The sequence below is a fragment of the Lottia gigantea genome (assembly GCF_000327385.1).
Source record: "Lottia gigantea unplaced genomic scaffold LOTGIsca_34, whole genome shotgun sequence".
Classification (NCBI taxonomy): Eukaryota; Metazoa; Mollusca; class Gastropoda; family Lottiidae; genus Lottia; species Lottia gigantea.
Window position 1 is genome coordinate 2,153,379 of NW_008709146.1, and position 107,317 is coordinate 2,260,695.

Consider the following 107,317-nt stretch of genomic DNA (forward strand, 5'->3'; position numbering starts at 1 on the left):
AATTCCAGTAAGAATCCAATCCTTCAACTGTGTGGTTCTTGTCCAATAAGAACCTTCGGAATTATGAATTAATAGTAAGATTTTCACTCACATGGATCTGAGAGTTACATATATTTTTTTCACGTTGGTGCATATTCATAAATAAATAAGAATTTACCTTTACCTAAATAGACTTGTTTTAATTATGAATTTATGAATGGTAAGGCTTTTACCGATTTGGATAATAGCATTATTTTCAATTGTTATTTAGTGCATATTCATAATTAAAATTTACGTTTACCTAAATAGACTCGTCTCAATATTATGAATTTTTGAATTTGTGGTAAGGATTTTACTTATTTGAATCAGCAAGTTTCATGTTGGTATTTTACATTGGGCTTATTTTTCACTTTGGTTCATGTCATAATTAAATAAATAAGCATTGTGTGGCTTCATTTCACAGACAAATGCCTCAATCTTTATCAAGATTGGGAAATGTCGAAACAGGAAGCCAGGTTTCATTTTTAAATTTTGTTTACGTCTATGTGAATTTTTAAAAAAGACATCTGTCAATAAATCCAAAAATAGAAGGTGGAGATGCCATGGAGTAAAAAAGCAAACAACCTGACTTGATCTGGAGGATTAGATAGATCATTCGCTAGTACCAATTTCTTTTGAAAATTAAAAGTAAAGTAAGCTCTATACTCGAGATTACAGATATAGATGTAATTTGACATGAAATCACCTACTCATACGGCAACTGAGTAATAGTATATTTAAATTTATGTCGTACAATTTACCCAGTCTGAGACAGCTAATGAATCAAGGCTATCATTTGTAATAGTCAGTGCCTATAATTTAAAGTAATACTTATCTTCATTTACTAGTAAAGCCACAGGTCAAAATAGATGGTCATTAATTCGACAAATGAAGTCGACTAATTTATGTGAGGAATTGGTATGAATCTTCTAAATGCCATTTTTATGGGTTTTTTTTTTGTCAAAAATTGATTTTTTGTTATAGAAACTAAGTCCAAGTTAAACAAGAGTCGTGGATTAGAAATTTGCATTGGTGTGCATATTCCAAATCGCATTTTCTATGTTTTTTTGATGAAACTTTATTTATATACATTACATATTATTTTATGTCCAACTCGAACTAATGGTTTTAATAGTTTTAAATCTAACCAATGGCACAGCGTCGTGGATTAAGATGTTTTTGCTGACAAAAACACGCTATTGTGTGTTAAAAGTTACTAATGAAGATAGAAAGACGTCTGAGAAAAGTGTCTTGGTTTGTAAATGGTGAAAAGTTAGAGGTTATTTTTGACACATCTGTGTTAATGTGTACATTGTTCACTGGAAGTAGATTACAATTGTTCAAATTAAATACAAAATTTCATGCATGACTTTTACTTCGGGGTATATCTTCTTGGTTCCTACTTTGGGGGAGAATATTTATCGGCCTCTCTATGCATCGGCATATATGATCGCAATAATGTTCTGTCTATGTACAAATCTGTGATATGTGTTTATGTCCTTTGGTATGTCTTATAAGACAACTTTTCAACTTTTGGGGTCATCAACATTTGGGGTCACCTAAGTTATTTTAATGGTTTTTAAAATCATTTTCTCAGAATTTGCATGTCTTTCTCCTATTTAAATTGCAATCTAGAAAACCCTGATTTTCCATTAAAACGAAGATCTGAGACAAATTCAATCATGTTTTAATTCAAACTAGAGCATGTAATATCTAAATGCATTAAACCAGTCTTGTTCGTTCGTTCTCAAATCATTCCGACAGCTACAAAATTCAGAAAGCCTTCATCTTAGTTTAAGACAGTTGTGGGATTACAGAAGTCTCTTAACAGTATTTTTTCAAACAATTGTTTAATTCTTTGTGAAATATAAATCCATTTAGTTAAATGTCTTTCAGGATTTTTTGAAGCTTATTTTCTAACCGAACTAAGTAAAAAACTTCTTAGGATTCTTGTCTTGTGCTTATATATAATCGTATTATGTATGTAATGTGTTCAGTCTTGAAAACTAAATTAGCAATTTGGAATAAAAACGAATTTAATGCTCTATTAAATGTTAATGGTTTTGCCGGAAGTGATATAAATTAACATAAACACCTTTTACTTAAACGAAGTTGAAAAAGGCCTTTCGTCATACTTCACAAATACTGTACTGAAATTTCAACGTTTAAGCAATTGTATAATTGTATGTTTAAAGGAATACCACCTCTTAGAATGGACATTTAACTTTAAAAGTCCCAAACATGGTCAACAAGTGTATATATTTATCAGTTGGACTTACCAGGTGACATGACTAAAGAATATAATCTCTTTATGATACGATATCTATTCAACTAAATAATTATTGCAACACGCGTCTAAGCATGTTTCAAAATTACTTCGTTTAATGAATTATTACTTAGTTTTATGGATTTATTGGATTATAAAGGGATTCTTATGTATAGTTATGACACAAGGCAAATCCACTGATTATCAAGTTTATAAATTTTAATTTTTTGTTCATTTTAAGAGTTAGTATACCTTTTAATACTTGTATATTGAAAATTTTAAGAGTACTTCGCACAATTTTGTACTGAATATCGAACTTTAATGATTGTGAAACTTAGAAAATATTGCTTTATAAGGAAATGGTACACCACTAGAAAATCCCGTTACGTTTATCAGTTTCTTAAGATTTCAATTAAAAATATCAAGAGTAATAGACCCATTCAACTACTATTTTGAATAATAGAATAAAGACAAAAATACATTATAGACGATCAAGATAATAAAAGAATAAAATCACAGTACTAAGAATACTTATTAGTTGGTATCAATCGATAAAGGTATTAAGGTATTGGTTATGACCAAACATAACGGTAAATATTTCAGAAAACTAACTTTAAAACATCACTAAACTTGATCGTCCAGAGCAGCATTATGGTGCATTTATGGAGGTTTTTGATTTAAAACTGCAAAAAGCGAACAAAAACCAATGGATTGTTACAGTGTATCTAGAAATAAGAACGACTTGAGACATATTTTAGGCGCACCAGACTAAAATTCTTACATACAAGGGGCAGATTGAAACTTAACACTCCAAGTACAAGACAGGAAGAAGAAAATAAATGAAAATCGTGCAGACGACTATCATGGTTTGAAATCTTGTAAGCTATTGGGATTGAACCGAAAAAAATGAACATATTTCGTGTCCTTTTCGATTAAGTTGCAGCATAACTTCATTGGTTAACTAACTGCGTCTGACGGACATAAGACATTATTATAGAGATAGATGTTAACAACATGACATAACTTCTACAGAAAAGCCAAAGAAGCAAATCCTTAGAGAAATGACCAGAATAATTAGGCCAGTCTGTAGTTTCAGTACGGCCATTAATTAATCGTGGTGATTTTCCAGCTCAATCCCATGCTATGTTCCATGAATAATATACTACGTAAGAGAGTTATTCAGTATGCCACCTTGGTGTGTTTTTATATGTTTAAAGCTAAAGAGATTGGTGAAAAATCGACAAGCAATTAAGAAGGAATGAGTTGGAGAATAATTGATTGTTTAAATGTCTGATTGGAAGACAGATTAACTTATATAGAAGTTATTTATTGCTACATACAAGCTTTAAATGTCCTGAAAACTAATACACACTTCTATTGTAGGCTGAAAATTATCAATAAATGTCAAATAAGGCGTTAAATAAAGACAAATATACCTTCGACATACTCATTCTGGTGAAATGAATTTTAAATTAACACGAAAGTAGGTAAATGTCTATGTGTACAATTGGTGAATACTTGACAATGCATTGCACAATCACAAAGCGGACTTCATTGATTTTTGTAGCAACGTGTGTTCCTCTGTTATGTGACGTGATACCACTTCAAATTTGTCTGTGCGTTGAAAGTTAAACTGAAAAGTCCAAACCTCAAAAAGGTATGCTTAAAAACTTCTCACAGTCGTCACTGTACATCAGTTGTGGGTCCTGTGCACAAAGCATGACCAACATTTTATCTTTGTGCTTTAATGTATCTTATTCCATGAGTACAAGAAAAGAATTGAGAAATGCCAGATTACCTCAATGAAATAGCCATTACATTTACTAGCATGGAGGTTTATTTGAGAATAAGTTATTTTTGATTATAACATTATTTTTGGTCCAAGAAAAAGCGTAAAGGGAAAACACACAAGAAGGACGCAACAGTAAAAAAAACCACACATTTAAATTCAACAATTTTAAAATTCAAAGTGCAAGTATATTAGAAGACTAGGTCATTACAGCTAGAATGTCTAATGAGATACATGAATTGTGTTTTTGTGGTTTAATTACTACAACACCTCTTCACAATCTAAAACCAACCACTAATGTGACAATAATAATTACTAGATGTAATTCCTTTGATTAACCTTCACCAAGGTGACGTAAATTTGGGTTAAGGAATGGTGTACAAACATAATTCAATTGATTAAAATTACCAGCCTTATTTCATTAGGAATTCCATCAGCGTTGTCTACAAGACAGCATGTCATTTACCACCGTACCAAATGAATATAAATGCTGTATCTTATACAAAATTAGGCAGGAAAATGAATACAAATGGTTTGTGGAATATGAGATGAGATGAAAATTGGAATTATGATCATCACACTAGCAAGCTTTCAGCAAAACTTCCGGTTGCTTTTACGGTAATTATATAATTTGTCTGGTGGACAGATGGAGTATTCCAGTTTTGGTAATTCGATTGGGTTTGAATTTGAAATTGTTGATGTAGCTTACAGTGGTTCAACTTGGTAAGATATGATACCGTCGGTGGCCATTGCTTACTTACATATTGTGTCAAATATCTAGTCTTCGACCACTGAAGGTTTAAATCGCATTATCCTTATTATATAAAACAGCTCTTAAGAAGTGTGATTTGACAGTGATACCTGGTGTTTCTGTTTAATGTGCGTCTCATTGCATATGAAAAAAAAGGTTCCTTTTTAGTCAAAAATGCAACTCATTTTCACTAGTAGAGTATATGTATTTAATGGTAAAATAACAATTTTGAATAATTGTGAAATATCAGAAAAAACCTTAATTTAGTGAAATGGCGGCAGATGTTGTTTTGTATCGTAACCTTGTCTTCTAAAATGTATATATGTTTCGCTTTCCTATTTGTTATCCAAGCGACACACCAAAATAAGCAAATACATCAATATAACTCAATCTCGGTATACTTCCTGATCGAGAATTGAAAGAATCGTCCAGGAAATAAAATTTAATTTGAGAGTTTAAAAGAGTGTCATTGAGACCTCATTCTCTTCTCAAGATGTAGGTTAATAGACTCAAAATCATACATCCTGTAATATTGCTATGCTTGTAAGTTTTTGACCGATAAATTGAAGTATTGTTTCTTATTCGAAATATAAATGAACTAAAATCTCACTTTGACAAACCGAGAGGCAGGAAAATGTTGGTCAGCAAGATTTCTTCAATTCAAAATCTGCATTCGCATAAATCGAAGTATCAATAGAATTTATTTTAACCTAAATTGACTAAAGAAAACTGCCAACCTGTTAGATGGTCACGATGGTTTGTAAGTAGTCCACATTGTTCGTTATAATTTGTGAAATCGTATTGTGGAAAATAGTAAAATAGGACTCCAGGCACATATGTATATATTCTAAGATAAAGCTTTTGAACATTGAAAATTCTGTTGACTATTATTCTATTTATTTAGAACTTTGATGTTGAAATGGACAGACTGTGAGTTGTTATTTATAGGGAATGAAATGAAAATAAAGACATTCCGTGTGTGGTTATGTCTGAACTTTGAAATTCTTATTTACTTTTATAGATATAATGTATCTTTTAATTTCGACTTTATAGAACTCCAAACCATTTATACTTGTCTCACAAACAGAATGTTTATTTCACCATAAATATTATGAAGCTATAATTATAGACTACATTTTAATGACGGATGTTGCGCCTGAACGGTTATGCTTACTTTTCTAGACAACTGATACCATTTTTCATTATGAAATATTTACTCACTTATGATATATTCACTTGATATACTTCTCATAGGAAAAGTTCATTAGCTGCGACCATTGCATTGCACATTATGATGTTTCGGGCACCCTTACATCATTTTCGACACGACTACAATTTTAACAGGAATCGGCCCAAAAAATAGTTTTTTTTCACACTCACAACTGTCACTTGCACGAATTTAGTTGGCAACTATGTGTGTTCGTCTCCGATACAACCCCAGCTATAATGACCCAATGTAATCTCAAATATTGGAAATGCTATAGGCTGATGAGTTTTATTCAATCTTAGCATAAAAAGATGGTATATGCATAATACCTTAATCATAAATGAAAGTCGGGTTTGATCTTTCCCCTAATATTCGAATATTAAGGGTCATTCACAAAGCTATACGCTATGTACGCAGGCATATGATAAAAAAACTATCTTCTTCATTAAAATTATAATTATACAGATCATGGAGATTTTAGGAAATTGTCAGAATTATCAATTCGTTCGTTTTCTTATCTTGTGACACACAAAATGAAATGTATTTTGTAATTGTCCTCTCTATAACTTCTGTGATAAAGTAAATAAATTTGCATGTATTTAGTCCATTACATCGTGCGATAGAGACTTTGAATATTATTTATCTGCATGTAATAGCCTATTCATTTTGAAAATGGGCCAACCTTTGAGTTTTACTAACCATCGTCATAGGGCATACGTAAAATGGTATCAAAATTTGCTGAAACAGTGTTTCAGTCTTTTTCTAATACGTCAAAAACATTTTCCCGTTCAGAAATTGTCGCATTCTAACTAGATCAAAGCTCACCAGATGAAAAGGCCAATGTGAAAATTGATATGGTTTATGAAATTATGAGTTATATGTTCAGCCTGACAGGTTAATAAACTAAAAAATTCGATTCAAAGAACTGACACTTTTCTGATTGTCCATATTTTCATGTAAGAATTTTCATTCATTTCATTTTAACTTATCTTTTTAAACACCGTGTTTAGAAGTGATAACGAAATCATAACACAATAGAATTTTCTGAAAGAACTCCTATTCACCTCCTTTATTGAATAATATATATACATGATACGTCTATTGAGAAAAGGATTTGTTATCTGTCCATTCCTCAAGCTATTTCCAGATATATTTCGCATGAATCGATGGGGTTACAATGAGCATCAATTCACCTCTACGAGATTCGTGTCTTTTGATTACACATGGTAACCCTTGAGATAAACATATGGTAACACTTTGAGATAACACATGGTAACACTTTGAGATAACACATGGTAACACTTTGAGATAAACGGATGATAACATTTAAGATAAACGCATGGTAACCCTTTGAGATAACACATGGTAACCCTTTGAGATAACACATGGTAACCCTTTGAGATAAACGGATGATAACCCTTAGAGATAAACACATGGTAACCCTTGGGATAAACACATGGCAATCCTTTTGACTGATAAGTTACATAAACGCAATTATCTTTAGAGAGGTGCCCATCATTCTAGTATTTTTCATTCAATGTGTATTTCCTCTCTTTTTCAGTAAAATAGAAGACCAATTTAATCTGAAGGAAATAGATGTAGAAGATTTGAAGAAGTATCGAAACTTAAAAACATTGTAAGTCTAATTGAATCTTGGCTATAATCGTAATGATGACCACAATTTCAATGAGTTTGAAGCAAAAAATGAAAATTGATGGATCCTGTGGCAAATTGAACAAAATTAACTGTTAAAATAATTGTTTTATAATTACATATTTATGATAGCGATACAATTGTTAAAACACGTTTTACTGGACACGTGTTTTCGGTTTGGTTTTGTTTTTACATTTACTAAAACTTTCTTATTTAAATATGTGGAATTTTCAAGGCTTCACCAACAATGATGGAAATGATGTATAAGTATGTACATTTATTGGTCTTATTATAACAGAAGGGGATCTAATAAATGCTACTATTATCAGGGCTCTACAATTACTAGTCGAAAATTGGTCGACTTTTTCCTCAAATTGCCTTCATTTTACCTTCAGGATAATAATCAATAATGGAATTGAATCTATCTCTCGAAAGCTCCTTGATCTACCTCTCAACCGCTTGTAAGTATCATCATAAATATTTCAGCTTTTTTTTTATTTCTCAAGCGTGCAGGCGTTGATTTTATTAAACAGGGGATCTTATTATTTATTATCTTTATCTATTACGTGTAACGTCAGGTTTTTGTTATTTGTGCAATTCATAATAAGAACACAAGGGAATACAGAATTTATTTAACATAAGTTTTTTTTTTATGTACTTTTCTATTTTTCTCAATATACACATGGGTTACTTCAAATAAAAACGAAGAAAAAAGATGCAACATTGCCGAACTATTACGACCATCTAGTTGCTTTCTCTAAATTAAATGTTTTAATATTTTATTAATTTTTGGTATTCTTCGCTGACTATTGCTATTGCACTAACAACAGCCATTATCAGTCAAGGTGAAGCATGAATACGCCCTTTTTTCGAATCCGGGGCAAACTCTTTTTAAATGATATGAAATTTTGTTTTACCTTTTACAGCCTAATGCTTATATGAGTGGGTCTCGGTTTACCTTGGCGCTAGCATCACTGTCGACAGCCACAGCAGAGTTTCGCCCCAACCGGGAGGTTCGCTTGAAGTCGACTATCCGACAGACAAGAATCACATGAATTGCATTTACTTATACATCTTTAGACTACGAAAAAATCATTGTTTACTAGAACTAGTGAGAGTCAAAACTTAATAACATACTTGTGGCTCTATTCTACCTCATATGACTGCTATTAAATACACTTCACTGCATTTATTTCTAAAAGCTATTATTATTGTTTGACAATAATGGATGGAGCGTCGGAAGATTGTTATTTAATGTTTAAATATCATTAAACCTTCGAACCTTTGGATAATATTTAACAATATAATAGTCTCTTGAAAACGAGAAGTCATGGAATTGTATTTTTGTTTTATCTGGACATCCATCAAATTGATATAAACTAAGAAATGTGTATAGACAGTTTCTTCTTGGATATAGGGCTAATCACTTGTTGATAGAAGTAGATGCCGTTTGATCACTGAAAACTGCCCAATTTCTCTCCAAAGCACATTTCTCTGTAGCTATAATTAAGCATTCGTGTGAACGTGGCAAAGACAACGGACTACTAAATCAGTTCTCAAGCAATTTTTGACATTTTATTTCCTCATTTATGATTGATATACTTCTTCATATATGAAAAAGTTCATTAGCTGCAGCCAATGTGTTGTCAGTATGTTGTTTTGGATATCGGGTTTCTTTATGTGATTCGGATACCATTGTTTTGATTTTAGTTCTTTTACTTTCATTTTCACTATTTCAGGAAGTTAAGAGGTAACAAATTGCAATGTAACTGTGGTGTAAAATGGTTACGACTCATGATAGATAGATCATCCAGTATTTTACAGACTACTAATATCAAATGTATAGAAACGTCAACTGGTCAGACAGTATCATTAACATCTGTCAAATTCGATGACTGCTGTAAGTAAATTCCTAATTGTTTGAAAATAATAGTTTGCATGATTAACACAAGACGGTTCCAATCGAGTAATCGACAGAACTTTGTTGAGCGAGCCACTGACTGTTTGTGCCATCCCAGTTCGTACTACACACTGAAACGCATTCAAGTTTTAGCTTGTAAAAACTTTAGTAGGACCAATTCTTGACGAATTTGGATGAATGCTTGATTATCACCCAAATGTAAAACCATTGAAAACATCTCAAAATATTTGATCTGGGTTATTGCTCGTGTTCTTCAAAACGTGTCAAATATCAGCTGCAGATGAAGTATATATTATTCTGAAGACATCAACTAGTACAGTAAAGCGTGAATTGTTTGATTTTTATCGCAGATATTCCGGAAGTCGAGATAGAGAAGGACAAATATACAGTGAATGAAGGTGATGATTTGACAGTTGAGTGTAAAGTATATGGTGCACCACTACCAGCTGCTAGCTGGAACACCACGGAACTTCAGTCCATGTCGTCATTTAATAATACAGCTAATGGTGCTCTGTTAAAAATATTAGATATTTCTGTTGAAGATCATGGGGATCCAATTCCTTGTAGCGGTGAAAATATTGTGGCCGAAGTTTCCAAAAGCTTCGTGTTACTTGTCAATCGTAAGTTTATTACCAAGTGATCATTTTCTTACAATCTTGAGAACATTGCAAAAGGTAAAAAAATCTCGTATTATCATCATATTATATCTTAGCATCTGAGTTAGCTTTAAAAAGGCTCTCGGACAATTATCGAAAATAACTATTTGAACCTAGTTTTAATATAGTGTTTTAATAGTTAGACGAATCTATTTCCTAATATCAACGATATAACTCGAGTTAGTCTCGTTCCAGATGCTCCAGTAATAAAGAGGTTAGAACATATTTCTGACTGTTTTGATCACAGGTGTTTACTATTTGAGGCACATGGATGGCCTGAACCCCAGATTCAATGGTTACATAATGGTAATCCGGTAAAGACAAGACAGCAGATAAGGAGCGATATTAGTAAAGAAGATTATGGAGTTATTAAAGGAATGCTTAAATTCAAGATGTTTAATCCAACACAATTTGGCCTGTACACATTAGTGGTATCAAATAAATACGGATCCACTAAACAAGACGTGAATTATGGATCGAAAAATGCTGGTACAGACGTGCGCTCTCCTCAACTACCAGAGCCAAAATTTGGCCTTGATGGAAGAAATCCCCCACCAAATTCTAAAAAAGTGTGCAGTAAGTTTCCATTTCGGTTTCTATATCCCCGAAATACAGCAATCAAAACGTTTGACATTCAAATCTGAACACTGAAATGTGTGGAATCATACAGGACACCTTTGAAAATAACGTAGATTACTGGAGAATTGAATCAATTTCATTCGTCGACATCGTTTGATGATAATTAACTAACTAACAGACTTAACTTCTTCAAGGAATGAAAGATCAATACCAGTGTTATTTTTCCATGAATACCAAAGCCCAAAATAGTCGTTTCAAGTACTGAAAATCCTTTTTATTTTTCCAGGAATACCAAAACCAAAAATAGTCGTATCAAGTACTGAGGTCAAAGAAAATGGTAATTTAACATTGAACTGTACCAGTTCTAAATCATCAACTGTGTCTTGGGAAACTTCAGGACTAGCCTCTCATTCTACAACAACTTCAATTGCACACAATGCCAGTTTGGTGTTGTCTTCTATACAGTTACAAGATCATGGATTTAGACTTCAATGTGATAGTAAAAGTCCCATATCAAAATGTAGCGAGAGTTTTATTCTACTTGTACAGCGTAAGTTTACACCATCTTTTTGCCATCATTTGACCAAATATTCTTTTTCGAAAATATATATACCAAATCTTTTTGTTTGAAATATCAGTGCAATATAAGATCTGCCTCGAACATACATCAATATAATATCAAAATAACCATGTGTACGATCTTAATGGAATCAGATTCTGATGTATACTGTCTAGCTTGCGACATCCGTCATATTAACTATTGTAGTGCTTCCATGAAAAAGCTACATGTTATCCGTTATTCAGACTACTAAAAGTGTTCACTAAATTGTAGAAAATTTCCCAGTGAAACAAAATTAGCATGTCCCAGTTGAACAAGGTACCTCCAATACAGTAGTCTTAAGTCTTATTTTATCTCACTTCTTAATGTCTATAGTGTAATGTTTAATCATTTTAAAACTATGATCATGATAGTTGAAATAATACCCTTTTATTTTTCAGATAAACCAATAATAAGGAATTTCGGAGTGAATAAAAACTGCAACGATATTTGTCTGGAATGGGACGTTAGTGGCTGGCCTAAACCTGATATAACTTATTATAAATTGCTGAACAATAAGATTTTAAACATAACCCCAGAAGCTGATTCGGTGCTGATTGAGAATGTAAATCAAGAATGGAGTGGATATTTAACTTTTGATCGGAATATGATAACTAGTGGGGTGTTTATTATAGTAGCTAGTAATAAACATGGAAGCGTTAGTGAGTATATATAATTATCATTATCATTATATCTAAGAATGCCATAAAAACTGTATTGTTGAAGGCATAGCGTTGAAGTGAAGCAATAATCAGAGGAATGGATGTGGAGCATGTTTTCTTTATGGGAAAACTCTTATTGATCATAGGATAAGCCCTACATGGCCCGCTTCATACTATCGTAGAACATAATTAGTGAATTTCATTATGTGTGAAACTTGTTTCATTACATCAATGTAGATAAAGCATGAAAATAGATATGGTAATAGTTGATAACTTGAATTGAATCAATAATGCAATTAACTGGCAATCTACAAAAATAACAGATCGCATGTTCTTCTAGTTAAATAATTAGTTTTTTAAGTTCAATTAATATTTAAGAAGCCAAAGTCCATTGTTAAATTGCTTGGCTTTTGAAATCGATTGTTAATGTATGGAAGCACTTAAGTGACAAATTGAAATTGTACTTTTGAAAAATAGTTGTTTGTGATCATCACATGGTCAAATGATCACAGCGAAATCTTATTCAGTCAAAATACTAATCATTGCGCCAGAAGGATTATGGAAGGTATAGCTCCACCATTTTGTTGTTATGTTGGTATGTTGCCAGCTCCGAATTAGTATTTCGTATTTTTCTACATGTACTATGGAAATGATACTATATGTCTTAAAAAGAAACAGCCAACTTTTACAAGGATAACAACTTCGCGAGGATCGTGTCTACCAATTGGTCATTGATCAAACCCATTTCCAGCTGGGTCGACTGAAATAATGCTGATAGATGACTTATTCAAGATCAAGGTCATGTTAAGATACCAAACGCTGTAGCCGACTATGCTACACTAGACTCATCTCCGTTTCTCAGTTTCAAATGTATTATTTTATATTTACAGACAAATCTACTATATATAATAAAGATGATTTATCTGGTCTAACATTTGATCCTAAAGCCCATATTCGACAGACGGGTCGGACTGGTAAGACAGGGCATACGCAGGTACAGGAACCTGATGATGATATTAACATAGTAAGTTTCACGTATTAACCAGATTATGCACAATTGACCAAATACTTGATTGAATCATATATCCGGCAGTGCGAAAGGGAAACACAGTATAATATAGAGTATGTTGATCTTGTGGTGGTTTGGTTGAAGAATTTAACGGAGTCTTCAATAAACTGATCCAGATACGTTGCCAGATTTGATCGTTCGGAGGGGCAAGTAATATATCCGGAGGAGCAATTGTGTATGTCCTGTCCCTACCACTGTAACTGGCCTAATGAACATGAAGCAATTCGGCTACTAATGATAAATTATGTTGTAGGTATGGCCTATAGCAATCGGAATATCAGTTGTGATAATAACAATGGTAATAGCAGTTGTAATATTCATTAAACGCAGTAAACGCAACAGTTCAGCATCCTCTACGAGAGGCCACACCTTTAAACGTAATGGTATAGTACCACGAGAAGCAGTACCATTAAATTCAATCATGGTAGAGAATCCCAACTATACCAAAAAGTCTTCCAGAAATCGTACTGACTCAGCAGGTAAGGCTCAATGTATGAGGAACTTTTTACTTCAGGGGGATGTTTAAGTTGTAGCATAACCGATTCAGTCAATTGAAATGTGATACCGGTAATCCATCTGGAAATCAATTTGTGTTAAACTTTGATATTTCGCAATGTTTTGTCTGCAATAGATAATTGAAATAGTGTCCTTCTTTAATTGTTACCACTGTGTGTCTCCGTAATCATCAAATATTCAATTATTGAGTCGTGTTTTAATTAGAAGTGTCGAGGGTCGATATAAAACTTCGACTTTTACTAAGGCCACACTTTTCTTATAAGCGCTAAGATATTTCCTTGACACCCACTGAATTATCAAGTACAGTGCACAAGTAAAACAAGAAGAAATGCGATGATAAAGTGTTTGCTGTGTTGGTCATGCTAAATGTTTTATCATGTATGATTTTTGCCTCTTAATTTTAGTGGTGCTTGAATTCATTCATGCACTCTTGAAATTAGTTCCTCGTGGAAGTACGGCAACTTGAATTGAAGTTAAATTTAATTTTCCTTTCTTTTCAGCAATAAGAAATATAGACCTTAAAAACATTACCTTTATAAGAAGCTTAGGTGAAGGAGCGTTCGGTCGAGTGTACCTAGCAACATGCTATGGTTTATTAGCAGAAGATGATGTGACAATGGTGGCCATCAAAATGTTAAAAAATGCCAGCATTGAGTCAATAAAAAAGGATTTTGAAAGAGAAGCTGAATTGTTGACCAATCTACAACATCATCACATTGTCAAATTTTATGGTGTCAGTGTTGATGGTGATGAAATGCTGATGATATTTGAGTATATGATGAATGGTGATCTCAATAATTATATTCGGTAAGTGTTCTGTGCACAGGACTTTGAGCTGTGTGCCAACTTCTGCCACCTAGTATTGTTGCTTGTTCCAACAGCAGCAAGTCATATACCAACAAAGGAAAAATCTGATCATGCCAATCGCTTGTAATAATACATTGTTTAAACATTTCAGCTTGTAAATGTATACCAATACCATTCGCCACCAAACTTGTTGAGTCTCCTAAGACTGGCACCGGAAGGGTTATGATATCCTTCTTCACCAAAAACATCCACACAATGACATTTTCTTTTGTAACATAACATGGCGACATCTAAATTAGATTCTTGTCTCAACTTGTATTTCACAATTTTTGCCAAATTGGTAATCCTTGGAGAACAAGTAAAGAAAAACATTCCATCTTTAGTAACGGACGTCTCATTGTTTGTGAAATATAGGTTCTCAATACAGAAACTAATTACCTTTGCAGTCCATATGATTTTTTTCTGACAACGACACATTTTATATTTTAGGTGCCACGGGCCAGATGCTTCTATTATTTCGTCTAACAGGTCCAATGACTCATCTGGTGAGGAAATACTGATGCCAGCGCAACTCTTACATATATCAAATCAAATAGCTATGGGGATGGAATATCTTGCTTCACAACATTTTGTACACAGAGATTTAGCAACTAGAAATTGTTTAGTTGGTGAGAAGTTGTTAGTGAAGATCGGAGATTTTGGAATGTCGAGAGATATTTATAGTACAGATTATTATCGGGTAAGCCCGACTCCACATTAAATATTGAATATCCTAAAACAATAATTCTGGCCTTACCCAATTTTCCAATATACGTATACCCATGAGATAAGTGAGACATAAGGTTACTATAAAAATAGAATATCAAATGCATCACATGGCAATGGCAACTAGAAAACTTGACCAGTATGCATTCATATCTTCTATCGGTAAAGATGGGATTTTATCTTTTTAAGGTCGGTGGAACCGCCATGTTGCCTATCAGATGGATGCCTCCAGAAAGCATGTTGTATCGAACATTTACCATAGAATCCGATGTATGGAGTTTTGGTGTTGTATTATGGGAAATATTCACATATGGTAAACAACCATGGTATGAACTATCAAACATGGAGGTATACATTCTTCATTAAGATAGTTTTATATATGAAATTAGCTCAATTCAGTATTCCCCTTAAATAAAAGATGTGAGTTAATTCTACATCAAAAATACAATCTTCAGGTCAATCCGGAGGCATGTTTACACCAAAATTCTGCAAAATGTCCTTCGAGGCCTTATGAGACCCTTATGAACATTCCCTTAAAGTATCATAAAAAACTGGTATAAATAATCAGTCTCGAATTCATTTTCTGGTTGTCAATGCTAGTCTCTACTCGCAAGTTTTCCCCATATAACATTGAAAGAGAGTTTAGACATGAAACGACCCATCAATAATGAATTTCGACAACGAGATATTGCAATGTCTGGTATGAAATTTCAACCGATTGGTATCATAAGAAGATTAGAATATTTTGTTGACAAGAATAAATTACTAATCTTTCCATGTATTCATCTGCTTAACAATCATATTTACTTTATTGATGTCCCACTTTTTAAGCCGATTACGGGCCTATTTCTGTCTTCTGTCTCATTATGTAAGCGGTTAGAACCTAAATGACACAATATATTTGTTCATGTCTTCTGTATAGACATTACGTATCACGATAATCATTATACTTATGTTCGGATTACGATTTGACTTAAATCCATCCCTCATTGTATAGTCAGTTCGTTGAAACTGCTCTAAAAGAACATTTTCAGTTCCAATTTTAATCTGTAGCTAAAAATTTGGAAACACGACATCGTGTCCTGTCACATAATTCAAAGAAAATGTACATCATGGAAGATATATAGATGGGTGGAGACGTAATAACAATAAGAAAGAATGCTACAAACGAACACTAGATATAATACCAGACAATCCAACCATGTGATAAATGATTTTTAAGGAGATGATTTATATTTAAATTTCAGGTTATTCAATATATAAAGAACGGCCATATTTTAGAAAGACCACGTGATTGTCCAGAGGAAGTGTATAAAGTGATGTTATGTTGTTGGAAAACTCAGCCACACGATCGAATGCCAATGAAAGAGATACACAGACATTTAGACAGTTTATGCCTCTCACAACCAAATTATATTGATGTCATTGCTTAAAACCCTCAGTCGGAATGGCAAATCAAATGGTTTGAGATATGTGTGCTAGACGGATTAAGTTTTCAAAGCCTTTTCTTTTTATGTAACGCATAGGAAAATAGCGCTCGAGAAGTAGTTGAAGTAAGGTAACCTGTTTTCAAGGAGACTAAAAATTTGTGATAAAAATGATATACTGAAAGAAGATAGAATAAAGTTGAAATTAGTCTAAGAACTGACGAAACACGGTGAATAAATTTGAAGTAGTACTTAGGCTCTGTGTATCATTTTATTGCCCTAATGCATAGTATACGTTTTAGAGGCATTTGAATATTTAGCGATAACTCTACCAATATTCAAATTTTGCTATTTTTGCTTTCGCTTGTTGATATTTCACATTCGGGTATAAACATCGAACTTCAGCATCAGGGTAGTATAGTCGTCTAAATATTTGCTTAAAATATCAATTTTCAGAATATCAATCCGACTTCTGGTTCCCTTGCAATCGAATGAAACGTAGTATTGACAGTTCAGATTGGAAAATTATAACGTCAACGTTCGAGATTATAAAATATATATATATATTCTGAATTTTATGCTTTTTTCCTAACATGCGTCGGATTTAAATACCAAATGATACATTTAGCTGAAATTGAGCATTATCACTGAAAAACTAATACTTAGACAATAAAGACATAAAATATTATTAAGATATGTTAACGTTTCAAACATTCCAGACCATATTCAATATAAATCCACATCTAATACCCGAGTTATATATTTTTATAAGTATTTGTATTTCACAGGGATATTAATATCTCAACAAAATAAATCATTGTTAACTTGTTGTTCTGTATTTGACTTGTCTTGGGCCTAACGAGCAGCTAAATTGTTGATTACTTCAGTCTTGTTTGTTTACATACACTGTATTATATATTTTGTAAATAAACTTGTTAAAATTTAACTGTAAATGTTTGTTACTGCAGTGTTAGAGAAAGATAAACAAACCAGTGCTCAAAACTGCTCTCCCAAAGGAATCTTAATACCATATTGTGCCATGTTTCAAGTTTATACAACCTGCTATATTCTTACATAAATGTATTTTGCTATTCATATATATTTAGTTAAATATATATATATCAACGATCGTGACCATGATAATTCGAATCTTTCTAAATAGAAATATATTTTCAATCTAATGAGTCAAATGTTTTGTTCATTGTCGGATGATCGATTTGTCTATGACCTGACTAATATCTTATTGATGATAAATGGTGTCATAGAAACCCTGACATCTAACATGTTCAAATCAACTACCAGGTTCGCAATGTGGCGCTCGATTGGAGACTTCTGAACAGGTTCCGTCAATTCCAATTCTGACGTCAATCGAACGGCACGGGAGCGGATATGTCACATTTAACATTTTCCGATCTATTTCCTTTCCGCCATTTTGAATTTTTCTTCGAACTTACTATTTTTTGGCACACGTGGAACAAGTTCTGAACTATATTCCAACTTGTTTTATTGAACGTTATGTTGATTCCATAAATCCCGAACGTGCAGAACTCATCAATCGAGCGATCGCATACAGTACGGGAGGCAACTGTGTTATAACGCCACATGGACTATGATCACCAAACCGATCAAACGTCCGTGAACACCATTCCATAAGTTATGTTGACCTCTTACTCGGATCCCTTCAAAGCAAGAGAACTTTCATGTATCTTCTATGTCAATATAAGAATATTAAACCATTAACCAAATATCAAAAGTAGAAAGGAAAACAGAAAAAAGTAAGTTTAAGAAAAGATTATTGAGATTAAGTTATAGATTGGCGAATTTTGACGAAAATGACTTGCATATAAGTAACGTTTTTAATAACAAAAGTGGCAAAAAATATCAAGTAATGTTTTCCAAAATATTAAAATTAATTTTGTGTATCAAGGGGATGACTTGTTCTAAATGTAATCTAGCCTTTATCAAGACTTTCGTTGTCTATACACAGTACCCTCGTATCAAATTCGGGACTAGAATGCTACAGCTCACGGAAACTAACGAACATTGGCGAAGGTTGAGCCGGCGAAGGTTGAGCCGAATGTGGTCAATTTCTATGAAAGATGTAGACACATGTCAATCTCGAATATTTTTAGAATGAGTTAATACAATATGACGCTTCATATCCTTGACAAAAATATCATGACTGTATATTGCTAAAACGAATACCTGGTAAAAACATTCTTTATATAATCTTTAGAACAATAAAAAGTTAAAAATCAACATCAATAAAAACAACAATAAAAATCTGATTAAAATAGTCTTTTAAACTACAAGTTGAGCAAAACAAGTTTAAAATCAAACGACTACTTGAGCCGTTTAATGGTATTGAGTTTACATTCAATTCAATAAAAGCATGTATTTGAGGTAAACACGTACTAACCTCTGCATTTCGTTCCAGACAAATTACATTTAATGTTTTAATAAGTAATGTTTATGTATTCATTGACACGTTCTCTTCAACGGTGGCCTATGTGAACTCGACATTCCAATTAGTACTAGTATATTATTTCCCTTTCAACTGCTAAAAGCCAAATTGTAAATCTAATATACAGTGATGCCTCAAACAAATTAAAACACAACAAGACACACTTTTCAGAGTTATGTCTATGTAAACGCTTTAATTGTGTTTTAGGTCAGAAGTCTAAGGTCAAGTCGAGTTACCACATGTTTTGTTTTATTGCGCATATTTATGAAAAATTAAAAGAGTAAAAAAAATCATAAAAAACAATAAAACTTTGGTATTTAACAAGATATGTTGTTTTGAAAACACTAATTATGAAAACATGTATATGGTTAAAACATTCTCGTTGCTTTAAGTAATATGCAAGAGATCGCGAGAGAATTGGAATGTAATTGTACTTCTGAATAATCAATAGCATAATATAAGCTTATCCATTCATTTCAAAGGAAACTTCACATTGTGAATCTCTTAGGTAAATTATGATTTACTTAGTCTGGTGGAGTCAAAATGTGTGTAATTCCATTCGACAAGAAAATTTTAATTTCGCCAATCCGGGGAGACAACAATTGCCATATACTTTTGTATGAAATTGACAACAGAACAAATGAAAACAATAATACTATTGATATTTAAATTAAAGACTTCGTTGGATGATAAAAATGAGCCTTTGTCGTTACAACTGCATAATTCATATTGCCTATTTGCATGTCAACACTCCACGCTATAGTCCACACTCTCGGTACCCAATCTTGACAAACGACGATATGGAGCCATGATAAGTTGAAGTTGAAATTCAAATGATTTGGTTAATGCAATAAAAAGTTAGCTGTAATCTCTTAAATTTTATAAAATCCTATGAACAGGCAGGCACAATTTAACTACAGAAGTATAAGTCACCATTCGTCGGATTGAATTCATGTCGCTGTTCCTTCGCCATCCAACACCTGAAGAGTAGGAGGTAATACTCCATTCATTTCATTTTTGCAATCCAACCCGTTTGGTAAGAGATAAGCTGAAGGCTGAAATCTAAGAATTGCTACTTGTTTCTTAAGTTAGACGCTAAGAAACTTCACAAAAAGATGGCGAACATGGTTTTTCAGCTTGTAGATTAGCTTTTCGTCGAATTGATTCTGAAATGGAAATATAAAGTTGATAAATCATGTGACAAGGAACAAGCAAATTTAATCAGAAAATTCAATACACGTAATTGATTGACCTGTATAGTGATATGAAGTATTCATTACATCTATATATAAATTATAAACATGACAAGTCCGGTATCATATAATGGGATACAAACATAATCTGGTCGTGATATTTAATAACTTATAACAGGAGTAATTATTACATAGTATCACTTATGAATGCCAATAATGCAATAACAGTCATCTGCAGTTATTGACTGCAATAACTACCTTTCTTATGTTTGTAAATGCAGCCATTGGATTGTATTGTAGCCTACAAAGGAACACGAGGAACCTCAACAGAGAGTCTGTAAACAGGCTACATTGGCTATATTCGCTAGCGTACACGAAAGGTGGCTATAACAGTAAAGGTATAAGATGAAGTCCGTAATAGCTTGTAATTTTGAAGATGTAAGACAGTAGCAAGGGTATTTTAACTGGTTTTTATGTACGATCTTGCAAGCACATTTTAAATAAGTATTCGCCACCGTCAAATGCAATTATCCAAATTCAAGCGGCTATGAAACCTTGGTAGAAGCAAATGGACATCCCACCTGCTAATTGTCTTCTGTCTATTCCAACTAAGGCTTCGAATAATTTTTTCATCACATTTTCATCTTTCCTGATACCATGTAACCATATCATCAGCAATCTATAACCATGTTCCTTGTAAGAGTTTGTACCCGTATATTGATGTTCGATAGCACGGATATGTTCGCCCGTAAAGTTCCAATGAACAGCAAGTTTTTTCCAGTCCGTTGATTTGAGATGTTTGGTTGCTAATTTCCACATAACATCTTTCATCTGGAGTGCGGACGGATGTACTGGTCTTCTTAAATACAGATGAGGATCGACATAGCCCAAATCACTGTCATGGTAATCCTGGAGAACAAATAGAAAAGATAAAAATTCAAGAGTTGGATGACGTATAAATCGGGTCTAAACCGCAATACATGTACTCAGATTTCAAAGAGTACATTGTATAAAGGAGGGAACAGGTTATATTGTTGGTCCTTTGGGATTTACAATCGCTTCAGGGTGCAACAGGCTTAAAACTCATCCATTATGATAAATTTGACATTTATTCTGAAAATTTATTCTTAAATTACACATACCCTGGCTATGGCATAATATCTTTCAGCTTTGATAATCATGTCTACTATTGAAACAAAACTACCACGACTGGCTAATTGAAGAGGCGTTTTACCAGTCTGAAATAAAAATCATAATTATTCTTAAGGTCTTCATAATCCATGATAAGATACAACGGCACTTAAAGATATTTAGTGTCAAATTAAGCAAACTATTTGGTTATTTCTTTGTTTCTAATGAATTATCATATCATTATGTTCTTATTGCTTATAATTAAGAGTTTTAACCAATCACAAATGTCCATGAATATACAGTCTGGATAAATAAAAAAGATTTTTTGAACTTTCGGTCACTCATTGGAATTCTGGTAATAATTCTCTTCTAATTTAGCTAATTATGAATCAATTGTGGACATGTTGTGCGACAAACAGGTATTTTTTGAAAGTCATTAGAATACCTCTAATTTCTATTCATTTTAGTATCATTTTTTTTTAGTATAAATGAAATTAAGGGAACCCATCTTTAAAACGTCAAGAATGTAATTTAGCATGGTTTTGTCTTGCTGAACAGTCAATATAATAGAATCTAACACTCAGTCAAACTTGTAAGTATTTAGTGTGATCCTCCAACCAAATATTCCCCCCATATACTAATTTTCTCCACAGTAAACATAAATGAAATGAATAGAGTTTTACGTCCTACTTTTCTGCACCATGTCACAGTAAACATAAGACAATTACTTTTTCCCTGGTTTCTAAACTAGCACCACCAGCTAATAATACTTCAACTACATCTAAATAACCATTTTCAACAGCCAGATGTAAAGGTGTTTGTAACCTCTTGAAAATAAAGTGAAATAACACATACACTGAGAGTTCTGTCAATAATTAATGAACTGACCGAGTTTTGTCCCCGTGAACAAATGCTAACATTGTGGGCACAGTGTTCTGTACTGGACAAAGGGCTTACTCTCTCTGCGGACATCCAGCCTGATTCATATTTTGTGCGAATGATTTTAAGACCCATTTCATGTGATTGTTTGGACTTTGGACTATGTGGTAACTATAAGATCTAAAAGAATGAATTAGCAATATAAACAGATGCATTAGAGTTTATCTGAGAAAACAAATTCAATCTTTAGGAAATAAAAACAACATAACTTACGTGGTTTGGAAGATCGAGCTCACATTTGGCATCAACAAGTATTAGAGCAGCATCTTTATGGTTCCCCAGTGCCGCCATGTGCAATGCTGTATTACCTTGCTGTATAAAACATGTCATAAATTCATATCAGAGAAAACTATAAAGGGGATTGATTTAAATCCTAAGCTCTATACAGAAATTGAATGGCAGTTTGCAATAAATTTGCCATAGAGGAAATTTCTCCTTACGGCCTGGAATTATTTAAGACGATTCCAGAGTAATATTAGCTATATAATTGGGTAGTTTTGATAAAATTAAGCGAAAAACTATTATGTATGCAAGATATCAATACAAAATGCCATCAGAGATCAGATATAAGTTACTTACAAAATTCTGTGCGTCTACATTACACCCTACTTTAATTAAACTTTGGCAAATATCACAGTAACCATGTGTTGAGGCAAGTATTAATGGCGTTATTTCTTTCTGAAATAAACCAGGACATAATAGATTATGCCATTTTATATTACCATTATCTATGAATTGATTTTAAATGTCACATCCATCGAATGGACGAATTAATGGGGATTTCAAAACGCCATGTAGATCTCCCGTGTTTCCCAGCCACCATCGAGTGAATTTGATTATGGAGATTATCAAAAAAACGAAAGTAGAGTTTCAGAAGCAGAACACTATGAAAGAAGGTAAATTACATATGCTATCACTTACAATAGTTTCCACGTCTGGACTAGCCATATAATCTAACAACATATCAACAACATCTTTTTGGCCAAACTCTACAGCAGCATGGAGAGCTGTTCTCCCTTCCTGAAATAATCATCGTGTAATAACATTTAATCACATTTTCGAACATCTTTGTCACATACTAGATCTTAATCGACTCAAGAAATTAATCAAAAAGTGTAATGACTCGTAATAAAATGTTATAGTTCATACCACGTCTCGATCATCAACTTCAATACCCACTAACAATAAACTTCTTACTACATCAACATGACCTTTACTGGATGCTAGATGTACTGCTGTTTCACCATTCTAAAAAAGACAATTCAAACAATGGCAATAAAACGTAAGGAGGCTATAAAGTTGTCACATAATTGCAATTTAACTCAATTGCCAAAAGCCGCAGTTCAAATCAAATACATTAATATCATTTTCAAAACAAATCAGCGACCTATTGACTAACTTGGCTGAACTAAGAGTTATGTCCACCGTTAATGAGATATTTAAATAAAATGTCAACACAAAATCTGTTCTTCTTATCTTGCTTTGGAGCTTGAGCAAACGGGAAATACAAGTCAAACGGTTTTTCATTTATTCATTTTATTAATACGTATATCACGTGTTAAATTTACTTACCTTGTCTTTTCGTTGTACTTCTCCTTTAGACTCTAACAATCGACAAACTGCCTCTAAATGACCGTTTTCTGCTGCTAGGTGGAGGGGTGTTCTATCATTCTGAAAGTATAAGGAAAAAGGGAATATGGGGTGGAAATACAATGTTTTATGGCCAGAATTCAATGTCTAAAATCGTTCATTAGAGCAGGTGTAATTGCAAAGATTGTGGTCTCAAATTAGTAAAAAGAGTGAAAATAGCGACTTGATCTATTTTAAGAGCCAATGATTCAATCTGATGTTCCACTTACACATGTGTCTAATTATATTTCAGACACCAGAGACATCAAAGAGACCATAATCAAGGAGATTAATCATTAATCAATAACAATCAATGTGTGTATAATCATTACACCTTTAATGAAATATATTGTATGAATAGAAGAGAATGCAAGAACATGACATCAAAACAAAAACAAAAACTTTGAAGTACAAGTTTTTTTTGTTTTGTTTTTTAAAAATTGGTCCTTGTAGTCAATTTGACTGTACTGCATCAAGTTCTCAATATTCATGAAAGAACTACAAAATATTATTTTGGACATATTTTCAACATTCTTTGAGTATTTCACTTGATATCTCGAAGGAAGATCATCAGAACATCAATAAAATGTACTTGGCGATGTTGGCAGTAAGCCAATGTCAAACATTCTTATCTTGAGAATACCAATAAATCTTAATATAAAATTCAATCCAAGTTCTAATGATAAATAAAGCATGAAATTTGTCTCGTTCATATAGTCTAGGGACAATCTGTTAGAAACTAGGACCAACAGCAGATGACTTAATAATTCGGTTTGTGAACAATGTTCTATACAGGACACCTGCTTTACGATTGAGTAAAACAATTTAGCATTGTCCTTGTGATAGCATTAGAGCATAACTACCAATAATTCCATTCTATTAAGCCCCAAGAAATTTTGAACATAAGATAAGTTCATGTTAATATATAGGTATATAGGAACTGGACAATGTGACCTGGTGACCGAAACTTTAAGAAGTTGATTTATTTTTCACCAAGGATCTTCAAGACAGGTTTAGAAATGTGGTTAACAGGTCAGCAAGACAGGATTATCATGGGAATTCAACATCAATTATTTACCACCAAGGATTACAATCAACAGAGTAATACAATTATATACAACAAAATTATAGTAGTTGATATATGATGTCTACCGTATATGATTAGTCTACATTCAAACTGTCTTTCCCATTTATCAAAATAGACTAGGTCAGCACAATTGAGAAATGTGAAAATTATCCATTTATTGATCCTATCAAATGCAAGGCAGTATATCATGTTGGCAAAATGAATGACTAATATAATGGTGACAGTTTTACATAAGTCAATGTACCTTTTAGACGAATTCAGCACATTACTCGTCAATTCTGCGATAGATTTTGGGTTTGTACTACAATTTATAACGTATTGCAGCAGAAATGTTATCGTTAGGGCTAAATTTCGCACACATGTGTATATAGATACATAACAATAAATCAAAAGTAATAATAATGTGTTGCTTACTTTATCAACTTCATTAACGTTGATTCCTTCTAAAGATTCTAGTATAAAATTCATAACGTCTATATGATTATTTTCAGCAGCACAATGGACGATGTTTAAACCTTGCTGAAACAGAAATCAAATGGTCAAACTATCCGTGAAATGACAGCTAACGTGGAAGAAACAGAGTGGCAAGGTCAAGTTTTTGCAATATCACCGATAAAAGAAAAATATTTTTTCAGATGTACAACTTTACCTATAGGACGCTGTTCACTCAATCTGATTGCAGCAACCGATGCTACCAGCTTGACTTTATTTACAATGTAACCCAAACTGATAGCTGATTGAGAGCTAGTCACTTTTGGCCAATCGCAATTACAATATAGGTCAACATTTTGCAATGAAAAGAAGAATATTGTGCCCAGAATTTGACAGGAAGCAATATATCTATAGACAGAAACTTTTAAAGACAGGAAAATGTCATCAAGACCTCAAAGACAGCAATAGACAAAAACAACAGGATATTTGTTGGAGGAGAGAGTACATGATGTTGAGTCCCACGCTTTTCTTGACAAACATTCACCTTATGAGCACGTGATTTAATTACACACCATTATAACAGACATCAAATTCATATTTGGTTCCTGTCATGTCATTTTTGATATGAAAAATAGTAAAATGAGATTTGACAGCAAAAAGACTACAATCAACGACATAAAATACTGATACAACTGTTGTTCAATTCTATTGCTAAATTGATTTTTTTGACAATCTCTGACGTTTCTAGGATTTTAATTAAAATGAAATGAAACTGTCAAGCAAAACCACACTTCATTTCAAAAACATCAAATAGAAAATTGATTTTATAATTGTTATGTTAAACGTTTACATCTAATCTTGAATATGAAACACATTTCATCAGAGTAATGTCATTTCTCTTTTTGATGTGGTCTCGCATATAAAAGGAAAATTTCAATTATTCTAAATCGGAGGGATACATTGCATACACAGCCATTCTATCTAAGACTAAGGGGTTGTGCACGCAAAATCATTGCATTTCGAAAACGATTGTGTTTTGGCAAGATGTACTGCAATATGATCGCACAAAATACTACGACAGTGGCATAAGCCTGCTATATCTGATTTACAACTGCTCTTGTCAACCGGACCTTGTTTGATTCACCAGGTTACTGAGCAAGTATCTGAACGAACGAATAATGAAAACGGACATAAATATGAATTATCATTATTCACACAGACGTCCAATACTCAGGCTGTCAACATGAAAATCAGCCAAATTAAAACCTGCTAAGAGTTAGGAACTGAAAACGAGCGAAGTACATTTCCATTCCATCAGAGTATATGACTGTCTAACACATTAGAAATGTATCGCAAACCTCCTCATTGCCAGCGTTCTAAAATCCTGATAATAGGTTCAAACTTACCTTATTAGAACATAATGCGGTTGCCCCTGACTGGATTAAAATCTTTAAAACAGCTAAATGTCCAAACCATGCTGCCCATAACACCGGTCTCATACCATACTGAATAGAATAGAGAACTGGTATTATCGTCTTGAATAATTAATGGTGTATAAAAGCCTTACAATATATTGTCAAACTAGACCAGACATCTACTCTACCTCTAGAGAATATATTCAGTAATATATAATACCGACTCTCTTTACCATTATTCAGCAAAAACTCACTCCAAATCATTGTATTTGAACGCGATATTAAAGATATTACGACGCAATCATAAAAGTAATATACCAGTAATATAGTAGAAGCTGACGTCGCAGTCTAGTATGGAACAGGGAGTCTCAGAATGCCTTTCCAGTCCATGAAAGCCTTTTAATCGGAAGTGTAATGTATGGAAGCTAAACTGTTGTTATAAAAAAAGTATGTTTTTTGGAAGCAAGGAACGATGGAACAATCTTTTTTTTCAAATAGGTCTTGTTCAAATCTGGAATAATTAGGAAAATGACCTATTCTTGGTCATCGAGCTTTCAACACGCCGAAAAAGATGCGAATCCATGACCAATAACGGCAAGATTGCAATTGTCTAACCTCAGCATGATCTACACAACTTGTGGGTTGTAAGTGTGGTTCTTAGATTTAAACATGTATGCCAGCTCGATCAGCAGAAGGGTGTGGAGATCTAGAAGCTCAAATATTAATAATTTTGACTAATTCCTAGTTTCAGAGAATTCAACAAATAAGGTGTCGTTTATGATAACACAGTATGAACTGAATTTGCTCAATAATTCAACGAATAAGTTTCTACTTCTGTTTTGTTTTTAGTTGGTTAATCAAACGAAAAGACTAAATTCTTGGTGAATTAGTTGTAGGCTGTTGTTGGTAATTGATAAAATATATTTGAATCAATACACAATTCAATATTTATCGATAAAATGAGGAAATAACATATTCAATTGTAACTTTTTCCATTATGTTCTATGAAAACAATAACATGTTCTTTTTTATCCTTAACCTTGTGAAAAACAATACCTTCAGGAACACATATTATTGTTCAACAATCTTCATTGAGACAGAATAGGTTCTTATCTTCTGACATTGATTTTAGGACATCCTAGCACTAAGATCGTTTCGAGAATACGTGGCCTGGTGTTTCTTACACTTTGTGTGTCTTTGTATCCAGTATCTTTGTATTCGAGTATCCAGTGAAAAGATTTTAAGTAGGGCAATATACAACTACCATATTATCTTAGATTAAAACTGACTTTGGTTCAATGCTGATAATTCCAATATTCCCATGTAAACGATGCATTAATTACTTTTTAAGAAGCTGAAATCTGGACCGAAGAGCTGTAATCGAGTCTTGATTTATGATAAAGTCAAGAAAGTGATACTACTTGTAACAGAATAAGGATACTCTTGACATTATTTATTCATTTGGCACTTTAATAACTGTCTATTTTGTTATGTTCAGATTGCCTACCGATTATATAGATGATGTTTTGGTTCTCTATCTTTAACAACAGGGTAGTGGTTGCTTTTGATGAATAAATGCGAAGCAAAGTCTAAAAAACTTACCTTGTCTTTACCCTCGAGATCTGCACCTCCCTCAATAAGAGCCTGAACTGCGTCCATGTTACCATTAGCCGCTGCCCAGTGTAATGGTGTTCTGTCGAGCTGAAATGTAAAGATTTATATCAATTACTTGCGAATAATACATAAAGGTCTTTGAGATTGTGACGCTCGGGTTGAATAGCAAGAATCATAAACATGCTATCACTGTTTTGATAACCACTTTAGAAATCCCGTAAAGCCAACTCGTGGACAACCCACGAGCCTTAAATGCATGTGTAAAGTAAACCGAGGAATTAAGACGGATTTAAAGTACAAGATTGTTCAATGAGACAAATGTTTGTGTGGGAAAATATATTGCTGAATACCTACATTATTTTTACTGTTGATTTCCTTGTTGTTCTGAGAGAACAAAGAGCGGATTGTGGCTGCATCATTTTCACGGGCTGCTTGATGTAGTTTCTGTTCACGTCTTGATACTAAAAAAGACACAAGTACATTTCATTTTTATACGTCCATCCAAAAAGCAGTTCCAGGACTTTCATTGCTATTTCAAACTGGATATTCCAATTCACATAAATTTACCAACATCAGTAAGGAGACAGTGATCATCTTTATTTTTCATTTATTGACATGAAATTGACGACAAACCAAATTAACGGCCTAGTTAGATATAATATAAAGGTAATGCAATTATCAATATCATTGTTTCATGTCTGTATAGCGATCTATTGACTATAGAAAATAAACTAGCGAGGAACCAAATCATGATTAAATATATCAATACAGATTAACAGAGAACAGATTCTATTTCTAATATCGACTGTAAATAACAACGACTATTTCTCAAAATATTTACTAGAATATTACGTGTTTTGAAATAACCAGAATTATAGACGTTAGACTCAAAATTGGAATTGTTTAAATCGATGCTATCATTATCCCCAATGCACAAATGGTTTTCAGACACTTTTAGACAGCTCTTCAACTCGACAACCCAACTCAACTCTTCAGTGACAATAAGTTCGGGCTCCTGTTCATATCTTGCCTCTAAGATCGTAAAAAATTCTTCAATTCGATTAATGATATGCACTGCTCAAAATGCCCAAAGCCTGAATAGATGCTTCTAATGAACCATCAACGTGTTATTGGGATACCTGTACCAGAATGTAAGCAAGTTATATGTATTGTTACAGTTACTTCAGATTTGAATTTAACATTTAACACGTGTATCGACAACCACTACAAATGGTTTGAATGTCGACCTCAGCTTGAAAGATTGTCAGCATGACCCTCCTGTGCAATTCATTTAGGGTAATTGGCCATTAGTATGTCTGATTCTATGAATAGCTTTAACAATTTTCTTACTAAAAAGACGAAACAGATTCGAATTTCCAAAGAATCGTGGGTTTGTGTAAACCATTAACTGTTAAATGAGCTATTTATAATTCATAGCGGGGATGCTGGAATATTGATTGTGAGCTAACGATATGGTCCCAGTAGAAACACCACAGTTCAACCATTATATATAACAAATTAACATCAACCATGTAAACAGAGCACAAATATCATTTCTATTTTTTTCGCCATTAGTTTAATAAAGTGTAGAACAGAAACTTCCATTTCATTTGCTTTTGAAGCATCAAAACTGAAATCTCGACAAATTAAATTTATTGCTGATTAAGCAATTTAACACTAAACATTCGTCAACGTCTTTGGACCTTCTTTCCTCCATTAACGTTATTAACGGGATGAAAAGTAGTGAAGGTAGTTACATATCCGTGCTAGTCACCATATCAGTGAAATACGACAAGTATGATCTGTATTATTCAGCACAAATACAAGATAATTTTACTACAAAAAAAAAATATACAATGTACAAACTTTGCCACTTTGTTACTTCCCTTGAAACAAGCAATATGGATGTGTGATTTCTCCTAAGGTCAATCGCACACATAACTTTGCCTGTTGGAAAAGGGCCCTAGAACTTTACCTATGGTGAAAAGGAATAAGGGGTGATGGATCATGATATGCAATATTTTAATACACACTAAATTATTTTACAACTTAAGTGATGAATAGATGCGACGTAATATAGTGTGGAAAAAGAGACCTGAACTGAATTAGCCTATATTTTCCAGGTTTTCATCTACCAGTAGATTATTACACAATTCGGTCTCGGGTCAATGATCTTGTTTGATCCGATCTTCATTCTAAGCAATACCCATCAAATTGTATCACTAGAAGTATCGTATATTGCATTAACACAAACGATTATGAGCTTATTGAATTAACCTGTATATAGATTCTCTATCACTAGCTTTTCAAACCATTGAATTTTACCATTAGTAACACAATGATGTCCCCAAAGAACCATGAATTACATAAGATTAATATGTTTTTAACATGGCAGTGTCTATTATGACTCGTCTGGGACTTGATCGTTTCTTATTGTATCTCGAACAATTGGTAGCAATCCATTTCCTCTCAGGAGACGTTAAGTGCCACTTTAAGCTTTATTGGTAAGAAGAGGGATGCTGAGAGGCTTAATGGGGTTTTTAAGAACGTATTTGTCGATATTTGTGCCACTAAGCAATAAACACAATATATTTAAAGCTTTCAAATAATGGCACGTTGTCAGTATCAAATGTAGGTCATTCTTTACGATGTCCTTACTAGATACGGTAATATTGGTAAATCCTCGCGATTACCTAACTAAATCTAAACTCAAGAGCCTGATGTTTCGACAATGGCATTCCTTAACTAACGCGGTTTGATCATCAAGACTGTAAAGTTCACTCGAAACAAAATATTTCAGTGTTCAGCGCTTTCTGCAAGTGACGGAAAGCAACTTATGTCATTGTCAATATTTTGTCTTGTCTGGACAATAACTATTTAATCCATTTCCTACTGTAGCGAAATCTTTGCGGTTGGAGACCATAATTTATACATTGTTGGAGATGTTCATGAAACGTGCCTGTGGGATCATTTTCTAGAATGCAATTAACCACTCTGTTCCCTTGACGATACAATGTGAACGGTAAATAAAATGACAACATGAACAGCCATGGTTGCTGATGGCTATGATACCCGAGTATGGGTTAAACTCATTATAAGCATGGTCACTGCTAAGCGGTCAACATTATTTGGTCGTTATCTAAAAAACTATCTTGCACTTTCAATTGTACAATACAAAACGTGATCCGGTTACATTGATATTCCCGAGAAAGATAAATAAACCTCTGACAATTGTGTTAACGCTCAAATTTACTTACTGTTATCTATATACAGTGGCACGACAAGCCACAAGACAGCTACTGGCATCATCAATACGCTAATGATAGAATAATGAATAAGAAAAATGTTGAACTTACGATCCACTGGTTGAAGAATGGTTGACAAGTCACAATCTAACTCCTTCTCCCTCCTCTTCATATCAAGCTCTACCTGTAACAAACAATCATTATCTTTTATCTAATTTACACTGGTATATACTAGTAGTTGATAATCTCTCATTGACCACTAATATAATATATTGTCATCTTTTTACTATACTCCAGTAATAACACAACACAACTAGTGATACGATCAATAATTCCATTCTTCCTCTCCATTCGTCTATAACCTAGTAAAAACGTCTTACTTATCAAGTGTAGTAAAATCAACTGCTCAGCAGCTATCAATATTAAACAGAATAGTCTTAGGAATATTGCAATGAGCATACTTTCTAGGGACTCTACATTTGAAGGGACTTGAATATTTCACTTTGTTGCATGTACTAGGTACGCTTCTGTTGAAAACTTATGATTTTGTTTTTATATTTATATACATGTACATTCAATTATACACATGGATAACCTTTGTTATTAGATCACAATTTGGTGGCAAATTAATAATCAAATAAAACGCAAAATCTATACTAGCATCACTTTATCCCGAGGTATCGCGAAAATGCTTCATTTATTTATGATTAATTCAGATTATATATAGTTAACATAAAACACGAAAGGTCAGCTGGAAAAACCATTGATGCAAGTGATTGCATTGTGACCTACATGCATGGATAGACAGAAAAATATATTCATCGATGTTCGAAAAATAAATCAATACATTTTTTTTTATCAAAAGGTATTATAAACTCATAACGTATAAGTAGCAATTTAAAAGTATAAAAGACATGCGATTCAGATTCAGTAACTGTCATAACTCAATATTCTTGCACAGAATCAATCGATTTCGTAGGATTAGTCTCCGTGACATTTTTTTACAAACTAAACTACAAAGTAAAGCACAATCTCTTCGACTTTGTTAACACGATATCAAAAACACGTTTCATTAGATACACGGTGCATTCATTATACACAATTTATATCTATCACGCAAGGCAAACCAGGAAGTTAAATGCAAGAGGTGATTATATTAAAACGTCAAGTCATTGCATCTCCTCTAAATAAAATGACTTGATGTTGTATCATTCTGTTAATATTATCTAGGTATCAATTATATCTGAAATTGAAAAAGGCCAAAGATGGTTACTAAACTCTCTGTAGCAGGTTTACAAGATTGGAACTTGAAATTTGGAACCCTACAACTTCATATCTGTGTGTACATGTAGTTAAAATTGTCTATCTATCTAATAGGATTGAGGCTATGAAAACCCTACCTATGCAGCTTGTCTGAGAAAGCTTCCCAAAGAGTAGTTGTAAACATTGATTAACTATTTGAATAATCAGATAAAGAACCTTGGTGGATTTTGGGTATAGGCAGTATCTCTACTTTTTGACTGATAGGAGTATACCAACTGAATAAAATAACGCGAAGAAAGACAATTTAAAGTAACAACTGTCTGCAAATGTCTAAAGACTAATGAAAAAGTCTATATAAGGTCAGTGAATGGTCAAGAATTCATGCAATTCCGTGCTGTGTTTCAACACCGAGAAACGACTGCCGCTAACGAAGTCTCTATTCAACAATACAATAAAACGAGTTATGAAAGACTTGGATAAGTCTTCGAAAATTTTCACTTACGTAACACCCTGTACTTAAAAATTGAGTAAGCAAGACACTATAGATAGCAGCCTATTCAGGCCATCATAAATTGTTTGTCTAGCTATAGACAGAACAGATGAGGATCTTTCTAGACATGTACTTCTAGTTAAAGGTTACATAACTTTATAATTGAAAATGTCGATTAGAAGTTTCTATGATCCCGACACATCGATATTATAGTCCAACACAACAAACACAATAGTTCTTTAATGAACTTTTGAAGTCAGCATTGCAATGAAGTGGACACATGCATAACTGTTCACTGTTGTCGCCGTACCAATTAACATTAAACCCTGACTTGGTCTCTATTGGCACAGATACAGTTGAGAACTTTGTTTTGATTCTTCTTAATCTATGATATATCCGTTTTCTCAAAACATGCAAGTCAGGATGCAAGGTAAAACCTAGCATTACATAAGCATGAAAAGGGACATAACCCTGAATAAAGTAAAGAATAAAGAGGAAATCTGACGAAGGAGTAACTATACATAATGCTACCCGCAGAGCCATCAAAACATATCTAACTACCATTACTATATATACTTTTAATTACTCCGTACAATCTTCAACTAAACAAGGTGATATTTCGAAACTCGTCCAATGAACAATATGAGATGTACGAAAGCTTACCTCGTTGGTCTCCATTTTTTGGACATTTGACACTGTCGGTATATATTCCCCTTAGAAAGTTGTAGTTATTTATAAATAGTCATAAGTTATTTGCGACCATTGGGTAACTAAAAACCTATATACTTACACTGAGTTGAATTGTAAAGCCTTTAGTTATTATCATGGTTGAATAAATAAGGCTTGGTCTGAATTTAATACAAGGGAATCCCTTGGGGATTGATCTATAGAATAATCAAGATATTATAACCGTGAAAATTACGATATACTTTTATAATATACTATATTGCATTATTATGATTCAAGCCAAGATAAGCCATGTTCCTATAGATAATATAAAATGTTTTTGTAATATATGTATCAAACTCACAAGATTAAAGCTTTTCAAATTTACAAAGGAACAAGTTCTTAATAAAGGACAGACTGAAACGCTTTCAAAAGGATTAAATGTGACCTGACTTGACACAAAAATTGATGTGACTATCGAGATATATGATCAGTAATATCATTGCTGTTTGTAGTATACAACGTTTCTCTCCCCTGAAACGCCATTCTACCAATACAACTGACCAATCTTACAATATTATAAACACATTCATACCTGGATTTTCTAGATCCAGAACGAATTCAGAATAAAGAACAACTTCGTTAATTATAAAATCGTATCACAAAATATAAGAAATTTTCTGTTCTTAATTTGGAGCAAGTGTAACATAGTAGGCTGTAGTGAGAAAATGTCAAAAACACATTAACAGACGATTTCTATCTATTCCAACTTCTGATACCTTAAAAACGTGATAAGGATTTGACTCATAGATATAAATACAAAGCGTGATCTGTGTACCACTCCGTATCCATGGTAACGATTTGGATGGGTGCGATGCTATCACCTTACAGTACATCTGGCATACGATAGACTCGTATAATGAGTCAGTTTATAGTGTCTTACTATGTGGAAAAATACTGGAAGAGCTTGACTCTGCAATTTCGGCAGACGAGTAATTCAGTTATCAGGAAGAAGGAAGTCGCCATTTTTCTTCGAAGTTTTCAAATAAGATTTGTGAATTGTTCAGTCTTTATAGATTGTTGTTTGAGGAAGACTTATTCAAGTGATCCAAGATGTCGAGCCTAAAATCCAAGAAGAATAAGCGAACCCGCACCCAGAGGTATACCTCCAATGTATTTGCAATGTTTAACCAGGCGCAAATACAGGAATTCAAAGAAGCATTTAACATGATAGATCAAAACAGAGATGGTTATATTGATCGAGATGATTTGATAGAAATGTATACTTCATTGGGCAAGGACCCTACAGAGGATTCCATGGACGCTATGATTAGTCAAGCACCAGGACCTATTAATTTTACCATGTTTCTTACGTTATTCGGTGAGAAATTGAACGGTACCGATCCTGAAGATGTTATAAAGAACGCTTTCGCTTGTTTTGATGAGAAGAACACTGGGTTTATTAGTGAAGAATATCTGAAGGAATGCATGATGACAATGGGAGATAGATGGAGTGAAGATATGGTGGATGAATTATTTAACTGCTCTCCAATTATGGAGGGTAAATTTGACTATTTAGCATTCACCAGAACTATTAAACATGGTTCGAAAGAAAAAGATGACGAGGATTCGAACCCACCTCCACAACAACCTCAACCCCAACCATCTACGTCATGATCGCTTAGTGTACATTATTCTGAAAGAGACCAAAAGAGACGTGCGTGGAACATATCTTAATCCTATATTTTAACTTTTTTGATCAGATGAGAAACAATTTTAGCTTCACAACTAGTCAAGCCTATTTCAACGATTTCACTCTATTCTGCTTATCGCTAGCTATTTATTCTGCGGTTCTTTCTTTTGTTCTTGGAGGCAAAAATTATAACCTGTGGAACAGAGAAGTCGTTAAGTACAATCTCTAAAGTATACTTTTTTGTTTACATGATAAGTTGTTTTTCAAACAAGTTTTATTTCCCGTTGGTTTTTATCCGAATCAAATGTATAATGCAGTTAGGTTATTTTGACATACAAAAATGCGGGAAATTATCGTCTGTGTAACGTATGATCAGTTGTGATAATGCCGTCTAAATTGTATGTATTATTGTTCTAACGTTTTCATATATCATGTGATAATTCAGTTTGTCTTGCAGTAATTGTGTAAAATGTTTTATGATGACAGTCGAACATTGTGAAAGATAACATATATTTAACGTGGCGTAGAGACAGATATCTGACACATTCACGTCACTCGGCAACCAATCAGAGACAAGATTTTATCATTTTTATTCTGTAAGTATATAATATTGTAATAAATATTTATATTTAATGATTGTTTTTTTTCTGAAGTTGTAGAGTGGTTCCTGATAACTCAATGCACAGGACTGTACTGTACGATAGAGAAAATATGGCCTGTAATGCGTCAAGTATACCGCTGTATGTCAATTTCACCGGAAAGCATTGATATGGTTAAGGGTTGTCTTTAAAGCCTAAGGTGATAGAGGTTGGAGAAATGGGGTATAGAATGGATGCAAATCACCGATATATATGTATGTCTCTTGAATAAATGTCTGATACCACTGAAGGTTCGTTAACATATTTTCAGGCTTATGAACGTACCTAGCTAAGAAGTTAGTGAAGGTAATGTACCCTATGATTGTAAACATAAATAAGTGCCCAAATGGTTACCGTTTGTAGTGAACTATGGTATTGCAAATGTAGTGACAATCTAGTACTTGTATAAATGAAAATCTTTCAAAGTATATTCCTAGATAGGACATCATAATATGGCAAGTAGACAATGTCTTTTATGCCTACCCTTGCAACAATATTGGAAATTATAGATCTTTGGGTACTAAAGTTTTAGGATATCAAAATTCCTACATATAAGCTAAAAAGCTAAAACATCGATTTTATGATAACTATCTGGATAAAAATAGCTTTCATTACTCTACAGAGACTTCTTGACTTTGATACCAGATGTATAGAAAGCGGCCTATATTTCACTTTTCATTGTTCAACAACAGAACTAATGAATTATTATTGGTATAATTTGGGCATAAAATTTTCTATTTTCATTAGACAGTAAATGAATAATTTAAGCCCCAAATCAATACCCAAGTCCCTTGACGAAGAAAATACATTGCTGTTTTCCAAGGAATACTACAGCATAAAAAGTCCAAAGATAAAAGTTGGTAAAAGTTAGATATTAAAGTCGATAAATTTAGTCAAGCTGAAAATTTTCTTTGTAATGAAAAGTCTAAAATGATTTATCATATCCACTTAATGAAAGTACGAAATGTTTTATATACACTGTATGTATATAGTTTATAGTGATATTCCCCCCAGATATCTTTTTCTTATATACATGTTCACAAATCCTAACCCAGTTGAAGCATTTCATGGACTTCTGTCCAACTTTCATCGATTTTGTCCATTATCTTATTGATAATTGATCCCGCTGGTACTGATCTTAATGTTCATTGGAAATTTGTTATTTCCTTAAAGCGATTAAATTTGTTACAACCACTTACAAATTGATAACGACAGTCTGCAATAAACCCACACAGAAATTCAATATCTTAAGGGAAATTTCTGGTTTGCTGTGATCAAAGAAAGGAATTTCGTGATATGGATTGTATTTATTGAACTGTAAAGAGAACAAGTGGTTAAATTTGGACAGAGATTCATTTCAGACATTTCAAGATCAATTTTTGTCATTTCAGTAGCGAATTCAGCCAATTTGAATCCTCGACAGAAATACCGTAAAAAAATAATTACGCATGAAATCCAATCAAATCGCTAACCGTGAAACAAGAAAGTGGGCCATTGCAGTCAATGTATAAGATGAAGACGTAATGCACTGACCATTGTGAAGATGACCCGTGATTGGAAATGGCTTTCGCACCCCTGTGCACCCCTGTCAGAGAATAGTTACTTATGTCCATAATGTATATCAAACATTCCATTAACCATGTACAATTTTCTGTTCAAGGCTAGACATTGAAATATCCATAAACAATTTCTTTTCCATCAGATCTGTTGAATATATATATAAACACTAAGCTTTGATACAAATCCTTCAGCATGGAATATATTTTTGATTTTCATTTGTGTATTAGCATTTCAATAATTCATTTAATATAACATTACCAGAATACTTCGGTGAATATAAACAATAGAAATGTTCAACGTCTCTTTCCAATGATGTCAATAAAATACTACATACATGTACATTATTTTAATTATAAACTTATATTCCGTCAAATTCGCTAAAATATCATTGCTGTCAGTTTAGATGTAAGATGATTAGATGATTGAAGTAAACATCAGGTACTGAATGATAATACCAAGGTTGTTGACTCATCTTCTGCGGATAGTATCTAATGATTTGACTACATCTTCTAGATCAAAACATTGCCAATAAATGTATAATTTCATTGCCAACACCATGGTGGTATAACCCGAATGAAAAACATAAATTCGTTTGGGTCAGAAAAGAAATTCACATTGACTTCATGAAAACAAACTTAGGCACCAGCACGATTTTACGGGAAGACACTTATCACGGAAACTATAATATATAACTACAAGCATATAACGATGATGTCTCATATCCATGAAAGCAATTGACATTTAAATAGTTCTATATCAGCAGGAAATCTTATCAGAGAAAAGAAAATATTATATCGTGTTTAGAAAGTAGCTAATAACGACAATAAAATACATGTGAATGTCTAATTTAACAATTATTATACGGTTTTTATTGTTTTATTCCCTTATTGTCTATCTGTTTTATTATCTATCTATTCAAATGCTTTAAATTGCCTTGGTTATTATTTTGAATATTTTCATGCTACCTTTCAGAAATATAACATGTTTTAATGTGCAGAATTAGAAATGTTTGTTCCTTGAAAATTTTTTTTACTTATATCGTGAGTTTTGAAAACCGATGAGCAAGAAAACATATATCCACAAAACAGATGAATTTGACGAGGATCACACATTATTGTATGTATGAGAGTTGGTGCATTGAGATGAAGTTGAGCTACATTGAAGTATGATTCAAAGTGGTATAAATATCAGGGTATGAATATGAGTCACTGTACTTGGTAGTCATTATGGTGTGAACATGAGAGTCAATGTGGAACAGATATGAAAAACTAGTATGAATATGAGTCAATGTACTTGAGAGTCATTATGAACAACTAGTATGAATATAAGTCAATAAACAAGGGGAGTCATTGGGGTATGAATATAAGTGTCACTGTTGTATGAAAAGAAGAATACTTTTCAGAAAGTTCACATAACAAAAAGTGTATATTTGATCTATAGTGTATAATTCTATAAACTTACCTGACATTCTTTACACCAAACATTACATATTGAACCATGCAAATAATGAAAGTCATTATTCAGGACTCAATTATAATGTTATAAAGGAAACGTGTCATTAGTATGAATGACTAATAAAAGATATGATTGATAATTAGTTGGTGTACATTGATTTCCAATCACTTGATATCGATTTACAACTAGCGTAGATTGTGGGCCACAATTCGGCTCTACGGTTCCGAAGAAGACATTTGTTGCCCAAAAAACGAAAGGAAATGGTTGTCTTAAGGAAAAGATAACTGCTTCCATTGTACAATGAGGACCATACTGACCATAGTTCCATACCAAAAGAGGGTCCGAGGTCATCAAGGAACTCTTCAAGACGTTTTAGCACTCTTGTCATAACATTTCTGAGAGTTATATAATAGCGTATAACCAGAATCATACCGATTGTAGCAAATCTTCTAAACATGATTGGTTTTAAGGTATTCAAACTATAGCAAAACGAATAAGTCGGGGGTTATTTAATCATTGAATCAGAAACAGAAAGCACTGTCTGTTGTAAAATGTTCAGAGTCAAACAAGATCAAAGTTTTAATTGAAGTCTTTTGAAGTCTCGGGAAATGTTTTGAATCATCACAATTATTGATAACTACGTTGATATATGTCTTAAATTTTGCATAAAAGTTTGATATTTTAAAAATCTTACATCTCATATATTTTACTGATTTTTAAATTGTAATCATAGATTAACAACATCAAAGCGAATTTTTAAACAGAAATTATTTTTAATCCATACAATTATTGATTCTTACGTTAAAGATGGGTTTGATTATTTTCCTTTCTGAAAATAAAAAGTGCAAATACTTTTTTGAATAGAAAGTAAATGTGTTCTAATGACTTGGAAAAATACCAGTTTGTCTCACAGGTCCATAATTAATTCATAATTAGCAAAATTAAAAAAGAATTACCAGCAGAATTCCAATGAGTGACCGATCAAGGTCAAAAAGTCTTTTTTTTTGTTTTGTTTATCCAGACTATACATACATGGGCATTTATGATTGGTTTGATTGAAAAATTTTAATCATATGCAATAAGGACATAATGATGTGATTAAGAATGCATGATAATTCATTGAAATACCTATTAATCAAAAAATTTGGTTATTTTAACACTAAAAAAAGGAAACTCATCTTTACTTACTAATGTTGAAATTATCAAAAATCTCTTTCGTCTCACAGTTTTACTGGGTTTTTTTATTTTTATATTTCTTGACTTTGAGCCTTTAACTGTTGCATTTACAGTTCAAAGAGAATATTTCTATATTATAAGATGTGTTTTTATCTTGATTATATTTTTATGTTTGACACAAAACAGTAGAACCTTTGTCATCCATCTTCATTCCACTCATAAAAGAAATTTGCTAGAAAAAAACGAGTTGATGGTTCTATTAGTTTTATGGTATACTAAAAGACTGGAGATATAATGGAAAGGTCAAGAGACTGTTTGACTATCACAAAGATGTATTTAATAGCCATCAAAGTTGTTACATTCTTGACACTCATTAAATGAAAAAGAACACAGACTTCATTATTTGTTTAGTTGCATTATTAAACTGTAAACGATGTATAGTTACCAAGGTCAAACATCTAGCGTTAGTGGCATCTTTTCTACTTATTGTCTGCAATCTATTTGGCTCAAGTATAAACTACATGGCAACTAAATATTCGCTTTCTTGGAAAATTTGATGGTCTGCACGATTTAATTTCAAAACGATAAGCTATATTGAAAAATAAAAGTGCCGAAATCTGCATATAAATATACGAGGTGGCAAAAGCGCCCACACAAAGAAACAGTTAATGAAACGAACATGAAAAATTGGAAGAAGGGCATGGGTTCTACACGAAAAGAGTAACAGAGTAACTTCTGTATGAACTCGGGCGTAACAGATTATGTACAAAGAGACCAAAGACCTACCTGTAATTTGGCAGCTTCATATTGTTTCCTCTTCTCGGTATCTTCCTCTTCGTCTGAGGAGTTATCTGAGGAACTTGATGAGAGATCTGGTATCATATCCCCTTTCCAACCATCACCAGAGTAACCACTACACGACATCTTGATCGTTGGTGGCATTAGAATCAACACATTCATACACAACTAACTTTCAAGCACTTCCTATGAAACACGTCAAACCACCGTGATATTTTATGTAATACACTTTTCCAGTATACCATTCCATAAACATTTAGATTGTGACCAACAGTCCGGTCTTTGTAATGAGATTGTGATTTGTGCTTTATATTTTCAGCTAAGGTGATTGAAATTCACGGTAAACGCTGGTGGGCCTCAGATCTGATTACGGAAACAATTAGATTATTTCTTGATCTGATTTCTATTGACCATGACACCTTCGTTCAATTCACTTAGGTTTCTACTATCAGGAGCGTTTAACTTTCACTCACTAATGTTAATTATATGAACAAACCTCCATTCCACCTCGGATCATTTTTGGGTTAATCCAGAAACGAAATTCACAAACTATCTTTTGATATAAACGATTACCTTGTTCACTTAATACCATTATAAATTTGCAACCACAATTTTATCCATTGACAAATTATCTTTTCATATAGACGAATATAATGTTCACTTATTACCATTACAAATTCACTTACTTCGTACGAAGTATCCAAAAACCAATCAAGTTACATTTCCTTAACACTTGATTTTTCCTCAATACATCCTAGAAACTGCCAAAGCCACTCGTATTGTGGAAGTAATTTGAATTTCTACTGGAGGACATCCATTGTCTAGTAAATCCTCGTTATAGTTCCACAAGTAAATCTCTTCACAGTATCTCTAAAATTAAAGTATAGAAATGTAAACGACTGTTCCAGTCTATGAACGTTACAAGAATAACTAAAGACGAAACTTAGACTAAGATCAATATTGATGTGTATTTATTCATAGAAACCATCATTACTATAAATTACATCATGTCTTATATATAACCTTGGATTTCTTTCACTTTTCACCCAAGAATTAAAATTGATTTATCAAAAGACGTCTGTATTTGAAACTCCCGAAGTTTGAAAAGCAGACCTTAGACTATATCTTGGTGTTTTACATCTACTGTACACAAATTCAATAGGTGAAGAATTATTGCAGAAAACCATCAAGCTGTGCACTGTATAGTAGCCTGTCCAGGTGACTGAATTCTTATATTCCTATTGTAGCAAATCTTCCAAACATGATTGGTGATAAGGTAGCCTTTTAGTCTCAATAAATGTGCATCATCAATTTTTACGCACCAATTTTGCCACAGAAATATAACCTACACTATTGAAGTCTATGGTGTATCGGAAACGAATAGGAAAGACCTACCCTCGTGTGTGAAACCTATGGCTGATGCACGGAAGTATGGGGTCCAAAATTGACAAGTTTCATGTCATTGCCCATTACGGACCTGCCGACGCTATTCTATAACGTCGTGACCTCAAGACTATCTTTTCAAGTCCTCCAAATACTCCATATTACACAGACAATTCTTATACCACAATCAATAAAATAACCCAGAAATAGAATGTTTAGTGTCTAAATATTAATCATTGTCGGTTTTAAATATCAACTCTTATATATTCTCCCATAGCATGTAGATCTATAAATGACATGTATATGTTAATCGATATCGTAGGTGTGTTCAGCTTGAAACCGGAAGTGCCATTGTGTTATATTTCGAACTCACCAATTCCGTTTGATCTTTAAGAGATAGTATCTTTAATTTACCTGCAGGCATTGAAGGTTGCTGAACAATTAGTAAGTAGGTTCTGTTGTAAATTCCAAGGACGTTGGTTAAGTCCCTCTAGCTTCAAACATCCGTTTTAAGAACATCTTGGTGTATTGCTTCTTTGAAAGTTCTAACTACACCACCAATAAAATCTTAAAATTTGAAACAGAACGTTTTGTCAAATCAGAGAAGCGTTCAAATTAATAAAACCCACACCTACGAAAACAGTTTCCACAATTACACAAGACGTATTGGAAGTGAACACACAAAAATCAACATCTAAATTAAGTCAAAAGTTCCGATAATTGTGGTATTAAATACATGCCACAAATGTCAAACGGTGAACGGTTCCTATTTCTCACAGCCAAGGCTAATCTGTGAGTATTTTTACTCCAATTCCGCAGGCTGTATAACCAGGTCAAATTAATCTATAGTCATACAACTTGTGATATATGACATAAAATCAATGAAACATTCTGTAGAAAATGACCCCATTCTCTTCTCTTTTACTGCCTGCTCAGTTCAGTCTAGTACTACAGACAGATCTTGGACTAATACCACTGAATAAACACAAATCGAAGTCAGTGTCTCTCATAACGTCTACGACTATCGTCTCAATTGATTAAATTGAATCCACGAGAAGGAACAGAGCGGTACTTTAGTTTCAATAACAACGATTACGTATATCTAATCATTCAAACAATAGCTGAATATTACCAGACATTCACAAAGCTCTAAGGACGTCTAACACTTGTTTCTATCCAATTTGAAAAGTAACACATCAATCTGATTTGAAAAGTAACACATCATCCTGTAAATTTCTTCACGTCCATTTTGTCTTCCAGACTTCCAGGATTTTTATTATTCTGAGATAAACTGTTCAGTTCCTGAAGTTTTTTGTCTTGTCTTGCAATGTTTGTATTTTACAATACCACATTAAGTCACGACACAGGGATATACTATACGGCATTCGTCTTCGTGAAATCACTACTATCAGCTCCTTTCATCTGTGTGTATCACCAAACACAATAACCAACTTCAGAGTACACAAAACCCGCCCGTGGAGTTATTCTTCTTATTGTCTCTTCGTTCCAATAAATGGGTAAGTTTAACTATACCATGGCTTCATTCCTTATTTTAATTAGAAAAAACGATAATTCCTTCTAGTTACAAGTTACATCTTGTTTCGCGATGTGTTATTCCCGGTAATAAAAGACGTTCTTTACATCTATTGGAATTATTGACTGACTGACATTCCGAACACGCCGACATATGTGTTATATAAAATGTATGTCTTGTCATCACTTACCTTCCATTGTGATAAAACGACTCATTCAAAACATCAATTATATCTTTAAGTTCCAGAATGAATCAAATTACGGTCGATATTCTAGACACCTGATTCCATTTTTCATTAGCTGCTACCAATGGATTGTCAATATGTTGCGTGGAATTTTGCGGTTCGGATCGTTGTAACGTGTTTTTTTATTTAGCGATAACACTACACTTTGTCTCTGAGCCACCATATCTCAAGCCAAACAGCTTGTTCATGAGACAAAAGAGAAAGGAAAATCATAATGTAGATTTTTACATGTACATGTATTTAAATGGACTGATTCACCATCTGCTTGACCAACCTTACCTTAGTCTGAGAAACTTGATTTTTGAAAACCAAGCTAAGCAGTAATATTGTTCACAGCACACCGTCGAAATTTGAACCTTCCAATCCATGTGTGTCCAGAAAACAAATATCCGTGTCAAAAAGTTAAACCACCGAAAATGTTGAATCTGCCTCTTTAAACGATTTTGGGTTATAGACTAGAATTAGAGGAAAGTTGATTTAATTAGAACAAACAATAATATGTACCTTGTTATATACTAATATATGATTTATTCATGAATACATAGTATTTTATACGAGCAGTAGTAATTGTATAGTAAATGTCATTCTATTGCCAGTGGTTTATTGATCTAAAAACACGGTAAATGAATTCCAATCATATAACTCTTCCCGTCGTTTGTATTTTATATCATGATTAAGTGGAAATAAATTTAACTGTTTACAAACGAAATTCTTTTCAGTTTATAAATTGAATGTACACAGCATGATATAGTGTACGTGTATTCTAGTATCATCATTCATCTATGCAGTTAATCCGATTTCATAATCAATGATTCCAAATGTTTGCTCTTGATACATGTATATCACTTTATACTATATATTTATAGCTGTTTCATGCTGAAATCTATGCTTTCCCTATGCTCCAATGTTTGCCCTTGCATTAAATATGCTCGATGGTGTAATTTTGAATAAAGTTAATGTTACCAAGGTTTCTGATGTGATCCCATTGGTTCTACTTCATGTTTGTTGCTGATTCGTATTGCTTCCGAATTTTGCATCATCCATCTGTATATATAATCTTTCTTGGGTTGGGATTTGGCGGTGTGTCTCTTCGTGATGTTGACACTGGAATGTCAAAGATTGATTACGTCGAAAGCGGAACTATATATCCTTTGAAATATTTCTTTAAATGCTTGTATTATTTTGAAACAAATCAGATGTCACATGTTGTGTAAAATAAGAAGTAACCAAGACATATCAGCCTTTACTTCGTAAGCAGGGCCGAGAATTGCATGATTCAATACAGCACCCCAAATCGTCTTCATGATTTTCAATTGAGTATTTCACCATGGTTAAATATTTTTGAAGGCGTTTCTAAACTAGGCCAAGCATACAACCCAAAAGATATATGGCTTGTGCTTCTTTTACTGCGATATTGTGTGATATTAGAACCAATGAATCAATTAGTCATCTTGAAGGGAGATATTGACAACAGAATTTTAACACAGAAACTGATTATAATGAATAAGAACTAGTTTATTTAAAGATGCTTGAAACAACACGGAACCATTTCTCATTCAGACTAAATCTCAATCAATGACAGTCTATCAAAGTACAGCTGTGAGTGAAGGTGATAAAGTCACAAAAACAGGGAAGATATCGTGAAAATTATCGATTCTTAGTGTTAATGCAACGTGCTCCAATTCAATTGGACTTATTTAGCTTAACAGTTATAGACTGTTGATGGTACTGAATGGTGTTTTCTAGTAGTTGCTATTATTTCAAAGAAAATAAGGTCAGTAGAAAGGACATACGACCAAATCTACATGGTAGAAAAAGACAGAAGTTATGCGAAGTTGCAATCGATCACAAATATATTGCGAGCACTCGAACACGGAACCGGGAGCCGCAGTAGCTCAGTGAGTTAGACGCTTGCTCGCTAACCTGAAGGTCCAGAGTTCAATCCCGGCATAGGTCGAGATAATACCTTCGGATTTTTCAACCCGGTTTCCCCGTGTCAGTGATACAGGTAAGAGGGCCTGACTTGAAAAAAGCGTCTAGTCGTTCGGATGGGATAATAAACCGAGGCCCCGTGTGCTACAGGCTGTGCACGTTAAAGATTCCTCGACAGTTGGAAATCGAAAAAGAGCAGGCTAATGCCGATGTCCTGGCAAAATTTCCCTCATCGCACCCTGCATGGTGTTGCCCGTCTTCATTAGCCCACATGGTGCAGAAAAGTAGGACGTAAAACTCCATTCATTTCATTTCATTTCGGACACGGAACCATGAGGTTGGTGCATCCGTTACCAATTGCCTTCGACAAGAACAAGCATCATCATTTTCTTGCTTTATTGACAAAAGTACATTATCTGAAGTTATCGGAAAAACGAAAACCGCGAGGATAGACATAGCATTATCAAAACCATTGCAGCGCAGATTAAATTCTAATAAAAGATGTAAAATAAGTGGTGTGTAAAATATTCATAATTTATTTATTTAAGTATTACAAGGTTATAACAAAAATTCAACGAAAAGGGTAACAATAACAAATTTACAACCGGATATGATAACAATAACAAGCTGAGATGGTTTACAGTATAACTTAAAGCAGAACTTGAATCCCACGAACATTTACACGGTAACACAATTGTATATCTGAAAAATAATAAATTAAATAGGTTAAGTAAAATGTACTATAGAATCTCTTCCATTTGTCATTCTATATAAATAATATAGTATAACTTTGAATCATCATCATTTCCATATCCGGTCATCGATGACGCGACGAAATGCCTGAATTGAAAATATATTATTAATAATGACGAGGCTGAAAGCATACATCTTCTATGCACACTGTGTAGTTATGAAGTTTAAAGGGAAATATCTTCGTTTACATACCTTGTCTAATATATGTTTAATTCCTCTATGACTGTTGAAATTCTTAACGGTTTCCAACAAAACCTCTTTATGGTTATTCAGACACCTCAGAAAATAATCCCAACATGCCTTCTTTAAATCCTTCATATCATATTCTACAGCAGCACAAAATAATCCTGGAAGAACAAACAGTAGGAGATTAAATATCAAAAGATTCAAGACAAGATTAGCCTACCACCTTCTCTTCCACCCCACAAATCAGTGTAAATTTACCAGATAAATAATATAATACAACTAGATTAATAAGGATTAAATATTGTAACGTACCTATAACTGATAGCACATCTACTTTCACTTTACCACAGTGAATAAAACTGATCAATCTTCTAAACACATCTTCATCATAGTTCATAACCTCTAACACCAGTTGACCCTTGAACTTATCATCTTTGACCTTCTTACTGGCCTTGACCTGCTTCTGTTTCTGTAAAATCATTTGGTAGAAAACTCGACTTCTTGTGGCTAAAATGGCCTTGACCCCATAAACTGGTGTTTTATTTTGACCAACAAGAAATACGACATCACATAATTCTGGCATGGATAATATATAGTCTAAACTGACACATAACGATTCTTGACTTTTAAATACCATTGTTTCTGATGATGGCTGTCGACATTTTGTTTCATTGACCTTGACCTTCACTGAACTACATTCGCTGCTGTCACAAGAATCATATCCTGAGGATTGGCTTTCTGTAAAATAGAAGTATTTGCGATGAGTAAAAAATTTAACACAGCAGATATAAAAATTATGCTATTCCGGGTAGGGCATAAAACTATACCAATATTGAAAAATGATTGATTTCTGTAGGAGACTTTAGGATTTTGTAGACAATAGACAAAGGTCTGATAGAAAGTTAACATACCATCTGAATCTGAATCAAAATCTTCTCTTTCAAGTTGATCATATTTAGTTAAATCAACTGATGATGTATATGATTCCATTTTAGCTCAAGAATATGAAATAGTCACTGAATAAGTTAATGAAGCACTGTTCTGTTGATAAAACAAGTGAATAATGATGTCCAAATTAAAAACTCCGAAATATTTATTAAGCCAGGTGTCAAAGGTCACACGTGACATAATGATCTATCTTAGTGGCAGGATTCAGCAGGTTTGAGGTCAGAAAATATCTTAATGAATTAATATTAAGTGACATTGATTAGGTTTTGTTAATTCGTGTCACGTGACTCATTAGTATTAATCTGATTGGATGTATAGATTAAGATACAGGTTAGAAATACAGATTAGTTAAGTAAAATAAAGGTGTAAGATGACTAACGATTAACTAATTAATGCTACACCTGAATTACACTTTTCACACTTCAAATTGAAAGTTTGTTATGAATTGAATCTATTTTGTAGTAGTCTATTTAAAGAATGATATCAACATGTTTGTACCAACAACATAATTATTCAATCTCAAAACGTAAATTTATGTTCGAGTATGATTTACATATATGTTTGTAGATTTAATCCGTTCATTTTACATCGATCTTGTCGATAATTGTGCAATCTCTCATCTCTCATCTCTCACTTATTCAATTTTGGATTTTTTTATCATCAAAATCAAGAAGGCCTATAAATGTCCAATATTCAAATAATATGAATATTCTCAGCAGCAAATTATCATCAACAGTAACATTGGTCTTTAACCTACGTCTTTAAATGGTACAAGTTACCTCCCTTGAGATGAAAAATTTGTTTCAGAAAATTGTAAATAGTGTAATCGACGTCGTAATTTGTGAGCATGCAAAGTAACTGTTGCCTATTTTTCGACCATTGTAAAATATTGTATTAACGGATAAGAATTACGTTAATTATTGTATTGTGAAATGAATTATAGAAACGCAAGTAAAGTGTATAAATAACACGATATACAATAAGTTTATTTGTATTAACAGCTGATCGAGATTACAATCTACTGAAACACGTGTTGTAGATAATATATATATATATAATACTTCATTAGTAATATTATATCAATGAATAGTCAATTTTATTAGTAGATTAGTCAATTCTCTACTAACAAACAAAACTACCATTATGTTATATTGAAATATAGAGTAGCTAAGCTAATATCGAGATTAAAATATTGACTTAAACTTCATTAGTTAATCTACTGACACGTTCTATACTAATTAGTCACGTGATATTAATAATGACATCATATCATCAGTGTCAGTATTTTCTGTTCACCTTTGTATTTTAACATCCACAATCAGATTAACGCTAATCCTTAATCCTGCTACTAAAATAGATCACTATGTCACGTGTAACCTTTGACACCCCGCTTTATAAATATTTCGGAGTTTTGAATTTCGATATCATTATTCACTTGTCTTATCAACAGAACAGTGCTTCATTAACTTATTCAGTGACTATTTCATATTCTTGAGCTAAAATGGAATCATATACATCATCAGTTGATTTAACTAAATATGATCAACTTGAAAGAGAAGATTTTGATTCAGATTCAGATGGTATGTTAAATTTTGTGTAGTGTCCACAATCCTAAAATAACCTACAGAAATCAGCCATTCTTTAATATTCATTCTGATATGTTTGTCTTTTTCACTTGGAAGAATGGGTTTTCTGTATTTACTGCGATGTATGTTATATTCGTAAATAATCCACAATGTATTTTATTTTTACAGAAAACCATTCCTCAGGATATGATTCTTGTGACAGCAGTGAATTTGGTTCGGTAAAGGTCAAGGTCAATGAAACAAAATGTCGACAACCATCATCAGAAACAATGGTATTTAAAAGCCAAGAATCTTTATGTGATAGTTTAGACTATATTTTATCCATGCCAGAATTATGTGATGTCGTATTTCTTGTTGGTCAAAATAAGACACCAGTTTATGGGGTCAAGGCCATTTTAGCCACAAGAAGTCGAGTTTTCTACCAAATGATTTTACAGAAACAGAAGCAGGCCAAGGCCAGTAAGAAGGTCAAAGATGATAAGTTCAAGGGTCAACTGGTGTTAGAGGTTATGAACTATGATGAAGATGTGTTTAGAAGATTGATCAGTTTTATTCACTGTGGTAAAGTTAAAGTAGATGTTCTATCAGTTATAGGTACGTTAATATATTTATACTATTAACCTACTAGGAAAAACTGTACTTCTTATATAATATCCACACCGTCTTGGACCTAAACGATTGTGGAGAAAGTACCCATCGTTATTGTCCTTCTGTATTTTGATCTACTATTGTTTGTTCTTCCAGGTTTATTTTGTGCTGCTGTAGAATATGATACGAAAGATTTAAAGAAGGCATGCTGGGACTTTTTTCTCAGATGTTTGGGAAATCAGAAAGAGACCTTAATGACTTCATTGGAATTGTACAGCCACCATAGAGGAATAAAACACATTATGAACAAGGTATGTAAGTTCTCAATATCTGAACAATAACTGGCAAGCACACAAATAATCGGATACCATACAAAAGTGTGTAAAATAGATTTTTATGAAATGAAAGTATGTACTGTATCTTTACCGTTTCTTTTTCAGTTGTATGATGTTCAGCAATAATAGGAGAAGATATCCATGTGACGATAGTGCTGTCTTTAAGGTCCGATTCTGTTATTACATGAAAGTTAATGTGTAAATTGTTGTTTGTCATTATTGTTATCTCATTGTTATGTTTGAGTGATATAATAAATATGAATATTAACTGTCGCATCTTTATTATTTATTTTTGTCAAATTCTTAGCCAACGATTTACTACTTCTGTTATTAGCCCAAATCAGACTTCCATTGCGCTTTTGGAGAAAGGGTACAAGGAACCCACACGTTTGAAACTTATGGATTATTATTTGGATAGACATCATCGTCCTTTAAATTGCAACACAAAGTTTCATCGAAATCTAAAACAGAAATTCCATTTTTATATCTAAATGTCATTACAGAGTTTATTAATACAGTTATTATTGAAATTATCAAAACAGGAAATACTCATGTTAACCAGAGAAGTGACTATTTCCGTATCACGTGACCGATTTTGGTAAATTATTATTCGAAAGTTTTAACTATCGTTATTAGAGTTTTAAATTACTATGAGATATTGGACGTGTTTACAGAACTATGGTCTACAAACATGGTGAATGTTGGAAGTGAGGTGAAACTTTAGGATATTATCTTGTATGATTTATATCTTTTATGATATGTTTTCAAATGCGAGGATTTTAAGGAACGCACCACCAACTACTTTTCTCTCTTTCACATAGAATCTTAATAGTTGTGGCTCTTAAAACTAATAACCGATTTTGATTCCATCCCGCGTTTTTTAAATCTTTGTTATATCCGAATGAATGTCGCCCAAACTGAGTATTGAGTAATATTTTAAGTAAATTTCAAAACCATCGTGATTTGTGTGAAATCCGACATGGGAAATCGTGCATCAAGAAATAAATCACAAAAATCACACAAGGGCAGCAAAAAAGATGACAATCAAACACTGAGAACCCGATCATTGAACAGTTTACCTCTGGGTGAGCGATTGCCTTCAAAGCCAAAACCTATGTCTCAGAGCGTTCGGGAAAGAAAGTGCGTAGTAAGTGAACGGTGTTTAGATACCGAAGTATCGAATGCGACAAGACATAGACGACAGAACACAGCACCGGAAATTATTGTTCAATCGACACCAAGGTCTTTGAAGATCAGTGACTTTTCAAAGGTCATCCAACAACCGGATCCTCCACAGGAAGAGGTTGATTTCAACATTCCAATTGAAAATGCTCTTGAGGTAATTAATACTTCTTCTTAAAATCTTAAAATTTAAACTTTAACTTTATGTATGGCTTTTGCAAAAGATTCCAAGATTAATATGATGGCTATTGATCAAATTCTGGTGTGTTTTACCAATAATAAAGTAATATATCTGATGGTTCATGTCTTTATTTTAGCCAACCCCAGATGAACTATGTCAAATCTGCAGTGTATTTACTGGTAAAATTAAGTTTCTATGCAAAATCTGTTATCAAGTCTATCATCTTGGATGTCTTCAGAAGATTGAACAGCACGAACCTTCTCCCGTTGTCTGTTACCTGAACAGAGCAGATACGGAATTAGGATGGAGCTGTCATTCATGTGTAAGTAACAGATAAATAGTATTTTGACTGCTATTCTACATGTATAATAGAACAAGCTCTGACAATGGTAACCACACCCAAAGGCACATGATCAATCTAATCAGAATGCAGATTGATGGTTCGATTGGTTTTTTTTCTGTGGGTGGCTCAAAAGTTTTAATCCGCAGAGAAAACACGAAACGAAACATGAAGATCTGAATTTTAATCTGGCAAAGAACATGACACAACAACTAGTATCGTTTAAAGACTCGTTCAAATAGGAATATACAATGTTACAGATAGATTTATTCCATAGACAAAGTGAAGCAAACTGTTTTCGCTAACACAATATCGCTTCGATCATACTAGCAAGAAATAAGACTGAAGAACATTAGAAGGAACAGTTTTAGTAGTATTTGGCTGTTGACCTCCGACATATATAAGATATTTTCCTGTAGGAATCTTCCACCCATCATCAAACCACACAGCCAGATTTTCACCCGAGATATCAAACTTCACCGTCTTTATTTCATTTTTATTGATATATATCCTATCAAACCACACAAGCTGTAGTTTTGGAGCTGGAAATGGAAGTTTTGGCCAAGATATATACACCTGTACTACCTCATCCCCGGAATATTTACCCGTATTCTGAATGTTTACAGAACCTGAAAAATTACCACCTATCTGTATTTTAGTATTTATATTAAAATTGCTGTAGTTGAACGTCGTATAGGATAAACCGTAACCAAATGGGTATAACGGTTGTTCAGTGGCATATCTATACGTTCGACCAACCATTGAGTAATTGGTAATTGGTGGAATTTGGGATTCAGATACTGGCCATGTAAACGGTAGTCTTCCTGCCGGATTGTTCTTCGGATCCTCTAAAGTAACCGCCTGAAATAATGCTTCACCAGTAGCTTGTGCTGGGTAGAAGGCCGCCAATATTGCCACTACTCTGTCACTGTTTTCAGCCCAACTGATATCTACTGGTCCAGCATTAAATAGAATCAACATCACCGGTGTACCAGGTGGACTTCTAGAAACAGCATCTTGTAAGAGTTGTAACTGGTACCCGGGTAGAATTATCGTGGATCTGTCTTTAAGTTCTCCTTCTAGTTGTGAACCTGAAACAAAGACTAAGCATCAGAAAACATGATCAGCAAGCCAAAAAAAAAAATAGTTTTCGCATCGGAAATCATCATTATATGCCAAAACAGAAGGCGTGTCACTTCTACAGGTAAAATACCGACAGTATAAAGGTTAATGAAAAATAACCTAATGAAAAATAACCTACCACTAAAGAGTTATAAAGGAACTTACCTAATCCAAGACAAACAAAAACTAAGTTGGCATATTTTACAGCTTTAGTTACTGCAGCCTTATCATATTTCAAACATGGTGCTCCATCAACACATCCAGGGGTAAACGTCAAATTCCCAGCCAATCGGGACAATCTATCAAAAGGTGTTGTCACAAACTTAGGGTCGGTGTTAGGGGGATAGTCACCGAATAAATCGGCTTTATTATCCATGAATGGTCCTATAATACTCACATTATTGTAGCTCAAAAAAGGTAGAAAATTATTCTTATTTTTCAACAAGACGAACGATTTGACAGCAGCTTCTAAAGCCAGTTCTCTATGTTCGTCACTTTCAATAACAGACAAGTTTAGCTGTTTATATGGGTTCGAATCTGGTGGGTCGAACTCGCCAAGTTTCATTCTTGTATACCACATTGGTTTCATCAGTTCTCGTATTCTGTCTATCGATAACCTCCCTTTATTTACAGCGTCCACAATGGAGTAATATACTGGGGTGTAGTCATACTTAAAACTGGCCACAGCTAGATTTACTCCTGCGTTTACAGCTGCGACTACGGCATCTAAACTGTTATTGAAATAATGATGGTGATATATCACGTGTTCAACTGCGCCAGCATCACTAACTACATATCCCTTGAATTTCCATTCGTCTCTTAAAATATCTGTTAAAAGTTTTTCATTTATACAAGATGGACGCCCGTTGATACTGTAGTAACTGCACATGATATTGTATGTTCCCGATTCTACACATTTCTTAAACGCAGGCAGGAACGTCATTCTCCAATCTCTGGTGGACACTATAGCATCAAATCCAAATCTGGACACGGGAATATTCTCAGGGCCGGCATATACATCAGCATGTTTACATCCAGAATTGACGAGAAGGAATCTTGAATCGTCTCCTTGCAGTCCACGAACAAAACTTTGAGCTAGGGTCCCTGTTAGATGCGGATCTTCACCATAAGTTTCCTGATTTCTACCCCATCTTGGATCTCTCATGATATTTATCACCGGACTGAAACAACTCAATCCCTGGTGGATTCCATACATACCTCGTTTTACATAATCATTATTCTTAGCTCGGACTTCTATCCCAGTTGCTCTTGCCACGCGGAACAAAATATCACTATCAAAGGAAGCGGCTAATCCAAGAGCTTGAGGGAAAGACGTAGCGTTTCCAGCTTGAACGTCACCTCGAAGACATTCCGTAATCCAGGTGTAGTTTTTGATTCCTAGTCTAGGAATAGCGGGTACACCTTGTCCAAGTTTAGGAAGCTCGTGAGACATCTGTTGCATCATTTCTTCTAATGATAGTCGACTGACCAAATCATCCACTCTTTCTTCAAAACTAAGACTGACATTTCTGAAGGGAAAGTCTTCATTAGCTATTACGATGAACGGAGTGGTTGACAGCCACAAACTGCATGTTACTATTACCAACCGCACAAACCCCATAGTGTAAGAAGTCCTGGTCGATAATGCAAAATCAAAACTGATGACAGCGACAAAACATGACTATTTGATATAGGAGATAGCAGAAATTTGACCCAATACCCAGGATCATTATTATCATTTATTAATGAATTTATCTTTGGCCTACATAAGACGAAGATATCTAGTCGTTTTAAATCTGGATATTCGAACATTTTGGTCTTGATTAACTTACATAGCTGATAGGGTTGACTTTCCGTGATCAACACTCTCGAAAATTACAAATAGTAATTCAAAACTTATAAATATATATGTAAACTAACCCCTATCAAAATCAGAAGATTGCAGACTTATGTAGGCTACCTTAACTTGAACGTATATTAATTTCAGGACAATGTAAGTCGATTATTGACGGAATCAGAGATGGCGCTACTGATTTATACCCTAGAACAGTATAATATCAGACAAGGTAAGGAATGTCTAGTTATGATTCATTTAGCTGCATCTCCAGAACAATAAATAAAGGATATTTAACCATGATAAAGCACTCGCGCCATGTGGTTAGCAAAACAAGAAACTTGGATCAAGTTTGATGAGAGGTGATATTTAAGAGGCCCTCCAAATATTTATTTAAGCATGCAATTAAAAATAAACACCATATTGTCACACACTGCAGATTTTTAAAACCTTTTTAATTCTAGTGATCTTCGCAATGGCTGAAATTCCACTTAGATCTTCATTGTTTGGTAATATACTAATATGCTTCGTTTGATAATGTACTAATACTAAAATGCAATGTTTTTTTAAGGATCGTCAATATTCCGTCAGCAGTTTCTTTATTATAAGAAAGCAGCGTTTCGAGATCGTGCTCGAGAAGAGATACCACAAGATAAGTTGACTGACGAAAGATGTGTTTTTGATAAATTAGACAAGAAACATTCTGGTCGTATTTCATGGGAAGATTTCATCAACAGTGAAGCTATTAACATGCTGAGGAACAGACGCAAGGTAAGCATTGCGGATGTCTCGTGTGTTGTGGGTCTGTAGGTTCCAGTCTTTGTGGAGTCCTGTTTCTCAAGTGTTTTTACTGCTTGTATCCCAAACTTATTCTTCTGGTACCCAATCAACCATTATAAGCAACTGAGGAACGCTCAGTTCTGATGAAATGTTGTAAATATATTATTATGATCTGTGAATCTAACCCGTATCTGTGTTCCCCGTATATATGTCATCCTTTGAGTGAGAATTCGTTTTAATTGGTAAATAAAGTATGAAAGAATTTAATATTTGAATCTCGATCACTTGATAGTGAACCTTGAGAAACTATTCAAATCTTGAAAATCTATGCACCGTTTAACACATATACTAAAGAGTAATTTCCTGTTTACAACTCATTGCACAGTAATATTCTTAAGTATACCATTTATAATGGCGCCATCAGAGCCGCCATATTGGAACGGAAATAACATAACTGAAAAGGATACGTAAATATTATAAAGATATAAAACGGGGGTAATAATTAAAGATAATCGAATCCGGTTTTCATAATTGAAACATTCCTGTATCATACTATATCCGGTGACTGATGACACTTAGGAAAGTCTCGATATTAGGCCACCTCCTACTTATAAGTAAAAGAGTTTTATTCACATTTCACATACCTCTATTTAACACTGGATTTTTTATGACCGGTCCTTCAATTTTAAGTACATGTATATTATTACGTCTTCATTGGCTAGATTAGATCCCTTTTCCGGGATTTATTTTTTAACATAATATGCTTTCTTAAATTTTTTCTTGGCATGGTTTTTCTTACAACGGCGGTTCACAACAATTTGGACTTTTCATACTCAAATATATTTATACTGCCTCCTGGTAGTCCTCCTGTAACCATGACCTGACAGAACCATGTTCTTAAAATGTCTGTTATCAATACGAAATCTCTATAATATTTATCTTACAGAGAAAGTTAGTGAAGTTATTGACACAAGCTGAATTATTTCGATGTCGACAGAAATTTATGGAGTATGATCATGATAGAGACGGGGAGATAACTCGATTTGAGTCTTTGAAATCTCAGATGAAATCATACAGGTAAACAATCCGTTTTTCTGTGGTCTGTATTTGTGGTCTGATAGGGGGCGTTCTGATAAGAGTTGTTGATTTTGGCTTTCGGGAGCCATTGTCCATCTTCTGCTAGGCTCAAATCAGTTGTACTTTAAGTCCAACAGCACATTTCCGATATGACCTTTTAAAGGGACATTCTATTTTTTTGTAGGTTAAAACAATTTTGTGCTCAAATTTGTGAAAATTATACATGTGTCCTCAAGCCTTTAATTTTAAACGCCAAAAAAATTTAAAAACATTACTTAAGGTAAAGTCCGTTATACATTTTAGAAACTGTTAGAAAACTACTTACGAATTTGAGTAAAATAAACGCCTAATTGTAGAGAAATATGTCTCCTACGTATTCTTAACAAAGATACATTCAGTTTGATACATAGCATACTTTAGAAATATTTTCAGGTATAATTTAGGACGTTTTTGATAATGAAAACCTTTTACAAAAAAGCGGAATATCCCTTTAAGTAGGTTAGTAATTAGAAACAACTGGTGTAAAATAAGAATTGGTTTTCAAAGATAAGAAACAATGCTAGCGAAGGAAATACTTAATAAGAAGTGATCTATTATTTCAGTGATTTAAGTTGTTTTCCAACACCAACTCCCAGTAAACTATTGTACAGTAATGAAGAAATAGGAGGGTAAGTTTTAACTTTATTACATAAACGTTTTGTAAAATACATACAAATATATATATGGTCAATTCAGAAACAAGCTGGGCTTATTGTAAATCTGTCTTGACCGTTCTCTAAAAGCATAATAAGTGGAAAATATAATATAAATATAACTTTGATACTTTGATAAGCGTAGAATGAAATTCGCGGCTACACGGGGTGTATGCCGGGTTCATTAAAGCAGGAACCACTGTTCAACAAAATATGGGCTTATTGTTTTTTTTAATTTGAACAATAAATGTCAGAATAGGCATAATGAACTTCGTTTAGTATTATGTTAATCGTGTAGTATGTAGAGCTGTAGATCTCCTATCAATCAATCATTCTTGATCATGTTTATGTTTTATATCCTTTCAGGGTAATCGATTGGATGGAGTTTTTACAAGATCAAGCCATAACTGTTATAGCTTCTAGACGTAATTCATTCTGCAAGGAACTACCAAAGAATGCATCTGAGTCGCCCAAAATACCACCTAGGACACCGGAAGTAATAACACGAAAGAGAACTAACTTTGTAGATTCTGAAGTCAGAAATACACTCACTGAAATAGTTCCAGCTTTGAATACCGTAACTGTAATATCACCAGTTACATCACGATCAGCAAGCCCAGTTCCAATTGGAACAGTAGATGTTAAATCAGACACTCCAGCACAAACAGCACAAACAGCTCATTCCAATGATTCTAAGGTATCGATTACTTATGACCAGACCTTAGACGTACCTCCTCCTGTACTGTTGCGGTCTGGACGTAGTAAATCAGCCATTGTGAGATCTCGAGCAGAAAAGTCTCCAAACTTTTCCAAACCAGTCGTGAGATTAAACACAACAAAGTCTGTAGACGAGTCAGCTGTTGAAACTAATGTTTCGAATGGACATTTGATAAAATCGCCTAATATCAATCTGGTGGAAGAATCAGCACCACAACTTCTTCAACTTAAACACACTTCTGTCTGTGAGTCCAATACTGAAAATTCCCGTGACCAAAACGGAGGAGTGACAAACGATATTAATGAAAGCACAGCCATATTGCCAGAAACACCTGAAATTACACTGGACTCTGTCCCCAACACAGACCCCAAAGACTCTACTGAAACGGTCGAGAATAATTCCGATGATGGCGAAAGCATTCAAAGGCGTTCAGTGGAAGGAGAGGTAGATGTCGTTCGGCGATTTCCAAAATCTGCTAGGAACCACACAATATCAATGTACATTTATGAAAGTAACCGAAATACGTTTGGCAACGAAATTCGTTCAATTCGCAGACCTGTTTCTGTAGTTGGTTTCAAAATGGAGCCGACAGAAACCGTTTCCAGGCTGTCTATGAATCTCCGACGACCAGCATCTTCACCACATCACAGTATATTACCCATTATACGAAAAGAAATCAAGAATAATGGACTTCCTCCAAAAGAGCTGCCTAAGTCTTCTAACAAAGACCAAGAGAAAACGCCAAAACGTTCAAATAAAGAAAATGCGCCGCCAGCGAAAATGGAAAGCCCACGAACATCTGTGTCTAAATTACCATCACCACTAAAACAAAGTTCAGATATATCAATTAAAGAATATGACGTAGAAAGGCGCGGGAAAAAACGCTTGAATGATGACATCGTCGATTCAAAATGTGGCGGGAAATACAGAGCATCTGATAGCGAGGTTTTGAAAGCTGAGAAAGTGTCTAAAACAAACCGCTCACAAACTACGTCACTGTTTGTCACGAGAAATGAACGTGCTTTGTTGATAGACCAGAATGATAGACGACCTCTGTCTTTGGGATAAATGAACTGTATTTGATTTCACCATCGTCAAACTTGTAATTGATGTAATTTCCACGTTATCTCGAGAAGAATTGTAGATTTCTGAGAGTGTCAATTTTGGTGGTTATAATATTTTTGTAAATAGTTTTCTTGTCACAGCTATGCAAATTATCGTGACATCAACTTTTCATTGCGAAGAAGGACATTTGTGTCTTGGGATTTTTTGCATGTCTTAATTATGTTACATGTATTAAATATATAAATATATTATTTATATATAAACTTTTGAAATAACCTTTTTAGATAAAAAGCCATTTTTGCGTCGTTCATTTTTCTAGTCGACAAATACCTGCGATGTATTGAACGCTTTAGGCTACATTTGTATTTGTATTATGTATTATTTGAATAATTGCATTAAATTGTACCATATAAACTCATGCTGTATTTGAAAGAAAGCATCATACTTTCATTTGTGTGAATTGATACTTCCACTCTCTGTAGTTTCGGCTGTCACGTCGAATATACTTCGATCTTGTTCATGTAGGCCTGCGATGTATCACCACCATTGTCATCTGACCAGATATGGCTACAGCTAAGTTTCTTTACCGGAGATCCGATTGTGTTCCGCTTTTAATATTAGCTTTCTGAAACCGTGCAACTTTTTTTAATCCCCGTTTGGATCTGTCGCTGCTGGTGGATTTATCGATGACGAGTTGGTGTTGAAATCTACGCTCATTAACTGTCCCATGGGCCTAGAGTAGCAATAATATTGACAACTTTACAATTTGTGACAGTTATAAAATATAGTTGCAGTATAATAATTATATTGGTTCCACTTCTGTGCATTTATAACCGTCTCTACCAATCTTATAATTGTAGTCTTAGTTATCACAGTTTAGTACAAAACAACCTTTAACTTGATGACACAGACTACAATGTCTTGACATCCCAGTGAAAAACTGAAAGTATGTAATATATAAAATAATTATCAGATTAATTTGCTTGTTACAAGATATTAAACCTTGTAATTATTTCTTTATTACCCTTTGTCCACTTAATTTGTCACAAAAATCAAACTTAGGAAAAATACATTTTTTAAAGTCTTGACTATATTACTGATTTTGAGCGCTTTTTCGCGAATTGATAGTTACGTCAATTTTTCTTTCTGATACTGTTTGAACCAACCACAATCTTGTCAGAGCCCAAACATTAGTCTTTATGTACGCAGTATTGGTTTTGCGAACCCATGTTGAAACCTCAAATATTGTACACAACATTAGGCTGAAATAGTTCTGTTTTAATATTTCTTTCTCGCCCTATAATTAAGCACTATTTCAGATACAAGAACATTATCATTCGCTGGGATTACATACTTAAATTTAATATTTAAAAAATTTCATAAGGAAAAGTACCTTTCCTTATGAATGGTGGCATTATCTGGCCATTTTTTCGTGATTATAGTAATCACAGACATCCGACAAAAAAAATCGGAATATTAGAAATAGAAGCTATAATTCTAAACGATACACATACATAGAAAATAACTTTTGAAAACACATAGATTAAAACCTCCACATGTACACACAATTGGAACGTCTGCACTCTATTTTCTAGCTTTCTTAACAATTTAAATCTAATTAGCAATATATTAATGATGATTAACTTCAAAAGGATAAATTCTAAATTTTATCATAATGCAACAAAAGGTTGTAGGTCTAAAGTGCAATTGACATGTTGTGTTTTTAAAGGAATATGTCTACCTCACTGTCCTAAATATTGGTTTTAGACTACTTCAAAGGGTGAGCATGATTTGCTTCACTGGATTATGCTGATATGGTTTTCTTCGCGATCAAAGTACAAGAAGGATTTACACTTTACTAGAAAAGTTTGTTGATACTTACTAATAAGGGGGAATCTAAAGCAAAATTATTATACGTATTAAGTAACGGTGTATTTTTTAAGAATACGTCTAATATAATAAATATCTTAAACGGATTGTTAAGAGGTTTTCTAAATTTTGTGTGTATATCGGGAACACTGATAGCATCAATTTGCACCATTCCAAATTTAAATCATCAGACGCCTGTGTTTCCTGCAATTCCACTAAAACTAAGCGTTTAATGACGTCACTAAAAGTGAAGTGTGATAAGCATAATTTGCGATTAGTGACGTCAACAAACAATTAGTTTAAGTGGTATTGCAGAGCCACAGACATCGATTGAAAATAGGAATGGTTCAAATTGATGCTTTCAGTGTCCCTGATACACACAAACAATTTAAAACCTCTTTGCAATCCCTTTAAATATAAATCCTTTTGGTTATTATTATTATTTTTTTTTTTCGATTCTTTTTTTCACTAAATAAAACGAGCTAATTACAGGGAGATAATCTGCCTCAATTAAATTATTAATAATCATAATAATATTTATTTCATGCTGTTTAAAACACACACGTCAACAAATATTATCATTGTTAAATCATTATTAATATTCAAAATCGAAAATAGATCAGATGATAATCCCTTAATACCATCAGATTAGACGGTATATTACACAATAAACGCGTGCTTGATTCAAAACAATGGTTTGACGGATTCCATTCCCACGGTAAAAAGACGAAATTGAAAATTACAAGATTCGATTTGTCTGTCAATGGCCTAGTGAAGTGAGCAGTGTTTGTTGTTTAGGGATTGCAGAAGAACAGGGTGTGAAAATTAGGTGAAAATGAGGGCTGAAGATTAAGAGACAATATGTTCATCAACTACCGTACATACCCTCTAATCACCTGCCACAATATAATGAGGTGTTGACATTCAACCTACTGGAACCATCTCTACCTCCATCTCATTGGTTAATACAATCACGTGACTAGCATTAACCAATCGTGGTCGTTTGACCTTTGACATGTATACCAAAATTATCTGGAAGCACGTGTGGTAATATAATCCCGTGTGGTCAGAAATTTAAACTTATTATTATAGTTCACTCGGATTGCGCATTTCAATAATTTTGTGATTTAAATTTTCCAAAAGGACATTATGGATATAAGTTACTTAACAAGGTAAGTGGGATCGGACCTTTATTGTGTCATCGTACCTCAGCTAGAAAATGGAACTGTCAAACGTATATTTTGCAAAGATTCATGTAAAGATTTTGTATTAATGTAATTGTGGTCTGCTTTGAATCCAAAATATTTAAGATGTCATCATGTATAACTATATGGGTTTTGAAAGATTTCAATCCACGTTTCTGATGTTCACGTTTATCATGCAAGCTATCATGTATATATCAGTCCATAGTTGATCTGCTCTTTAGTTATTGATTGTATTGACCAAAAATAATAAAATATGTAAAATATAGATTGTGATTATATTTTTCTAAGATGTGAACGTTTTTGTTGTTTTCAGATGCGTTTTATTATTGGTTGGTATTATTTTGACGACAGAATTTGTGGAATCGAAGAAAGGTACGTTATTTTTATATAAACATCAGCTGTCATGCTTTATATAGGGCATTTAGCTGACTATGAAATCTTTAGATCACATTATTAAACTTTTTATTTGACAGCTATGCGCCCCATGTAAGTAACAACTCGTCTACCTTGTCAACACAACACCTGTATATTTTAAGCAAAACACTAGCTTGAATTACTCCAAGACGGTCAGCTGTAAAATCATACGCGGTTTGTATTTTCAACCATTTTGATCATATATAATCCATTGTTCTTTTATCCTCATTATCGTCTTAGTGGATTATCTCGATTATTGAAATCTGGTTGCTGATCACCCGACTCTAATATCAGATTGGACAATCTGCAAAATGTTTAGAATAAATGTAGATTGGACTACACCTTGGCGCAGACGGTCATCAGACCTCGTTCTTACAATTAAATGAATATTTAAACCGTTTTTGATCAAAGAATGTTTTTAAGAAGTCTAGACTTAAATCTTCAAGTATCAAAGTTGAGAAATTTAAATTTGTCGAATGTCTTGAACTTGCTAGTCCAGCGCTACCTTCAAACTATTTGTGAAAGCACAGTTTAACTTTTGACAAGTTTATGGTAAAATGATTGAGATAATAACATAGATTCACCAGCCCTTAAAATGAGAGAAACATGATTTTAGTGGACCCTAAAAGTTGATAGTTGGATGATAAGTCTGGTACATAAACATCAGTAGCTGATAAACATCGTAACAAAATACTTAAATACCCATATTGAATTCTATGGGGTTGGTCAACTCATTGTATTATCAGTCTCCATCAATTCCTCTTATCAACAAGTTTGCAGACGTGCAATCAGCAATGACGTCGAAAGCTTTTAACAGCAGACGTTACAATTTACAAAGCGGGAAAATTCTAATTGAATCTGACAGATCTGCACATTATCAAATACAACGCTTATCAATGATGGTTGTCGAGGAATTCTCTATTTCTTAGCAACCAGAATACTTCTCATTCATGTCATTTTATAACTTAAACATTGACATAACTTCAACGTACACCGACTTTACAATCCTTGTGGACCCCCTATAGGCTATTACATCGTCTGTTTACCATTATTTACAAATAACATAATCGTTATACTCATTGAAAACTTCATAGGGTTCTTTTATTTGCATTTCGACTGAGTTTATGAGGCTTTTATTAAATCGTGCACAGTCTGTTTGTGTTGACCCCTTTTATATGGTCTTTAACGTTTCGACAGAATAGTATCAATATGTATGATCAAAGTACAGCTTGTATATATTGCATATAATGGTCAAGGACCATCCTTGTGAAGACCTAACGAGCATTATTTTAGTCTGAAATATACATAATCATTTCTTTTTTTACAGAAACACCAAAGTGGATCAAACGATCTTTGAAAAGAGAAAGAATCCGGCATCACCATGGCGGGTTTATGAAAAAGCAATCCTCAGAAAGTTTTGGTAAATATTTATTTTATTTTTTTGCTATGAAAGAACCCTTCTGTTGTGAACAGGACACCTGTACAAATTAAACGATACATGGCAAATTCATTAACAAAATATTAGAACAATAAGGGTCTAAGATGAGTACCTTGCGTAACTCCCTATTGTTCTCAAGTATAGCTTATCGTTATTGGGTCATTGACGAGATATGTAGCGTCTTTAATATTTGATGAAACTCTCCAAATTATATCTCAGTAATTCACAAAGTAAAGTTCCCATACTTTAATTGTAATTAGAGGATAGTGTCAAACAGGTTTTATCGACCCTTTAAAATAAGACGTTATGCAATTTTGTGGACAGCTCGGTTTAAGAAATTATTAAGCAAGTATTAATAAAGATAAGACGACGAACAACGCATTTTTCCTAAAATGTAGAGTCATATAAGAATAGCTATGCATCTAATAACCCTATTTTCTCTTTAATTAAAGATGTCCTTGAAAATTTGATGTATTTATCAATGATTTAAATACAGTTGTTAATTGAATTATAAGTAATGAGGATTAAATTGGAACCAGTTAAAAGTAATAAATTGACGACGATGTTTCTCTCAGTTTGGCAATGTTGATTTATGCCCATGTTGACTAGGTGTTGACTGACTGAATGAATAACCCCGTGTCTTGGCCTATCATAAATGTCAGAGACCCTTAACGACCCCCTATGGACCCTCACAGTTAACGATACCATGGGATTTGAAGCGAAGTAACAGAAGGAGATAGGTTCTTCCACGAAAAATGGTTAAAATAAACTTTGAAGCATTCAATTTTGAAAGAACTGGCAAAGCGGACAGTTGATACAAATCGCCCGGAACGGACCTCGCCTGGGGGATAAGCGGGTCATTGAAATTACAACAAATGACAACAAAGTAGAACACAATATTAATTGTTCTCAACCCCTCCCAGAAACAATAATCCCTCTTACCCTTCTTTGGTCACTATTATAGTTTTTGTACATCAACACCTTCGGACAATTATGAATAACCTAATTAGACTCCCCGGGGCAAATCAAAACTAACAAATCCCCTCCCACACTATTGTAGGTTTTATTATGAGAAAACTAACGTTTTAAATCCCCTTTACCATCAGAACTATTCTTATCCATGTATAGAATTTACTGACCACCTTTAAATCTGCTCGTTAGTTTTCCATCACAGATTTTCAGCAATGGACCGAATCGTACATCCATTTTCATACAAATTATTGAAGTACTTTAATTTTATTTTCAGACAATCCACAAGCCTATAAAGCTACCTGCTGTAAAAATGGTGGACGTTGTATCATGGGGTCATTTTGTCATTGTAAAAAGTAAGTAAATAAGTTCGTTTGAAATAACCATCAACGAATAAATAATATGCATTATGCTATTGGAATATAAGCAAAAAGAAGCTAACCCCAGAACTTCCGAAATTCGGCCCGGTGTCGATTATCAACACTTCTAACCCTGTGCCTTTTTTCTTTAGAAATTATTATGGACGATATTGTGAACATAAATCAGATAATAAGAATTGTGGTAAATTTAAACATGGTGTTTGGTTGAAATCAGGATGCAATCTATGCCGATGTTTTGATGGTGTATTGAGCTGTATTCCTAGAGCTTACAGTGGTTGTGGTGAGTAGGATATTTGATTTGGCTTGACAACAACAATTGGACGTTAAAATAGACAAAATGACATTGAGTGTGTACCGGTTTATGTTTTTGGAGTAATAATCTCCAGAAGGGTGGTTTGAATCCCCGGAGAGAAGACAGCTCATTACGAATCAATGGCGGGGTTAATATAGGTGTTGTATTACTGGATTACGCAGTAGGGGCTAGGACTGGTTCCTTTATCAACAGTAGTAGAGTTTCAAGTTAAATAGCCAGCTCCTGTTAAGGGAAACGGCTTAGATGTAGAAAGTTATACATCTTCTCGGCCTTAAAGGTATCAGGTATACCTTTTCAACGACCAATGTAATATCCATGCATGCTATACTATTGATGATTTAGTATGTTACTGTATATAAACTCTGTGGATTACAGTTTCATGAAAATCTTCTTTTCCTATCATTCCAGATGACAAGCCAGTACATATTCGAGATAAATATAATCCCGACGACGAAGTTTATGTCTTCCCTACAGAAACAGAAGACAAAGTCGAGGAAGATTCCAATTACTATGACGTCACTCCATCTGATGCTGTCAACATTTCAAAATCCTGGATCTCAGTATTGTCCGCTGTGGTCTTAAGCTTCAGAATCATATACCGTTGAGATTCACAATCTAAAAGCACATGAGTCCATGGTAGGGTATGGTCCAAAACCTTGAAAACGTTCAGATGTAAGATTGAAAGGGTTATTCGAACCAGCCGAGAAGAATGAGATGTAGTAATAGGAGACAAGTAACGAGAACTTAAAGCAAATTGAAGTTTCAATATAATATGTGAAAAAGCTTAATTGAAATAACAAAATCGTTTCATTTAAATCCAAACAAATCTGTTAAAAATAACAGTATTACCAAAATGACCTGTCAATAGAATTAGTGTAATTCGAGCCAAGAATTCCAGGGAGGTCAATATGCATTCCGTCCACTATTTGATATGTTATAATGCATTGTTAGTGCCATTTATTTTAAAATATTGTTTGTTATGATAGATAGTTATGTAAATAAACTAATTTATTTGTTCACTTTTTCAATTGATCAATTCAATGTACATAAGAACTGTATAGGGGACTGGTGGGGATTAGAGATGCAGTAAAAAATAAATACACCGATATTGCGACATAGATATACGACTTTGTCATGTGGGACCATTTAGGTAAAGTCAACCACCAGCGATCGATTATAAACTGGCAGACAGACGATATTGACCGTCAGCTGGGGTAAATGTGCGCTATATACACGCAAATATACGATTTACAGATGTCTGCCTGTTAATGTACGCAGGACTTCAATATACGACGTACGGCATCTGACGAGGGATTATCGATGAAAAAGAAAATAGAAGCTGATGCACTGGTCAGGATACTATTCACATCTTTTATTTTCTACTGACTGCATGTCCCTAATCCCACAAATTGGTAATCGCACTGTAAGTAACCGATCGAACTACATCAGTTAAACATCACGTTAGAAAATAAAGGACCACGTCGTCGGAGATAGGAAAATTATATCTGAATAACGTCCGTTAACGTCAGTTGCCAGTCGCCGAGCAATGATCATAGATGGAATATGCGCATTTCGCTCATGTCGACCACGACCACTAATTGTGGAGATTTAGTAATGTAAACTCATCATGTATACATAGTTCTTTTTTTTATTATAAACATTCTATAACATTAGACAGTGCAAATAAGGTCCTTAATTATTGGCAACATAGATTCCCATCTCTTGTATGATACTATCTTCAGACCAAACACATAAAGTAGGAAACACTACAGTCCTCATCTGCGAAGCAAATTGACATTTCTTTTTAGATATTTTCAGCTTCCAAAACCTGATGACATGTTGATAGTTAAATTGACTTCACATTGATGAAAACTCAAATACAGGCTAGTTAAATAAAATAAGCGTGTAATTATTCAGTGTAAACTTTCAAAATTCTCAATGCGAAGTCATTCTCATGCATTTATGGAAATCTAATAAAACAATCTGTGATCACAATTATAGGGGATATTTACAATAATTGCACATTATCTAGTTTGCTAATATTTCAAATTGAGTGTGTATGAACAGTGACAGAGACAAAGGGGGGCAAGAGGGGTCAGCTGCCCCCCTCACAGCACCGAAAGCAAGTTTTTCGGGCAAAAATCACATAATTCCCTCCGTAAACCTGGCTCCGCCACTGTGTATGAATAAATATTATTTTCCATTCAGATAGTTATTTTAAATTAAGTTGTTTATTTAGTCAACTTGTTGATGTTGAGATTCACACTTCAGTACAAACAAAATATTGTCTATAATAACACATCAAAAACACAACAATGATCAAATAATACCCTTATGTGAATAATATCCTATTTTTATATGACTTCATGACTTAGTTTCATAGAAAACTTTCAATACCAGCTTGCCATCAAAAGTCTTTCATCTTTGATTTATTTGGTTTGTGTATCACATGGATGTGCTTGCTTGAAGATGGAAACTTGCCCTACAGATATTAAACTCCTATGATAAATAATGACCCATGTCAGCGCTTTACGCTCTAGACTAGTGCTTTTTGATCAAGTCTAGGTACATTTCTTACCATTCTTCTAAACGATTGTTACATGACTTAAGAAAGTGCTTTACAACCTGGATCAGATCTAAATGATATTGACCAGTGCTTCACAAGCTTGACCAGAGACTCAATATATAGGACTTACAGGACTTAGATTAGTGCGATGTGACTTAAATCATACAATAGTAATCAATTGTGGACCAAGCCAAGGTGATGCTTTTGCTTCAGTGTTTAAAGCTAAGCTCTTCGGTCATTTATGCAGTTCATTGTTTTTTGTGCCCATCATATAAATAATGATATAAACCAGTGCTTGTAGTAATATAATTCATAAAATCCCATCCTATCACACTAACAATGATATTAAAATGCATTTCAAAAAGTAATATATCTGTACATAATATACTTAACAATACAAGATCTATATTAATAATCACCCGTTATTTTAAATTCAAAATCATCGTTGCTGGATTTTCTAAATAACTTTTCCATTTGTTGGAGAACCTTGCCATCGTGGCTCCATCTATTATTCTATGATCAGCTGACCAACTAATATTCATTATGGAAGATTTTATAACGTTGCCATGGTAATCAAACCTTGGTAATAACTAGAAAATAAAAGAATAGGTTACATTAACTTCAAACAAACCTTTGGAGAGTGTGCTTAGCTATACATGTCTGCAATCATAATATTTCTGGTTCATGAAATAGCCCGTTACCGGCTGACTCACTTTTTCAGCTAAATTGAGATGCATTAAAGGTAACTTAGTTAAATATGCAACAAGATATCAAATATTTACCTGTATTTTACCAATAGCACCTATAGCTACTTGTGGAGGTTGTATCACAGGTTTTGCGTATGTACCACCAATCTATAAATAGAATTGTCAAATTTAAGGTATATTCTACAAGTTTATTTTCAAACTAAAATGCATTGCTTTGTTTATCATTTCAGATTAGAGTTATAGAATCCTTTTTCGTGATATAACTCAGTTTTTGTGGATCTATCAAACTTTCATACAAAAAAAGTGTGACACGAGCTAGCTGTAAAAATTGAACAGCTATCCTCACACCCAATAACAATTCAATTAATTGCAAGGATATGCTTACCGTTCCTATATTGGAGAGACTGAATGTACCATTTGCTACATCATTGGTCCCAAGTTTCCCTGCCTTGCCTAGTTTCTGTAATCTATTTAATTCCTCGGCTATTTCAAATATACTTAAAGACTGGACATTTTTGATATTAGGAACATTTAAACCTTCTGGTGTATCCATAGCAACACCTATATTATGTGCAGCCTAAAAAACAAAGAAAAGCAAAATAGTAACAAACTAACATCATGCCATACGTATCAAATTCAACAATCCTCATCAGGACAGCCTATTTAAAATTGGGGCTAACTTCCCAAAAAATAACAAAGGAGGATTTCTAAATCTTTTGGTTTACCATTTATAACCAAGCAAACTACCAGCTACTATCTATTGAGAATAGACAGGTCGTTCTTGAGTTGAGGACAACATTAAAACTTGATGTATAGCAATACCATGATTCAAACCTATTTACCTTGTAAGTTACATTTTGACATTTTCCATCTAAACTGGAGTTTAATATTGGAAAATCAGTCAAAGCCATTGAAGCTGCCTGTAAAATACAAACACAAATTCAAGACGAATATGTGAAAGGTAAAAAAACACCAATTAATTGGAATTTAATAAATTTAACTTCAATACTGAAGTTTTGATCAACTTTTTCACCCTCCACACATCCTTGTTTGTTGTATATCATCACAAGATTTGCACTGACTACAATATATTTTTTGAATATAATAAACAAACCATACCATACCTTTATAAAGACAGGCATATATGAGAATTTTATTCCTTGTTTCTCAGCATGATGCTTAAATTCTCTCCGTAATGCCACAAGATTGGTCAGATCCACATCGTCATAGTAACCAAAATGTGGAATTAGTAATGTCTCTTGCATAACTTTAACCATGGCTTTAGTTATACCTCGTATTGGTTCTGTTCTATCTTTACCCAAAACTGGTCGTGATTTGGGAGTCTCAGTAGGGGCAACACCAGGTGGGCTGGCAGCTGGCTTCACAATCTTAACTGGGTCAGGACTTGATGCAGCCTTCTGGCCTGAATACTGTGGACCTGTAAAAACCATCATGAAAAATAATTCACGTCATTATTTTTAGACAACTCAGAATGTCTTTTTTTCAGCTCCCTGAGATTGGTAACTGAAAACAAGTAGAATCATACAAATAAATTAACTTACTTTCTAAATGTATGAGAACATCCTCTTTCATAATTCTACCATCTTTTCCCGTTCCTTGTATTTCACTCAGATCTAACTGAAGAATAAAAATGTTATAACACATAAATATAATATAAAGGGCTGAAGAAAAGACTGCAAAACTTTCAAACTTTTCATGCCTTAAAGAGAATTCCCAACTACCATAGGAGTACAATAGGGACACTAAAAATAACACAATTACGCATAAAAGTTTAACCAGAGATTGTCTCCATCATCATTACAATGATAAAAAATCTATACTGAGAACCCAGGCTCTATTTTCAAGGCCATAACCAAATTCTATGACTTTATTTTCATTTGATTCCTCCCCATAAAAGTCCCTCAGAAGTCTTAAAAGGAGATATGCAGCTTACATTATGTTCTATGGCTAGTTTTCTAACAGCTGGTGTAGCAAGAACCTTAACTCCAGCAGCTACATGACTTATTGATCCATCTTTAGTATCAATATCAGCAGTCTGGTCAACATGGTCCACTGGTGCTAAAATAAACATCGTAAATATGTTAAAACTACTTCCCTTAGTAACATACATATCTAATGTGGAAGTATCTTTATCATAATATTATTTTACTGTCTAAATTATTATAAAAATAGACCACTACAACTTCTATGTCACCTCTTACTGTATCTTTATCTTAATCTACTGTCTAAATTACTTACCACAAACATCACAAACTTCTATATCTATTAAAGTATTTATATAATAATGTTAATTTACAGTCTAAATAACTTACTTGAACATAACCATCAACTACTATGTCTAATAATGGAACTATTTTTTAAGGTTAATTAACAGTCTAAATATCTTACCACTAACATCATCATCAACTTCTATATCTAATAATGGATTACCAACAAGGGCTGTGTCATCTGCATTGTAATGTAATTTTCGTATGATGCCATCAAAGCGACATGTTATTGTCACTGAAGCTTTGTCACTCTTGACTTCACAAACAGGGTCAAACTGGGAAATTTTATCTCCTTCCTGTACAAACCTAGAAACAAGTTCCACACATAGAGTACTCTAACCATTTGATATTAATAGAACTTGTTCTACATGGCATTTGGCATCACATGGCAGTTCCCTGAATCTACCTAGGTAATGAATAGAAGCAATACGTGTATCTTCAAGAGAAAACCCTCTTTACTTTACTTTGGTGCTTAACTTTTAACAAGATAATTGATAACTGCTCACCATGATAACGCTCAATGAGTACAAACTTGATATGAAAAATAAGAGTTACAGTTGGATTCATCTGCCTTGGTTATCAGGCACCTTATTCCCTGAGGTGTTAAAATGCATTTAAATGAGTCTTCTGAACCCAAACTGATATTACAGGAATATATTTACCATTCTAACAATGTGACTTCTCTGATTCCTTCACCAATATCTGACAATATAAACTGTTTAATACCATAACAAGCTGGAATATAAATTAATAATCATAACTGAATCTACTAGGTGCTCCATCATGTTTGGTAGCTTGTGAAGAAAACAATATAAGGTGATAACCTTCACAAACATTTCCAGAAATAATAATGCCAATTTCATTGACAGAGGTTCCAAGTCTGAAGCACAAACAGCATCTTTCTTTCATATTACGTCTTTGACTTGAAACCTGAATTCCACAATCTCTCTGATTTTAGTTCTTCAATTGTGCTACTTTTGCAGTATCACTTCGCTTCAACTGTAAATAAGTGCATTACCACCATAATTAGTACTTACCTGAAGATGAATGAAAATTTCTTGTGGAAGTGGAAGTAAAAACAGTTTTTCTAACTGAATTAATTGCAGAAGTCTGACATAAAGAGCATTTCTGTACCAGTCTTCCTGTAGTTCTACCATGTGCCTTAAAATAAAATTCCAATCACATTAGTATACATCAATAAGGAAGCACCCCTGGGAAATAAACTATTGATGCTCTTCTTTCAGTCGTCAAATAATCAGTTATTTCAAAGCATGGCAATACTTCTCACATGTAGTTGTCTTTATTCAAGGGTTTATCGGTAAAAAATCATAACTTTATGGAGATCAATAATGAAATATGCTTGAAATGTCCAGTTGATATGTGAAAATATTAATAGCCAATGTCAACAGATGGTTTAGTTTTAATCATAAGCCTATTGATTGAATTCTGCATTCAGTGACAATAATTTAGTTGGTATCTCCCTTATAAAATACCAAATATTATACATCTTTTTCTAACATACTCCACTCTGGATGAAAATAAAAACCTAGAAAATTAGGATAATTTTGTATAACAACTTTAGCTACCAGCGTTTAAAACATTTTTCAGAATCTGATTGCAAAAATACCGAAAGTTTTATAGCCCATTCGAAAGACTAGACATTTTGTCTGCCCCTGCATCCTGCATCACTTACAAGGAGAAGTCAAGTTGCAAACTTGGGTATTATCTCCTAGCTGACAGAGGACAACACATTGTATAATGTATGGTCACCCATGTAGATAATGAATCTCAAGTTTAAAGAAATTTGCATAATCAATATAGACTGACATACAATTACAAAAATCAGTATTCTTTGTAGGTGGCAAGATAGACCTGGTCCGGGAGGAGACCTTATGGTCAACCATAATGGTTACACCACAGATTTTCGTAAGAAGTGGGAATAATGCATGAATGAAAACACGGTGTAAATTAATGGATCAATGTCATGATGAAATCAAATTTCAGAAAGAAGGAAAATTATGAAGAATGTTTTCCATAATATCTCCATCACCTATATGTCATAATGCATTAGGTCCATAACAATGGATTTCTAAGACACCGCCACACGTGGGTATGTAAATGATATTTCGTGTCTTTTCATACATACCGTCCCTCGAATCCTTTTTACACAGGCTTGTAACGCTCTTCTGGATAATGTCAATGCCATTTTGTATTAGGCTGAGTTTGATTAATCAGAGCTGATGTAGAACAATTTGGTTTATCGTTAATGTCATAGAGAAATAAGACTGGATAACGGAGAACTTCAACCCGGTTATCATGATGTAGTAAAATCAAATCCAGCCCTCTTCCGAGTACCTGTCCAGTCTCGATTATCAAGAGAAATTCTAGAAGTATCGACAGTAGTCTGCCCTTGATTTTGTTTTTTTTTGGAATTTTACAATTTTAATCATTTTCTCTTCAAAATGTGACCACAATTGTTGATTGACATGGAAAAGTACGAGAAAATACGTGTGGTTGGTCGAGGGGCGTATGGGTAGGTTCTATTCAAACATCTTTAAGTTGCTTGAGCGGAAACCAGAGAAGAAGAAGAGTAACAGAGGGGGGTGGGGGGGGGGGGGGCACAAATAGAGAGAGATTTCTGGACGTTTACCACGTCTTGCATAATACTTTGTTTTTATCAGAGCAAGTCTTGCTTGCTTGATGATTAACAGCTTGACTCTAGTCAAAATTTTATTTTTCAGAATTGTTCATCTATGTCAAAGATTGAGTGATAAGAAGTTATTTATAATAAAACAGATTCCTGTTGAACAGATGACAAAAGATGAAAGACAAGCAGCGTTAAATGAAGTGAAAGTTTTGTCCATGTTAAATCATATTAATATTATAGAATATTATGAGAACTTTCTAGAAGATAAAGCTTTGATGATTGTAATGGAGTATGCTCCAGGTGAGAGATTCTGATATTTACTAGTAAATGTTGGAACTGACCTTATTAAAGTTCTTTATAACCAATGTGATATATGTCAATCAGATGCCTATTAAATGTTTAGTTATCATTTCTCTTGCTGATAAATGTATCAGTGCCTAGTATTTTCTTGATGATGAAAATTTATGAAGATAAGATAACTAGAAAAACTGTCTTCATGACTTCATTGCCCACTGCTTAGCTTAGTCGATTTTCTCCTTGACATTTAGTTTCAGAATGATATGAAGGTTATGTTCAATTTTGATATTTTGAGCTGTAATTTTAGGTGGAACATTATTAGATTATTTACAGAGTAGAAACGGTCAGCTACTGGATGAAGAGGTAATTAATATAGATTGATGTTTTTTTGTGTTTGAAAGGTATAAAAGAATGCTGGTATTAAACTTGTTGAAACTTTTAAGTTGTTCATAACTATTGAGAGTAAAAACCAAATTTCTTAAATGGTTCACTAAGGTGCATCAATTATTTTTCAGTGATGTAAATTATGTATGATTACAGGAAATTTTAAAGTTTTTCGCTCAGATGTTGCTATCTCTACAACATGTTCATTCCAAACAAATTTTACATCGAGATTTAAAAACACAGAATATTTTATTGGATAAAAAGAAGGAATTGGTGAAGATTGGTGATTTTGGTATTTCTAAAGTTTTAAGTAGCAAAAGTAAAGCTTTCACTGTGAGTATACCATTTAATTTATATAAAGATTTTATGACACTCAACTTGTCAAATAAGTCGAGTAAAAAGTGATATCTCCAGAGACAGATGTGACGTGACAGACAAATTCAGAAGTGAATTTATGATAAATTAGGATTTGTTACAAGTTTTAAACACAAACTACAGAATGAAACTTTGTATTAGATAACAACTTAAAGCTCGATTTCCACATGATGTCTTCAGAAAATAAAAAAATTGAAAAAGAAAATAAAGTTCTGTATTTTGATAAGAAATATCCTAAAGAACCTGGTATGAGTTAAGTAGAATAATCTTGTATATTTTCAGGTTGTAGGAACACCATGTTATATATCACCAGAATTATGTGAGGGAAAACCGTATCCTTTATTTCTCTGTTGGTATAAAAACTTATATCAAAACCAGAAGAAAGGGCCCATTTGCATATTGCATGAAAATTTTAACCTTTAGAGTGAGACTGTTGGGTAATCCGTTTTAGAAATTCTATATATTCTATAGAATCTTTAACTCTGGTAAAGTTATAATCAGAAGAGTGATATCTGGGCTCTAGGGTGTGTATTGTATGAGTTAGCTAGTTTAAAAAGAGCTTTTGAGGCCACAGTAAGTATACCACTATTACTCATGTACTTCTCTGACAGTTCTGCAAGTTGGACAATTCCTGGTGATACTTACAAATTTGGTAGAATTTAACTTTGTCAGTGTGTTGAATAACGTAGAATGACAAGGAGAAGACTACAGACCATACCTTTTGGAAATCCCACTATATGTAAATTGTAAGATTAGAGTGCTTGTTGCTGCTTTCTGGGCTCTTGGTGCACTTTTCAATAAGTATGCAGTATCACTCCCTTTCCTTTCAATTAAAATACAAACTCTTAATAAAGCTACCCTCTTCCATTTTCAGACATTACCTGCTCTGATATTAAAAATAATGCGAGGAACTTTTTCTCCAATATCTGATGTCTATAGTGTAGAGTTACGTTCCCTGATATTAAGTATGTTACATCTGGACCCTAATAAACGACCTCATATAAACCAGATTATGGCTCAACCAATAGTTATTAATGCACTGATGTATTTACATACTGATATGGGGAGTGTGCCTTGTACAAGAATTTGTCGTCCATTGTCAAACATGCCATCTTCATCAAGGGGAAGAACTGCTGTCAAGGGAGGTAACTCAGCTAGAGGTAGGTCACTTGTCTAGTTCCACATCGTTTCGATTGTAATCTGTCAAAACTGTTTCTGTTTTATGGATAAAATCATCAAACTTTCTACTGAAAGCAATTCAAAATAAGTACCAATTAGATATATTTTCAATATTTTGAAACATACATTCCAAATTCTCCTTCAGTTCCTTATCTTCAGACATATTAGGCCAGATTTATTTTGTTATTTGTCATATATTAGATATAATGTTTATATATTACAGAAGGAATACCAGTAAAGATACAAGCATTAAGTACAGTATTTAGTTGGGGAGGAGGTGTTAATACACCTATCAAACTTCCTCTACCGAGTAGTGAGACCCAAGTAATACAAGTCTCTACTGGTCGAACTCAGAAAGCTGCTGTCACCAAAAATGGACGACTGTTCTTCTGGGAGGTAAGAGGCTTTTCCAAACATTTTTGGTTGACATTTCAGCATACACTCTCCTTGAAGAATGTATAAAAAATGTATCTCGTGCGAATTAGATTCTGCTGTCTTCTTTTGTTAAGGTTTTTTTAAGTAAAAATAAAAATTTTTTAGATTAGATTTAAGCTTGATTAACGTAATTCCAGAGTTCTGGTGTAAGTTCTGAAAGTATTATACCAGGAGCAGTAGATAGTGGTACCAATATACCAGTATATGTACCACGATATCTGGAGGGCCAGGCTGCTGTTACTATACATCATGTAGCTTGTGGAGATCTGTTTAATGCTTGTCTTACAGGTAGATATGTAATATGTAATATTCTAATCCTTACTTGAAGTTTTCACTTTCAACATTTGAGGAACTGATAGCTCTATCTATTATAGAGAGTGGTATAGACCTGGATTATTCAAAAGACAACGTGGGCTACTCTTTGTTACAATAAATGTATACTATGAGACACTGGAGGGGAGGACATGTTCCCAAAAGTCAAATACTATTCCTTGTATTTTATACTTAACTGATATCATTAATTGAGAATTTGTATTTTGCAGATCGAGGTATATTGATGACTTATGGTAGTGGAGCTAATGGATGTTTAGGCCATGGAAATTATCAAGATGTTGCTCAAGTACGTTAATTTGAATTTCTTTATATCTGTGATGTGGTGGTTTAAAGTCATTTCCTATGGATTTTTAAAGATCAAAATAACAAAACATTATGCAGGATATACATGACCATAATTGATTGAGGGTCAAGCTGGTAGAATTGACAGTTAACACTATACATTTGATTTACAGGCTAAAATAGTAGAAGCTTTACTAGGATATGAGGTAGTACAAGTATCATGTGGAGCATCACATGTATTAGCTGTAACCAATGAACATGAAGTTTTCTCGTGGGGTCGTGGAGACAATGGTGAGTTGGTTTATTGCCCTTGACTTCTAAATACATCAAAATTAGCTTGTGGACTATGGAGTTTAGATTTCTTTGAATTTTGGTGAAATTTTGAATGCGGATATATATTGGTGAGCTCATGGATTACTTTGGAATTTTCAATTAATACTTTGTGGGTAAGAGACACTTTTACAAGAAATTGTTTGTTTGGTACTTTTATGAAATGTACAACAAGCTTTTCATCTAGAAATGGGAAAAGTCTTGGTAGCCCTGCAAGAACCTGGAGATATTCTATGTCATAAATTTGACTACTTCCAGGCAGATTAGGTTTAAACAACCAAGAATCTTATCCTTGTCCTCAAGAAATACCTATAGCAGGTGAAGAGATGTTACCAAGTCATGTTTATTGTGGAGTTGATTGTTCTATGATAATCACTCAAGATGGTCAGTTATTGGCTTGTGGAAACAACAGGTTGGTAAAAGAATAATAAACTATTTTTTTAAGATGTTTGAGAATTAGGTCCATTACACCAAAGTGACATTCAGCCTATCAGAATATCAAAGTGTACTAAGATGGTTGGTTTACTATTGTCATAGCTGCTCATATTAGTGTGCAGATGTTTTACATAGTTTCTACATGGACCTGTAATTATGTTAAAAGAATTGGATTACTTACTATGTAATCATTGATAAAGATATAAATGTATTTTACAGATATAATAAGTTAGGTTTAGATGTAATAGATGAATCTGGTACCAGTATATCTACTGTAGAAGAACAAACAGTATTTACACCAGTCAGATCCTATCCTATTACTAATATTAAAGTTAAACATGTAGCTCTTGGTACATCTCATTCTGCTATTCTATCAGGTACGTTGGACAATGTTTAAATTCTACAGACAAAAATTTTGAAAATCTAGATGATTTATGTGTTCAAAGCCTACAATCTTTGTTTTATGGTCAATTACTGATGACCTATTATACTGAATTCTTACCAAACATATAATCCTCATTGATCGCTTTTGCATAAGTGTTAAGATTTGTAATGTTAAGATTTGTAATGTTAAGATTTGTGTCACTTGAAGACTAGAGATGTGTGATAGACTATAGCTATAGTAAAACATCAGGGTTTATAAACATTATGTATACATATATCAATAGTTTTGATATTGTAGAAGAAGGAGAGTGTTATATGTTGGGTACTAATCAATTTGGACAACTAGGATGTGATGATACACTGTTACCACGACAACCATATCATATTACACTGTTTAATGATAAAATACATACACTAGCTTGTGGTGATACATTTACAGTAGCAGCTTTACAGGGTAACTAGTTTTCTTTTTATCTTATATTATTAATCAATGATTTTAACAAGACAATTGTGTTGAAATATGTTGCTCTGTCTGAATTTTGGTGTCCGGATTTCGGTCACAGTTGTGTCTTGTACAATCAACATGGAAAAGATCTCACACAAACCAGGCCCCTATGCTTAGCAGACTGAAAGGCTCTAGATTGTAGATACCATATGATGGCAGTCTTCATTAGCTCTGCATGATGTAGAACAGTAAAATGCACGACCTTATTCTATTTTCTAGATGGTGAAGTGTACACATGGGGTAAAGGGTCACGAGGTAGACTAGGACGTCCAGATCAACAATCTAATTTACCAATGAAGGTCAATATAACTGGTGAAGAACCCTTTCAAGTTGTTTGTATTTCTTGTAGTCATGGTAACACCTTACTGGCTACTAAACGTAAGTACTAAAATTTTTGCGTACTTGTTCAGCATATTGTATATGTTGTATTTGAAGTGGTAATACAGACTTTTATGAAGCCATCTTATGGTTATCTTATATGTTTTGTGCAACCTGTGTCAATTAAATATGTTATTTTCAATTTGACATTATTCGTTGCTTTTTTGTCCTAATGATATTTTTGTTTTTTCATATTTCAGCTGTACCAATATCAGAGAATTCAAGAGACTGAAAGTCCATATTTATTTTTCTTCAAATTATGGGCTAAGCTAGCTGGCAGGTTGAGAAGTGAACATTTTGGTATAATATTATATTCTATAAATAACATTATATAGACCACAGACTCTTACATAGAGAAACCAAGTTGACCAGCTCAGTTAAAGAGTTTCATCATGTGTTTTAGAAGGCTGAGCATAAACAGAATACTCAACTCTAGTCACGATCTTGAAGTTGTGCTTGAAATGATGTATGAATGAAAAATGTACATGAGTGATGCCATACCTTATAAACATCTGGCAATATTGAAGGGTATCATTAGATTTTGAATTTCATATCAGAATTCTAATTGTTGATAAAAGTATGTCCGTCCATTTTTTATATAATATGTTTAATACATCACATCAACTATTTTATTGATGTATTTTTTAATGTTTTATTATTCTATTGTTTAAGAAATTGTATGTTTTGTTAGTGCAATATTAGGTCTAGTCATTATTAATTAAAATACTTTTTATTAAAATCCTTGTTTGATTTAATATTTTCACTCTAATAAAGAGAAATTGAATTGTCCACCAATGTTTTGAAATGGTATTAGTGTTGGTTCTTTCAGAAGAGTTCACATTGTTCTGCTGTTTATCTGTCGCAATTTGTTATAGCGTTGAAATGAAAACTAAATCTAATCTTTCAACGACAATGTCTTAATTTATTCCATGGTACTTTGTAGTTCATATATTTTCTAGGCATATTTATTGCATATTTAAAAGGAAAGAAAACATGTATATGATAATATATTTATTGCACTATATAAGCTTATACTTAAATATGAATGTAATTCATTACAAATGACAAGGAAAAGACATATATACTTAAATATTATCGTGGTTCATAAGGAAAAGGAACAAAACAATGCTAAAAAAAGGACAGAAGAAAATATAAAAGTTGCTAAAAATGCAAATTACAATAATGTTAACAGAAATGTATTGTTGCTTTAACAGGTATCGATTTGTCAGATATAGCTATAACATTAGATGGATTAGCAGTTATAATATATGTCTCTACATTAAAACAATTCTAAGAAATGCTATAAAAAAACTAAATAAAAAGTCTATCTTAATGTAAAATTTAAAGCATTTATACCACATGATATTAAAATTGAAAGAACTATGTAAAATATTCAATAAAATTAATAGATATCACATTATTTCTTAAAATATTTAAAAACTTTAACCAGTGTTCCAGTTAGTCAACTTTTAGTTGGAATATTGATACCTTTAATTGTGGTTCTATGTAATACGCGTAAACCAACTTGTGATGTAGGATATTGTGTTTCTGGGGTGGCTTCGTGTCCTACAGCTAAATTATCAGATATTATAAAATCACCGACTTCCCACTGAAATATTCATACAATAATTATGATTAAAGAAACTAAGCTAAGTAGAAGAAGTGATGTGTGAACAGTCATATACAGGGACGGAAACATCATTTTTTACATAACTGTCTGTCATATGTCAGTGTGTACTATTTGAACATTTCACTCTGATGGAATTACTATCACCTAACATACCAGTACAAACACTTAGCCATTGAAACATAGAGCTATAAGTCAGATTACTACAGTTCAATATTTACTAACCATGATCTTGCTGGCAATTAAACTCTTACCTTATGTGTATAAATAAGATCTGAATTTTTCTTAATTTCGCTGTGAATATCATCTAATACTTCAATAGTTTCACTGGTTGGAAAGGTTCTTTCATTAGGTTGATTATAGTCACTTATAACTTCTTCAGTCATACCAAGATGAAAACAAATAGTCTACAAAAACAAAATCATATCCTAAATGATTTACTACAGACATCATCTCATGGTTTAAAACATTAAAATCATGATTTACTACAGATAACACACAAATAACTAAATTAAATACTACATACATCATCTCATGGTCCAATATGCAGAATCACATTATTAATGATTTACTACAGACATCATCACATAGACTTAAATAAAAGAATCAGATACTAAATTAATTACGATATCATCTCATCGTCAAATATGAAAGAATCACATATAATTAATTACTTAATACAGAAATTATATAATATATTACTGATTTTATCACAGTCTAATAGAATCATTGCTTACTAATAGATCTACTACAAACATCACATGAGTGGAATGCAGTTATTTCCAATAGGTAAAAGCTACTTACTGGTTGTCCAGTAGAAGGATGTGAATAAAGCAAGGGATGTACAATATCATATCGTCCTTGACTGACCATCCACAGTGTGTCCCATTTCTGTCTTTTTTCAGGTGCTAGTCTAGTTATCAGATCACTTAAAGGAAAAAATGCTGAAAAATAGTCACATAAAAATCTTAAGTAATTGTGATTTCAGAAAATAACCTTTTCAAAATAATATATAAACTAAATTTAAAACAGCCATAAATAGTGTATGCATATTATATTTCATGTTAAGTCCTAATCAAATTGGGTTTTAGGTACTTGCCTAGTCCATTAGGGTTAAATGTGGCCTTAATTGTAAACCAGAGTTATGTCCCTTGATCAACATTAATAGACATGAAAAAAATCATACCTGTGCTTCCGATTTTGGGTACTGACACCATGTGATACAGGGCAAATCTGAAGGGTTCCCGCATGAAACTTCCATCTATATGCCAACCAGTCCTTCCCACGCCTCGACAACCCTCAGAATTTTCATTCGACACACGAAAAACGTCTGGATGTGGCGACATTGGGTGTTTGTAAAATGTAGATTCCAGCTCACCAAACCATTTGCTAATTTCAACATGCCTTTCCCCACTTACAATTCCCTGATTTTTAAAAATTAAAAGTTTGTGAACGTGGACATCATGTCTTAGTTTATCGATTATTTCCTCAGACACAGGGTTCTTTAAATCTATTCCAGAAACTTCAACTCCAAGTTGACATTTACGGTACTCCATTTTTTCCTTCCGAGTTGAAGAGTTTGGTGTCCGTTGTCGACTGAAAATTAATGTAAGCCTCCGACTTAAATTACCTTCTTTTTTTATCGCCAAGCAGTGTTAATTTTTGTGACATTGAAAAGTTAATTGTATTTGTTTGTTTTGGAGATAGATTAATAGTTTTCCAAGCCAAATTTATTGTAGCATATCCTTAGATTAATAATCTTTAATTGGTCGATCAATTACGGGACTAATGGAAACCTTTACTCCTAAATTTAGTGTTTTGACCATTGTCCTTAAAATTTCGATGATTGTCTTGCCAATTAATGTTAATCGGTCTGTTTTTTTTCCTTGTGCCAGTTTTACTTGACGTATCAACTGCCTATCAACTACACTGACTATCTAGACTATGAAACCTCATTAAACTGATGACATTAATAAGCTACCACCCATAAACACCCTGTAGATATTTTACCGTTTGAAAATATTGATTAAATCGTTTTTAAAAACTGACATGTCACGTAATTTATGACTTGTTGCATCATGTGTGCAATCAGTTTGTTTACCCTCCAGGCCCAATTTAGGAGGTAGTCTGAAACTCTATATCTAAAATCGGTTTGTCGTTGGCTTGCTAGAAACACGAGCAACAATTTGTGGTGAATTCGTAACTGTTATGTTTTAAACCCTTTAAACCCATTGCTTCAAGTAGGCCTACTTATATATATCATTATTTGTGACCGTATAGAGAGATAGACACTTTCGAAGTTCCACGTTTGCAATATATCTTATTTAATATCTTCTTTTCACATTTTATGGTTTATATCCTATGCATGTGGAATGGGCTTACAGCTATCTGTAGAAACTAATATTACCAGACTAGTTTTCGGACTATCATAAAGGTTAATTAGTGTAATAGAGGACGAAATGGTTGATAGGCCTACCTAATTAATGAAAAAAAAAACCACAGAAAAATGTAAATTCAAACCTAAACTTATGTTATATATGTGGGCAGATTCGATACCGGAAAAATACAAACTAAAGATTTAAAATTTTCATTTCGTGAATTTCATTGTCACAACATTTACCATTTTAAGTTAAAGAGGTGAATTATTCTAAGAATCAGGAAACGTGTTCCTTTGAGAAGTCTATTCCTTGTTCCAGACCTGGGGTAGCCTACTAGTAACCCCTGGAGATACAAGTGAGACCTACCGTAAATAGTATACACGAGAAGCCGAGAAGACAATTTGAAACTTTATTGCTATAGAGAGCAGACTTTGACCATTCAACACTTCCATTTAGTTCTTCTGGGGTACCACGAAATAATATTTTAACGGATGAGGAATCTAAAAGACGGGATAGAAGAACTATCTATAGTCAGTAAAACTAATCAGTATCTCGGTAACCCATACATGAAGACAAGTATTATCACCAGTGGTAAAAATGATGAAGGCTTGTGGACTATCCCTTTAATCTGTGAGATTGATAACCTATAACCATTCATATTTTGATTTTCACAATACTACTTTCAGGGGTGCGTAATTGACAAATTTAGCTTAGTGGCCTCACTACAGGTTGAATTTAAATAATCGTTTCGACTTCAGATCACATATATGTAGCTAGACAAAGACACGTTCCGATACACATCCCCTTGTCAAAGTTTATGAAATATTACGACATCTGATTGAAGTAAGTCGAGTGTATAAGTCGAGACTATAAGTTAGATATACATAGATCATACTTATAATATATTCAATGTTTATATATGTCATTGCTTAATATACTTTTTCTCTACCTGTATTATTACTCGTTAATATTTAGAATTGTCAGGTTTCCGACTTGATCAAATATCTCGGGCCGTATTGTTTTGTTGCCATTTTCACAACTCTGAATGACTAATACAATAAATGTTATTATATAAAAAACCTTTTCATTAACTTATTTGGAAAGAAAGTGCATGGCTTTATTTGCTGGATTTTGTTTTTTATAAAACTACACTTATAATTGCATAAGGCGCGAAACATATTATAATTTCACTGTTTTAAATGGAATAATTTATTTGGTGGTAATAGAATAACAACGCAAAACCCTATATTTAGTACAAGTCACAAGAGCAAGACCCTTAGATGTGGAAAATCTATCACAACTCGTCCTTTGCACCTACGTATACGTAGAGTTTAAAACGTATTATTACTACATTGATCAACTCCAAGGGGGTATGAATCAAAACTACTCAGAAGCCTCGTCATATTTAACAACATTATGGGTCATATTTACATGACAATCGACTCGTCTTCAATTTACTCGACGAGAATGAATACCTGAGCATTGAAGCGGAACACTTAAAATTTGTCTTGCTGATCCTTTATCCATTTAGTTAAGTCGAATGGTGATGGACCCTAAGGCTTAGGAGTAGCGTACTATCGATTTTGTCAGGACCTTCGACGTGAACAATAAGTTTTCTATGTGTTGGAATTTAAATGACATTGACCCCCTGTGAGAGATAGTAGTTTGATATATCTGGTGAAGAAGTAAACAATCAAAGTGTGAACAGAAGTCTTCCTTGTTTATTTATTTGCTAAAACGAAAGTAGACAGAAGAAAGGAATTTGAAATGTGTGGGGATCGATAATGAGACGTTGACTATGGGACTGGCTCGAAAGTTAGCACCGGTCACCAAAACCGGAGATTCCATCTCTAATGTGGATTTTCAATGGAGTACCCAATCTTATACCTTGAAGGAAATTATCTCAAAATTTAAACTGCCTTGTGTTGTTCAGTGTTCAGCCGATTCCTGTTCAGTTTTATGGGCGAAATTTAAATTTGATTTGAAACAACCACTGTTGCTGTACGCAGTTCGAACTGTGAGTAAAATATATGCCCGTACACTGAAAGCCAATAAAAGTGGTTCACCAGAATTTGTGGAGTTTGGACCACCCCTAGTGATCCCAGAGGATTATGAAGGTAATGTATAGTGATATCAGTATTTCTATGGATGGAGATGGAATCACATAAAATCACATTTTATTTGGCCATAGTTTATCCCTATTTGACATGGCCCATCTCGTTTGTTACTAGCTATGTGCTATTGAAATCCATCGAAAAGGATTTCATAATGATGTGCTTCAGACGTATGAAACCTAACATCATATGGTCGGCCATATAGAAGTAGTATGGAATAAGAAAAATAAAAGTAGATAATTCTAGAAAAGGCTACAAGAGGCTGGGAGCAACAAACTTCAAAATTGTCTTCAACGACAAAAACTTTTGATATAGCAGTAGAGATATCAAGGGACCCTTCCCCGTTTTGAAGTAAATATAGAAGTCGTGATAACTATACAATAAATAAACCATTACACCATTTATTCACTGTTATCATATTTCAATCTATTATACTCGTACTGAGGTTTGAAAGGGCACAAACGCACACGCCCAGTTTTCATTTTTCTATGTATTTTTTTTTAGTTCGAAATCACTTACACATGAAAGAATGTGGAAATAAATGAAAAATGTCACTTCGCCTTTATTTTTATTCTTTGTTATCAATCTAATTTAGTAATGATGAATTAAATTATGATTAATCTTCTTTAATTCAACCTAGTCTTTGTCTAATAATATTATGTGATTCGTTTTGTATCTTTATGTTTGATTGCTTAAGTTTCTTCTTTAACTAAAAGGGTATGTAAATGGTCAATGAAATTATATCATTTAAAATTGCATGGTTTGCCCTCCTGCAGGTATCCAATAAGATGCAGAAAAACAGGACGTTAATTTTAATTCAATCTTGCAGTCAGAAAGAAGGAATTAGCACACTGGCCATGAAAATATGGAATAAAACTCGGAATTGGGCATAAATAGAAAATACTTGAAATAAAAAGAAAGTAAACAGCACTATTCTGCACATTATTGTTTCGACTAACGAAAATAACGTAACAGAAAATACAGACAAATCTCGAATGCATCCATTGACAAGGTGTATGATCTAAAAATATATGAGAAAAATATAAGTTTTAAAAATATTAACGTACTGTAAAGAAAGTTTTTCATGCAGAACGTCAATATCAAGACCTGTTCAGAACACTATGGTTGTTTATTTTTTATTTGTGTTATGAAAGGAGAGGAAAATTATATATCATTTTGCACAAAGCATTATATAAAATTACCTATAACACAGTCAGTCGACAGTTATTGAACATGCGCTAATAAAACAGAAGACTTCATCTGTCATCAAAAATGCCAATGACGGAGCATTGTGTAATTGAGACAGACAGTCTGTAAACAATAAGCCAGTCATTCTGTCGAGCAGTCAAGGTATAAGTCCAGAAGATGCCAGACAATTTGCAGTGAGCAAGTCGTATATCTGGTAGACTCTGTCATCAGAATTGAGAATACAGATTAGATAGCTGGAGGTATCTGTGTTGGACCATTGGACTAGGGTGGTTCAAAAGCTATACACATGTGAAGGACTCGCTGACCTTTCTGGTGACAAATAACTCAAGTTTTTATTAAGAAAAGTAATCTTTGCTTCTCACTCGATAAAGAAAATAAGAGACTGTTAGTTTTTGTGGTATGTGTATTGAAATAGTAGGAGCGTAGTGTCTATATGGGTTGAAACATTGAACTCATTTTTTTTATCTCACTGAATAGAGAGTGACTTGTTTCAATTTGAAATACTATATCCACCTAGCATAACAATAATTGGCAAATAAAAAAAAATTAGGGCAATTTTTATGACGAAGATATTATGGAAGCTGATGTAGAACACACGGATTGGTGACGAATTTAATGTCTAACTTGCTGGAACTAAAGCCTGTAGTGTTGGTCGAAGGACATGCAGCAAGGGTCTCGAGCTGTAGTGCTCTACTTTTTTCACAACGATCTGCAAATCAAATTTGACCTACATCTGATGGTCATCGAACCCATCATTGCTTCAATGAATTGGATGATTCTTGATTCAATTAAATTTTCAACGTTTCATTTCACTTGGCTGAACCAGGGAAACAATTAAAACGACTATGTTACAAAAACAACAATATGTATTTCTGTGTTTCTCATTTAGTGCTAGTCCATGCTTGAACATCCGTGTCGGGGAAAGGTTAATTATATCACAGACAATGTTAGATGAAGAACATCTAGCACCTGAAAAATAGATTTGAGTGGTTTTTGTTTTTGTTTTCAAGATAGTTTTTCTAGACCGTTGCTTTAGGTGTACAGATTAGTCTAGGTCTATCTAGATTCGTTCACAACGTGGGCTTCATTAGCTTGCTATTAGAAAGAACATGTTCCATTAAGATTATCTTATTGCTCCTTATTGGTGGTTTATACTCAGCTCCACCCTGATAAATATAAAACTAGATAATACTATTTAACGATTGAATGATCCATTAACAAACTGAACTGGTCAAAGCGTGAATAATGAGTTGATAATATCTACTAATAACTTATATTCTTTATACTTCAAATATTCAGCCAGGGGCTGTTGAAATACAATAAATCAACAATAAACAGGTACAAATAATTATTGACCAGTCCTAACCCAATGAACTGATTATTTCAGAAAATATAGGTTACCCAGTTGACCATGCAAAAAGACGAAACGATGAATAAATGGATGAATTAAGTATATTTTTGTGTTCTTAATAGTTGAAGTGTGTTATAACTCGAAAACCCCGAACGAATTCAAACGTCAAAGAATTGCTTTTAGTTATACTTTTTGTTAATATTTGACCTTTAGTAACATTACTACCTGCCAGATCACAACTGTGGACATCTTTTTGTTCCTAATCTAAAAATCATTATAAATGCCTACAGGCGTTCGTATTGTGATATAATACGTGTCAATGACGAGAAAATGGTTGCGACGATCTCCAATCCAAGAAAAAAAAACTATACAATAAAATGCAGAAAATACAGACCCAGGTCCTAGCGACTGGCAGAATCCAAGAGCACCTGATTCTGACCAAGATTCTCAATGCTAGCAACTGGTGGCATCTGAAAGAATACCACCGACTTAACTTAAATCACAGCCAGTTGACCTGAGCGGTCATCACAGTTGGTAGGCCTAGTAGTCGGTCATAGTGATATGATTGAAATTGAATCGCTGGTCGACCTGAGCTCAATTTTTCATGGAATGGCAATGTAACTATAAAATGGTGCATTGAAAACAATCCTTTGTTTTTGCAAATTGAATTTAAATTAGGTAATCATTTAATATTTCAATTTTCCTGTGATGAAACAATGCGTGGAAATCTTATATATAATGTTATATGGGGGAAATTATCTTTTGAACTCGGTTTTATCCCACATTGCACTGCATCCAAGGGTAGTTGGTAATTAAACGATAAATAAATCTGAACTATTTACTTGTTATTTTTAAAAGGATGTTCAGTCAAATTGATTATAATTGGCCCAGGGATTTAGATTGAAAGAGAAAAGAATGCTCGGCTCAATGGAGATAAACAAAAAATATCTTTGAAGTCACACATTTCAAACCCTGGGTACTGAATTGGCCAATTGGAGCAGAAAACCCTAAAAAAACCTGTTAATTTGGGTAGTCATGCATTGCGAAGAGTATATAATATCGTTTCCCAATAGGTAATGGATGGAAATGCCTCATTGTCCAAGCTTTCTCACAGTGATCTATTTTGCCATAATCGAATTTCGATTGACATTTATGTCAGTTCGATTTATTTTGCCTACCTATACCATTTTTATGCCTTAAATATAGGCCTATTGATTAACGTAACGCCAAAAGAAGAAAATATTTTCGAATGACGTAGTCTTTTTGGCATAAGTATTTTGCATGTTCCAATAATTGACGAACATTCTCACCTCCTCCCTACCCCTTTCTCCCGAAAGTGCTAAAATACCGTTAGACTAAATATGAAAATGTTTAAATAAAGTTGAAGTAAATATTAAATTAAAATTTCCCACGGTCTTAATATATAATTCTATTGGAATGTTGTCGTCTGTACACGAATCAGCAGGTTTTAAATTTCAATTATTTCACATGTTTATTTGCTGAGCCATAACAGCTTGACTTCTTAAATATAAAAATAGATAATAGTATTTTAATTGAAGGATATTATTTATGACATGATAAATTAAATAACCTGCTGGCTCTGCCCTATACTCTTTCCTCGGATGTGATATACGGCCAACGTGCCGATGTTGGACTACTATGCATTGAGAATCCGATATTGGGAATCACGCATGTGATATTGCTTAACTTGGCATATTTTTAAATATCCGATGATTTCTATTTCAGGATGGTTTGGAATAGCAAGTCAAGAAGCACCAACGTTAATCAGACACACCAGAGTAGAGGAAGTAGCCGAATGCGAGAGTGATTTCTTTCTCGTTGCCACTAAAGTTCCTGTGTTTTATCTCAACGGTGGAGAAAGTACTGGCGTTTACAGCCAACATTATGTGAACCCTGGCCAAGTTCTTCGAAAGGATGGATTTCTAAACGGACCTTTAGATGCGTCTAGTCAAGCTAATTTTGCGGCTAAGGACAAACATCACCTTCGCTGTGTAGATAACAAGGAAGAAGAATTCGTGATTCCTTTTTCTCATCGTGGATTATTCTACGAAGTGAGTCAGACGATAGATGAGAAATCCTCGGGTGTGTTCAACACTGCTCAAATTATGGATACTGGTGGATCAAATTTTCCGCTCTCATTACGTCATATTCAAGGGGATCTTCCCGCATTGAATTACAGCTTCACCGGCAATATACAATGCAATCACATATTTTCAGAGCAAACTATTCTCGGATGCTCTATAGGACTCGGTTCCAATGTAATTACTCCCCTTGAGATGGAATGCAAATCCAAAATAAAGTTCGCTATCGCTTTGAACGAAGTTGACCTAAAAGCGACAAAAGAGTACCAGCGTGCATTTGACTTCTGTACAAATCAAAGTGAGCAATATGCTAAAGCAATCAAAGTTTCTTTCACTCTTCGCCCCGAAACTTCACTGGAAGAGCTCGATTTCTCCTTATACGATACCGGAAGTGACGTTGAGGATGTTGACGCCCAATCAGAATTCGATATAGATTGGGGTCCGGACTCATGTGATTCAAAAGAAGCTTTGGAAACACTGATCAAACTAAAGAGAGACAATACCACTCATTTAGTAGCACAAGATGTTGTTAATGATTCACAAGAAATACCGAACATACCCGTGGATATGGGAACATCTTATGAACTTGAAAACGGAACTGAACAGACAGTGTACAAGAAAGCTGCAGAATATACTGTTAGTTTAGAGAGTCAGGGTTCGGATCTAGCGGATGTCACTGTCGACTCTTCACTATTCGATGATAGCTACATGGACATTCCAGACGCCATTCAAGATGATGAGGAGAAATCCGGGGATAATACGACTAGTTTTGATGCCTCTGTTGATGACACCTTAGATTCCTCTGAAAATTCTGAAAATTCAAATGGTGTTGAAACTGCAGAACCGAACAGATCGTTCGCAACAGAATCAAAACATGTCATCTCAAAGACGGATTCCGATATCCTAAGGTTGAAAGAAATGGAGTATGTGGGAAACTTATCCAAGACTCTTCCGGGTCGTCTTATAAAAGAGGAGGCTACTCGGACCAGCAGTGGGGTTGATGAAAAAAACTCGGTCAAGAAATTAGATGAAGATTGGGGACCAGCAATTACTCCTCCGGTTACAAACTCACAAACGATTCCAATTGGACATGTAGAGACATTGGCAGTTGGTGTCATATCTCTAGATATCGCTGGTGAGACAGCTGATGACTGCGATAGTGAGATTCTGGGAGAGCATGTTGAGATCGTTGACTTGGGTTCGGACCTCGTTTCAGATCATTCTGATGAGGATGAACGTTGTGTTGTTGATTCGGATAAAGACGTAACTGGACGTTTAACATCATATCGTTCATTGAATTCATTAGACAAGATTGGACCAGAAGGAGAAATCGACTCTTCGGAGTTTGAAGTTCCACGATTAGACGTTAACAACAATTCTGATATGGAAAGTGAAATAACCGTCAATGATGACGACACATCATTGGCCGAATCAGAAGGTTTTCCGAATGATTTGAATTCAACTGTTTCCGAATCAGGGTTTGTTCTCTCTAATGGGATAAATATAGAAGACGATGAAGCGGATTCAGACGAGTTTCTGGAAGAAGTGAGATCGGAATTGGATCTAGATTGGGATAAAAGTGATGATAGTCACGAAACAGTTATAAGACAGAAACCAGTTTTGAAGCGATTACCCCCACAGGTCAAACCCCTTCGATCTAAAAATAGCATTATGAACATGTCGCTGGAAGAGGCTGCAGTGTAAGATCTGTGGCGATCAACAAGCGACAAGCTACATTCTCCATTTTATATAGATAGAGACCAAACTTTCATCAGTGCTCTAAACAGACCATTAAAGTGGTGATTCTCGAGAGTCATGAACACTTTCTTTTGCTATTGTGCAATAAACAGGTTGATATCCATAACATCCACATCGCGCGTGTGTTCATAACAGAATTTATTAAGAAGATATTGGATTTTGAGTGGAATCAAGGATTCTAGGGTCATTCGTTTGGTGAAGACTTGCTGAAAATGCAATTGTTCAAATCAATAGTGTATTTGTACACTATTATAAGTATTATATATGTGCGTCAATATGATATAATACAGCAAAATTTGAGATTTTAATATACTGATATTTTTATTTGACTAATAAAAACAATTTTTTTTTATCTTTGTTGTTGACTAATCAAAGCACAAAGAAGTACTCCCATTCCTTCAGGGATATAGCTCTGGCTTACTAGCTTAATCAGGTCAGTGAAGCTGAAATATTGAAGAGGTTCTGATGATCTGATGGTCAACATCAAACCCCAAGTGTCAAAGATTTGGTCATTTACCACCTCAACAATGTACAGAAGCATTTCAAGCTCTGCGTTCAATTTCCAATATTGGTCAATAACAGTTCATAAGAAATTAAGGTAGAAGCAATAATTTATTAACACACCATACATCACAATCACATACAAATAAATACTCAAATCACACCAAAATTATTTTAGAATAAATGATAATAACTTAGAGGTTTCTAAGCAAACGAACAAAATCTACCAAGAAGACTTATTCTTACTAACACAAAATCAGAGACAATAGTATTAACTCAAACTTTGAACTTAAAACAGATTAAGTCACAACATAATAACTTAATTGCAGATAATGCACTAAAGTAATTGTATAACATGAGGATCAGGGATAATGACATAATTGACTTACAGATAATGTTATATATAGACTACAATAGCTTCGGAATCACAGTTTACGCAGTTAATACATAATATCTAAAAACTTAAATAGAATGAATGGCATAATAATTAAAGAATCAGGAATAATAGGTATCAAGACATATAACTAAAGACAAGTAAAAGGATACCAAAAAATAACATTAAATAAGAGACACACCAAAATTAAACAGCCAGGGAGTCATACTAGAACACACATCATAACACTTTTAGAATTAGAACAACTTCAGTATCATAACAACTTTAGAATCAGGGATAATGATATAATGGAGTGACACCATAAATATACAATCAGGGATAATGTTGGCCTTAATGGGTCACAACATAATAAAACAGTCAGAATAAATGGAGTCATACTAGAACACACATCATAACACTTTTAGAATCATAACAACTTTAGAATCAGGGATAATGATATAATGGAGTGACACTATAAATATACAATCAGGGATAATGCAACCTTAAGTGAAGACACAACCTAATGACATAATAAAAATATATAAAATATCATTGGTAACATCTTATCTAAGAGAAATTGGGGTTTATAAAATATGTAATTATTCATAATTGTAAGATACCAATTTCTCACAAAGATGCTCAGACCAAACTATCAAATGAAAATGAAGCATGGTCATGAAACATTTACGCATTTAGTGCCCACTGCTTTTATGCATGTGTAATTTGATCAGAGAAAAATAATTTTGATACATCCACTGTCACCAAAGATGCTTTAGAAACATTCTCACTGATTTCTGTGGTAGATTTTTAAAGAGAACAACTTGATATCAAGACCCACTCAAATATACACTCACATATAAATATATAAATACAATCACAATTACACATTTTGGGTATAAAATAAACAGTGGCAATCCATTTGTTAATTATAGAAATATCTCTTTGGCATTTTACTTGATAACGTTACCTGTAATGATGGTTTAAATAAAGCAATTAAAGGAACTAAAAATTAGTAATTTATAATAAAATGAAGAGATGACTTAAGTAAGTTATACTTATATTAAAAGGATACTGTTTGCCAACATATTACAAAACTAAAACAACCAGAACATGTTTAAAATTGATATATTTGATCTACAGGACTACTTTTCCTACAATTAATGAATACAGTTGCAGAAATCACATGAAAACATGTTGGTTTTACTATATTCTATTCTGATTCAAGTAATCTCTAAATAGAGAAATAGAATTTTGTTGGACTGGGTTTCATGTTTCAATTCAAAAGAACGCAGCCTATTAACTAAGTGTTTTCATATTGAAATTATATGCTTTAAGCTTCATACATAAGACATATTTCCTCTAAAGTAAGACAGAATCAATGATATAATGATCATCAACTGTGGTTATATGTGTAAATAATCCTGATAATTCCCTCATGTCACAGTATAATTACCATTGTCTCTTTAATAAGAGATCTAGTCTGAGATAGAAACTTCAAAGAATCACAGAAAGCTAAGTTGTTAATCATTTCTAACATGATATCAATTCTGACATACATTCTAAGATTTGTATGGTATTTAGGTGCTGTAGAAATATTTATCATACATCATTATATTCAGACTGATTCGTGTACTACAGAAGACTTACAAGATCTTCTAGTATTAACTATAGTCATAGACAGAGGAGTGGGATAATAAATTGATCAATATATTATAAATATTACTGTCTCAAGAGGATTCATCAGCAGAATATACATCTAAACAAAATATTTGCTATAAATGCTCAATTTTAGCTAACAGTAGGACCAATAACTTTCCAGAATTAAAATCAGACATCTGGCTCTTCTACAATTCAAGAGAAAATCAACTGTGAAAGTGCAGGTTGTCATCAATTCACATTCTAACATGGGTGGCTCTTGATTGGGGAGTTCTGAACAGGTTCTGTTTGTTCACATATTGCTTTCCAACTCTTTTTATTCAACATCTGATTGACTTTGTGAATCTCGCACCTGTAGAACTCACTAAGCGAACGACCCCATGCAGATAATCATTAGCATTAAAACATTGGTAGTTAAACATAATGAATTAATTCAATAAACTTGAATGATTATATCTATTTAAGTTGTGATATCCATTTCTAAATCTAACTACATGTACATGATTTTCAGGCCTGTGATAGGACTTATAATAAAGACAGTATACAGTTATAAACCTTAATACCTATAATATATAATTATTATAATTTCAGCAGTCTGATATAATTCAATACCTTTTATATGACTACATTGATACATAACACAATTTAGATTTACATTTGTAATTGCAAAAAGTCATCAACAAAAAATTGTCTGCAACTCTAATGCTTCACGAGCCAGTAGATTTAATAAAAAAATGTAAGCATATCTTATGATAAGGTACAACTAAGTATCAGAGAACTATATATATATAAGCTTAGACCAGCGAACAAATCAAATATAAATCAGCACATTTGTAAAGTAAGACAGCCATGATATGCTCTTTTTTCTGACATGGATCTCTCTTTCTTCCACCTTTTTAAAACAGGATCAAAGCTTTCCACAAGTCTCGTTGGTTTCGAATCAATAAGGCCTCCGGAAACATATAATTTACCATTTAAAACTGTGGTTGCACAATGAATTCGTGAACAATTCATATCTGGTAGTGGTTGAAACGTTCTTTTAAGAGGGTCAAGAGCCAGCATTTTCTTGGTGTCCTCCCAAATAATATAAAAAATTCCATTTAAAACAAGGATTTGAGCAAATTCGATTCGTGATGGCAAGAGATATTGTTCACCTGAATGTTTAAGTTTATCACCAGTACAAATATAAGTGTCTATGGTATTTACCTTAGCCTCCCCCTGTATACCTCCAATCTCAAGCAGTGAATTTTTATAAGGAACAATACGAGCCTGTTTTCTAGGATTTTCAGACTGTCCAGCTTTTGACCAGGAATTATTATAAATATCATAACAATCTATAGATTCTACTAATTGATTACCATCTCCTTTCACTCCACCACAGACATACACTTTATCATGTAATACTGCACAAGCATGTCTTGCTCTCCTTTCTGGCATACGTGCAACTTCAGTCCACTGGCGTAAGACTACATCAAATTTCCAAACCGTGTCCACAACATGTCCGTCACAAATACCACCCATAATTAAGATACTATTAGCCACTGTACATACAGAAAACCAGGAGACTAAGCGTGGAAGGTCTGGTAAGATAAACCAGCGATCTTTTTGGGTGTCATACATTTCTACGGAGGGAGTTATATAGGAATTGATACCACTAATGACGATGATGACTTCTTTAGCTACCGTTGAAGGTCGGGGATGAATAATGGCGGGTAAACTACTACGTCTATGTTCAGGTCGCTCATTGGAAATCTGGTGATTTTTCTGGGCTTCTTTTATCATTTGTAGACCTTTATGACAACCTTGTAATAACTGATCAGATTCTAATAACCGTAGATTCTGTAAGCCCATTATTGGTAGGCGAACCTGAAAATTAAGAAAATTTAAAATGGAATGAAAACACTCAAAGAAACACAAATGGTTCCTCATGCAGCAGCTAAAGTCCTCAGACATTATATACTAATGTAATTTTGTAAGAGGTAGGGTCTGAAATAATGTTGGACTTGGACCTTGGACATACAGCCAAATTTCGCATTAGTTTTTGTATCTATCCAAAGCTAAACCATTAATAATAATGAATCCCTCAAGACATTAACAAGCTTCTCTATCAAAAGAGAAGATGAACTAAACTGAAACAATGGAGTTAAAATACTCAAAATCAATACCTGTTCTAAAAGTTGAGGTAGAAATGGTTTTCGTTCATCAGAATCGTAGTTCAACCATCTCCTGATGGCATGATATACTGTTTCTTCGTTTCGAACGTCGATATGGTCATTAGAGATATACTGTATTACCCTGTCTAACGGGAGATCTAAAAACTCGTCAGAATCTATCACAATACTGAAATTCTCCAAAGCATATTCATGAGCTTCGTTTTCTAATTTTTGACAAGAATGGATATGTGCAAAGTATTCGATGCCTAAGCAGTTAGAGGAGTGTAGCTGCCGTTTTAAAAATGAACAACAAGCTTCAACAATGTCTGGATATTCAAACAGGTTTCCAGCAGATAACATTTCTTGGGCATTATCTTGATTGATTTCAAGACGCCCGCTGTAGGCATAGTCGATAATTCTTTTTAACGTCCATGGCGAGACTTCGTTAAAACATATTCTAGTTTCACGACTTTCCTTCAACTCACTCGTAAACATGGCTCGAAAATACGGACTACTAACTGACAACACATTCTTATGGCAAGGAAATTCTTCATGTCCAACACACAAAATGGCATCTGTAAATGTTGCTTCATGACGCAGAGCATTCAGCTTTGTTAAGATTTCTATTCCATAATTTTGGTTGTAAAGAAAGTAAGGGGTACCAAGGGGATCATATATAGGTCCACTTCCTCTTCTTGCCATTAGCAGCTTTTCTAAATCCTATTTATTAGCAAATGGCTCTTATACCATGTCTTGTCTTCGATCAGAAATCTGGAATGAGAATTGAAAAATAAAAGATTTAACAAGATACACATATTAGCAAACTGTTTTATTTAAACAAAACAAGATTACAGTGAATTTATTCTTTGTCAATATCCATCTTAATATCCAAGACGAGAGTTTTAACATGTAAACAGAAATGATGACTCTACTAGGTCAATATCCACCTGAGCAGAATCATTCCAGCTTATGAAGACCAACTCAGAAACTACCTTTAAAAATCAAAAAACCACAAAGACTGTTTATGAAGAGGTTTATGCTCTGCATACAGTAATGTTTGAAGCTTTCAAAAGACCTTCAATGTCAAATTAACTGACCAAATTGTGATGAAAAATCCAAGTGACAGCAATTTATGGTAATGGGCTTAATCAAGTTATATCATAAAGCTTCTTTAAAACTCTAAGATTAGCCTATTACTTGGAGGTGAAGTAAAAATATAAAGATTAGATCAAAGGTTATTCTAGGGTTATTAGAAATTATTTGAAGGTTATGACAAATGTCAATATTTTTCTATCAGATCAAAATTGTTTTCTCCATATCCAAACAATCCACAATAATATTCAGCTTAAGCTTTGCAACTCAAGAGATTTTCATGGGATAATATGATTTTGGAACTGTAAGCAACCAAAGGCTGGTAAGATGAAGAAAGCACAGTCCCTTGAAGTGCTGTCAATATTAATAAAATATAGGAAACGTATATACTATTTTCTCCACATTGCCCATATCATATTAATATTAACAGTATTTCAAAAGCCTGTGAAGAAAGGCAGGTTTGCAAGGGTCAGACTATGAATGAAAAGAAGCTTCTTAACTAGTCCTAGGGTACCACTTCTGTTTTACTTCCAGTTCTAGGCTAGTTTCTGAGACTACAATCTCTCAATTGCAGACCCTTACATCCCCAGGAAGGGAAAAACAACACTAACAGTCTGAAGTGAACAATGAAGAGTACATACCACGTCACAACTATACACAAACAAAAATCAAATCTATTGCCTTGGTAATAGATTAGAACAAGAAGATCAAAGAATAATGGAGAAGAAAAAAGGAAAAGACAAAGTGACTCACAGGCCAAAATGTAGGTTTCAAACCTAATATTCTCAATCTAATGGCTGAATGCCTAAATAACCAACCTTTTCTAAATAATTTCATCTCGCTATCAATACAAAATTACTTACAGAGCTCACAAGAAAAGGTTTCTTCTCTTTTTCTGAAAATCTCAGTTATTCGACTTCACTTCCTGCGCAAGAAGAAATCCTCACTTACGTCATTCGTGACGTCAATCTAGGAGTTCCCATGGCCCAGTTCCAAAAATAGATACGCTTAAAGGGAGGATACCATTGATAAGAAATATATCACACAAAACACGGCACACGTCGAAACACTAGTTATAAATGTACGGTAGATTTAATTTTATGTCATAATTATTCTAAACAATCTGTAAACAAAGTATTAAGCACTAACATAATATAAACTTAAACTAGGCCTAATATCCTTCAAATGATTTAAAATTAGACTCACTCAACTCATTTCATTTCAAATAAGCTCGAGCTACTTCTTATGTTTAAGATAGCAAAAAGTTGTCATCAGAGTGAACAATCTCACGGTGTTAAGTGTATTGTCCCCTTGGATATATCCAAATGCTTATTTAAAATTCATAAAAGGAATTCAATGTTGTATGATGTGCAAAAAACTTTTCTTGACATCTTGTGAACTTTGATGACAAGCAGCTGAAATTGATTGGGGCTTCTAAAATAAAATCTGCTGATTGGCGCCTTTTCTTTCTTGAATGTCTTACAAAATCTTACAAAATCCCAAACATGGGAAATAACTCTTGTGTTCAAAGGAATGAACAATTCCCCATTAACATGATCTACTAAACTCTTTGATTCTGAGTTGACTAAATACCAAGTGGCATCAGATGTCTGAAAGGGTGAGAATTCTCTGCACTGCTATTTAAACATGCCAAATACATAATTATGTCTTGAGGGCGAGGTGGTAGTTCAATAACACTGATCAGTGGGGCCTATTTCCCCCCAGGTAAAGAAATCAATGCAGTAATGCGGGTCTGAGGAGCTGGCATTTTAAAACTATACCACTATGTCCACGACCACATTAAAGACATATTGTCAAGCGTAAAAGTGTAGGTTAATGCCTACATCTATCAATGTTTCCCTCAGTGCAGCAATGTATGAACGAATTAGTACACTAGTGATTAGGATGGTTGAAAGGTAACAAGTTACTATCCAACAGAAGACACTGGTACAGGATTAAAGCAATGTTCAATAGAAGCAGACAAGTGGGGAATAAGAATTCTATGCATTTAACCCAAAAGCAAAACTTCGACAACAATCAATAAAATAAAACAATTTATTCCTGACAGAAAAGATTCAAAAATTACAAGAATCATGATTTTTTTTTTAAAATTCACAGAACAGTAATCTCATTCATTACCCATAAACACTTGATATATACATATATTCTGATGATATTTTGATAGTGAGTGACATTGAGACACATGTTGATCAACCTTTGCTTAAATTAACGTTTTGTCTCAATTTTTTTTACTGCAAACAAAAATCTCCAGATAGAAGACATAAATTTTTTGCCATATTTGTGATAGCATATTTTATTTGTACTTGGAAACAGCCTCTGGTGTAGAAGATGTCACTTCTGTAGATTTGACAAGACTGATATCTCCCTCCAGTTCAATATTTAACCAGTCATCTTCATCTTGTTTACTCGGTGAGCATTTTGTCTTTTTGATTGGGCTTGGGGCTTTGTTTTTAGGAGATAAGAGTTTGAAAATGGACATGGATTTTGTGGGTGATTTAGTAGTTGACTTTGTTGGTGATTTTCCAGGTGATTTTGTAGGGGAGGTAACTGGCTTTTCATTCTCATCAATTTCTGCTGCTTGTTGCTCATCATCTTGACTTACTACAGACTACAAAAGATTAAGAATAATTAAAACAATTGTTTTGTTCCAACTATTTACTCTTTTTTAGGTCAAAAATGAAAGCAAAATAAAATTCCTGAAGACAACTTGACAACAATCTACTCTTCAAGTCATGTCTTATTGAATTGTGGTGGAACTGAACATCAGATTTTAATTTTAAAAGTTGTAAAGTAAATATTTAGATAATTGCATCCAAGTAATCTGTTAAGATTATGAAGATAATGTCATCAAGACAAGGCTATTAAGAAATTAGCCATTGAAAAATTACCTGTAAGAAAGACACCATAGTTTCAGCTTGAGAGGCCACTTCTGTTAATTTTTCATTTTCTTCACGTAGAGATGCATTTTGAACATGTAACTAAAATTATAAGATTTAAGTCACATACAAATAAACAATTGTCCATTCCAACAGTACTTAAATCCATTAGACGCAGTACTTAAATCCATTAGACGTTTGTTTATTTTTAGCATAGGCAATCAAAAACCTTAAAGTCATCAAAACAACAGAATAAAAAAGCTGACTTCATGGCTTAAATTTGAGCGTACATAGCATTCTGATAAAGTCCTTGGAGCCCAAAGAGTCCTCACCATCTCATTTTCTTCAAGAGTATCATTTAACGCTTGTCTTCTCTTTTCAGCTAATATCTTCCAGTAATTCTCAGAAGTTGATTCTGAAATGTATTTGAGTACATTGGTTGTGAGATATATTTTGTCTACTTTATTCAACTGTCTTTGTCTTACATTAATATAGAGTGTAATTTGCTTATTGACAATCACATCCAGTGAAAGTCCTGATACTATGTCATTTGGGACATATCTCACAAATTTGACTATGAAAAGCTCAACATCCTGAATATAGATCATGATTGCAGGCATTCCAATCATCAGTATAGTCTTTTATGAAAATAAATATCAAGAACTTGCGAAACAAAAAGTATAATCACACTGGTAAAGGAAATTTTGTAAACTAAAATACCTGAAACTAAATCTTCTTCTGTAACATCATGATCATTGATATCTTGATGATCATCTAATAATAATGATGATGTTAGATTATCTCCCCTTATTCTACCCAAACTTTCTATCTCAGTCTTCTGTATCTTGGCATCAATCAAGTCTTCCAGTAAACTATCATCAGTCTGGGTGGAACTACAGTCTTGGAGAGTAGTCTTGGGAGAACTGGCACTGGATGGTGTTTTAGAATCAGTAAATATTTTTACAGTTTTATTGGTTTGTTTTATCATCAGTTTTTCACCATTTAACTAGAAAAAAAATATCATAATGGTCTCATCCAATTTTAAGACTTAAAATAGATCATTTTATATTTTACTATATAAAGCCTATATGGTGTTCAGTCAACTCGTCCACATATTCATCGACCACTGAATGTTTTATTGACTTTCAGATATAACCAATTGCTTTTGAGTTCCTCAAAATTTATCATAAGGCAACAATTCAATTACAAATAAACAACATAACTAACCTGATTTTCTTTACTCTGCCCTGTTAACAAGTTACTGCCTTTGGTAGAATATTGTATTGTTTGTAATGTCTTTCTGTTCTGTTTATCCTGAAATAAAACAAAAAGCATGTTACATTACCAGTATACAAGAAGTGGTGTGTTTTGTACTTGTTAGTCCTCAGTACATCAGGCTGATGTTCTAGAGTGGCTAGACTAAAATTCTTTTTTGTGGTTTTATCACTATCCAATACAACCCATCGTCAAATGAAGACTGAATACAAGAAAACTTGGGAAGCCAAATAAGCCACTTCCGTTTAAGCTTGCCATTGAAAAACAACAAATTTCCACTCAGTTTGACACAATTTATTATATTCCTTACCACATCTTGTACAGTAAAGGCATTTTTCACAATATCCTTAAACATCTGAGACAAATAAACAGACATATTGTATAGAGAAGAGGTAAATAAGATAGTCACTTTCCACAATATCATAGTTAAAAAATCCCTTGCTTATAAACCCAGATCAAGATACGAGTTGACAATGGCAATATCAAATTCAGCTAGCTTACTATGAAAGGGTTATAATTGATTGGGATTAGCCTAATACTCTACTGACTAATGCTCACTGGTTAAAGAAATTAAGACCTCATTAAACAGGAGCTAACTGAAGCTGAAGTGCTAATTAGAGATATAAGGCCACACCACAGTAATTGTCTGTTTTGATTATTTATCCACTTAAAGGTGTATAGACTATAAAAGAATTTGAAAGAGTTTCAGCAAAGAATTACATCAAAACACATTAATTATTGTACTAGCATACGTTTATTATCAACTAATTTGAAATAATTAAAAAATATATATTACATAATGTGATACAATTTTTGACTATCCTTTAACTAAATGACAGTACCGAATATAAGCTCAGACCTGATGGAGACAGTGAGAAGTTACTTATTTTAACATTACTGTGACTGACTAGATAAGAAGTATAAGATAAGATTTTGATATTATGATTATCTGCAGGTTACCAAAATAAAAACTTGTTTAGCATTGGTAGTTTTAATGACGGTGCTTGTCACTTCTGATGCCTTCTAGTTATTTGGTAAACGAGAACTTGGCAATGGTGCACCAACGCCAGCAGTAAAAGCTGCTTTATGAGATTTATATCATTGAGGAATCTGAATGTTGGAATTAAAACTGACAAGCCAAATTGATCTTGGTTTCAAAAGAGCCCTTTGGCAAATAACTTAATACTGGCCTATCTACAGATAGATAATAATGTATAAGCTTATATAACCAATATACAAATATTAAGAAATAATACATAATCATGATTAATATGCACTAATATCACATGGATGTATAGGGGGTAATAGATTGAGTGTGAGGTTACATTCTTTACTGACAGCTTGAAGACTGAGCAACTATGATAACAGTGGAAGACAAAAGCATACTAGCCTAATGTGACATCACTGACTTTGTGTTTTTTAGTAATATACCTAAAAACAAGTGTGTTCTATGATTGTAACAATGATTTTACGTATTACTGGAACTTGCTGACAATACAAAAGATGTGTATGAACTTTGAAAGAAACACAAAACTACAATGATTTATTCAAATTGGCATGACATAAGATCTGGGATAACTTGTTGCCTTGATTTATAAAAACAGCTGACAGCATCATAAAATGTATTCAGAATTTCTAAACTATGATTAAAGTTAACAAATTGCAAGCATAAAATAAAATAAAACTTTATTTCAAATCCTAGTAAGTGAATTGACAGAAAAATTTATTTTAATTCAGATTCTTATCTATTTCATAGTGTATTATTCAGAGAATAGATCAACCAAGCTGGACAGACAACAAAAATCAGTAAACATCGGACAATAATCTTACATTACCAAAAATCATGCATAATCATATTAAAAAAACTTTCTGATTTAGATATATTCATAAGCAGGTATTCAGTATCAATACTGTCATTCAAGTAGAAAATAATGCTATTGTTTATAATTAGATTGTAGAAAAAGAAATTTCATAGAAACCCAATAATCATACCACTGTATTTTCTGAATGTCTTTTGCCTTTCAATCTATTCAAGGTTGGATTTTCAGCATTTTTCACTACGCTTTCAATAGACGCCATCTTTGTTTGAAGTTCCCGCAATGATATTCGATCATACCAGTCTTACAACTTACAAAGAGACGATACACAAAGTCATTTCAACCCCATGAAATTCTTTTTAAGACGTATCGACCGAAGTCAATCTACTGTCAATAAATCACTTCAAAACCACCAATTCATTTCTCTTTTAGCGATCTTGCAGAATAAACCAACCCACAATTGTTTTCGTTTGATTCATATTCGTAATTTATAAATTTGACACCAATCCATACATTTGAATTTATACCGTGATCTCGACAAGTATTGAGTTTAACGCCCAACTCTTCTCACTTGTGCCAAAAGGCGGGAATCCGACGTAATGCATATTTAAATATGTACCAAGCGACAGTTAATAACAATTAAGTGTAATAAAACCAGGCTATGTACTTCCACCACATCTGGAATATCTCTATGACTATAGCTTTTAAAGCTGGCGGGCCATTTTTGAACAATCGTTTTACTGATATTCAAAGTAGGGTATTCGATATATAAAGGAACCCTTAAATTAGGATTAAACCTGGATCAAATAAGCAAATGCAGGCTATATCCACAGATAACCCAAATCTGCGAATGTTCTAGCATTTAATCAAAGAATCACTATTTCTAGCAGTGGGAAGTGGAGGTTCCCCTCTAATGTCAATCAGCCATGGCCTATATAGCACTCTATATTATTACCTGTTTTTATATTCCTATCAGCCAATGTGTGTCGTTTGTTTAAATGGAGTCTTTCATTATCTTATCAAGTAAGAGTATAAAGAGATAATTCAATATTTTTAGAGTAGATTCCCATTATCATGAAATCTTGAGACAATCAGATTTGAATAGCCTGGAGATAAGGAATATTCGATTTAATGGTAAATATTACTCTCATTTACTCATTTACTCTCCATAATCTACGTGAACAATGTTGTATATGCGAATGCAATGGCACGAAATAGGTCTTATGAATACAATCGTTTGTTAGAGGACCGGAAATAACTTCTAAATTGTACCTCTTATAAAAGAAAACTACTATCATATAGGTATGATTGAAGGTATAGCATTCATTTTTCAAGCTTTACATTCTCAAAACGGCACCGTACGTAAAAGGTTTGTCATGATTTATGTTATATATACAGTGTTTGTATGCTAACACCGACTGTAATGACATAATTTATCCGCCATTGGCAAAATTTTCTAATCTGTTGACATTTTACTGATGTTTACTGATCCAACCCGTCATTGTAACACTGTACGTATTATTCTGATCCCATCCCGACAAAGTAACATTCTACTCAGTTTCCTGATTCCAATCTGTCATTGTGACATTCTACTCAGTTTTCTAGTCCCACCCTGTCATTGTAACATTCTACCTAGTTTCCTGGTCCCACTCTGTCATTGTAACATTCTACATAGATTTCTGAGCCCATCCTGTCATTGTAACATTCTACTCAGTTTTCGTATCCCATCCCATCATTGTAACATTCTACTCAGTTTCTTGAGCCCAATCTGACATTGTAACATTCCACATAGTTTTCTGGTCCCACCCTGTCATTGTAACATTCTACACAGTTTTCTGCTTTCAGCCTGTCATTGTAACATTCCACTCAGTTTTCTAGTCCCACCCTGTCATTGTAACATTCTACTCAGTTTTCTGATTCCAACCTGTCATTGTAACATTCTACACAGTTTTCTGCTTCCAGCCTGTCATTGTAACATTCCACTCAGTTTTCTGGTCCCACCCTGTCATTGTAACATTCTACTCAGTTTTCTGCTTCCAGCCTGTCATTGTAACATTCCACTCAGTTTTCTGGTCCCACTTCTTCTAAGTTTTCTAATTCCAGCCTCTCATTTTCAGACCTACTTATCCCATTCTGTCACTGTAACATTCTACTCAGATGACTAATTCCATTTAAACAGTTTTCTTTTATCTCAATCATCTCGCTATTCTTTTCCGGTATAGAGGGTTCAGTCATGTATTGTCTAATATTTTGAATGTGCAATTCGAAATGAACCAGGACAAATTTTGAAAAGCTTTTGCCAGATAAAAACTTGGCTTCAATGAAATGTAAAATATTTGCGTTACATGACAAATTGCGGAGTCAGAAAATAATGACAACCAATGAAGGAGTCAATAAATTAGTTGGCCTCTAATTGTATTAGTTCACACCTTCTTCGTCATACCTATACCCAATCAATATGAAAATAATGGCGAACTAATGATAGAGCTAGGACTAAGTAATCACCATCAATTATTCCATTTGTTCAATCTACTTCCATTTTAGTTTTAAACAATCATTGTACAACGATACCACGCTCTTATGCCAAGGTTAGTATAGATTATTAGCCGAGGAGAAAGTTTACTGACTCGACAAAACGCTGTTGGGAATGAAATTATCGATGATGTGCTGAAAATAAGAAATCTATATACATCAACATGTACTAGTATCGATATTCAATTTAAGAATTTTTCCAAATTTGTCTTTCATTGGATATCGCTTTACGTAACGCTTTTCATTTCAGACGCATTTTTTTGGTGAGACGGAACAGTTGCAGGATGTGATTAAAATGATAATGGTTCTTAACGTCT

At 33.5% G+C, this 107,317-nt stretch overlaps 13 protein-coding genes across 13 annotated transcripts; 8 read left to right on the top strand and 5 right to left on the bottom strand.

The window, feature by feature from the left end:
* Window positions 1-9,427: 9,427 nt before the first annotated feature.
* LOTGIDRAFT_120502 (hypothetical protein) lies at window positions 9,428-16,690 on the top strand (the record flags this gene model as incomplete). The annotated part of the gene is made up of 9 exons (XM_009058520.1): window positions 9,428-9,584; window positions 9,956-10,225; window positions 10,457-10,725; window positions 12,963-13,124; window positions 13,423-13,648; window positions 14,186-14,492; window positions 14,982-15,231; window positions 15,447-15,605; window positions 16,505-16,690. Coding segments are annotated over 9 exons (1,986 nt in total), but the record flags the coding sequence as incomplete, so codon positions are not given.
* Window positions 16,691-35,365: 18,675 nt separating this feature from the next.
* On the top strand, window positions 35,366-36,570 carry LOTGIDRAFT_190618 (hypothetical protein; the record flags this gene model as incomplete). The annotated part of the gene is made up of 1 exon (XM_009058521.1): window positions 35,366-36,570. One exon carries the CDS (start codon window positions 35,366-35,368, stop codon window positions 35,927-35,929), a length of 564 nt encoding a protein of 187 aa, XP_009056769.1. The 3' UTR covers window positions 35,930-36,570.
* Window positions 36,571-47,343: 10,773 nt separating this feature from the next.
* LOTGIDRAFT_162549 (hypothetical protein) lies at window positions 47,344-48,594 on the bottom strand (the record flags this gene model as incomplete). Its single annotated transcript, XM_009058522.1, has 4 exons — window positions 47,344-47,367; window positions 47,611-47,765; window positions 47,917-48,342; window positions 48,516-48,594. 4 exons carry the CDS (start codon window positions 48,592-48,594, stop codon window positions 47,344-47,346), a joined length of 684 nt encoding a protein of 227 aa, XP_009056770.1.
* Window positions 48,595-50,053: 1,459 nt separating this feature from the next.
* LOTGIDRAFT_162550 (hypothetical protein) lies at window positions 50,054-51,187 on the top strand (the record flags this gene model as incomplete). The annotated part of the gene is made up of 4 exons (XM_009058523.1): window positions 50,054-50,132; window positions 50,307-50,732; window positions 50,883-51,037; window positions 51,167-51,187. The coding sequence occupies 4 exons, from the start codon at window positions 50,054-50,056 to the stop codon at window positions 51,185-51,187; spliced, it is 681 nt and encodes a 226-aa protein (XP_009056771.1).
* Window positions 51,188-51,704: 517 nt separating this feature from the next.
* On the top strand, window positions 51,705-52,761 carry LOTGIDRAFT_233073 (hypothetical protein; the record flags this gene model as incomplete). Its single annotated transcript, XM_009058524.1, has 2 exons — window positions 51,705-52,400; window positions 52,561-52,761. Exons 1-2 carry the CDS (start codon window positions 52,041-52,043, stop codon window positions 52,759-52,761), a joined length of 561 nt encoding a protein of 186 aa, XP_009056772.1. The 5' UTR covers window positions 51,705-52,040.
* Window positions 52,762-53,085: 324 nt separating this feature from the next.
* On the bottom strand, window positions 53,086-55,507 carry LOTGIDRAFT_162552 (hypothetical protein; the record flags this gene model as incomplete). Its single annotated transcript, XM_009058525.1, has 2 exons — window positions 53,086-53,855; window positions 54,052-55,507. The coding sequence occupies 2 exons, from the start codon at window positions 55,505-55,507 to the stop codon at window positions 53,086-53,088; spliced, it is 2,226 nt and encodes a 741-aa protein (XP_009056773.1).
* A 399-nt stretch (window positions 55,508-55,906) lies between these two features.
* On the top strand, window positions 55,907-60,463 carry LOTGIDRAFT_233074 (hypothetical protein; the record flags this gene model as incomplete). The annotated part of the gene is made up of 5 exons (XM_009058526.1): window positions 55,907-55,952; window positions 56,292-56,491; window positions 57,447-57,577; window positions 58,180-58,245; window positions 58,636-60,463. 5 exons carry the CDS (start codon window positions 55,907-55,909, stop codon window positions 60,053-60,055), a joined length of 1,863 nt encoding a protein of 620 aa, XP_009056774.1. The 3' UTR covers window positions 60,056-60,463.
* Window positions 60,464-63,017: 2,554 nt separating this feature from the next.
* Window positions 63,018-67,658, top strand: LOTGIDRAFT_233075 (hypothetical protein). The gene is made up of 6 exons (XM_009058527.1): window positions 63,018-63,093; window positions 63,440-63,498; window positions 64,868-64,960; window positions 66,225-66,303; window positions 66,459-66,607; window positions 67,049-67,658. Exons 1-6 carry the CDS (start codon window positions 63,071-63,073, stop codon window positions 67,243-67,245), a joined length of 600 nt encoding a protein of 199 aa, XP_009056775.1. The 5' UTR covers window positions 63,018-63,070; the 3' UTR covers window positions 67,246-67,658.
* Window positions 67,659-69,628: 1,970 nt separating this feature from the next.
* LOTGIDRAFT_120617 (hypothetical protein) lies at window positions 69,629-72,925 on the bottom strand (the record flags this gene model as incomplete). The annotated part of the gene is made up of 9 exons (XM_009058528.1): window positions 69,629-69,796; window positions 69,989-70,060; window positions 70,299-70,490; window positions 70,756-70,833; window positions 71,038-71,336; window positions 71,476-71,551; window positions 71,868-71,986; window positions 72,326-72,507; window positions 72,864-72,925. Coding segments are annotated over 9 exons (1,248 nt in total), but the record flags the coding sequence as incomplete, so codon positions are not given.
* A 1,762-nt stretch (window positions 72,926-74,687) lies between these two features.
* LOTGIDRAFT_120493 (hypothetical protein) lies at window positions 74,688-80,176 on the top strand (the record flags this gene model as incomplete). Its single annotated transcript, XM_009058529.1, has 15 exons — window positions 74,688-74,734; window positions 74,943-75,148; window positions 75,453-75,508; window positions 75,686-75,862; window positions 76,187-76,236; window positions 76,396-76,477; window positions 76,779-77,075; window positions 77,324-77,479; window positions 77,656-77,806; window positions 78,061-78,137; window positions 78,307-78,428; window positions 78,726-78,875; window positions 79,118-79,275; window positions 79,581-79,736; window positions 80,007-80,176. 15 exons carry the CDS (start codon window positions 74,688-74,690, stop codon window positions 80,174-80,176), a joined length of 2,055 nt encoding a protein of 684 aa, XP_009056777.1.
* Window positions 80,177-85,829: 5,653 nt separating this feature from the next.
* Window positions 85,830-93,055, top strand: LOTGIDRAFT_233078 (hypothetical protein). Its single transcript, XM_009058530.1, has 2 exons — window positions 85,830-86,287; window positions 90,591-93,055. The coding sequence occupies exons 1-2, from the start codon at window positions 85,969-85,971 to the stop codon at window positions 92,648-92,650; spliced, it is 2,379 nt and encodes a 792-aa protein (XP_009056778.1). The 5' UTR covers window positions 85,830-85,968; the 3' UTR covers window positions 92,651-93,055.
* Window positions 93,056-95,363: 2,308 nt separating this feature from the next.
* LOTGIDRAFT_233079 (hypothetical protein) lies at window positions 95,364-99,404 on the bottom strand. Its single transcript, XM_009058531.1, has 3 exons — window positions 99,343-99,404; window positions 97,400-98,158; window positions 95,364-97,100 (listed from the first exon to the last, which is right to left on the bottom strand). Exons 2-3 carry the CDS (start codon window positions 98,087-98,089, stop codon window positions 96,057-96,059), a joined length of 1,734 nt encoding a protein of 577 aa, XP_009056779.1. The 5' UTR covers window positions 98,090-98,158; window positions 99,343-99,404; the 3' UTR covers window positions 95,364-96,056.
* Window positions 99,405-100,793: 1,389 nt separating this feature from the next.
* LOTGIDRAFT_162559 (hypothetical protein) lies at window positions 100,794-104,730 on the bottom strand (the record flags this gene model as incomplete). The annotated part of the gene is made up of 7 exons (XM_009058532.1): window positions 100,794-101,108; window positions 101,389-101,478; window positions 101,709-101,791; window positions 102,097-102,382; window positions 102,604-102,690; window positions 102,962-103,006; window positions 104,644-104,730. The coding sequence occupies 7 exons, from the start codon at window positions 104,728-104,730 to the stop codon at window positions 100,794-100,796; spliced, it is 993 nt and encodes a 330-aa protein (XP_009056780.1).
* Between the last annotated feature and the right edge of the window lie 2,587 nt (window positions 104,731-107,317).

Coding starts and splice junctions, on each gene's coding strand:
- LOTGIDRAFT_233075 (XM_009058527.1), top strand. CDS start 63,071: ATGGATATAAGTTACTTAACAAG. Junction 64,961..66,224: donor GCAATCCTCAGAAAGTTTTG/GTAAATATTTAT, acceptor TTTTATTTTCAG/ACAATCCACAAGCCTATAAA. Junction 66,608..67,048: donor TAGAGCTTACAGTGGTTGTG/GTGAGTAGGATA, acceptor CTATCATTCCAG/ATGACAAGCCAGTACATATT.
- LOTGIDRAFT_233078 (XM_009058530.1), top strand. CDS start 85,969: ATGGGACTGGCTCGAAAGTTAGCACCGGTCACCAAAACCGGAGATTCC. Junction 86,288..90,590: donor GATCCCAGAGGATTATGAAG/GTAATGTATAGT, acceptor TTTCTATTTCAG/GATGGTTTGGAATAGCAAGT.
- LOTGIDRAFT_233079 (XM_009058531.1), bottom strand. CDS start 98,089: ATGGCAAGAAGAGGAAGTGGACCTATATATGATCCCCTTGGTACCCCT. Junction 97,101..97,399: donor TACCTCAACTTTTAGAACAG/GTATTGATTTTG, acceptor CTTAATTTTCAG/GTTCGCCTACCAATAATGGG.